This window comes from Hirundo rustica, chromosome 15 (genome assembly GCF_015227805.2).
Source record: "Hirundo rustica isolate bHirRus1 chromosome 15, bHirRus1.pri.v3, whole genome shotgun sequence".
Classification (NCBI taxonomy): Eukaryota; Metazoa; Chordata; class Aves; order Passeriformes; family Hirundinidae; genus Hirundo; species Hirundo rustica.
The window spans coordinates 14,314,753-14,453,691 of record NC_053464.1 but is presented as its reverse complement, the minus strand read 5'-3'; the positions used below and the strand labels follow the sequence as shown (position 1 = coordinate 14,453,691).

General features: G+C 52.9%; 5 protein-coding genes and 3 long non-coding RNA genes across 12 annotated transcripts in view; 4 read left to right on the top strand and 4 right to left on the bottom strand.

The window, feature by feature from the left end:
• Positions 1–31,942, top strand: part of CACNA1H (calcium voltage-gated channel subunit alpha1 H) — a 110,568-nt gene extending 78,626 nt beyond the window's left edge. The window contains 11 exon segments of the mRNA XM_040078798.2: positions 1–21; positions 8,215–8,366; positions 10,569–10,678; positions 11,170–11,303; positions 12,015–12,085; positions 18,235–18,313; positions 20,428–20,549; positions 21,153–21,461; positions 25,116–25,299; positions 30,019–30,197; positions 30,845–31,942. The exon segment at positions 1–21 is cut by the window's left edge and continues 172 nt beyond it. Of these exon segments, the coding sequence (XP_039934732.1) occupies positions 1–21; positions 8,215–8,366; positions 10,569–10,678; positions 11,170–11,303; positions 12,015–12,085; positions 18,235–18,313; positions 20,428–20,549; positions 21,153–21,461; positions 25,116–25,299; positions 30,019–30,197; positions 30,845–31,942 (2,459 nt within the window).
• An 8,268-nt stretch (positions 31,943–40,210) lies between these two features.
• B9D1 (B9 domain containing 1) lies at positions 40,211–43,215 on the top strand. Its single transcript, XM_040079096.2, has 7 exons — positions 40,211–40,278; positions 40,907–40,975; positions 41,048–41,159; positions 41,225–41,321; positions 41,708–41,770; positions 42,408–42,475; positions 42,559–43,215. The coding sequence occupies exons 1-7, from the start codon at positions 40,222–40,224 to the stop codon at positions 42,684–42,686; spliced, it is 594 nt and encodes a 197-aa protein (XP_039935030.1). The 5' UTR covers positions 40,211–40,221; the 3' UTR covers positions 42,687–43,215.
• On the bottom strand, positions 42,354–45,480 carry LOC120759630 (uncharacterized). The gene is made up of 3 exons (XR_005703207.1): positions 44,335–45,480; positions 43,140–43,298; positions 42,354–42,482 (listed from the first exon to the last, which is right to left on the bottom strand). It is a non-coding gene; the product is annotated as an uncharacterized LOC120759630 (long non-coding RNA).
• An 8,370-nt stretch (positions 45,481–53,850) lies between these two features.
• On the bottom strand, positions 53,851–93,995 carry EPN2 (epsin 2). 4 transcript variants are annotated; one of them, XM_040078740.2, is made up of 9 exons: positions 93,879–93,995; positions 73,317–74,090; positions 63,597–63,709; positions 62,163–62,255; positions 61,699–61,873; positions 59,035–59,208; positions 57,454–57,546; positions 56,400–56,615; positions 53,851–54,753 (listed from the first exon to the last, which is right to left on the bottom strand). In XM_040078740.2, the coding sequence occupies exons 2-9, from the start codon at positions 73,909–73,911 to the stop codon at positions 54,434–54,436; spliced, it is 1,779 nt and encodes a 592-aa protein (XP_039934674.1). In that variant the 5' UTR covers positions 73,912–74,090; positions 93,879–93,995; the 3' UTR covers positions 53,851–54,433. The 4 variants fall into 4 exon arrangements, with proteins under 4 accessions (XP_039934674.1, XP_039934676.1, XP_039934675.1 ...); XM_040078742.2 differs by having other exon boundaries at positions 93,958–93,995; XM_040078741.2 differs by lacking the exon at positions 93,879–93,995 and adding an exon at positions 87,659–87,789.
• Positions 93,996–94,875: 880 nt separating this feature from the next.
• On the bottom strand, positions 94,876–106,446 carry LOC120759897 (uncharacterized). 2 transcript variants are annotated; one of them, XR_005703256.2, is made up of 4 exons: positions 106,353–106,446; positions 103,850–104,618; positions 99,100–99,252; positions 94,876–98,662 (listed from the first exon to the last, which is right to left on the bottom strand). It is a non-coding gene; the product is annotated as an uncharacterized LOC120759897 (long non-coding RNA). The 2 variants fall into 2 exon arrangements; XR_005703255.2 differs by lacking the exon at positions 103,850–104,618 and having other exon boundaries at positions 106,353–106,436.
• A 4,427-nt stretch (positions 106,447–110,873) lies between these two features.
• GRAP (GRB2 related adaptor protein) lies at positions 110,874–115,065 on the top strand. Its single transcript, XM_040079159.1, has 5 exons — positions 110,874–110,993; positions 111,917–112,014; positions 112,982–113,104; positions 114,058–114,226; positions 114,878–115,065. The coding sequence occupies exons 1-5, from the start codon at positions 110,916–110,918 to the stop codon at positions 115,061–115,063; spliced, it is 654 nt and encodes a 217-aa protein (XP_039935093.1). The 5' UTR covers positions 110,874–110,915; the 3' UTR covers positions 115,064–115,065.
• A 3,279-nt stretch (positions 115,066–118,344) lies between these two features.
• On the bottom strand, positions 118,345–137,772 carry LOC120759661 (uncharacterized). Its single transcript, XR_005703210.2, has 6 exons — positions 137,513–137,772; positions 135,859–135,994; positions 130,161–135,459; positions 128,560–128,679; positions 120,126–120,909; positions 118,345–118,370 (listed from the first exon to the last, which is right to left on the bottom strand). It is a non-coding gene; the product is annotated as an uncharacterized LOC120759661 (long non-coding RNA).
• Positions 122,113–138,698, top strand: FAM83G (family with sequence similarity 83 member G). Its single transcript, XM_040079160.2, has 5 exons — positions 122,113–122,632; positions 128,615–128,782; positions 131,993–132,117; positions 132,887–134,321; positions 138,010–138,698. The coding sequence occupies exons 1-5, from the start codon at positions 122,138–122,140 to the stop codon at positions 138,418–138,420; spliced, it is 2,634 nt and encodes an 877-aa protein (XP_039935094.1). The 5' UTR covers positions 122,113–122,137; the 3' UTR covers positions 138,421–138,698.
• The last annotated feature ends 241 nt before the right edge of the window (positions 138,699–138,939 follow it).

The following is a 138,939-nucleotide window of genomic DNA, read 5'->3' as shown; positions in this document are numbered from 1 at the left end:
GCCTGGAGAAAAAGCGCAGGAGTAAGGAGATGTACCTGTCTGGTCGGTAGAGTGCCTTACAAACCAAAATCTTTCTGAGCCCTGCCTGCTCCCAAAGCCAGATTTCCTTTTGGGTTTGGTTTTTTTGTTGTTTTTTTTTTGTTGTTGTTGTTGTTGTTGGTTGTTTTTTGGGTTTTTTTTTCTCGTTGGTTTTTTTTCTCGTTGGTTTTCTTTCTCGTTGGGGTTCAAGAGGTCGCGTTGCTCCGTTACCTCTTTGGCGGTGCCTTAAGGCTGGTGACACCTCGGGATTGTCCTGGTGGGAAGAGTTACCTGTTCACCTGGCCGGGGAGAAAATCCTCCTCCAGCAGAGTCCTCTCACGAGGCTGTGCCGAGCGCCCAGGGGTGAAGAGCTCCAGTGCTCCCCCCGTGCCTGGAGACCCCTCCGAGGATCCCCCGCGCCTTAACGCGCCGCCTTGCACCCCGAGGACGGCGGTGGGGTTTGATTTGGGGGTCCTTTTGTCAGCTGAAACAGCGCTGGTGCAGTCTGGGAGTCCTGGAGCATGGCCCCGCATGCCACAGACGCTGCATGGGGACACGGCCAGAGCCCCGGGGCGGGAGAATTCCTCTCGGGAAGATGTCCTTGACAAGAGATGCTCGTCCCATTCCAGGCTGGGACTCAGTCCTGGGACTCCTTTTGTCCTTGGAATGCTGGCCAGGGCCATTAGCCAAAAAAGGGCCTTTAGCCAGAGTTTCCTTCTCAGTGGATCCAACAGGGAACATCAAAACCCAAAAGCGCCTCAGCCTGTGCTCCTTTCCTGCCCCAAACCTGTTCATCCCTGCCTCCCCTGGGAGGGTATTCCCAGGAAAACTGCCAGGAAAGCAGCCCCAGCTCTCCCAGGAGTTTCAGCGAGCAGGGAGAGCCTGCCAGGCTCATTTCTGAGGAGTGAGCAAACCCGGCTTGGCCACTGAGATCAAAGCTGGGCTTAGTCAGGGGTAAGGCCGAGCTTTTGCTGCCCTGCTTGCTGTGACTCTGCCTGGCCGTGTCACCTCCTGGAAGGAACAAAAACTGTGACAAACTGGCCGTGTCCCACACGTCCAGCCACGGATGTCCGTTTCCAGCTGGAAAAGCAGCCCAGCCCCAAGGACACGGGCGGCACAGGCTGCGCTGGGATTTTCCCTGCCTCATTCCCTGCGTCCCTCCAGGCCTGAGGCAGGAGCTGTGTCCCTCAGAGCCCCTCTGCTGCTCCTTCTGAGAGCCAGGGGACACCTCAGCACTCAATGGTGGCACCGCTGTCCCCACGGAGCCCCAACGGCGCCACAGCGAGGGCCGAGCCCATTTGAGTTTAGCCCGTTGTGAGCTCAGTGCCCGGCTCAAAATGAAATCCAGCTCAGACACTGAGCCTCTCCTGAGATTTCCAGGAGTTCAAATGCAATTTCCTCCCCCTCTTCCCATTCTGCTTGGGCAGTCTGTGGGGGGAAATACTGGAGGCAGCGTTTGCAGCACAGCCAGGAGAATCAGTTTTAGGGTCCCAGGGGCTCTCCTTGTGCAGTTCTACCCCGATGTGCTGACCTAAAAGACATTCAGATAAACTCCAAGTGTATATGAAATTTAAAAAAAAAAAAAATAAAATTAAGAAAAGCAATTTTTTCAGCCTCCTTAGAGAAAACAGGGGCACAGGTTTGGAGGCACAGCTCAGTTCCTGATTGGGAAATAAATCTTATTAAAGCCTGGCTGCGACTCCACAGCTCAGACACGGGGAAGAGCCAGTCCCTGTCAGAGTGATGGACACTGTGACACTGTCCCTCCGCATGCGCCACCTCCGAGGAGCTATTTCAGAGCAGCCATCGCACAGATGAGGGTTGTAACATTTCACAGAGAGCACACGGGGAGGAGGACAGATTTCTGGAAGGGGATCAAGTCAGTGGAGCAGCTGAGAAGGGAAACATTTGGCCATGTGCTGGGCTTCCAGAAGGTTCCCTGAAAACTGCCTGGCTCTACCTGCAAGGGCAGCCTGGCGTCCAAGGTGGAGCTGTCAACAAGGTGAACCCGAATAGCTGCCGCACATTTGGGAATTTGCTGCTTCCATTTCAAGGGGTTTTTTTTGTTGTTGTTGTTTTGTTTTGATTGGGAGGGGTTTGAACCTCAAGGGTGCTTGAGGTGACGATGGATTTGATGAAAACAAAAAAAAAAAACCCACCAAAAAAGCCGTGGCAGACTCAGAAAGATGCGAGCTGTGACCGTGGGCGCTGTGTGTGTGCTGCTGGAGCCGCGGGGTCTGCGTGCTGACAGCAGCTGGCAGCTTCCCCTGCTTCCCTGTGTCCTTCCCACCGCTTCCATGTGTCCCAGCACGCCGTGTCACCCCTGTGGAGCAGCAGGAGAGAGCCCGGTCCCCCCTCAGAGAGAGGAGAGAGGAATGTGGCAATGCTGACAGAGATCCCTGCTTTTAACTCGGCCAGCATTCCCAGCGTTGGGCAGACCAGGAGAGGAGGAGGAATTTGTGTTTTAACGGGAGGAAAATCCAGCCTAGGTCACAAATGCACCGTGTCTGTGTGCGCTGTCCCCTGTCTGTGATGTCCCCGTGTCCCCTGGGGACTGAGGGCTGGGGGGTCTGTCCCTGCCTGCACACACAGAGATGACCCATGGAGCTGTGGCAGGATGGGCTTGGGGCTGGGAATGGGTTAAACCTCAGCTGAGTGGTCCTGGGTACAAATCCCGGGCTGGATCCAGGATGTGGGGCCTGGCAAAGGGATTGCTCCTAGGGCACAGCCCTGGGAATGGGATAAACCTCACCTGGGGGATCTGGGTGCCAATCCCAGGCTGGATCCAGAATTTGGATCCCATCAGAGGGACTGCTCTGTGGAAAACACAGCCCTGGGAATGGGATAAACTTCACCTGGGGGATCTGGGTACAAATCCCAGGCTGGATCCAGGATTTGGGATATGGCAGAGGGATTGCTCCTAGGACACAGCCCTGGAATGGGATAAACTTCACCTGGGGGATCTGGGTGCCAATCCCAGGCTGGATCCAGGATTTGGATTCCAGCAGAGGGATTGTTCCTGGGACACAGCCCTGGAATGGGTTAAACCTCACCTGGGGGATCTGGGTGCCAATCCCAGGCTGGATCCAGGATTTGGATTCCAGCAGAGGGATTGCTCCTAGGACACAGCCCTGGAATGGGATAAACCTCACCTGGGGGATCTGGGTGCCAATCCCAGGCTGGATCCAGGATTTGGATTCCAGCACAGGGATTGTTCCTGGGACACAGCCCTGGAATGGGTTAAACCTCATCTGGGGGATGTGGGTACAAATCCCAGGCTGGATGCAGGATTTGGGATGTGGCAGAGGGATTGCTCTGTGGAAAACACAGCCCTGGGAATGGGATAAACCTCACCTGGGGGATCTGGGTGCCAATCCCAGGCTGGATGCAGGATTTGGGGGTTGCTCCATGGAGAGCACAGCCCTGCAGCAGGGCCCAGCTCCATCTCAGGTGGGATGGGCAGTCTCCACCTGCTCTGGGGTGATTTTTCAGCAGGAAGGTCCCTCTGACCCTGATTCCCCGCTGTCACCACCTCAGATCTTCCCAAAACATTTATTTTTCCCCGTCTGAGGGCCGCTTTGCTGGAGGGGCTGGCAGCAGGTTCGCTCTGCTCCAGGAGAGCAGAGGGCAGGGGGTGAGGACACTGAGAAACGCGTTTGATGTGGTTTGAAAGGCAGAATTGCTCAGTGAACTTTTTTTTTTATGCCAAGGGGAAAAAAAGAAAAAAATTCAAGATAAACCAGATTTTTTTATTTTTTTTTTCCCTGACACTGTCCCTGCTCCGTCCATTATATCCAAGTGCAATTTAACACTCCTGCTGCTCTCGGCCTTTTAATGAGCTCCTCAGAAGACGCGGACCGAAAGCAGCCTCCCCAGATTGAAGGTTTTGATTAAAAACACGTGGATCAGCTCGATCTCCTCTGCCTGTGGGATCCAGGGCCCAAATCCAGCCCTCCTGGATCTGCTCCATCAGGTCAGCTCCGGACTTCAAAGGCTGCAGGAGGGTCTGGGTGACACTGGGGGCTGAAAGCAGAGCAGGAAAAGCTGGAAAAGCTGGAAAAGCTGGAAATCACAGCTTCAGCTGGGAGCAGAGTGCCTTTCGGTGGTGCCCCTTCGGGAAGACCCCAAAAACTGAGAATTCAGAAATAGTCTCTCCTGATTTCAGCTCTGTGAGAGGAGGGTGGGCACAAATCTCTCCCTCCGAGGCTTTTCCCACCAGAGCTGGGGATCGTGGAAGGACGAGGCGGATTTAAAGCCCCAGCAGAGGTGCCTTTCAAAGCAGGGAGTGCAAACCTTTCCCTAGAGGGTTTATGAGTGATATTTCGATTTAAACATCCTCTCAGTGCCCCGACCCTCTCTGCACCCAGCAGAATCCCTTCAGCTGGAGCCACAGTTTTTGGGTGCTGCATCCCTGGGTGTTGAGAGTTTCCAAGCAGGGAATTATCAAAGCCTGCTGCTTGTTTTTCCAGGCAGCTGCAGGTACAGAGCCGCTCCGTTCCAGGCATGAATAACCCCATTAGGGCTTTCTAATGTTTCATGCAGAGCATTGTAATGGAGGAGCTGGAGCTGGGAATTGTAATGCCAGCTAAAAATGCTTTTAAGCCAGGGAACGGGGCTTCATTAATTTCCATGTCAGCAGAACCACAAGCAAAGTTGAAATACTCCGCAGAGAGGTGAGGTTCGAGTGTTAGCCAGCATCTAAAAGCAGGGGGAGGAAAGGCTGGGATTTTCCCTTTTTCATCTGTTTGATGGGTTTTTTGGGGGGGGGGGGGGTTTGTTGGTTTTTTTTTTTTCCCCTCTTGCATTTCCACCAGTTCAAACCAGCTGCTGAAGGGAAACTTGTCTGTGTTTAATGGAGAGAGAGCACCATCCCTGGGCACATCCTGGCTCCTTGGGCACATCCCTGGGCACATCCCAGCTCCCTCCGGGCACATCCTGGCTCCCTCTGTCCATCCCTGGGCACATCCCAGCTCCCTCCTGGCACATGCTGGCTCCTTGGGCACATCCCTGGGTACATCCTGGCTCCTTGGGCACATCCCTGGGCACATCCCAGCTCCCTCCAGGCACATCCTGGCTCTCTCCAGGCACATCCCAGCTCTCTCCAGGCACATCCCAGCTCCCTCCAGGCACGTCCTGGCTCCTTGGGCACATCCTGGCTCCCTCTGTCCATCCCTGGGCACATCCCAGCTCTCTCCAGGCACGTCCCGGCTCTCTCCAGCACATCCCATCTCTCTCTGCCAGCCTGGCACGGGCAGCATCTCCTGGAGTGGACACTGCATGGGATCCCCCCGAGCACGGCCCTGCTGCATGTGGTTGTTGTCCCCTCTGTCACCTCCCTCCCGGCTGTCCTTGATGTTCTCCCCCTGCGGGAATTCCTTCCCCGTCCCTCCAAAGGAGCCAGGCTTCTCCCAGAGCTCCCTCGGGTTAAGCCTGGCCTAACTTTTCCCGGCAGGGATTTGGGCAGGCCTGGGCAGTGCTGAGAGAGAGACCTGTGGGACCCCTCTGTGCTGCAGGACAGACCCTCCTTTGGGTCCGGCTGCTTCCTCCTCGGATTTTTTCCTCTCCAGCCCGTGGAGAGAAGGAGCTGCCAGGGAATTTAGGGGGTTTTCAGCTCAGTGCCTGGCAGTGGGAAATGCCTTCTTGTGATTCTCCTTCTGTAATTAGTCGATAAACCAGAGTAAACACCTGATCTTTTGCTGGATGGTGAATAAATCAGGGGTTTGGGCAGGTGAGAGGTGCTTTAAACCACCTGCAACCTCTCTTCCTCTTGTCCTGGAACCCATTAATCAACCAGCCATCATTAATAAATTCCCCCTTAATACAACATTTAACTATTGAGGGGATTCTCAGACCTCCCAAGGAGTTATTTGCACTCCCAAGAAGACATTTCCCTAAAAATATATCTAAAAAAAAAAAAAAATAAAATAAATAAGGGCAAGGATGTTGTAATCCTGAAAACACATGAAAGCACATCGTCCAGGCTGAAATAAATATTGTACTGCGATGTTTTTATTATTATTTTTCAGGCAGGCTGAGCTCAGTAGCAGAGACAGCCCCAGCAGTCCAAGATGACTCGTAGGATTAAGGCACATGAAAGCAACAGGGGGAAAAAAAATTGTATTCAAAACCGACTCTGGTTGCTTTCATCTTGTTTTTCCACACCCCCTTAGCAGAAATTAAAAAAAAAAATAAAGCCTCGGTGACCCTGGTCAGAAGGAAATGTTTTTCAAATGCCTCCACTGTACTTTTAACTACCAGGGGAAAAAGAAAAAAATACATTTGAAAGAGAGCTGCAGATTCTGTTTCACTTTATCCAATTAATTTTAAGGTTTTGGATTCTGATCTGGCATCAGCTGCGCCAGAAAAAAAAATTAAAAAAAAAAACCTCCCACGTTTCAAGAGCCCTTCCATCTGAAGGGTATTAGCAGGATGAGAGGAGTGGGAGATGGATTTTGGGAGGGCACTGAGTGCTCCTGAACCGAGTCCTCTCCTCATCTTCAAGGCGAAGCAGCTTTTTCTGAGCTCCTCGTGCACTTGGAGCTGAACTGGCTGAAATATTTACAAAACCCCCTCTCCGTGAAGAACAACCCACTTGTAAAACCCGCAGCGGTGCTGCCTCGGCCCTGGGTAAACTCGGGATATTTACATTGCTGGAGTTTGGAAGGAATTTGACTCCGTGCAGTGCCCAGAGCCGTCCCTGTGGTCGCAGTTTCGCTGGAGAGGGATGCACGCAGCAAACGCGGCCCTGGGGTCCAAACACTCCCAGGAATTCGGTGACAGGCAGAAATTTCCATCTTTCGAAGAGAAAAAAAGGAGGAATCACGGCCAGAGGCAGAGATATAAAATTCCCCGTGGATGGTTTCAGATGCAGCCGTGCCCTCAGCCCTAGGTGTATTGTTTAATTCTATATTTTATACGTATAAATGTCTATTTCTTTTTCCAGAGGAGCTTGTGCTGCTTGTCCTGGCAGAGCCAAGCGCTTTGTGGCTGTGTCCTGTGTGCTCCCATCCCTCAGGAATGCCCTGCTGCTTTTCCTTAGGCCTTCCAAACGCCCCCCAAAAAAACTTTCTGGAGCTCGGGGCGTGTTCTTCTCCCGGCTGGAATATTCCTGGCAGCACCCGCAGGATTGGGAGAGATGAGTCCTGCCCTAAGCTTTGCCCTCACCTGCAGCTGAAGCTTGGCTGGGTTTGAAGCTTTTCCCTCGGCTTTGGGTCCCGTGTCCATCCCGCTCCTGCCCCTGCCTGCTTCCCGTGCCAGGAGGAGACTGTGGGACACGGGGAAGGGCCTGGCTGGCACCGGAGTCTGCTGATCCCAAAAATCCCCACCGGGGCTGGGGCGGGAGGCAGAATCACTCAGGGGTCATGGAGGAATTACACAGGGATCACACAGGGATCACATATGGGTTACATGGGGATCATTACATAGGGATCATTCAGGGGTCACTCAGGGTTTACACAGGAATTACACAGGGATCACTCAGGGATCACTCAGGGATCACGCTCGGATCACTCAGGGATCATTCAGGAATTACACAGGGATCACTCAGGGGCCACTCAGGGATCACACAGGGATTACATAGGGATCACTCAGGGATCACACAGGGATCACACAGGGATTACATAGGGATCATTACGTAGGGATCATTCAGGGATCACTCAGGGATCACACCGGAATTACTCAGGAATCACTCAGGGGTCACTCAGGAATCCCTCAGGTTTTACACAGGAATTACACAGGGATCACTCAGGGATCATGCTCGGATCACTCAGGGATCTTTCAGGAATTACACAGGGATCACTCAGGGGTCACTCAGGAATCACTGAGATTTTACACAGGAATTACACAGGGATCACTCAGGGGTCACTCAGGAATCACTGAGATTTTACACAGGAATTACACAGGAATTACACAGGAATTACACAGGAATTACACAGGAATCACTCAGGGGTCACTCAGGAATCACTGAGACTTTACACAGGAATTACACAGGAATTACACAGGAATCACTCAGGGGTCACTCAGGAATCACTGAGACTTTACACAGGAATTACACAGGAATCACTCAGGGGTCACCTAGGGAATCTCTCAGCCGCTCCCCATGCTTTGTCCAACTCCGTTTCCCACCCCGTGTCCGGGTGGGAGGTGAGCTCCGGCCCCGCCGCCCCCCGGGCTCACGGCTGTCCCGTGTCCCCACAGAAGCCCAGCGCAGGCCCTACTACGCCGACTACTCACCGGCCAGGAGATCCATCCACAGCCTGTGCACCAGCCACTACCTCGACCTCTTCATCACCTTCATCATCGGCGTCAACGTCATCACCATGTCCATGGAGCACTACAACCAGCCCAAGGTAGGAGCTGCACCCACCCCGGGGCAAAATCGGCCTCGGGGCCGTTCCCAGCGGCGCTTTAGGGGTTTGGGGTTTTGTGTTTTCATCGTCTGTTTGTGGCCCTGCAGTTCTCTAGTGTGTAACTCCGAATTCACGGTGTGAGTCGCTGCTGCTCTCCCGTTTTGGTCAGACACAGCAATGCCACCCCAGGCCTGGGGATCAAGGACTCCTCACTGCCTCAGGCCATGAGAAATGTAAATAAAAGTGAGTTGGGAGGCAGCAAATTTGGGGTAAATTGCTTAATTAGCTGGAGCTGTAATTGGAAGGTTTACCCCCGATATACAAATGGACCAAACTGATCAAAGTGTGAAATCCTGTGACCATTGTCCATTTTTGGGTGCAGCCCCTGCGGGATTTTTTCTGCCCTAATTGTACCTGAGGGCCCTTTGATAAATAGAAACACTTTTTATCCCCTTAATTTTGTTTCTAGGTAGTCCCAAAAAGGCATCACCAGTGTTTGGGGAGCCTCAGCATTCTGGTCCAGCTCTGCCATTTGGGACTCACTGCCTCAGGCAAAATCTCGATTTCCCTGCTTTGGGTAAAAAAAAAAACAAAACAGCTAACGGAGAGTGAATCAAGCTTTTACGAGGAAAAGATCAAGCCAAATATTTCCTGCCCTGATCCAAACCTGACTGAGCCTCACACTGGAGATCAGTCTGGAGTTTCAGAACATTGCACTGACAGATATAAACTCGGAGTTACGGCGTGCAGAGCGTTTCTCTCCCTCAATGAATTTCGAACAAACCGATTTAAAAGTACCATCCTCCCTTTTTTAACGTGTTATAAAGTCATTCTCCCCTCAGAACGCCTCTGGCATAAATCACAGGGGCTGATAAGTAAACTCATAGAAATTTATAGAATTTTTCCATCTCTCAATTCTCCATGTCGTTATCATTTATGAAGCTCAGCATTTACTTTTCCGGCATTCCGTGGTAACCTGCAAATGGCCAGAGGGTAACTCTGTGTGTTTCACACCCGGGTAATTCCTTTGTTTCCCATGGAAATGCTGTTTATCCAGATTAGGTTTTATTTACGCTTGGTTTGCGTTCACTTAACGCAGAGCTGTAAATCCAAATGGGAGAAGTCAGGCTCATGCTTTGGCTGGAACAGGAAATTTTCCCGTGGGGTTTTTTGGGGGGTTGTTTTGTTGGACTTTTTTGGGTTTTTTTTGATCTGCCATTTTATTTTAGGTACTGGATACCTAAATAGGGAGCGTTGCCAACACCTGAGAAACTTCCAGCTCTCATTCCCAAAAACCAGGGCATGGCCATGCCCTGGTGACCTCGCTGTGTGTGGGGCCAGCAAAGCCAGGCATCACACAGAGGGGACACAAAGAGCTTTCCTGTGCCCTGGGAGCTCCTGCAGGCTCCTCTCTTGCATTTATTTCCAGTTTTGTCCGGTTTGATGCTCCCGATTCCCATTTTTTATTGGAAATTCGGAGTCCTGTGCTGCCCTGAACTAAACTCCCCTTCCCTCCCTCCCGTCCCCAATCCCTCCCCACACCAAGAGCTGCTTTTCCCCCCTCGGCTGTCTATTTTAAGTCCCCACAAGATTCCTTTGCTATTGTTGGCCCCCAGCTCCAATGAAACCCGCTATAAACACTCATCATCCTCAAGTATAAACACTGCGGATTCCTGACTTCCGAGAGCGGCTCCGCCGAGAGCGGGAACGCTGCACCAAATATGGACACGCTTTGCCCAGCTCTGGAGATGTCCCATTTTTCAACAAGGCGAGGTTTAATCCATCTCCAAGGTTTATTTATCCTCCTGGGCTTTTCGAAGCCTTTGTCCCGAGGGCTGGAATCAAGAAATGATCCGTGGGGGGTTTTTCTTCTCCCCGAGGCTGGGCAGCTCAGGCCAAGGAATCTTCAGGAGATGGGGAAGGGGAGAGTTATTTCGTGTCTGGCCCAGGCTGAACGATCAGTGCACTGAGCTTGAACCTGGCATTTTTAGCAGAACTACCCTTAGTGCTTGGGAGGGTTTTGTTTGACTCAGGGGCCGAGCCCTCACCTGAGTTCTGCTGGGTGGTTTAGGGAGCTCCGGGAGCCTTTATGAGTTTATCCCTGATGTTTCCGTGCTTCTCTCACCCCGCTCCCTGCCAGTCCCTCCGTGGGGGTCCAGGATGGGATAACTGGGCTGGCCTAACTGGGATCTCTCTTTACAGTCCCTGGATGAAGCCCTCAAGTACTGCAACTACGTCTTCACCATCGTCTTCGTGTTCGAGGCGCTGCTGAAGTTGGTGGCCTTTGGTTTCCGGAGGTTTTTTAAGGACAGGTGAGGGCATTTTTGAACCCCTGCGGGTTTGGGATTCAGGGCTGGATTGACCCAATTCCAGAGCCAGATTCCAGGGAGGTGCAGCAGCTCTGGTGGCACGGGAAGAGCACAGGGCTGGGTCTCTCTGCCTGCAAACTTTGTGGTGTAAGAACTGAAACTCCTGAGAACTGCTGGCTGTGGTTTGCAGGAGGGATTCAGGGGATCTCCCACAATTCCAGATGCATCTTTCCCCACCCAGGACTTCCCTTCCCACCAGGCCTGACCAGCTCAGCTTTGAGGTCAGAAACACTTCCCAGCCAGCTCCCAGCCGGATTCTGTGGCTCACAGGATGCCTGCACCAGCTGCTCGGAGCTGGTTTCGTACCACCTAAAAATCACGGGCCTGGATGAGAATGAGGACGGGGTTTCGCACTTCCCGTTATTAACGCAAATGTTAACAGAAAATTCCCTCCTCTCGGATTATCCACGTACCACCGGAACCTCCCTCTGCAGGTGGAACCAGCTGGACCTGGCCATAGTCCTGCTGTCCATTGTGGGGATCACGCTGGAGGAGATCGAGATGAACGCTGCCCTTCCCATCAACCCCACCATCATCCGCATCATGAGGGTGCTCAGGATCGCCAGAGGTGCGTCTGGGGGTCTCCAGCCCACCCCAGGAAATCCTTTGGACATTTGTCCTTCCAGCCCTGCTGGTTCGTTTCCAGGGGGGAACACGGAGCGGCAGCTCAGAGAGCAGCTGGGGGGTCCCACGGGGTTTTCCTGTGGGATCTGAGGTTGGATTCGGATTCCAGCCCGGGATCACAGGGCTGGGCTGGAGCAGAGTGGGAAGGGACGGCGCTCAGGGCTTGGGAAGATGCTCTTCACTGATGAGCTGCCTCCCATTTTCCTGCCTGTTGGAGTTCTTGTAGGTTTTTGCCATAGAATTCCGGGATGGTTTGGAATCAAAGCCCATCCCATTCCACCCCTGCCAGGGGCAGGGACACCTTCCACTATCCCAGGTAGCTCAAACCCTGCCCAGCGCAACCTTGGACATTCCAGGGATCCAGGAGCAGCCCCAGCTTCTCTGGGAATTCCATCGCAGCCCCTCCCCACCCTCCCAGGGAGGAATTCCATCCCAGTATCCCATAACCCTGCCCTCTGGCAGTGGGAATCCATTCCCTTGGCACCGGCAGTGGGATGTTCAGCCCTGCTGCCATGCAGAGAGCTCCCCGGGTGTGCAAACAGCGGGAAGAGAGATCTGAACCCTCCCTGCAAAGCCCTGAACTTCGAATTCCTCCCTGGAATTTCCCCGACGCGTCTCCCCAGCCCTGCTGAGCGGGATCTGCTCCTCGTTTCAGTGCTGAAACTGCTGAAAATGGCCACGGGCATGAGAGCTCTGCTGGACACGGTGGTGCAAGCCCTGCCCCAGGTAAGCCCCCGAAATTCCTCCATTCCCAGGGCGTTCCCCTGGGGAACAGAGGTGCCTTTGGGGCCCGGGCACAGCTCCGGGATCGGTGGCCTCTGGAAGGCACCTGGGGAGGGTCTCAGCTTTCTCCAGGCCTCGGGAGCGGAGCTTTGCACGGCTCATCCTGGGGCGTGTTTGATGGGAGAACCAAAATTACGGGAAAGGAGTTCCCAGAGAGCAAATCCTGCAGGCAGAGCTGGTGCAGAGCCCGGATTTCACTCTGGCGAGTTTGGGAAACACCAGGAGGGACAGGGGAGGATGTTGGAGAAAGCACTGGGAGCTTCCAGCTCAGGAATTTAATTTGGGAGGCAGGAGCAGCCACAGTTATTGAGAGCGGGGCTGCAGCCTTGGAAAGGCAAATTTGGGGAGATGCTTCTGAGGGTTAAAATCTCGATTTGGGGCCAGCAACCACCAAATTCTCCTGAGCTGCAAGAGAAACAGCAACACTTCCAGACTTAGGGAATTTGATAGGATCCTGCAAGTGTTCATTTCCTGGGACCGCATTTTTATGGATCTGAGAAGAGAAGGAAAGAAGATTTTGCTGGCTTTCAGCCCTCCATCAGAATTCCAAGGTGTTTGGGGCTGTTTTTGTTTTCGTTTTGTCCTTTCTGAGGTGTGCTCTGCTCGCTTGTGGGTGTGCTGGTGTGAGCTCTGGTGGTTCAGCGTTTGGAGTGAACTCAGATCCCCGCCCATCCCAATTCCCTGGATCCCAGGAGCAGCCAAGGGCAGATCCCAGGGTGGGAGTCTCCTCCAGAGGACGAGTGGCCACAAGAGAAGCAGCAGAATACTCGGAACTGCCCACAAACACCCCTGGGACTCAGTTCCTGAGCACAGAACAACCCGTGATCTATTCCAAGGGAGCTGGAAAACAGGGAATTTCTTTTCCCTGCAAAGACCCCTTCGCTTTGCTCTTCCTCATTGCCATGAAGATGTTTCCAATCCCAGCATTTGCCCTTTGGAATCCAGATTTCCTCAAGGATTTGGGCTGGGGCCGAGGCAGGGATTTACCAACCTGACCCCTGGGTTGGAAATCCTTGGATTCGTGTTTGTTTTTTCAGTTTACAGAGCGTTGTCACCACAGACAGGATTTTCTCTCCCTCCTCGTTTTCTGTCCCCCCACACACAAACAATGGGGTGGCTCCAGGCCAGGATTTTGGTTTCCTTGGGGTGTTCTTGCAGTTTGCGTTCCCAGCAAGGTCTCCTGTCGAGGGGAAATCCCAGGGGATATTCCCAGCAGATCTCGTGCAGATAAAGGAACGCCACTCTGGCGTCCAGAGGAGCCCAGAAAATGAGAAGGGAATTTTAGGAAGAGCTCTCTGACAGCCATCACTCTTCATAAAGCTTCCATTTCCGAGGCAGGGCATGAGTTCCTACCCTAATTAAATTCGCATCCTAAAACCACAGCTGGAAAATCCTCGTAGAATGTGGTTTCTAAGTGACAGAAATAATAATAATAATAATAATAATAATAATAATAATAATAATAATTTAATGTTTATTCATTCGGGTTTGGGGGGAAATTCTTTGTCTGGTGTGTGGAGAATGCCCATTTATGGGCTGGCGATGACAAGGAACTGTCACTGCATTTTTCATGATTTTCATCAGCGTTGGATTTGGTTTTTATTCAGCAATTGGAGTAACACTTGGAGAACCAATTTTCCCTAAATCCGGGGGAATGTAGCATTTTGATCCAAGGCTCTGACAGGATTAATCTCCTCTTTTGGGATTTCAGGCTGAGCTTGAGCTGCTCTTTTCAAAGAGCTCCTGCCCTGCTCTTTGCGTGGTGACCTCCGTCTGCCAGGTCAAAGACCTTCTCCTCCACCTGATCTGTGGGGAAAAAATGAGAAAAAAAATAAAAAATGAGGAGAGGCCGCAGGGACAGAAAGAATGGCCAGGGAATGATCTCAGACAGACACCTTCCCTGCCCACCTTCCCCACATCCTCTCAATCCCAGAAAAAAAAAAAAAACAAAATCCCAATCTCCTGGTTCTTGTTTTACAGATCAGTGTTAGGGAATCAGCCATCCCCTGTTGATGGAATACATTCGTGTTTACTCTACTGACTGAAAAAAAAACCACCCCAAACCTGGTGGGTTTAGTCAGAATCATCTGAGTTTGTTTTTTCACCGGAGGTAATTTTCCTTTTTTTCTTGCGGCACTTCTCCTTTCCGGAGCAGCCGTAGTTAACGGATCCCTTGCGGGGATCCTTGTCCTGGAGAACAGGAGAGCAGGGAGCTCCTTCAATGCCTCGGCGTGGAGCAGCTCCTCAAGACCTGCTTCAAGTGCTCTCCTCTCTTTTCTCTGCTCCCGCTCGTTAAGGCTCCGTAATGAATTACACCACTCATCCATCCCTGATCATTTCCTCGCTCCACGGCTGGCGGCTGCTGGGTTTGGGAGCAGAGGCTGCTCTCTCAAGCTCCTCTTTGATGGTTTTCCTTTAGTCCTTTCCCCATTCCCAGCTTTCCCAAGCACAGTTTCTGTCTCAGGTTTGGGTTAAAGCTCTCCTGGAAGCGAATCCCCCCCCCAGCAGTCACTGCTGAGCTGCCACCGCTCTTCCTGGTGGGGAGGACAACTGGAATCCGGCCCAATTCCCACCCTCCGACAACAATGAGATGTGGAACTTCCCTATCAAAAGATCTGGGTGGTTTTCCCTTCCCTGCTCCCCTTGATGGCACGATAATTCCCTGCAGGCTGTGCAAGAGGCTCCTCTCTGTCTTCAAAAGCTCGGAGCTGCCCCCACGGGGGCTCTGTGCTGAAAAAAAGGGGAATTACTCCTCGTCCCAGCAGAGCCCTGAAGGGCAGGACCCGGATTTGCTCCTGTCCAGGGGTTTATCTCCTCCTGGTGCTGTAATTCCTGGGCTTGTCTCAGTGTGAGCTCCTGAAGAGCTTTTCTGGCGCTGTCCCGCAGCGGTCGGGCGACAAAAACAACAACCTGCCTTTGCCAGAGCCTGGGGAGCCACAGGGACGGGAACTCGGGGAGCAGGACGGGTGAGCAGCCAGCCCTGGGCGTGATGGGTCTGGGGGGATAGGGAGGTCCCCAGGGAGCCCTCAGGGACGCAGAATCCCACGGGAACAAAACCCCTGCTGGCTGCTGGGGCTCCGTGGGGCTGAGGGGACACAGAAAAGGGACCTTGTTCGGGCCAGACTTCACCCTCCAAGGTTCTGGCTCTCCAGCAGCCCTGGAATTCTCACAGATGGCCTCTGCTTTCCAGGCAGGTGTGTCCATTTTCTCCTGGCCCTGGTGCATAAATCCGTGTTTTCCCTCTGCCAGGGTTTCTGGCTTGGCTAGAGAGTGATGAAGGAGGATGGGGAGGGCTCAGAACCTCGGAAAGGAGATTTGAATTTATGAGGAATCTCTCTGGACAGGCTTCCCAGGGAGCTGAGTGCACCAACCCTGGGAATGCCAGCGGGCAGGGAGAGGCACAGGAGGAAGGGGCTCCGGGCAGGAGAGGAGACACAAATTCCATCGGTGCCTCTCCCAGAGCCGGCCGGGCGTGTGGAGAGCCCTTCCCTCGAGCTGGGGCGGCTCTCCCGGGGTTTTTGCAGTGTGAGGGCACGGATGGAGCTGGGACATCCCGGGAGAGGCTGCAGCCCCTCCTGGAGCTCCTCTGGGTGGCCGGGGGGACAATGCCAGTGTCCCCACAGCATCCCGGTGCTGCCAGCCAGCCTTCCAGAAGGGAAGGTCCAGGAGAATCACAGATACCAGCATCTCCAGCTCTCGTGGCTTCCCTGAAGCCCTCAGGGCATCAACAACATCTCCAAAGCATTCTCCAGCTGTGCTTCTCTCCCTGCAGCCCGCAGTCCCCCCTCAGATTCCCGGGAAATGACGGATAGCTCCTGGCTGCCCAAGAGAGGGGATATCTGGAGTTTTCCGTGCCCAGGTTAAGGGGATTTGGATGGATAACAGAGCCTGGGATGAGCTGTTCAGAGCCAGAGCCGCTCCTCAGGGCCCGCTGGGGCTGCCAGAGCCCAGGCTGCTGCCAGAGCTGGATCTCTGCTCCTGGTGGAGCATCCAGCACAGGCATCCCAGCCTCTGGAGAAGAGCTCCTGCCCCCTCCCGTTCCCTCCAGCAGCGTGATCCATGCACCGTCTTCTCCTTGTCTGCTCTCAGTGGATCCCAGAGTGCTCTGGAGATGCCGATTACCTGTCCCCGAGGGAATTCCAAAGGGAAAGGTGGAGTTACAGGACCGGGAATGACTCGGCCGGGTCACAGACACACACGGGATGAAGAGGACTTTTCCTTTTCTCATTTTTTTCCTTTTTTTTATCCTTTTTTCATTTTTTCCTTTTTTCCTTTTTCCTTTTCCTTTTTTCCTTTTCCTCTCCCTTTCCTCTCCCTCTTCTTTCTCCTCCTCCTCCTTCTCCTTCTCTTTCTCTTTCTCCTCCTCCTCCTCCTCCTCCTTCTCCTTCTCCTTCTCCTTCTCCTTCTCCTTCTCCTTCTCCTTCTCCTTCTCCTCCTTCTCCTCCTTCTCCTCCTTCTTCTTTCCCTTCCCTCTTCCCTCTCCCCTCCATTTAAATCCAGATAACACCTTTTACAAGACAACCTGGTAAAAACTCCCACATCACCCAAAACTCCTTGGGATTTCATCAAAGACATTAAGTTTGCAGCCCGATTTTTTTTCAGCCATCAAAACACTCGGGGCCTGCTCAGAGCAAAATCCACTGCCCTCTCCCGTTACCTCAACCTCGAAAGTTTGTTTGCGGCTTTTATTTTAATCCCCTGTAATTATTTGCTGGTTTGCCTCCCCGGCAGTGTGTTTGGTGCGTCTGTGCTTGTGCCTGCTCGTCCCTAATGGCTCCCAAACCATCAGTGGTCCAGCAGACAGGAGCAGGAAAAGCTCTTCCAGAAGGCAGATGAAATAACCCAGCCCAGCCATCCACATCCCTGTTTTATCTTTATTACTCCCCGGAGGATGGTAATAATGTTAGGGAAATTGCAGAGCCAGTTTAGGCTTTATAGCAATTACAGCCTGCGCTGGGGTGATTGGACTATTCCCATTTCTTTACTATTAAAAAAAAAAAAAAAACAAATCCACTCTTTCATCAGTGAGGGCTGTGTTAATTTTATGATGACAGATATCACGCTGATAAACTTTCTGATTAAATTAAGCGCAGTCAAAATAGCAAAAAAAAAAAAAAGGAAAGGAAAGGAAAGAAAAGAAAAAGAAACTGTGTCTGTGTCACGTCAAAGAAAATTCTCCCAAACTCAGAGTTCACTAAAATGCACCTCGGAGACCAGGAATCCCTGGGCCTGGCTGCCTGGATCACCTCGTAGCTGCTTGTTTTTTAGGGATAAAATCCTGCTTGGCTGGGAGAACTCGCTTTGTCTCACTTAGGAGCTGCTAACAGGGCGATTAAAGTGGCAGCAGAGATAAATAAACCAGCTCCTCGCAGGTGGGAGCGGGTCGTGTCGCTCTGCCCTTGCTGCTCTCCGCCTGAGTCACCAAAAATCTGCTCGAGGAGATGTTCTGGAGGCTTGGATTCTGCGCTGGGATGGGATCCAGCGCCGAGAGCTGTGATGCTGTGGTGGTGTGAAGAGATTTTTGTGCTGTTTTCATGTCACTTGTCACCCCGCCTTCAGCCACCCTGGGGGGGCTTGGAACAGCTCCAGCAGCCCCTGGAGCCGCCAGGGTTGGTGTGTGGGATCAGGATTTTCCTGTGGGACACAGAAAGTTCTTGTTGAGAAGGAGCGAGATTCCTGCACATACAATATTCCTGTCAAGGAAAAGGCTCAGGGAGCTCTCCTCTCCCTGGAGCACTCCTCCGTGCCCGTGAAGCCTTTGGAAACCAGCTCCTCTTGTGGAGGATTCTTGTCCCAGAGTCCCAAGAAAGGAAAGACCCCCCCCCGCAAACCCAAACCAGAGCCCTGGGGCGGCCAAATTCCAGACGAGTGGAGGGTGATGGAGAAGCTTTTGCCTTCCCCAAGGGCACAAAGAACTCCCTGTGCCCCTGAAAGCAGGACTCTGAGGGGGACCGGGGTGCTGGAAGCCGAGGGAAAGCTGATTTACCTCCGGTGCCCCCCGTCCCCGCTTTGCTTGTGTTGGAAATGTGATGGAGTGATTTCATTCATGACCTCGACTTGCCTGACCCTTGTTCTGCTCTCTCCTTGTGTAGGTAGGGAACCTTGGCCTACTTTTTATGCTCCTGTTTTTTATCTATGCTGCCCTGGGAGTGGAATTGTTTGGCAAGCTCGGTGAGTAATGGGCCCGGCGCCGCTCTCCCCATCCGGTTGGTGTTTATTTGGGATCTGGCTGCTTCCCTTTTCTCTCCCTCTCTCGTTCTTGGGCCTCCCTTAGCTTCACGCTCACGTTCTGAAGATGGAAGCTTTCTCTCCATCTCGGGGTCGCAGCTGACACACGGGGATGTAACACAGAACCCTCCTAACACACACAGGCACACGCACTCAGGGCTCCGTCCAACGCCGCCCGCGGCTGTAGAGGAGCTCTCCGCTGTTTAAACATCGTCGCCCAGCGTGGAGTTGTTCAAGTTTGCTACTGGAGGCAGAACGCGAGCCTGCAGAGCTGGAAGGGGGTCAGGTTCCTGCTGGAGAGACGCCACCATAAACACGTCCCTGCTCCCAGCTTCCCCCGCAGCCCATCAGCTCCCTGCGCTTGGCTGCCGCTGCTCCTCCAGCTCCCGGGGCCCGTCTGTCCCGTGTCCTCAGCACCACCTTCCCCTCTCTCCATCCAGCACGAGGCATCCCGTGCTTCCTGCTTGTCCAGCGCCCATCAATCCTCCGCTCTCAGGGTGCTGGAGCTGCTCAGGAATATTCCCCGTTGCTAGAATCAGAGCAAACCCCCCCAGCCTGGAAAAAGCTGTTGGAAGGAGCTGTGTCTGCATCCTCACCATTTCCATCCCAATTAGAGCTCCAGGAGCACCAGAAGGGTGCTGAGCAGAGTTTATGGCTGTCATTACTGCCCTTTATGAGCCCAGCCCTCTGCTCAGATTACAAGTGCCTGAGAGCAGAATAATTCTTTCAACCAAAACCAAATTATTTTTTTTCAGTCTCCCACAAATTCTGGAGAAAAGAATTAGCTCTGCACCCACCCTGAGAGGAACAGCGTGGGTTTGTGATCCGTCCCTGGAGTTATGGGTGAATTTGTGCGGTCACAAATGGAAAAAATGGGGTGAAAAATGCCTCTTCTGGTGTTTCCACACACACCTGGGCAATGCCAGCCCAGGGAACCCCACTGGGGCAGGACTCTGCTCCCCAGCCCCATTTAATGGGAATATTCCCTCCTTTCTCCTGATCAATCCAAACCTCACTGGGGCAGGACTCTGCTCCCCAGCCCAATTTAATGGGAATATTCCCTCCTTTCTCCTGATCAATCCAAACCCCACTGGAGCAGGACTCTGCTTCCCAGCCCAATTTAATGGGAATATTCCCTCCTTTTTCCTGATCAATCCAAACCTCACTGGGGCAGGACTCTTCTTCCCAGCCCAATTTAATGGGAATATTCCCTCCTTTCTCCTGATCAATCCAAACCTCACTGGAGCAGGACTCTGCTCCCCAGCCCAATTTAATGGGAATATTCCCTCCTTTCTCCTGATCAATCCACACCAGCCACAAGAACTCTCTCTCCCCCAGGACTGGTCATTTGTGCGTTTTTCTTAGATTTTTGTTTTGTTTTGTTTGTTTGTTTTTCCTTCCAATTTACCTCAAAACAATTACCTAAGACTGAAATGTCCAACCAAGAGCCGTTGCTGCCTGTCCTAATGGATATTTAACGAGGCTGTGTTTTATGGGAAGATGGATATTTCATATGTTCAATTTGCATTCATTAGGCTGTTAATTCTCAGGGGGGGGAAATGTCAGATTGCTCCGCTTTATCTCAGTGAAAATATCCCTCGTGGTGGAGGCATAAAAATCATCAAGGCAAGGGCGCAATCAAGAGGAAAACAAACAAAGGAGGCTGTAGAGCAGGAGTAAAGAAAATCCCAGAAATCAGAAGATCGTGGGAGGGTTTGGGTTGAAAAGGACTTTAAAGCCCATCCAGTGCCACCCCCTGCCATGGGGACACCTTCCACTGTCCCAGGTTGCTCCAAGCCCCGTCCAACCTGGCCTGGAATGTTTCCAGGGGATGAAAACTCCACCATTTCCACACCTCCCAGTGTCCTATCCCAAGGTTCTCCAGCTGAAAACACCTTTTCCCCCTGCCCTCGCTGCTCCTCCTGGGCGGGACATCACCACCCCCTGATGCCATAAACGCGTGGGTCGTAGCTCAGGGTGCCAGCCCCGGCCGTGGGGGCTGCCGTGGATGACCCAGCGCGGCTGGGCTGACGCGCCGCTCCTCCCCTGTCCCGCAGATTGCAGCGAAGAGAATCCCTGCGAGGGCCTGAGCCGCCACGCCACCTTCACCAACTTCGGCATGGCCTTCCTCACCCTCTTCAGGGTGTCCACGGGGGACAACTGGAACGGGATCATGAAGGTGTGTGCAGGCTCCGGGTGCTCTCGGGGCAGCTGGAGGGACAGTTTTCAAACGGATTTAGGCAACTCTTGGGTGAAAATAAAAATGTTTCTTCTCAAAACGTCAGAATGAGAGTTCCCGATATAAAAGCCGGGTGTGTTTTCAAGCAGAGGTTTGTCCTAAGTCTCACCCAGCCTGAGGTTTTGCTCCTGGGTATAATATTTAAGGAGAATTAGGCCAGTTTTTTGACTGGGAGGAGTAACAACGTGCTCCGTGTCCTGCGCCTTTGGGATGTGTGATAGAGTCACAAGATCGTGGAATGTTTTGGGTTAGAAAGGACCTTAAAACTCACCCAGTTCCACCCCCTGCCACGGGCAGGGAACCCCTTCCACCATCCCAGGCTGCTCCAAGCTCTGTCCAGCCTGGCCTGGAACACTCCAGGGACAGGAAATCCCAAACTTCTGCCCAGCCCATTCCCCTTCTTGTAGGTGACGCGATTCACAGATGTCCGTATTTCCTCTTACCTGTTTCGGTCATACCCACTTTGTGCTCTTTTGGGTTTTTCCTGCACCTGGAGCCCAAGCAGAGCCCCACTAAGGCCTGCCCTGTCCCTCCCTGCTGCAGGACACGCTCCGGGAGTGCACCCGGGAGGACAAGCACTGCCTCAGCTACCTGCCCGTCATCTCCCCCGTCTACTTCGTCACCTTCGTCCTCATCGCCCAGTTCGTGCTGGTCAACGTGGTGGTGGCGGTGCTGATGAAACACCTGGAGGAGAGCAACAAGGAGGCCAAGGAGGACGCGGAGATGGACGCTGAGATCGAGCTGGAGATGTCCAAAGGGAGCAACACCGCCAGCGGGAGCAGGAGCGGGGCGGCGGAGAGCCGGGCGCTGCACGGGAAGCAGGAGCACGCCAAGGGGAAGCACCAAGCCCTGGTGAGAGCCTGCACAGAGCTGGGCTGGGGAGGGGATGGATCCCAGCAGCCTGACCGGCAGATCCCACGCGGGCAGGTTCCGCACGGAGCCGGAGGGACGGGAGACGAGGAGCTGCCCCAGCCTCCTGCAGCAGGGAGGTCACCGCCGCCCTCTGTCTCGCTGAAAGGCCTTTTAAGAACAAACTGTCCAATTATGAAACGACACCTGAATTGTTTTTACTTTTAACCCAATAACCAACCACCCGTGGGCCGCAATGCGGATTTTTCCATCCAGCTACAAAATCCCAGCCAGACCCATGGAGAAGAAGGTGAAAAAGAACTCAGCCTCTGCCCTAAATCCTCCATTTTGCTTTATCTATATTACTGTATTCCAAACCCTTAAACTCTGAGTTTTGTACCCTGTGACATCACACACTTCTATCCAAACTCCACACCCACAATCCCACCGCTGTCACTCAATTTTGGGAGCTGTTCCACGGCCTCAGGTCAGTGCAGTGTTTGCCTGGGGGTCAGAGCCTGGCAGCACAGAAAGCCTGGAATTCTCAGTGCCCAGGATTCCAACACCTTCCCACATCCTGGGTCAGCTCCCAGGGCTCCTGGGAGCTAGGAGGTGCTGGAAACTTTTTCCTGGCCATTGTTCCAGAGGAAAGTTGGAAGTCCGTCTCTCCACTCCATTCTCAGGTTGTGGGTTTTAAGGTCAGAGCCATAAAAGCCACAGGTCCCTGTCCTGCTGTCCCAGCCAGTCCTTGCCACTTTTCAGGGCAGCAGGACCAAGCAGCAATCCCAAAAAGCCTGGGAATGCTGGCACTGGGAGCTCTGACACCTACAGCACGGGATGGGATAAATTCCCTTCACATGGGCACTGCTCAAACCCCACTTTGGGATTTCCAGAGGATCCTGCAGCTGTTCAGTGCTGGTGTAAACCTGCAGCTCCCCACTGGCTCTGTTTAGGACATGGATCACTTGGGAATTATCGGAGCCCCTCAGCAAGGAGCCGGAGGTTCCTGGGTTGATTTTCCAGACAGTGCCTGCTCTCTGATTCCTATCAAATCAGAAAACAATCAAGAGCAGGGGGGAAGGAGGGCGTGAGATAATTGTCTCATCCCATGTCAGCAGCCTGTGATTAAGAGTGAACATGGAATTGCTTTGTCACCACGATCACAAATAAATCTACCGCGAAATCGGCAGGGGCTTGGAGATTAAATTACACTAAATTAGATTTTTGTGAAATCTATCGGACTCCATTAAGGCGAGGAAAGAGATTTGGTTACACAGCAATGGGGAATTTGAATGTTGCTCCTGACAGACGTTCCTGCAGGGAAATGCACAGGCTGCTTTTCTAATTGAGGGAGGAGTGGGCACATCCTCTCACACGGGCTGGGATTGCAGACAGTCCGCTCTCCTTGGGTTTTCCTCATCTTCCAACACTTCCCAAGCACATCAGGAGCTGGGCAGAGCCTCCTTTTAACCCTGGAGGTGATGAGGGGGGAAAAGCATCCCCTTCATCCTCCTGCTCTGCTTCCCAGCACGTCCTGCCACCGTCCCACAAGAGCCCAGGCTGGGGTGGCTGATGTCCCACCCACCGTGCTGCTGTGCTTTGGGGCTGTGTCTGAACTGTCCCAAACCCATCCCTTCACAACCACAACCCTTCCAGCCTCTGTCCTTCCCAGCTGGGAAATCCCAGAGGAATCAGCCCTGTGTGGGATCGGGAGAGAAATACTTTTTTTCAGCCCTTAAAAGGTACACTTGGTGATGCGTGAGCGGCGGGACTTCAAAGGTTAAACCCAGAGCTTTTGTTTGTGGAGAAAACAGCTTCAGGTTGGAGTCTATGGTTGTTGTTGTGAGGACTTGTTTATGATGCTGAGGAAACTGAGGCAGGGTGGGATCGACACCTCAGGCCTCCAGCAATCCCCAGAGCTGGGGGTTCAGAGATGCTCCAGGGGGAGATTCCCAGCAAACCACAAGGGCTTCAACCCTCTCTGCTCAGTCCCATCCCGATTTCCAGGGCATGGGATCAGGCTCTGGAGTGCAGCAGGTGTTCCCCAGCAAGGAGGAGGAGCAGCAGGGATGTCTCCAAACCCTCCTCACTCTCCGGAGCAGCTCTCCAGGAGGGAGCCAACGAATTTCCCGTCCGTGGTTCATATTTCAAGCACCTATTTCGTTTGAAATTTACCCACGTCCCTAATTCAGTCAGGTCTCGACAGCTGAACCCTTAAAAATTGAAGTGGCTGATGTCAAGAAGGGCTTTCTGTTCATTTGTTCCAGCCAAAGACAAACTGAGCTTTAGGAGCCAAATCCTGAGATCCTTCTGTTCGAGCGCTGAGACCTTTTGTTCTCCGTGTGGCTCCGGGCTGTTAACAAGCCCCTGGCTGCCCCCAGCTCAGTGACGCCGTGCTGGTGGAGCTGGGACGGCCAAAAACCAACTGGCCCTGGCTGCTGAGGCTTCAATCCATCAGCTGAGAGCCCCGGGGAGCTCCTGGGCACGGCCGCAGTTGGCAGAGCCGGATGCCAACGAGCTGTAAAAACCTGCTGGAGCAGCCAAGCTCCACAGGGTGAAAGCGGGGAGTAATTCACCTCGGGGCGTGCATCTTCAGGGAGCTGAGGAAAGGCATTTCAGCGCCAGAAACATGAGGATGAAGCCAGATTTAACCAGGTCCTTGGTGAGCTCCGAACCCGAGGGATCTCAGGGACAGGTTTTGCTGGCGGAGAGGGAGAACGGCCCGGCAGAGCGAAGCAAAACGCGTTTAATTTAAGACATGCAGCTGGGAAAAGTGTTTTCAATCAGTCACTGGGAGGCTGACGTGAAAGGGAAACCAGGGGGATTCGCTGTGTTTTAGATAAAAGGTAGCTGGGGAAGGGAACGTGTCCAGGCAAGCTGCAGGGCCTGGCCCTGGGGCTCCTGCTCCCCCAACACTCGGCCAAGTACCGGCATCACCTCTCGGCTTCTCCATCCCCTCAGGGGCATCATTTGTGTCCCTAAAGCTCCCTGTGAGCCCAGGAAGGATTTGCTGAGCGGGGTCAGGTTTAAGGTTTGTGGTGTGCTCTGTGTGGGCTTTTCCAACCAGAGTGACAAGAAAGAAAAAATCCCTTTTCCATCCCCAAACAGGCTCCACACCCCAGCCCCACTGCCACCGTGCCTTCTCCTTCCCTCTGCCTCCTCCTTCAGGCCTCAGTGGTGCCCAGAGTGCTCCAGGTTCTAGGAGAGAGGCCTCGGGGTTTGCGGTGGTGTCCATGTGTTTAAATGTCTGCCCTGTGAGGGTGTTTTGGGGAGAATTTCCAGAAGGACTTGGTTTGGCCCCTCTGTCCTCTGAGGGGAAAGGCGTCACCTTTGGGCTCCTGAAAGCATCTCCTTGGAACATCAGATGGGGAAAATGTGAGAAATGCTGCTTTTCTCATGTGTTTAACAAATGGGCCCCTTTTCCCTTTCCTTTCCCTTTGCATGTCCAAGCGTTGACTTGGGACAAAAAATTGACTTTTTTAGCGGTGGGTCACTGATGCCTCGCTTTATTCCAGCCACATCCCGAGCTCTCCCCTCAGCGTAACTCGGCTGTCCCGCAGGCTCTGGGTGAGACCCCAGCGGGAACGCCTGCGCCAGGTTTGGGAGCAGCAAGGGACGGAATTCCCAGTAAATCCTCCCTCTCTCCTTGCTCTGCAGGGCAGCGCAGCCTCGCTGAGGCCCCAGGATTCCCAGAATCTGCTGACGGTCCGGAAGATCTCCGTGTCCCGGATGCACTCCCTGCCCAACGACAGCTACATGTTCCGGCCCGTGACCCCGGCCAAGGCGCCGCTGCCGCTGCACGAGGTGGAGATGGAAACTTATCCCTGCAAAGCCCAAAGAGGTACCACCTGAGGCAAAGTTCTGGGGTTCCTCACGTCTCCTGGTTTGGAAAGACGGGTGTCTGCCCAGGAAGGCAGGAGCGTCCCTTGGAATGGAGAATGTAACCCCCGCCCCCCTGCCTCCGAATTATTGTAATTTAGAAATTAACCCTCATGGGTTAATAACTAAATGGGCTTAATAGCGAAATGGGCTCTCGGGCAAAGATGTGGGAATAGGAGTAATAGTACCTTACTGGGAAAATTGAACTAAAAATGCAGTAGTACTTAAAAAAAAAAAAAAAACCACAACAAAAAGAAAAACCAAAAAAAAAAAACCAAACCAAACAAAAATCAAACCCAAAACCAAACAATAAAACCACAAAAACAAAACAAAACAAAACAAAAAATCAAAACCAACACCAAAACAAACAAAAAAAACCAAAACAAAAAACAAAACCAAACCCCCCCCCAAAAAATCAAAACCAAACCAAACCAAAAAAAAAAACCCCACACAAACAAAAAAAAACAAAACAAAACAAAACAAAACAAAACAAAAAAAAAAAACCCAAAAAAAAAAACCGAAAAAACCCCCACCCTGACAGAGTCAGGACAGGAGCTGACCCCTGTTGGTCAGGGTGTCGGTCACAGCCCAGTCCAGCCCTCCTGCAGGGCTAGACGTGGTTCTGGTGGAGCAGAGATGATCCTGCAGAAGCTCCAGTGCTGCTGAGATGGCTCCGGTGTTCCTCTGGCAATCCCGTGCACACAGCCTGTGCTGCTGCTCCCAACGCCAGGTTTGATCCAGGTGGGAATGCCGGGCTCCTCCCCTGGGTGCAGCATCTCCCAATGGATGATGGAATTGTCTCAGCCCTGCAGTGAGCCTGGATGGCCCAGGAACAGCAGAGATCCCTGCAGGGAGGATGGGTCCTGGAAGGGAAAAAGAACAGCGACGCACCTGGATTAACAGAAGATAAACCCCTAGAGTTATGAGGGATGGGTCCTGGAAGGGATAAAGAACAGTGACACACCTGGTTTTACAGAAGATAAACCCCAGAATTACAAGGGATAGGTCCTGGAAGGGATAAGGTTTTAACCTGGTTTTAACACTTGGCCCATTAACAGAAGATCTCCCAGGAGTTATTAGGGATAGTTCCTGGAAGAGGTAAGAACAGTGTCCCACATGGTTTAACAGAGGATATTCCCTAGAGTTATGAGGAACAGGTCCTGGAAGGGATAAGGTTTTAACCTGGTTTTAACAGCTGTTCCATTAACAGAAGATCCCTCAGAGTTATTAGGGATAGGTCCTGGAAGAGGTAAGGACACTGCCCCAGCTGGTTTTACAGAAGATAAACCCCCGAGTTATGAGGGATGGGTCCTGGAAAGGATAAAGAACATTGTCCCACATGGTTTAACAGAGGATATCCCCCAGAATTACAAGGGATGGGTCCTGGAAGAGATAAGAACACTGTCCCTGCTGCTTTGAACAGCTGGCAATAGAATACCAACCTCTGGTTACATCTTGCAACCCAAGACATTAAGACCAGAATGGACATGGAGGGGCTGGAGCATGTCCAGGGAAGGGGCTGGAGCACCAGGAACAGCCCGAGGGGCTCAGCCTGGAGAAAAGGAGTCTCAGGGGGAAGCTTCTCACTCTCCACAACTCCCTGGCAGGAGGGGACAGGGTTGGGCTCTGCCTCCAGAGGAAACAGCCTCAAGTTCTGCCAGGGGAGGTTTAGATTGGATAACAGGGAAAATTTCTTCACTGGAAGGGTGCTCAAGCATCAGAACAGGCTCTCAGGGCAGTGGTGGGGTCACCAGCCCTGGAAGTGTTAAAAAAAACTGTGGATCTGGCCTTGGCAGTGCCGGATTCGTGGTTGGAATCCGCGGTCTTGTCCAGCCTTTACAACTCCGTGACTGCAGCCGCGGGGCAGCAGCTGCACGGGGGGGTTCAGTGGGGAGCAACCACCCCAGACACGGCCTGAGCAGGGCTTGCTCCGACCTGATCCCATCAGCGCGACACTGGTTTCCCACATCCTGCGTAATTCCACATCTGCACCACTTTCCCAGCAGCAAGCTGGCGGCTCAGATGTTCGGGGAGAAGCGCAGTTCCCAAGCACAGGCACAAATTTTTAGCTGGGGAAAAGGGAAGCTGTGCATTCCATCTCCGACTCCGGTAACATCCCCGGGAATAAAAGCCGGAGTCGGGATTGCTTCCAGCACAATTCCTCATCGTTTCAGGCGGGCTGCAGCCTCGGGGCAGCGCCTCTCAGCACCACACATCGAGTTCAGAGCTGCAGGGGTTTCTTTGGGAGCAGAAAGATTAGAAACCACTCCCTGGTTCTTCCTTGTAATGAACGTCATGGAGAGACCCCATGGAGAGACCCCATAATCCGGGAATCACGAGTGCAGGGAGCCTTTGAGGGGGCATCCATCCACTGCATTTCCCTGAAAAGGCCTTTCTGTCTCTTTTGTCGAGCTGCTTTGAAGGGGAAATCGATCTGAAACACGATCTCTGCCTCCCTAAAAGCACACGCGCTCCCGGAGTGGCTCCCGAGAACTTTTCCCAGCCTGGTTTCCTTTGATCCGGCGCGGTTTGAAATGCAAGAACTGCTCAGTGGGTTCTGCAAACCCTGATTTGCTCTGATTTCCTCTGGAGAAGGAACTCTGTGTTTGTTCAGACTCTCTGGGAGCCAGGCCGTGTTCTCTGCTCAATGTTTATTATTATTTCACCTGCAAATTCCTCATGAAGGAAAGAAAACAGGGGTTGAGTTTCACGGGCGGCCTCCTGGGGCTGCTTTTCATCCCTGGAGTGGCTGTAAAGCAGGATTTATATCCATATAAAACTGCTGGGATGTTGGCAGGGGTGGGTAGAACCCACCAAGAATTCTCTGATGCTTCCCAAATTCCGAAATTTCTCTCCAAGAGCACTGGAGGGGTGGATACGATGGATATGACTTTTCACCTGGTGGCAAAACCAGCAGCGCCCTGAGCTGTGCTGCTCCTGAGCTGCCCAAACTCTGCTTCAAGCCACAGATCTATAAATTATACCCAAATAAAACTGGGCCCATGGGGACTCCCATGAGAGTCTGCATTTCCACGGGCTTCAGGATGTCTGAGCTCCCAACACTCCACCGACCACACAGTGAAAATCCTGTGGGATGAGCAGATCTCGGGATATTTTGGTTTTAGATGCAGTTTGTCGATTTCCTAGAAAAACAAGGGGGAAAATATCCAGCTCCAGAGATCTTCAGTGCTCCTGAGCATCCAGTTTGGAGGGAGTTTGGGTTTCTTATGTGAGAGCTCGGTGGAAAGTTTCCAACAGGAGGAAATTCCAGCTGAGGACAGGGAGTAGAGCATTGGGTCTGGATTTTATGACCATGTTTGTGACAGATTTTATGACGGAGTTTTTCTGCATCATAAAAAGCATTTTATAAGGCCTGGAACAGCACATGAACAGCACAGGCTCAGCCTGAAACTCTGGGTCTAGGAGAGCCCAAAAAAAAACAAAAATGGGGAGAAGTAGGGTGGGAATTCCTTCTGTGGTGTTCTGGAGAAAAGCTCCAAAAGAAAAATTATTAAACACTCATTTTTCTTTGTCCCCACCAACAAATCCGTCAGTGAAACGCAACTGCGATGTGTCTGGATGGCTTTTGTCAGGGGTTCAAGTTCCCTGACCCCCGGGTGAGATCTCTTGGAGTGATGGATAACGGTGTTTTTAACACGGAGAGGGGCAGCGCCGGAGGAACAGACGCTGGGTCTCAAACTAATGAGGACGATAAATCCTGCAGCCAAAAACCAGAGAAGCAGGAGATCTTTCAAACAACTCACAAGTGCAGTAAAGGAGCACCACAGATGGGCTGGGGAAGGAGGGATGGCCTCCAGGCGGGCTTTGGGAAGAGAAAGATTCCAGCCTGTCCATGGCTCGGGGCTGTCAGGGCACTCGGAGCTGCACCTGGTGGGACCATGGTGGGACCATGCTGAGCCAAGCTGTGCCTCGGGGACAGCCCCTGGTGGTGTCTGGGCTGGGCTGGGTGGGAGAACTGCCCTGGGCCTGCAGCAGTGCCTGGAGAGGCTGCCTGGAACAGAGGCTGGGCAGAGATAAAGGAATAAAGTGGGGATTCATTAAAAGGCCTTCAAAGGATGCAGCTTGGGCAGGACAAGAGCCTGGGCAGGGCCACACCCAAGGTGGACCCAAAATGGTCACAAAATGGACGCAAAATGGTTACAGAATGGACACAAAATGGACACAAAATAGACAAATAATGGACACAGAATGGACACAAAATGGTCAGAGAATGGACAAAGGGTTACGAGGTCTCACACTTTGATCAGTTTTGGTCCATTTGCACATTTTGGGGTTTAATTATCCCATTCCAGCTTCAGGCTGTGAGGTCCCATCCTTCTTGTTCCTCCCTCCAGCCACCCTTGTTTGTGCTTTGGGGCTGACAGTTGTCCTTGGTGTGCAGCAGGAGCAGGATTTGTTTTGTGTCGCTGCTGTGTGCAGAGAGCTGAGTGACCCCGAGTGTGAGCTCAGAGCTGCACCCTGGGCAGCGCAGAACCCGAAAAACACGAAAAATAAAACTGAAGGCATCACCTCGACCACCACCCTCGGCAGAACCTTCCAGTACTTTACCACCCTCTCCGCAAAAAACTTTTCCCCTTCTCCCTCCTTTCTTTACTCCCCTCCCGAAGCTTCTGCCCCAAACCCGGGCCAAGCAATGACTGCTCCCTGTGTCCTGCCCTAGGATCCATCACCTCCATCCGCTCCCAGCCCGTGGGGACGAGCTCCTGGCTGAGGGTGCCCCCGGAGTCGCTGCCGCCGGCCGCGCGCTGCCCCGGCCACGAAGGGCGGCACCGCTGGAAGGTCCTGGCCCCCCAGGGCACCCCCCGATCTCCTGCTCTCAGCAAGCTGCTCTGCAGACAGGTGAGGGGCACGGAGCATCCAGAGGTAACTCCTGTGCTGTCACCTGGTTCCTCGCCTCCCTTCCCAGCCCTCTCTCGCGTTTCTCTGCTTGGAGCGAAGGGCAGAATTCCTGTTTCAGAATGAAATGTGCCGTAAGTTTTATATAATAAGTTTTACGTCCCTGTCCCAGCAAATGACACGTGGGAAGGCCCTCTTTTCCCTACTTCCGCCTTCATGGCTGTGCTATTCCAGGAAATAAGAGCTAAAGCGTGGGGAGAAGGTGCCCAAATCCGTTTTACCAGTGCTGGGAGAGCTCTCCGCTGTGATGGGTGGTGCTGGCTCAGGATTTGGGGCTGGAGCAAGACCAAGGCCCAGCAGATGACGGCCCTGAACGTGACGGCTCCTGCCAACAAAAGTACAGCAGGGTGTGACAGGCCTGGCACGATGGGGCAGGAGTGAGGTGGGCTGTGTGTAGTGGTTCCCCATCCCTGCGAGTGTCCCAGGCCAGGCTGGACAGAGCTTGGAGCAACCTGGATTGGTGGAAGGAGATGAGCTTTGAGACCCCTTCCAGCACAAGGTGGTTCCATAATCCTGTGTCCATCACTGGAGGTGCTGCTGCCCAGCACATCCCCAGGCTCTCACCCCAATTCTCTCTCCTCCCCTTCCAGGAGGCCGTTCGGACGGACTCGGTAGACGGACAGACCCCGGAGCGCAAAGACAGCCTGCAAGCAGAGCCTGGAGAGCCCCAACCATCAGCAAAGCAGTCCCAGAGCTCCCTCACGCCCAGCCCTCTCCATTCCCCGCTCCCGGACACCCCTCCGCGCTCCCCTCCGTCCTCCCCGCGCCGGCCCCTCAGCCCCCTGGCACGGAAGCACACGTGTGGCCAGCACGGCACTCCCAGCCGGCCACCCAGCCCCGCCAGCCCCGAGGGCCCCGAGGGCTGCCAGGGCGAGCCCTCGGACCTGGCTGACGAGGAGGTCCGGCACATCAACAGCTCGGCCAAAGACTGGGCAGAGGAGAGCTCGGACCCCGGCAGCCGCTCCACCTCGCCCTTCACCTCCCCGGCCCCGTCCCCCGTGCCCCTCAAGAACTGCAGCACAAGCAGCCTCTCCCGCAAGGAGAAGGACTTGAAGAAGTTCTACAGCACCGACGCCAAGGGCTTCCTCAGCAAGCCCAGCTGGGCCGACGAGCAGCGGCGGCACTCCATCGAGATCTGCCCCTCCGGCGGCGCCACGGACCGCGGCTTCCAGGAGCCGGCCGAGGACAAGCAGCGTCCCCTCGGGCACGTCCAGCCGGAGGCCGAGTACATCCACGGAGCCCGGAGGAAGAAGAAGATGAGCCCGCCCTGCATTTCTATAGATCCTCCCATGGAGGACGACGGCGCGGCGGCCCCGCGCACCAAACCCTCCGAGAACACCCTGCTGCGGAGGAGAACGCCGTCCTGCGAGTTCCCGGCCTACCGAGAATCCCTGGAGCTCCCGGAGAGCCAGCCCTCGTGCCGCGGGGAGCACCTCAGCGTGCCCAACTTCTCCTTCGAGCAGCTGGACGGCGGCTCCTTGAGCGGCCTCTCGGAGCGGCTGGACGGCGGCCAGCCCACGCCGGCCTCCGCGGACTCGGAGCTGAGAAAGACGGATCACTTAAAAACTCAGCGGGGCAACGGCGAGAGGGGCAAAGAGCTGCTGGGCACCGCCAAGAGCCCCCTGCGGAAGCAGGACTTGGGGCCCGTGACTGTCGCCACAGAAGAAGGCACGGAGGACCCAGTATAGCTGCTGGGATGGGGGAGAGGGGGGGGTCTCAAGGGCTTGTCACCAACGCGGGGGTTCCAAAGCGAGGGGACAGCGGGGTCAGGGGCCGTCCCCTCCCCGCCGTCACCCGTTGGGAAGCGCTGTGGAAGTTCGCAAAAAAAAAATACAAACCACACACACACACACACACTACACACACAGACACAGACACAGACAGAAAAAATGGAGAAGAAACCAAACGAGCGGCTGGACGAAGCTGGGGATGGGGTTTTGGGGGGTTTTTTGGGGGGTTGGGGGGGATTTGGCAAAGAGGTTTTGGGGTTTGTTTTCTAAGGGGAAGGTGGGGTTGATGCAGGGGTGGTTTCGTTCCTCCCACCCCGCTCCGTGGCCTCGATCACATTGATTCGGGTCCGAGCCGGTGGCGGTTGGGATTTGGGAGGATTCTCTTGGGGTTTTGTTGTTTTGTTGGGTTTGGTATTTTTGATTTTTTTTTTTTTTTTTAATTTTATTTTAAAGATGCTCAACTTTTCCTGAGGCACGTTTTCGAGCTGTCACATTAACGCTGGGGTGCCTGGGAGCTGGACGTTGTCTGTATATCAGCAGTTCTAGAAATAAAAAATCTGTACTTGTGAGCTACAAAACGAGGAAACAAACAAAAACCTAGGGAGGAAAAAAAAAAAAAGACCCAGAAAAACTCTCTCTTCATAATGCACATATTTTTATAGAGAAACAGAGATGCTGTTTTTTGCATTACATGGGTGGTGTTTCCTTGGGTTTTCTGTGGAATTAATTATTCCAGCCATTCATTTTCCGAACGTTTCTCCTATTTCCTCGCTTCCCTTCCTTCCCTCCACCATCACCCCACCAGCTTCTTCTCACAGCTGATGCTTCTGACGTCTCGCTCATTTTTCTTTTGTACCTTAGAGGTTGTCCTAATTACAGACAAAAAAACCAAATCACTACTGAATTGTAGCCAGTGCAATAATAAGTTATTCATTCTTCTTGTCTGTCAAACTGTCCTGTTGCTTTCTTTCCCCCCCCTTTTTTTTTTTTTAACTGAAATTCAGGTTAAACGCCGCAATAATCCGAAATAACGTGCACAAAGGCGGTTTCTTGCGCTGCAAAGAGAAAAAAAAACCTAATGAAAAAAAAAAGAAAAAAAAAAAAATACATTTACAGAGAGATTAAAAAAAAAAAAAAACTGAACAAATAAATAGTAAATTATTTAAGAAATGTATTTTGTTTACTGCAGTTCTAAGTAAATTATTGATACAGTGTGTAAAGGTGTAAAGAGCTGTCGTAGGTGATGTTCTTTGTGAGCACTTAAGGTGATGATTTGTCCTCCCCGTGGCAGAACAGCTCCGACCCCTCGGGGCAGTTTGCACTCCCTGTCCCTCCCTCCCCATCCCTGGACCCCTTCCCTTCCCAAGGCCCTTCCAGAAGCCTCTAGAGGAATCCAGGTCCCCTTTTAACACCACTTTTGGGGAGGGGGGGGGTTGTTTTTTGCAGCTTTTTGGGGTTGGTTTTCCTCTCTCACCCTCCTTCCCCACCCCTCCTGCCGGCCCTGTGTCCACGGCACGGCTTGGCCGCGGGAAATAGGAGCAGGAAGGATCCCGTGGACATCCCGGGGAGGGGAATAAACCCATCCCAAGCCGTTTCTGTTTGGTTCCTTCCGTGCCGCCTCATATTTATGCCTTCACATTTATCTTCTGTTATCGATGCATCCATTACTCCAAAGGAAATGTATCTTGCTTCACATCTATTAAACTGTATAAACTGGAAGCGTGGCCTCCCTTTGTGCCGCAGCGGGGGGGAGCCCAGGTGTGCCCCTCCCGCTCCCAGAGCTCGGCATTCCCCGAAAACTCTTTTGCTCAACCTCTCCCAGGAGGCTTCTCCCACCTCCTCCCCGTCCCCAAGCTCAGAGAATCCCTCCCCTCACCCGGGAGCCTCCATGTCTTGATCCGGCTGCTTCCCGAGGAGCACCTGCGCCGCCGTAATTAAGAGTCGTTCAGAATTATTGTAAATAATGATTCCTTCTCGGCGGGGTAGCGAGGAATTCCAGAAAAGAGCCACAAAATCCACGATTAACAGCGCTTCGGGGAGGATGGCAAACTCCTCGTGCTGCAGTTTTTGAGGAGGGGAGGTGGATCCCTCTGCTCCAGCCTCTGCCTGGAGGTGTGGGGGATGCTCCGGGGTGTCCCTCAGGGTAAGGGGACACTCAGGGTGTCATTTACTGCTGGGGTTATTTATCTTTGCTGGAAAAGGCCTGAATTCCCCTCTGGCCCTGTGCCTGAATTCCCTTCAGGGGGAAAATCCGCTCAGCCACGGGGCTGGTGGCTGATGGTGGAGATGGAGAGGGGGTGTAGAGCAACTCGGAAGGGCTTGAGGCCATGGCAGCATTGGGACGTTTGTTTGTTGGGACGTTTGTTTGTTGGGACGTTTGTTTGTTGGGATATTTGTTTGTTCCCGGTTCTCGCTCTGCTCAGCCTGCCGCCCTTCCCAAACCCCTCAAAGCTCAATCAGGACCCAAAACAACCCCACCCACGAGCCTGCAGGAGCATCCTGGCAACATGGGGAGAATCAAGCTCCCACGGAATTTTCCGAGAGCAGAGAGTGACCGTGGGTCGCTCCCTGACGCCTTTTTTCGGGGACCAGGAATTGCAGGTGCAAAACCCCCACAGCTGCATCCCCAAACCCGGCCAGGGAAACTATTTAACATCAGCCGGTGTTAATTTTGTTGATTAAATCTCTGCAGCATTAAGCAATTTCCCCCCGGACTGTCTGCGAGCCTTGCTTAAGATCGGAAGTGAAAAGCACGGGGTAAAAGCAAGTCATGATTATTTAATTGGATCGATTTCTATTTTGCATTTTTAATGGCCATTCAGTCCTGTCCATTTATCAGGCAGACTCTGCCCCAGCCACTCTCCATCCCGGCAAACCCACAGCCCGCAGGGACGGGCGCTGTGTCCATCTGGGCTGGCCCAGAGCCACCTCAGCACCCTCTGAGGAGCAGGAACCAGACAGGGATTAAAAACCACCCTGCCGAGGAAGGAAACCATCGCAGGCGCTCTGCTTCAAGGGTAAATCTCAGATGGCATCGATCTGAAATCCTCTTTGTCATGCCGGGGAGGGGGGAAAAAGAAAAAAAAGCTTTAAAAAATACTAACCACCAAATCTGACGCCATCCTGGGTGCAATTAGCCCCAACCTTAATCTGTCAGAGCTGTGAGATCATACAGGTTGCATGAATGCTAATAAGCATTTGATATTTGTACAAGCTTTCTGGGGATGAATAATTCAATTGCCTTCATCCATTAAATTTCCCCCTATTAAGTTTTCAAGCCGTGGCTGGGTTTTAATGGCTGGGGCCACTTCATCCTCCAGACGAGGGGGCTTAATTAGGAATTTTAGCACACCCTGTCAGAGCCACAGGAGCCGAAATCTCTGTGGCTCTTTGGGTTTTGAGCAGCCCGTGTCTCTGTGCTGGAACCCCGCTGAGCCCCTGGAATAACTCCAGCTCACACCAGGTGTGTGCTCCATGCTCTCCCGGCAGGATGGTGCTGCCACGGGCTGGTTTATCCCTTTCCAGGGGCTCAGCCCCTCTGTGGAGGCTGGGAAGGTGCTGAGGGGCTGCTTGGGGTGAGGGATGTGCAGCGGCACTGATGGACCCCCCTGGGTTTTGGCACCACTCGGTGATTCTGTGGGTCCCTTCCATCTCAGGATATTCTGTAATTCCATGATTCCCTGGCGTTCACCGAGGTCACCAGGAGTGCTCCTCACCCATCCTGGGCTGCTCCTCATGCCAGGAGCCCTCACGTGTAGGTCAGCGTTGGGTTGGTTGGTTCCAGCTGTGGATGTTGGGCCATCCAGTGAAAAATAAACCCGTTCACGCCGAAAGGGAGAAAACGCCAACGACCCTCGTTAAGGCACACCGCGGGAAAGAAGAGCCAGATTAATGACTTTAATATTTGATTGAGGCCCTCTGGAGCAGCTTATTCTGATCCTGCTTTGCCCCACGTGGAGGCACAAGCTGCTGAGGGCCCGTGGCCATGGCTGCAGGGTCTGTTGGATGCGTGGAAAACAGCGTTCCCACCTGAGTTATTCCCAAAAAATGCAGGCAACCACTGGACAGCAAGCAGGAGGGCTCCACGCCTGGCAGGAGAAGGAGCTTGTTTACCCTCCCCTCTCCTCCCTGCTTTTATTCCTTATGTCCTTATCAAACCCACCTCTCCTGCTGGGCACCGTCTCCTCGGGTCTTCCTCACCCTCTCCCCTCCCTGCCTCCGTGTCAATTTATTCTGACTGGCTCATTAATTAATTTTGCTCATTAGCCAAAAGAAATCTTAAAGAAATTTCACCAATGATAATGAGCTCCAGTACAAATTAATTCTTCAGGGAAGACCAGGCACTTTACAGCTCCTTGGCAGCTACAGCGTCCGTACCCAGCAGGGCCCCTGGCATGGGGCTGGCGGCCACATGGACACAGGGATCATCCCTGGAAGTGTCCAAGGACAGGTTGGACAGCAAGCTGGGATAGTGGAAGGTGTCCTTGCCCCTGGCAGGGGTTGGAATGGGATGAGCTTTAAGGCCCTTTCCAACATAAACCATTCTGGGCTTCAGCCGCCTAACACAGAACCCACCTTGGCTTCACCCAGGGGCCTTCCCACCACACTCAGCCTCCAGGTAAATATATTCAGCAGGAATTACAGCGGGAATATCCCCCTCTGTGTGCTGCTGTGAGATCCCGCTCCTTCCCTGTTTGATTTGAGCAGCGGGAGCAAAAGGCAGGGAAGACAAAGGGCAGGGAAGCTCCCCGCAGCCTCCTGGCAGGCAGGGATGAGTCAAGGCTGTGCAAACAACTCTAAAAATACGAACGCTTTATTGCAGATTAATGACACCATCAAACGCCTTTCACTGGCCATTTACCTGGTGCCGCTCATAAATATTTGGGATTGGAAATAAACTTCTGTGCTGTGCCACTGTGGCGGTGTTTGTGCCTCTCCCACCTTCCCCAGACCAGCCCCGGGGCTGCTCCTGCTCCCTCCCTGCAGCACGGGGTGTCTCTCTTTTCCTTGGATCTGCTGCTCCCAGTGTGATTGAAATGGATGAGCCCAGAGCTGGGGAGATGGGCAGGAGACAGATCCCACAGGAATCCCCCGCTGGCACCGCGGCCTGGCAGCTTCGCCCAGGAGGAGGAGAGCCCCTGCCCGCACTCCCCAGGGCTCATCCAGAGGCAGTTCCAGGGGAAACCCAGGGAAAGGGCTCACCACAACTCTCCAGCCTCCCTGGACCCCGAGCCAGGCAGCCTGGGCAGGTCACGGTGTCTGGGTTTGATTCACAAGCTCCCAGTGACAGAGCTCCCGCCAGATTGGATTTTTCCAGCCCCTGGCTCTTCCTGGGAACGAAGCAAACACAATTCCCTCAGCTGTTTGACACGACTCCTGCACGGAGGTCAGCGCTTAAGGGACACTGGGGATGGTTCTCCGGGAGCTGGGATCCAACCTGGAAGAGGTGACAAGTCAGCAGGAGCGTGTTCTTCCTCCCCGTGAGGATGACTGCGGCTCCAATCACAAATCACAGGCTCGGGACAAGTCCTGGAGAAGAGGAGAGTGTTTTAAATGGCCAGGAGAAACAGCAGCATGGCCAAATAACACCCATGGGGTCGCCGTCATCCACAAACCTCCACCATGCATGGAAATCAAACTCTGATGGAGCATTAATTAAGTTTTCCAGCAGGATAAAACCACTTCCTTGCTTGGGATTTCGCTCCGCTCAGAAAGATTAAAAAAATACAGCTAATTAAAACAAGGCTGGCATGCGAAGAAGCGAAGAATAAAAGGTCTTGTTACGGCTGGGAGGGGACAGAGTCCTTCCACATGCAGGTAGAGATGACTCAGGGCTGCTGAATAACCCCCCTGCTGTCTCTCTGCCACGGGGAAGGTCTCCTAGCGCTGGGAGAACTCCTCCAGCAGCTGTATATCTCCTGCCAGGCAACAAAAATGTCCTGAAATTGGCTCCGAGGTAGCTGGTAGCCAAGTGCAGTGTTAATTAAACAGCCTCGCTAGCTGCTCCAGACAGCTGCTCCAGAACTGCTCTACCTCCCCCCCTCACCCCTGGCCATTTTCAGTTCAAATGAATTCTTTTCCCTGAAGTATTTCTGAAGGGCTGTGGAGAAAGGATAACATTTCAGACATTCCCTCCCATCCCTCCTGCTCTCCTGTCCCTGTTCCTCTCTCGGCCAAATTTGTTCGGCCTGAAAAACCGAGTTGAAACAGGTATTGACAGAGAACACATCCACTGAAACGTGGAAGGGCTCCCTTCACTCCTCCCACCTTTCCCCAGAGGGTCTGGCAGAGGGTCTGGGATGTGGAAAGGAGGAGAAGGGATGAAGCAGAGCAGGACTGAGGAGTCTCCGTAGCGCTGACGTGTGCGTGGGCAGCAAATTTCCCAGTCACGATGGGCCAGCACCGTGTCACCAGTCCACAACTTGTGGTATTTTATCTTCTTTCTTCTGTTTGAGCCGGGATTAACTGCACAAGAGACGTTGTTCTGTGTTTGGACTCAGATGTTTATTAATTCTTATCTATAGCACAGTCTCACGAGCTGTGAGTTCTAGCTAACAAAGTAAAAAATGGCTCTGTCTCTATCTCTCTACAAGGCTTTTTAAGAACAAATTGTCCAATTATGAAATGACACTTAAATTATTTTTACTTTTAGCCAACAGCCAAACACCTATGGTCTGCAATGTGGATTTTTCTCCCCAATCACAAAATCCCACCCAGACCCATGGAGAAGAAGGTGAAAAAGGAAGACTCAGCCTCTGCCCTAAATCCTCCATCTTGCTTTATAGATATTACTGTATTCTAAACCCTTAAACTCTGAGTTTTGCCCCCTGTGACATCACACACTTGTATCCAAACTCCACACCCACAATCCCAGCGCTGTAACTCAATTTTGGGAGCTGTTCCACAGCCTCAGGTCCAATGCAGTGTTTGCTTGGGGGTCAGAGCCTGGCAGCACAGAAAGCCTGGAATTCTCAGTGTCCAGGGCTCCAACAAGAACTATCCCATCACTGGGTCAGAACTGTCACATCACAGGGTCAGGATTGTCACATCATTGGGTCAGAACTGTCACAGCATTGGGTCAGGATTGTCACGGCACTGGGTCAGAACTGTCACAGCATTGGGTCAGAACTGCCAGAGCACTGGGTCAGAATTGTCACAGCACTGAGCCAGGATTGTCACAGCATTGGGTCAGAATTGTCACAGCACTGAACCAGGACTGTCACAGCACTGGGTCAGAACTGTCACCTCACTGGGGTCAGAATTGTCACAGCACTGGGTCAGAACTGTCACAGCACTGAGCCAGGATTGTCACCTCACTGGGGTCAGAACTGTCACCTCACTGGGTCAGAGCCGTCACCTCACCGTGCCAGCCCCGTCCCGTCCCCAGCCCCGCACCCTCACACCGGGCTCTCTGCAGCGAACCAAGTCACCAGCCGCAGATTTCAGCGGTCCCAGCTCCCGCAAAGCCTCACCACCTCCATCCTCCTCATTTACACACCCAACTCACCCCTCCTCCTTTTAATTAGAGCGGGGTAATTAAACCAGCCCGGTGCTGTCCCCTCCTTTTCCCACCCGCAGTCCAGACCCAGCGGTGTGAGGGCATTTCTCCTGATATCCATAATTAAAAATCGCCGTGCCGAGGAGTCCCTCTCCTCACGGCTGGGACTGACCCTCCGGAGAGCACAAAATCCACCCTTTATTTCCCTCTTTCTCCCTTCAAACACCTCGCCCGGCAGCCAGAGCCGCTTCAGCAGCATCATCTAGTGGCTCCACACAGGGAATGGCAGGATCGGGAATTTCCTGAGCTGGAGCCATCCCGGCCCATCCCGGAATCCCGTCCCAACCCCGTCCTGCGCATCCCTCACAGCGCTGGCCATGAAGTCTGAGAGCCTTGGGGCCGTTCCCGTCCCCGGTTTGGGTTGCTTTAGGTCGATATTAAACAATAATAACGATAATAAATAAAGTTCTGGACACGTGGCGGTGCGAGGATAACGGGGCAGCAGCACCGGGCGGCCTCAGCGGCTGAGGGGAGCGGGTCGGATCCGCCCGGGCACACCCGTGCCGGGGGAGCCGGGAGATGGGGTGACCGAGTTTTGGGGCGATTTTGGGGTGATTTGAGGCGATTTTGGGGCGGTTTTGCGGATCGCGAGCCCCGCGCAGCGAAGCGAAGCGCGGCGCCGGGGAAGTTTGTCCGCTGCGCCGCCCCGTCCGTCGCCACGGCAACCGGCGTGCCCGCCATGGCTGCGCCCAGCGTGTTCCTGCTGGCCGTCAGCGGCGAGATCGAGAGCGGGGAGGTGCGGGACACCCGGAGACAGCACGGGAAACGCACCGGGACAACACGGAGGGATGGGGGGATCGTCCCGGCCCGGTCTCGGTCTCGGTGCTGCGTTCGCCCGCGCGGGATGAGGATCTGCCCCCCCCGCGCCCGAGCCTGGCCGGCCTCAGCCCCCAGCACAGCCTCATCCCCCTCAGCCCTGCACACCCTCAGCGCCCGCATAACCCTGCCTGGCTTCATCCCCCTTAGCCCATCGCTGTCTCACCTCCTTCTTCCAAACTCAACCCAGCCTCATCCCCTTAATCCAGCTCAGCCTCAGCTCCCCAAACCTATCACAATTTCAGCTTCCCAAACCCATCACAATTTCAGCTTCCCAAACCCATCCCAATTTCAGCCTTTTAACGCATCCCATCCTCAGCTCCCCAAGCCCATCCCAATCTCAGCTCCCCAAACCCACCTCAATCTCAGCTCCACAAACCCATCCCAATATCAGCTCCCCAAACCCATCCCAGCCTCAGCTCCCAAACCCATCCTGTCTGTCCCAGTCTCGCTGGCACAGGCTGCCCTCAGCACCCTGACTCGGGCAGATCCTCAAAAATTCCCGGTGAGTTCTCAGTGGGCCCTCTCCCTTTCTCTCTCCCCTGCAGTTCCCGGGATTCGATGACCTCTACTGCAAGTTCTCCTTCGTCTACGGCCAGGACTGGGTCCCCACGGCGGTACAGCCCCTGTGTCCCCCCCCCGTCCCCCCTCCCTGCCACCCCCCCGGGCTCACCCCACATTCCCTGCAGGGCCTGGAGGAGGGAATCTCCCAGATCACCTCCAAGAGCAGCGTCTCGCCCACCACGCTGGTCTGGAACTTCCCCATCGACATCACCTTCAAGAGCACCAACCCTTTTGGCTGTGAGTGCCGAGGGGGGGCGCGGCCCTGCTGCCAAGCCCCCCCCCTCACCCCCGCCTCCTCGCAGGGCCGCAGATCGTGCTCAGCGTCTACGGGCCCGACTTCTTCGGCCACGACGTGGTGAGGGGTTACGGCGCCGTCCACGTGCCCTTCGTGCCGGGCAGGTGAGCGCCAGCCCGGCCTGCAGGACTCAGACACCTCCCTGGGCGCTTGTTCTCTTGTTCCAGAAACAGAAAAAGCCCCCCAAAAAAATCTCCCCGGTTCACAAAGGTTTTTTTGGCTGAGATCTTTCTTTGTGGAGTAAGTTTTGGTAACCCTGTAAAGGCCAAACCGGCCTGTCTAAAGCCCAGATGTGAAGCTCAGTTCCTCACACGTCAAATTCTCATTCCCACCCCTGGGAATGGAGGGAGATCCGTTGTTCCTGTGCAAACAAACCCTGTCTGTGTGGGGGGAAAGCACCTGATGTGTCAGGAACTCTGTGCCTTCATAAATATAAAAATCCTTTTTTTAAATCCTTTTTGGTCATTCCTGAGGCTCCTCTTTGTTTCAGGCACAAAAGAACCATTGCTATGTTCGTCCCTGAGTCCACCTCGAGGCTGCAGCAGCTCACAAGGTAAGAATTAATGACTTTAATTCATTAAAGAGTGAATTTCTCTCCTTAGCCACAAAATGCCATAACCAGTTTTGTGTCCTGTAGGTTTAAAAAAATCACATTTTCAGGTGTCTAGGTCTTTTTGAAAAACTTTCATAAACATATAACAACAATATTAATTGCATTAATATAATATATTCATACAAACTTATTAATATATTCTATTAAAAGCATATTAATTACCTGATAACTGCACTTAATTACTGCCTGAATCTTCTCGGGGCTGTTTTGGAAGGACAGCCAACAGGAGGAGCAAACCCATGAAAAAAACCAATTCCCATTCTACTTTTTTTTAAGAAATCCAAGGTCTCTGCGCCTCTCTGGTCCTCTGGGTGATCAAGAGGAATTTTTCAACAATAAAAATAAAAAGAGAGATCCTTCTAGCCCAGAAAAAAAAAAAAAAAAAAAAAAGATTTAACAAAATCTGTATGAAATCGGTTTCTTTGGGGTTTTTTTTTTTCCCCTTGAGACAAAACTTACCTTTGATTGCAGTAGCTCAACAAAGAGAATCAGGCTTGGACACCCTCCTGGCGGCCTCACTGCTGCCCTGGATCCACCTCAGCCCCGCAGTTCCTCATTTTGTATTCTCTCCTCCAAGCTGGTTCACGGGGAGACGCCCGGAATTCACCGACCCCAAGGTGGTGGCGCAGGGAGAAGGACGGGAAGGTGAGTCCTGGGAAGGAAAAGAGCTCCACAATTCCTCCCAAACCCTCTTCTAACGGGATTCGTGCCCATCCCGCCCGTGCCAGTGACCAGGGTGCGATCCCAAGGCTTCGTCACCGTCTCCTTCAACGTGATGACCAAAGATCTGCACAAGCTGGGCTACGACGTCCCCGCCGCTGAGGGGCCTGGGCCTCAGGGCTTCCACGGCTTCTGAGCTCCCCAGGACCTGCTCAAAGCTCCTCGGGGCTTTTTTAGGGGAAAGGAGGAGCTGCTTCAACTCAATCATTCCCCAAAAAAACCCCACACAACAAACCCACCAGCCCGGGAGGATTTGGGGAAATGACCGAGCCTGATCCTCTCAGTGAGGTTGAAGTATTGTGGGAATTGATGTTATTGGTAACTTTCAGTGTTTTTAGGGGTCAGAGTAAGGCCTGGAACAAAATATTTTTATAGCAGCCTTTTGTACACCTTTTTATAGAATTAATGGCACAGAAAGCTTCGAGCTGTAGCAGTTTCCCTGCAGTTAAAACTTTGCAAACCCAGTTACGTTTCAGTGATTTTTTTGGTTGTTTTTTTTTAATTTGTTTTGTTGTTGTTTTGGGCTATTTTTTTTTTTTTTTTGTGGGTTTCTGTTGTTGTTGCAAACGAGGAACTGAAATTATTGCACCTTCCAGAAATGGTCCTGTGAAATTCGTCCCCCTCCAAGCTCTTTTAGGCTGAATAAACTCAGTTGTGTCGATGGATTCGTTTGTCTTTCTGCTGCTGAAGGGGTTTTTCCTTGGTGCCAGGATGTTTTTAAGGCCCAAATCATCCAAGCTCTGCCAGACTTAAAGGTAGAAAAGAAAAATAAGTGTTTCGATGCAGTGACTAATTGCTGAGTCATTTTCCTGTTCAATTTTGGGCATGTAACCTCTTGTGTTTGAATGCAAACCCCAGGAGAACGACAACACCTCCCTAAAAGGGAACTACCGAGACTTCCAAGTGTAGAAATCCCGAGAAAAACACCCAGGGATGAACCACAAATCCCCCAGGCCTCAGCTCAACCAAACACCCGGGCAGAGATTGTTCTTACACACAGTGGCATGGAATAAATTGAATTTCCGAAGACATAAAGTGGTCACTGGAACGTTGCTGGGAGCAGCAGCACCCTTTGTACCACACAGAAAGACTTTTCCAGCAGTTTTTAGGGATAATTTTTCACCTCCTGCCTTGTTTTTGTTGATTCCACCCTTCCAGGGGAGTTGTTTCGGTAATTTGTAATCTCTGAACTGAGAGATTCATGTTGGAATCCAAATTCCAGAAGCATTTCCTGTTGGCTCGGAGGAATTTTGTTCCCTTTTCGGAAGTTTTGGGAAGCGGTCAGCTCCGGTAGCAGCATAAATATCGGTGTTTGAAAGGCTTGGGAGGCAAACACTGAACCTCCTGCTGCTGCCTGGAGAGCCAATTTCCCCTGGAGCGCAGTTCCTGCCCACATTCCAACGGCAAGGAAGCTGCAGCAGGCACGGGAGCCTGGCAAAGCCCAGACCTGGGGGTTTATTCCCACCCAGCTCCCCGGGACCCCTCCTGTCCCAAAGGAGCTGTTTGTCGGGTGTTTAACCCCAGCGGGAACAACCAGACCTGGGGCAGCTTCCCCCTGAGAGCTGAGGGGAAGGGAGGTTAAAAACAATGGAAAGCAAAATTCCTGAGCTCCATAAAACGGGATTAAAGACACCTTTAGGGTATTTAAGGTGCTCTCTAAACAGATCCCACACTGCTTACCTGCATTACTGGAGATTTTTCCCCTCTTTTCTCTGGGTTTAGTTGGGTTTTGGGGGGGGTTTTGGGCTCCTCAGTGGCTTGAGTATATCTAAAACCTCACCTACCTTCCTCAGGGGTTGGGCAAAATTTCCTGATTTAAGTTTCCTGTGAGTTTTTCCCCCAGGAGCTGATGTTTGGAATCAGCCATTCCTCAGATCCGAGGGGCAGCTCTGGATACCCCTCAGAAGCTTCTCCCAGAAATGACCTTGCTGCTGCCTTTTATCATTTCCTGCTGGCAATCTTTGCTCCTCAGGTGCGGCAGGGCGTTCGCAATCTCTGGGTAAGGACGGGCACCCTGAGCGGGGAACGGTGGCGAGGAAGGGATTTAGGATCCCTAATTGTTCTTGGAAGTTAAACCCCAGAAGAGCCGGTGCTTTAAGAGCAGCCAAATCCCAGTAAAAGCCAGCAGCAGAGGCTCACGGTGGTTTCCTCTCTGGAACACCCTGCTCCTTTCCTGGTTAATCGTTCTCCCTTCTCTTCAAACCTGCGCTGAAATTCCCAACCCCGCACCAGCAGCACGCGGCTCTCAGCTGGAGCTCTGCTGCCTCCTTCCCCTGAAATCTCTCCCAGACGGTGAAACTGGTCATTATCCTCTGAATTCCAGACGGGCAGGGGAAAAAAATCTTCCTGGAGAACGAGGAGAACACGGGAGGGGCTCCAAGGCCATCACAAACCAAGGAGCCTGGAGATGTTTGGGATCTCTGCAGCTCTCCTGGCCCGGAGAGGCTTTGGATTCACTCCAAGGGAGTTTTCCTGCTGTTACCGGGGGAGGGAGACAGCCAAGGACAGGGACTGAACAGCAGCTTGGGGATCAAACCCTCCAGGAAAAGGAAAATCCTTGGGACAATCCTTAGGAATCGGTATTCACCGCCTTTCCTACCAAAAGGACAAACAGGAGCGGCTCCTGCCCTCTCGTGGCTGTTCCCAACCTTTAGGAAAAAAACGCTGGAAGCGATTAACGACAATTAATTAACTCCGAGGCTGAATGAAGAATTCTGAATTTCCTCCGTGGAAATCGCCCGGTGCTGGCTGCCCCGGCAGTGCCCCTTGTCCCCAGAGCAGGGGACAAACACATCCCGGGGCTGCTGAGAGGGGACGGAGCCGGGATCGGAGCATCCACGAGCGCCGGAGGAGCCGGCTCTGCCCCGAGGCTGCCCGGCCGCTTTACACCAGCAGTGCCGCGGCAGCTGGGAACGATCTCCATCCGAAAATGAGAGGGATTCAAGCTGACAGCAGCTTCTCCCCAGCAGCAGTGCCGGGTTGGGAGCAGGAGATCTGTGAAATGCTCCGAAAGAAAAAGAAAAAAAAAAAGAAAAAACTAAAAAAAAATCAAACGTTCAAGCGCAGAGCAGCCGCGTTGGAAGAAAATCGGGGGTTTCGCTCCGGTTCTTGGCAGGATTTGTTTCCTCTCGCTTGTGCCATTACGGTGGGGGTAAAGGACCTGGATCCACGGTGCTGGACAGGGTCTGGGGGGCACAGCTGGGGTGGGAGCAGGGCAGAGCCGGGCTGGCGCCCACAGCCTGGAGCATTCCCCGCTCCTGGGCTCACCCAGACCCGGGGAGGCAGCAGGAGCCCCCAGCCCGGGCCTCTCCCTCCGGGCTCCAGCCGCAGCGGGACGGGCTGGTGGCCCTGGAGAACCCACCCGGGACATCTCCAGGGTGTCCCTGAGATCCGAGCCCCCCGTGAGGGCACTGAGAACCCCCCAGCGCCCAGCACAAGGCCCGAGCAGCGCGTCTGGAGCAGCCACCGGCTCCGGTTTGGGATGTTCTCCAAAGAGCCCAACCCTGTCCCCTCTCAGCATCCACCCTCGGGGTGCAGAGGGCATCCCTGAGGGCTTTTTCCATCACCTGAGGAGTCCTCTGGGAGGCAAAGGTGGGGCAGCTCAAACCACAACTCCCGAGACCCTCGCGGGTATTTGCAAGCCCAGGAGCCGCCTCCGCTTTTGGAAGCAAAAACTCCCAAAGCTGCAGCTCCCACCTGGCTGCAGAGCTCCCGGTGCTGGGGAGCACAGGACAGCACAAATCCCTCAGAGCCCATCCTTGGGGCAGGGAGAGCAGAGCTGAGCCCCCGGGAGGGAGGGAACGACACCCCTGCATTCCCAGCGGGATCTGAGGGATCCAGCCTCTCGTCCTTCCGAGGGAAGAGCAGCAGACGCGCGGAACTGCTGAAGGCGTCTATTTTTGGCTCCCTATTCAGGCCAGGATATTTAAGTACCCAAATTCACCTCGGAGAATATCATCACTCCGTTTAGTGCCAGACTTGCTGATGAAGATATGAAAAAAGCAGGGAAAAAAAAAAAAAAAACCACCACCATCACCCAACACAACCCCGGGCAGCCCACGGATTGCAGGGCTGCTACAGCACAGCACAAACGGCTCCCCGGAGCTTGGAAAATCCACAGATTCCATTCCACGGCCACAAAAACCCTTTAGGAAGAAGGCAGGAAAAACCGTGGTTTTCACAGGTTCCAGGGAAAGAAGGACACAAAGGTGTCTGATGGCTTTTCCATCGCAGGCTCTGCTCGAGGTGGTTCAGCCGCGGCCCTGGGGAGAATTCCAGGAGGGTTTGGGGTGGATGGGTGGGAGCGGGATGGATGGCTGGGATCAGGAGGGTTCGGGATGGATGGCTGGGATCAGGAGGGTTCGGGATGGATGGGTGGGAGCAGGAGGGTTCGGGATGGATGGGTGGGAGCAGGAGGGTTCGGGATGGATGGGAGGGACTGGGAGGGTTCAGGATGGATGGGTGGGATCAGGGGGGTTCGGGATGGATGGGTGGGAGCGGGAGGGTTTGGGATGGATGGCTGGGAGCAGGAGGGTTCGGGATGGATGGCTGGGATCAGGAGGGTTCGGGATGGATGGCTGGGATCAGGAGGGTTCGGGATGGATGGCTGGGAGCAGGAGGGTTCGGGATGGATGGGTGGGACTGGGGGGGTTCAGGATGGATGGGTGGGATCAGGAGGGTTCGGGATGGATGGGTGGGACCGGGAGGGTTCGGGATGGATGGGTGGGAGCAGGAGGGTTCGGGATGGATGGGTGGGACTGGGGGGGTTTGGGATGGATGGCTGGGATCAGGAGGGTTCAGGATGGATGGCTGGGATCAGCCCACGTTGGATCAGCGCCCTGTGGAGGATTCTCGCCTCCATCCGCTCCAGCCCGGCCCAAGCAGCGCTGATCCCGCAGGAGCCGGGACGGGGGATGGATTCACTCGGGGGTTATCAATCAGCTCATCAGCCACGAGAAATCCGATATCTCTGCTCCAGCAGCATTCCCCCGGCTGGGATGGAGCTCTGATCCAACCCGCAGCTGGTGGTTAAACGGGGCAGGATGTCATTCCTGCCTTGGGAGGATCTCTGATCGAGATGCTGAGCTGGCAGCGCCCGTGTCCCAGCGAGGTTTCCTGTCGGGAAGCAGCGGGCAGGGAGCTGGGAATTCAAACTCCACCTTTGCTCCGGTTTTATCTGCGTGGTTTGAGGTTTCATCGATTTTCCTTCACCTGAAATGGGAACGTGTTTGCTCAACAAGGGCCAAGAACAGCTCGGGCAGAGCGACGTGAGCTGGGCTGAGAGGACACAGGTGATCCTGGAGGGACAGGACACAGGGAATGGCTTCCCAGTGCCCGAGGGCAGGGTTAGACGGGATACTGGGAATAAATTCCTCCCTGAGAGGGCAGGCAGGCCCTGGCACAGGTGCCCAGAGAAGCTGGGGCTGCCCCTGGATCCCTGGAAGTGTCCAAGGCCAGGATGGATGGGGCTTGGAGCAGACTGGGACAGGGAGAGGTGTGGTGGGATTTTCTTTAATCTCTCAGGGAGGTATTTCCCAAAATCATGAGGGTCCCACAACTCAGTCCAGGTCTGGAGCAGCTCCAGGCTCCCCCTGCACAGCCCCAGGATGTGCCGTGTCCCCTCAGGGTATCCCCAATCCTCATTTCCCACCTCCCAATTCCCTATGGATCACCAGGCCCTGCCAGTGGAACTGGCACCAAGGGGAGCTTCCCACTCCTGGGCTTCAGTAATTACAGGGTGCAACAATTCAACAGCAAAACAGAAGTGCCACCACCACAGCCCACTCTGCCCCTTCACCATTCCTAATCCCGGGCTCCCAAACAAACGGCAGCCCTCGGGAAATCCAGCTCATAAATGTGACCTGTCCACTTGAAAAAGACGGGAGTTTTGAACGCGAGGGGTTCATAAATCCCCCTGGCTCCCTGGAATGCAGCTTGCAGGGTGTTGGAGAGGCCAAAGCCAGGGATGGGCCCAGCCCTTTCCTCGCAGCTCCGTGAGGAGCAGCAGAAGAGGCAGAGCTGCACCCTCAGCACAGAGGGGCAAAAAAACCTCAGCAAAATCTTCAGCAGCAGCGTGGGAAAGGGGAAGCCAAGAGATAAATCCTTATCCAGAGTCCTTTTCCTCTGCAGAGCGGGCAAATCCTCCTCACTCCTCAGGAGAGGAAGAGGAAATGTGGGATGGGGGAGCAGCTCTGCAAGGTCAGCGGAAAGCTGGACCATGGGCTGGGGCAGCTCCGGCTCCCCTGGCTCACACAGCCCCCAGAACCCAGCAGAACCACCAGAACTCACCAGAACCCAGCTGCTCTGGAAGAAATCAGAGCCACCACAGCCTCCACTCTGAGCCATTCCCACTCCTTCCACACAGAGCAGATTTAACTCAAAATGTGCAATTCTGAGAGGTGGGAGTAGAATCAGAGAATCCCAGGATGGTTTGGGTTGGGGGGGACCTTAAATCCCACCCAGTTCCAACCCCAACACCTCCCAGTGTCCCAGGTTGCTGCTCCAAGCCCCGTCCAGCCCGGCCTTGGACATTTCCCGGGATCCAGGGGCACCCAGAGCTTCTCCAGGGAAACTGGAGCGTTTCTGGAGCTGCAGCTTCCCCAGGCAGCTCCGGCTGAAACCAAACCAGAGACTTTTCTCCCCAAAGCCGCCTTTCCCACAGTCACAGCTCATTAATTAGTGATCACTGATTAGTGATCAGCCTGATTGGCAGCAAAGTGAAGAGGGAACCTGGAGGGGCTCTGCAGAGGCAGCTCTTGCTAATGAAGCGCCCTTCAATTAAAGCGGGCAGAATGAGAAGCCCGAATCGCTTCCAGGCTGGAAGCGCTGCCATGTGATCCGTGGGACAGAGCCAAGGCTGAGCTAAAAAAGTGGGAAGTGAGGACTCGCCCAGGTTGTGTCCCAGCTCCCCAGCCCTCCTTCCACAGCCACCTTTCCCCAAATTCCTGCCTGGACACAAATCCAGAGCCTCCAGCGAGGCACCGCCCCGAGCTCCCCCCTGTTCCAGGGGCAGCGCGGTTTAAAGAAGGAATTCAGCCGCCTGCCACACAACAAATCTGCATTTTTATTGAGTCGGTAAGGTCTCAGCCGAGCCCGATTTCAGTGAGCCACAGGAACCCTCCGCTCTCCCAGCCAGAGCAGCCTGTCCTGGGAAAAGTCACGGATGCACCCAAGGAATCCACAGGAGCCCTCAGCCACGGGGAGATTCCTCCTACCACAAACCTTGCAGCAGCTCCCTGCAAATCCCCACCCGGCAGGGCCTGGCTGGGAAGGGGATTAACAAACACCACGCAGAAAGAAGCTTGGAAAAAGCAACACGGCCGGAAATAGAAGCAATACAATTTTAATTCTGACCAGTCACCTCCAAACCCCTCTCGTCTTCCCACTGTCCCGATGGCATCGTTTAAATATCACACACCTGCGACATCGCTTTGGGGAGGGGGGGGGAGAAAAAAAAAATGACACAAAGATACAGACATTATGATACAATAGTACAAATGATAAATTATTTATACAGGAAATAATGGCAATAGTCAGCACAAATCCAGAAAAAAAGCAGCCGGCTCCCGGGATTTATGAGAGGCTTGGGGAATATTGGAACGCTTGGAAAGGAAGAGTTTTGTGTGAGATTCTGCTGGGGAAAAAAAAGAAATCTCCTCTCTGTCCCCACCTGTGCAATATTCAGGCAGAGAGCTCACCTCGAACCGGAACAGCAAAAAACTGGAAACACCAAAACCCACCAGGGCTTCCCTTCCCTGCCCCCTCTAGAGCATAAAACTGAATAAATAACTGAGCTTATCTGGGGGGGGATTATGCCAAGGAGGAGTGTGTGTGTGTTAATTTATTCTTTTTACGAGATATCTAACACTTTTTGGTCAATTTGACCAGTAAGGCTATTTCGGGTTACTAATGTTTTAAAAATCGAAAGAGGAAGCAAAAAAAAAGCACTTTGAATAATTGCAAAGTGAGAAATAGAAGGAGGGGGAAAAGGAGAGATGGGGCAGAGGGGATGCGATGGGACACACAAACATCCTCCAGAAATGTGGGATTTTGCTGGAGAGCAGGAAAATCATCACAAAATGAGCTGGAACACTCAGAGCATCCCCAGCCAGGACAGTGACGCCCCATGTCACCCCCTGGGGACACAGCCCAGCCCAGGAGCATTTACCAAACCAGCTCCTTCCCCTCCTAAACTCAGCTCCTGCCACAAGCCCTGTGCCAGCCTGGGATCTGGGCTTCGTTAGTCTCAGCCTAAATACTTCCAGCACCAGAATTTGGGCTGTGGCTCCTCAGGGAGCCTCCTCGGGGTTTGTCGTGCCGTGAACGTCTCTGTTTAAAATAAAAGGGATAAAGTTCGGGGGGCAGCGATTCGGGAGGAAAAACAACAATTAAGCCATTCCTCAGCTTCATTTAGCCAGGGCTCCCTCCCAGAGCACAGCTTCAGCAATTCACAGCGACAGCTCCGGCTGCGGATCATCTCAGCACCTAAATATTCCTTAACAACCTCGTCCTTTCTTACCAACCTCGTCCTTTCCTATCAGCCTCCAGGACGTGGCCAGGGCTCTTGGCTGGACAGGCAGTGCCCCATCCCCTGCAGTTCAGTTCAGTTCAGTTCAGGGGACAGACCAAGGGACAAACACGGGGTGACCTCGATTCCAGCGCTGATCAAACCCAACTGGGAAAAGAACCCCGAGGAATCTCGTCCCAGATCGGCTGGGAAGGACTTTGACCCCACCGGCAGGAATCACACCCTTCCTGCTCCTGGCTCTGCAATAACTTCAACAACAACAGAAGCAGCTTTTCCTCGCTCTGAAAGGCAACATCAATGGGGTTTTGTTTTGTTGTTAAAGACGGGCTGGGTGTGGACAGCAATCCTCTTCCCTCCTCTATTAAAACAAGGATTGGGAACCCTCCTTGCCAATTCCAGAGGATCCCAGAGGATCCAACATCTGCACAGGAACATCCACACACTGAGCATTCCCAGAGCTACCCTGACCTACACAGCTCCGTCTGGCATTGTGTTCCTAAATCTCCTTCCCACCAGGAGATGGATCCAATCCTTCCAATGGGATCCAATCTTCTCATGGGATCCAATCCTCTCATGGGATCCCAATCCTCCCGTGGGATCCAATCCTCCAATGGGATCCAATCCTTCCAATGGGATCCAATCCTCTCAATGGGATCCAATCCTCCAATGGGATCCAATCCTTCCAATGGGATCCAATCCTTCCAATGGGATCTCAATCCTTCCAATGGGATCCAATCCTCCAATGGGATCCCAATCCTCCAATGGGATCCCAATCCTTCCAATGGGATCCAATCCTCCAATGGGATCCCAATCCTTCCAACAGGATCTCAATCCTCCCATGGGATCCAATCCTCCAATGGGATCCCAATCCTTCCAATGGGATCCAATCCTCCAATGGGATCCAATCCTTCCAATGGGATCCAATCCTCTCAATGGGATCCAATCCTCCAATGGGATCCAATCCTTCCAACGGGATCCAATCCTTCCAACGGGATCCAATCCTCCAATGGGATCCAATCCTCCAATGGGATCCAATCTCCCAATGGGATCCAATCCTCCCATGGGATCCCAGTCCTTCCAATGGGATCCAATCTCCCAATGGGATCCAATCCTTCCAACGGGATCCAATCCTCCAATGGGATCCCAATCCTTCCAATGGGATCCAATCCTCCCATGGGATCCCAATCCTTCCAACGGGATCCAATCCTCCAATGGGATCCCAATCCTTCCAATGGGATCCAATCCTCCCATGGGATCCCAATCCTTCCAACGGGATCCAATCCTCCAATGGGATCCCAATCCTTCCAATGGGATCCAATCCTCCCATGGGATCCCAATCCTCCCATGGGATCCAATCCTCCAATGGGATCCAATCCTTCCAATGGGATCCAATCCTCCAATGGGATCCCAATCCTCCCATGGGATCCAATCCTCTCAATGGGATCCAATCCTCCAATGGGATCCAGCCCCTCTCCAGCCCCACAGGGAATTGTTCCACCACAACACAACTCTGGCAAATTCTGTTTCCCCCCTCTTAAATTAAGGAAAGGCCACCAAGGGCGTTCAGAGGTGCCCTGCAGGCAGGAAAAATCCTTTCCCATGGATTTTTGGGGGAGCAGAGCTCAGCCCCGCTGGGCCGGGGCTCCAGCAGAACCCCTGAGCGTGGTGAGGAGTCCAGACACGAGCATTTATTAAAAAGGGATAACTCAGCTCCCAAGGCATGGCTGGACGTGGAAGCAGTGATTCCCACAGAGCACACCTTCCAACAGGAAAAATCAGCGGATAAAATGAAACAAAGTCGTGTTTGTACATTTTTAACAGCTCCACAAGCTTTACAAGGAAAATAAAACCAAGCAACCTCCCTTGGGAATCTTCATCAAGGCTAAAAGTCTGTCCAGTCTGGGGATTGGGAAACGGGAACAAATCAAGGGAAAGGCGACTTTAGTGTTTTTTCTTTTTAATGTAGTCTTAAATCATGTTATGCTCAAATTCAATTCATCTAAAAATAATTAGTCACGAGGATTTGTTCTTGATTTGCATTATGAATACTTCATTTAAAAGTAAATATTTTAGTGTTAATCTTCCCTTTTAAACTCTCTTTACAGAAACAAAGAGCTAAAACCATAAATAAGAGGGCATTAAAACCATAAAAATGACATTTGCCAATATCTTAATTTTTCAGCCAGACTTGATAAATCTATCAAAACCAGACAGTTAAATAAGAACCACATTATAAAAATTAGCAAAAAAAGGACTATTAGGTAACTCTGCAAACGCAAAATATGAAACTGTACTAAACAAAATATGTGCAAAAGTATACAAGAGTAACTGCATATAGCAAGGTTAAGCCTGAATTAGTTTTAAAGCTTGCCCCGGTGAAACTGAATTCAAAGTTGTCCCGCTGCATTTCATTTTTTTTTGTTTTTTTCTCCTTTTCTTTTTTTTTTTTCCTTTTTTTTTTTTTCTTTTTTTCTCCTTTGCAACTCACATTGTAAGTCAAATAAAAACAAAATACACATTTAAAAAAAAAAAAAAAAAAAAAAAAATTCCAAACGAAGCCGGTACTGGACAAGCACAGAGCAGGACGCTCACTCGGCACGAGTGCAGCCACTCACAGAGAGTTCCAGGAGTCCTTAGAGTAGTGTAGGAATTCAACACTGCACACGACAGCACGACTCGAGCACGGTCTCGGGTGGTTTTTTTTTTTTTTGCCTGGGGTTTTTGTGTTATTTTCCTTGCTGTTGTCAGCCACACCTCAGAGATACCAAAGCAGTGCGAGTTTGCGATGTTTAATGCATAAAAACCAAGCCCCCCCCGGGCCCTCCGGGTCGGTCTCTTCTAAGAAGTAAGGACTATGGGTGAACCAACAGTCTATAGAACTGTGTGTAGTTATGTGCAAAAACATTCACTAGCACTCGGAATCTCAGGTCTATCTTACGGGCACAGGAAGTGACAGATGCAGGGGAAGAGTAAATTCGGAAATCCAGCACATGATCTGACACCTACAAAATAGCCAAGGGAGTTTTTCCGGACGGCGGCGGGCTCTCTCCCTAGAAAGTGTGTTTGAAATGATTAACAAAGTAACAAAAATGGGCAGAATCTAACTTTGGTGGAAAAGTTCCGAACATTTCACACGATGCTCAACAAGCCAAAGTAAGGTACCATCCGTAGCAAAGACTAGATTTAGATTAACTGGTAAGTAGAGACAACTCTTCAAAGATCATAACTGTAAACTGCAAAATCTACTTCCAAGTCTCTCACACACCGTTCAGTCCACACAGGCCACGTTCGTTTCGCTGGAAAGACTCTCAGCCTGGAAACGCTAGGAAAAGAAAAGTTCCTTTAATTTTGGGTCTTTATAGGAGGAAAGGGTTAGTTGTATTTGCAGCCTGGGAGGCTGCCGGCGGCATTCCTGTACTGTGCAGAGCTTGGGGCATCGATCCTGCAATGCTCAGCCCCTGGCCCATCCTGATGGTGCCCATGGCCGGCAGCGGTGCCATCCCCACGGGCACGGGCGCCATGGAAGACAGAGGTATTGGCTCCATGCTCATGGGGGGCACGGCGCTGAAGGAGGGGCTGCTGCCCATCACGGGACTGGCTCTCATCTGGTTCAGGGTCAGTGGCTGAGGCTGGTTCACCTGGAAGGGGTTGATTGGAGTCGCTGCCGTAGCGGCGCCTGGGCGGGAGAGAAGGGAGAGACAGAGAGAGGGAGCGCCGTCAACACCAGGGGCTGGAATGGTCTTTCGTGGCATAAAAACAGTCCCTGAGTGGATCCCCGTGCCCAAAACACCCCGTGGAGCATCAGCAAAGCGCAGCCTGTTCCCTTGGAGCAGCCAAAGTCTCCAAGAGCCCTTCCCTGACCGACAGCTCCCACTGCCCACAGCCCTGACTGGAGCCGGAGGTGCCAGATTTGGTCACCTGCAACAGCCCTAACACGACATCCACGTCACTGGTTGGATCATTTAAATGCTACTTTGCAGGCTCTCAGTGCTCCTTTACTGCAGAGAGCGAGTTTACCTCGGGTATGGGGAAGAAATCCTCCCCTGTGAGGGTGGGGAGGCCCTGGCAGAGATTCCCAGAGAAGCTGTGGCTGCCCCTGGATCCCTGGAGTGTCCAAGGCCAAGCTGCACAGGGCTTGGAGCAACCTGGGATAATGAAAGGCGTCCCTTCCTTTTTTAAGGTCCCTTCCAAACCGTCCTGGGATTCTGTGACTTGTACTTTTGCTCCAAGCTCTCAGCAGCCACCTCCATTTTCATGTTTCTGGCACCGAGCTGGGACAAGAATTCCCAAAGTAAACAACTTGTTTCCGAATTACAGCGGTGCTCGAAAAAGCAGAGCACAACTTTCCCAGCCTTTGAGGTTCCCTGGATTGCTGCCAGCCCTGCAAATTCCTTTTACTGCACAAGCCCAGGATTATTTGGATGGCCCAGTGACCCCTCACAAACTTTTTGTAGTACCCGGGAAGGGCAGATACACAGATTTCCTCTCTCCCTGCCAAGGCTGCTCAGAATCACTGCTTTTTTCCTACTCAAGGATTTTAATAAATTGACTTTTTCTTCCGTTGGAAGAGTGATGAAAATAAATATTGAAAGAGCATTTCCAAGTGTTTCACCCTGTGAGCAACACAGGAAAACGTCAGTGCAAATTCAGCTTTTAAGAAACGCTTCTGCCACATGTTTGGTGTCACCATTTCAGTCTGCTCCAAGCAAGGGCTCACCTCTAACAGGCCCAGCTTGCAGGAGAACTGCAACAGCAATTTTTTTTTCCCCAAAACACACTGGGAATGTGTTTTCAGATCAAAACTGGCTCACCGTGCCAGCCTAAGACAGACTAACCAGCAGCTCACCGAATTACCCTGCAGGGTTTGCTTTCTGGGACCTCAGGCTGCTCTCAGAGATCTCCTGTGCCTGCTGCAGCTCCAAGAAAAGGGCAATTCCAACCTTCTTCCACAGGAAACTCCTACCTGTCACCTTCCCAAGGTAATCTCACCTGTTTTCACAAAATCCAGCTGAGGTTCAGCCATTTTTACCAAGCCCAAACTTAACACGGGTAATTCTGAGTGAGGGGAACTGCTGGAATAAAGTTCAGCTGCAGTCCAAGAGCAGAGACTTTGTGATTTCAGGGACTGTCCCTGTGCTGGGTGAGCCCAGGATGCCTCCCTGAGACCCTCCTGCTCTTGCTCATGATCTGTTGGCTGAAATAACCAAGAAAACCAAGCTCAAATCACCCATCTTTGACCCCAACAGCACCGAGCTGTGCAGAGTTTTCCTGCAGGAAGGGAAATCTCCAACAGAAACGTGAAGGACTCGTGCAGAAACCAACCTGGTGCCAAGAACGGGTTCAGAGAAGTAACAGGTTGTGGTGGCTTAGACACCAGAGAATCCAGGTTGACCAGGGCAGCGTTGGGGCCCAGGAAGGACTCCGGGGTTTTTCGGGCCGTGCTTTGTTTGCCTGATGTCGCACTCGAGTGCTGGGACTCAAAGAGATCGGGGCTCGTGGTACCGCTGTGCTGAGATGGCAGAGTGGAACCTGATTCAGCTGCAACAACACAAAGGGACAGACAAAGCCCCTGGTTAATGCACAGAGCAGGCCCAGAGGAGCGTGTGAGAGCAGAGATGCTTTATGCTAAGTTTGTGTTAGTCAGGGCTCAGTGTTTCAGGCTGTTACGCCCTCTCAGCATGCAAGCAGGTCAGTGGTCTTTAGCAGAGCATGAAGAAGCTGCAGTCAGAGTTGCAGTGCTCCACTGCTGGAATTCCCACAGCTCTGCTGCTCCAGGTGGGACTCACAGGCTCCAAGGAACAGATACTCCAAAGCCTTGCCTTGTGCCCTGGCCCTACACCGCTGCTGTGCCCTTCCTAGCTGGATTCCACCCAGGGTTTTCTTCTCAAAAAGCTCAGCTGTGCTTCAGGCAGAACCATCCTGAGAGCAATGGCACCACAGTCTGGCAGTTCTGATTTACTGACCACTGACCAGAGGAGAAACAGGTCAGAATATTGATGGAAGGTATTTTCTCATCTTCCTACTGGAATTTACACATTTGAGAGATTCAGTCAGCATGGTTCTGGTTGAGTCTCTGAGCATAAGCCCTGCTCCAAACGTGCTGGACATTGGAAATTAAGAAGTCCAACAAAATTCTGGGTCGATGCAGCAAAAGGTCACAGGGTACAATTCCATGGATTACAAAAGGCCCATTCCCCACGAGTTCATGCACAGGCCAAAATGTGAACAAGGAGCTTTTACTGCTGCATCATCGCTTCCTTCCCTCTGTGAAAGCTCTTTTTTTTTTTTTTTTTTTTCCTCAAATTTAAGAACAGAGACATTTGTTGCCGTGTTTTTGTCACCCAACCTGTCCACATGCTAAGAATTTGATTCATACCTGGCTTTTTGGAAGTTCGAAGTGTGTCAAATTCAGAAAAATCATCTTTAACTGTACCATTCAAATTACTGAAGAGGTCAAAAGATGTACTTCCTGTTCAAAACAACAAGACAGCCCTGTCATTAACACATCTTCGGTTGCATCACGCAGCTGATCCTCCTGGAAGCAATTCCTAACCCATTCCTGGTTACCCAAGAAGCCACCACAGGGTCCAGGGCAGCAGTTGGGAATGCTCCTACCCTGAGCCAGGAGCTGGGAGAAGGAGAATGTCACAGAATTGTCCTTTCTGGAACAGCTAAATAAATCAGAGCAGTTTGCTTTTGGATCAGTGTAGGGCACACCTGAGCATGCTGGGGGTCGGCTGATTGAGTGTCTGCATTAGAGACAAGCAGATCTGGCCGTGGAAGGAGAGAACAGAAATGGATTTACAGCCTCAACTGCCGAGTGTTAATCAGCCCTCGAGGAAAAGGCCACCAGTGATGATTTCACTTCTGCTTCCCAAGTGGAAAGGAGGAGGAATGCCAGAGCAGAGGTTGTGGAGATGGCAAAGCCCCGTTAGCTGAAGCACCAGCGCTCGCCCAGAGTTTGCAATCAATGAAACGTCACCGCTCCAAAATGGGGACACGCTCTTACCTCGGACTGGAGGCAGAAAAACCACACCTAAATGACCAGCAGTCACACTCCTGAACAGCTTTAAGGTTTGTGTGGGTATTTATAATTAGCTGAACTGTTTTCTTAATTTACTTTTAACCTTCAGTACGTTTCAAGCAAGAAGAGCACAAGATGATGACCCCAAGAGAAGGAGTGAAAATTGAATATAAAAACATTTCTGAAGAACAAAGAGCCACCATAGCTAAAGGCTCATTGCACAATGCTCCAGTTCTTGCCCTTTGCCCAGGGAAAAGCTGCTTAGACAACTTTTTGCAGCACTCAGATTCCTTTGTCTGCTGTGCACCGGGATGAATGACGAGCAGAAAATGCATTTTGGATGCTTTTAGCCACGGTGCCAATATGAAAATGCCAGGTATTAACACTCATCAAGGTTGCATTAGTTACAGAGCACGAACAGACAATTACAGCAGCACCTTCTGCATCTTTACCAGGGCTCAGGGAAGGTTTCACACCCTCAGCCTGAAGGAACAAACCTTCATTTGCACCTCTAAAAGTCTCCTCCGAGCTGCTCAACCTGTCAATCTCCATCTGCAGAGACATCCATCTGCAGAGCTATTTATCATGAGGAAAGGTGAAATCAGAGTATCATTCATTGCAAGAAATTAAGTCCTTGTCTAATTAAAGGTAAAACCCAAGAGCAGCAGCAGTCCCAAGTGCTAAACAGGCAGCCACAAATACCAGGAGGAGACACAGAAGGGACAGAGCACAGAGCAGCACCACAAATTCAGAGCTTTAAGTCTGAACAACTACATTCAAATTTCTTTTTGCTGCTGGTTATTACAAGTCCCTTTTATTCTGAAGACCAACTCTGCCAATTGTTCAGTTTCTTTGAATTGAATTGCAAGAAAATCACTTGGACTTCTCCTCATTACTCAGGTAAGATGGATACAGGAGGAGACCGCTGCTCACCAGAAGTGGAGAGAGGTTTGTTTGCAGGTGCTGATCCCCAAGGATCCACGGAAGATTTTGCTGCAGTAGAAGATGGCTGAGCAGGAGCCCAAGGGTCCACATTTTTGGCCAGAGGCTGAGCTGTGGATCCTGCTGGTGCTGCCCAAGGATCAACGGAAGCAGCTGGTTTGGCACCTGCAGGAAGAATCAGCAGGAAGAGAAGTCAGAGCAGCTTTTTGGAAAGCTTTCCTTGGAGGCTGACCCCTCCCAGGAGCCTGAACTCCTCGTTAATACCGAGCAGAAACGGGAGCAGCAGCTCAGCACCAGCAGCTCCCAGCATTTGTCACAAACTCTGAACAACAACAGCACCAGGAAATTCTGGGCGAGGCAGAGGAATAAACAATTCCCCTCCCTGAACCTGAATACAAATACCTGCAGCTCCCAACAAGAAAATAAACTTGCCTTTGTTCCTGACATCGCCACAAGTGACAATCCCTGGCTGGAGGTGACCTAAATCACAGGGTCTATTTATGAGCTCAGGGGAAAGTGAGTTTATAAAAAGCCCAAAGGTAAAAGGTGTGAGGTACACAACATTAACCCTTCCACAAAGGAAATCTGTAAGATTCAAAGGGAAAGTTTTCCAGCTCTTTCAACCACGCTGCTGTTTTATAAAAATATAATCAGCTTCCCTGAGCCAGCTGTGCTTTTTTATTCCCATTTCTAAGCACTCCTGACACACATCTAAGCTGCCCACTGACACCCCTTTATTTTTTTTAACCCAATGCGTGTATGTTCAGGGTTCTCATTCTTACTGGAAGATGCTGACAACTCTTCATTCCTACAAATTCAATCACCAAAGGTTTAATTCCCAAATGAGGATTTTTATAACCCAAAAGAGCAGGACGGAATCACCCACATGCAACAACTCTTACTTTCAATATCCTGTGGGTTTCAAGTTACAACTGAGAATTATTTTAGCTTTTAAAACTCCATTCAGCCCCGCTGGCATCCCAATATTCCTGTAAATCAACTGAATGCTGCACGCAGTGGCACAAATTCCAGCTGGAATTTTGGGTTTTGTTTCATCAGCAGGCACGTGGTCGCTGCAGCTCTGGAGCAGGAAATGCCAGAACTCTCCAAGGAAGCCCCATTATTCCCACACCAGTACTTCCATTTCCTTCATCTGCCCCCAGTGCTGAGTTAAGAGCAATGCCACACTGATGACAGCATTTCCCATCAACAGCAACTTCCCAAAATGTCCTTTCTTTCCTAAAGGGAGCACCCAAAATGAGAGTGCTCAGGAAAATCCCTTCCCGGAGCTTCCATCAGTTCCACTGAAACACCACAGCACTGGCAGGATTTGGGAAATGCAGGTTCATGAGTCATTTTTGGTTTTTTTACCAGCAAATTCATTAACTTGCATCTCTGAGACTATCCCTAGGAGAATCCAGCAGGCTGGAAGCAGGGTTTGTGCTGTGCTGTAAGAAAGTTGGGAAGCACCGAGGAAACGCGACGGCTGGAACTGGTACAAGGAAAATCCTGTCACAGGGGGACACATCAGGGCAGGAGATTTGAGCAAGGTGGACTTTGGTTGCTTTCAGCCATGTAAAAAATAAACTGAACGGCCTCAGGGCCCAAAATTTGGGTTTCTTCTCAGTTCCTATCACCAAAATGGAACATTTGGAATGAAGACCTGGTAGTTGGCACAGAGTTTTGTAGCTGTTTTTAATGACATCATGAGCAGGGGGAAAAAAACCCCAAACAAGGCATTTCATCATTAAACTCCTACTTTTTCATCAGGAATCTGATGGTGTGTGTGTGGAATGCAAACGACTTTGCAGCACTTTAGAGCAGAGGTTGTAGAATCACCAGCCTGAAGCAGAACTGGCAGAACAAAGCTGTCAATCTTCATGGAAAAGCTTTTGTTTGCATAGAAACTCCCTGCCCTTTAAAAAAGCCAAGAATTCCAACAAAAAAATTAGATCCAGCTCCAGCTCCAAGTATAACACTGTGAGGAACCATCCACTTTCTAACTCCTTGGACAGGCTGTGGCTGACCCAGATGCCAGCCCACCACACAGGCGGCAACATCCACAAAAAAAAAACCACACAAAAATTTGGCTTAGTTGCTCTTTAAAATGTGAAACGCTGCATCTTTCCCTTCAGAACTATTCCATGGATTTAGCAGCAAAATCCTATGGAACAGTAAATATTTTAAATGGCAACCTGCATTTTTTTGTCTGCTATAAAAATCTTCTTTTGGTTGTGACCATACTCAAACACATCCCAGTCCTCTACAAGCAATTAGGGATGTGATCATTTGGACTGATGGCCTTCCTAAACTCAGCACCCTGCCTAAATATCAGATTAAATTCTGTGAATAGTGTAAACCCATGGCACTGGACACAACCAGCAGTGAGACACGAGCTGGACAAGCTGGTTTTGCTGTAAAGACAGCAGAGGTGCCACTCTCCTCTTCCTTAGGATTCAAACTGCACACACAAAACCCCAACTGCTTAAAAAAATAAAGTGCAACTGCCATTGGTTTCTGCTGGGAAATGAGGAATTTAGTGGAACGAGTGAAAATGGACTCATACACAAGCCGGACATTGAGGAACTCTGAAATGCTCAAGGTTCAAAAAGCTTAACCTTTAAAATCCCATTGCCCCTGGCAGTCTGCTCTTACCAAATGATTGCCAGGGGTCGGAGGCAGGGGCTGCAGCTGTGGATCCTCCCCAGGGATCCGTCTGGTTGGCAGCAGGAGCAGCAGCAGCAGCAGCAGGAGGTCCCCAGGGCTCGGTTTTGGGTGGGGCCGGTGCCGAGGAGGGCAGGGCATCCATCAGGTCCAACAGAGTGGTGTGCTGAGGGCAGGAGAGAAGCTGAGCTTTACTCAAGAGCGTTGGCAGGCTGAAGTACAAACCCGTCAGAGTGAAGAAGCAATTATTATAATTATGATTTTATTTATTGTTTTTTTCCTTTTACACGCCTGCATCGACTAGTTCCAAATTTAACCCGCATGGAAGAAGCTTTAAGCTACACAACAAAGCGAACCCAAAAGCATAAAAGAGCTCAGTATTAAGCTAAGTTTGTGTTACTGTATTTCAGCTTTTTTGGCAGCGTAACCGGGAATTTCTTAGGCGAAGGCACTACCTCCTTCTTTTTGGGAATTTTAATTGTGTCTCTGCGACTCTCCTCCAGAGCCATCTGTAATCTCAGATCGTCTCCGCGTCTGAGGCGCTCCTCCTGCAAAGGAAATCAACACTGGTGATATAGAGCACGAGCCTGCTCTGAGCTGCTGCTCCCTGCAGGGCTCCAACCCTGCCACCCTGCGCTCCGGGGCGGGATGTCGGGGCTGCAACTTCCACAGAACACCAAGGAGGGAAAGGAGTTCTCCTGCGATTCTGGCCTCAGGAGCATCCCCGACCCCGCTGGTCACAAACAACAGCCAGTTTTTGCTGGTTGGAATTTACCCTGGTGTTGTTTTATTCTTTCCAAAAGTTCTGTTGGAAACACCGCAGAGGTTCGAGCCAACGGCCCATTTTTCAATTATCACAATGGTTTTTCAGCGTTCAAATCACCACTGAGGGTTGCAGGGAACTAAAACTTCAATTTCCCCGGCTTTTGTTCACTTCCCTCCACGCTGGTGCAAGACCCACCAAGGGAAGCAAGTCTTGCCAACTCCATGTGTAATCTGAAGGTTTAAACATCTGTAACTACAATGTTTGTGCCACATTCAATTCCTTTAAATATCTTTGCTTGCATCATGTCTCTCAGAAGTTGACTAATCCCCCAGCTCGTCATTTTTGAAGCTACTTCAAATGCTTAGATTCTGATTTATACTTTTGTTCCATTTATTGCCCAATAATGATGAAGTTTACTGGGTGATAGTTTTCCTTTGCAAGCACTCATGCTTAACATAGAGCTGTAAACCAAATTGTTACAGGAAGCCTCTAATATATTACAGGCTGACTTGAATTTTCACTCAGAGCTGAGATTTGACTTTGTTATGTATTAAAATGCAGTCGTTTTATCCAAATTTGCTCCAAATTCGGAATGAAGCTCCTAAGAATTAGCACAGTAACATAACCCAGGTGACAGATACTGAGTCAATTTACTTTAAACCAAGGTTTTTTAATATATATTCTGGTACTTTGTGTCAGGTCACCCTCCTGTTCCAGAAACTCCCACCAACCGAACAGACCGTTCCAAATTCCACTGGGATCAGAATCCAGTGACATTAATGAAGCTTTTTCAGGACCAGTCATGTTTTCAGCCCTGCCTAACTGAAAACATCTTCAGTAATGCGGTGATTAACGTCCTCCCACACAAAAGTCTTCTCGCAAAAGTGACTGTCATCTTCCACTAGTCTCAACAGCTCGGAGGCTGAAGTTACTTTAAAAAGAGATTTAAAAAATAAAAATAATAATAATAATAATAATAATAATAATAAAAAAAAAAGGTTCCACCTGGAGCAAAGCCAAGCTGCCGTTAATAAAAATAATAAAAACCCCAACCAACCAACCCAAGGTTGCAATGTGAACTCTCCAAGCGTGGACGCTTTGGAAAACCTCCAGGGGCACCGACCTGCTCCGCCACCTCCCGGCTCATGGCCAGCGCCAGCTGCAGCTGCAGCTCCTCCTCCCCGCTCGTCTGGGGCCGCGCCTGCTCCAGCTCCGAGGACACTCGAGGGGATGTCGCTGTTGGGAGACAAAACCCAGCGCGTTCAGCGCAGCAAACAGCAAACAGAGGGCTCGGCTCTGCACTCCCCCAGGGTCAGGAGGTGAGGGGGACAGGTTGGGGTTCACGGAATTCACGGAATCACCGGGATGGAGGAGACGTTCCAGAGCATCCACAACCCAGCCCCAACACCTCAACTGAACCACGGCACCCAGTGCCACATCCAGGTTTTTCCAGAACACATCCTCCAGGCAGATCATTCCAGTACTTTATCACTCTTTCCATAAAAACCTTTTTCCTAATATCCAACCCGTAATTCCCTTGGCACAGCTCGAGACTGCGTCCTCTCCATCTGTCAGTGCTGCCTGGAGAAAGAGACCGACCCCACCTGAGCACAGCCACCTTTCAGGAGTTGTAGAGAGTGATAAAGTCACCCCTGAGCCCCCTTTGAGCTCTGCATGACAGTTCAGCTGTTTTAAGGGAAAAATATTCCTGGAAAATTAAAGTTTTTTAATGGGGCTGTGATATCAAGAAGTACCCCCAGCTCATGCTGGATATACCCTGAGTGTATCAGAGCTCCTGAATTAAAAAAGGTACAGAGTTATTGTCGAAGGAAACATTTGTGGGTATTTCTTCCATCTCCCAGTGTCAGTAAGGACCTGCTGGGAGTGGGCCAATATTGGGGTAAAACTGGATACCACCCACTTTTCTGTAAAATAATACAGTCTTAATGGGAAGATAAAGAACTATTCTTAACTGCTGAGCGGGCTTGGGGATAAACAAACCAGCTATTCAGGCTCCAAATTTACACAGATACAGGATCATTCTCTGGTAAAGAGGAGTTTGGTAAAGGGGTTGGGGGTGTTGGTTGGGGTTTTTTGGGGTATCTCCTCCCCTCCCCTTCAAGGAACAGCTCAAACATGCAATTTCTCAAGACACAAACCATCTTTTTTTGATGTTTTCACTCCAGGAGCATGTGAAATTCCCATCCTACACCACTAGCAGGTTTAGCACTATACAGGAATTAAACTATTTTGTGCTCACTCTCTCTCTCAGACAATTCTTTAGCATCCGAATCACTCACACAGAAATTTTATCTGTGAAATTTTATCACAGAAATTTTATCCAAATCTTTATCCAAATTCTTCAGCATCCAAATCACTCACACAGAAATTTTATCTCGCTTTGGCAAGGAAGTTTGCATTTAGTGGCTGGAACGATGATTAGTTTGGCAAAACACACATTGACATTTAATACATTTAATTGAACGTTTCAAACCAGCGTGTCAAGCTCGAAGAAATCAAGTTTCTTCCTACCAGGTTCAGATGGGCGTGTGAAAAACGAGACTGCCAAACCCAGCTTGAAAACCACTTTTTCATCGCTACTTTAATCCTCCAAACATTTCCCAGTCTCGTCTCTCTCTCTCTCCTTAAGCCTGAGGCCAAAATGACATCACAGAACAAGTGGAACTTTCTCCTCCAGCAGGCCAGAAGGAAGGGGACTCTCCATAACCAAGGAACGACCTTTCCTCCTTCCCACCACACCCTGAGGTGCCATCCCACCCCATCTGCTTCCAAAGGCACAAATTCATTTATCACCCACCGCGATTCTTCCACCCTGTGCTGATCCTGAAGCTCTCAAGCCAACCTCACTCCAATTAAGATGCTACTCATAGCTCAATTCTATTACTTTTTCAAACTATCTCATGTAAAATAATTAAATTTAGCCTGGTTGATGAGTACTTACTGCTCCAACAGTCAGGGCCAGGCTCTCCAATATATTATATTAAAATACAATGATTAAAGCATGTGATAATTCCCAGCCAGTCACCTAATGCAGGTAATAAATTAGCACTAATTCTAATCATTCTAATCCAAAATGGACGATTTTTAACCAGCATGGAGGTGGAAACACTTCCCTTGGGAGCCCAGAGAATATTTTCTGTTTATCTTTGCCAGAAGAAGATTGAGCAGTTTATGGGCATTAAATACCTCAGGCTTGCAAATACCAGAGAGAAAAAAAACTATTTCAGATAAAGGGGCAAGAATTCATGGTATAAACTGGCCAGGGACAGACTTGAGATACAGATGGAGAAGAGCAGTTTTGCAGCAGGGATTAGAGAAGGAAAGAGCCCTAACTGGTTTAAAACCAGAGCCTGGGACAAACGGGACAGCAGCAGAGTCACCTGAGAACAGATGGCACCTGGGCTGGGAGCAGGGAGGAACCTTCTGCTCTGCTGGGCTTTGACCTGTGGGGGGAAATGGGATTTCCTGCATTTCCTGCATCCCAGCTTCTCCATCTCTGCTCACATCACTGCATTCCACAACAACCGAGACCCTGATGGCGGGATGACGTTAAAATTAAAATGATGCGAAATGCGTTCAATTCCATGGCTCTCCCTCCCATTTCCACACAAAGGACTTGCTGAATGCATTCCTGCCCGGAAAAGCTGGGAAAAGCAGGGACTGCATCCCACTCTGAGCCCTTCCCTGGCTCTCCACTCCCAGCCAGGCGTGGGAAGGGCTGCCTTGGCTTTGGCAGGGAGCTCCGTGAGCTCCCAGCAGATCCCAAGAGCAGCAGCTCCAGGATCCCCACACGGATAACACGGGCTCACACACACACACATTATTCCTTCTCACTTCTTGGCTTTCCAGCAATTCATTCTACTTGCTTCCATTAGCTCTAAAAGGTATTCCCAGCTCCTTTTGACTTAAAATAAAAGGGGGAAATGTCCATTTGAAGTTCTTCCTCGGGCCTCAGGAGAAAAACAAACTATAGGAATGTTGCTGTTTTCCATGTAAGCCTCTGCAGTGTTATAAAACCATCCACATTAAAGAGCTGCTAGCACTCTTTCTTTTTTCTTTTTTTGAAAAGGATTAAGGGAAATTCAAAACACTCTTCTTGGGAGTAAAACCTGACAAGTTTTATCTGAGATTCCCATCCCTATGGGCCTCACCCTGCTCTAAGGTTAGAATTCCCAGGATCCAGCAGAAAGGTTATGGCCTTAGGAACAGGACAGTGCTGCACAAAGCATCCCTCATCCCCCAGCACATGACAGTTAACTCAGATGTTTATGTAAGCTGGGACTCAACAGATCAATTCTGACTTCCAAGCCCTGTTTTGCTGGGAATCTGGGAGATCCTGATCCCTCCAGGCTGCCCAGGAGGGAATTTCTGGGAATCTGCTCCCGCAGGGAGCACCGGGCTCGGCTGCTCAAGGAAATCATCTGGAGGCTCAGTTAATCACTAAAGCAGGATTCTGCTGCACCATCTGTGCCTGCCCAGGCTCGGGCAGCTCCCAGACACAGCTATTGATAATTTCCTATATTTTGGCTCTGTTGAAAGGCCTCTGTAGCTGGTTATAGATCTGGCTGAGTTCAAGTGAAATACAGGACACAGAGAGCAGAGCCTGCGGTAATAATAAAAATCAGGCTCTTTTTTCATTCAGAATCCGGTGCTTGGTTTGGGGGGGCTGTTTTTGTTATTTCTGGGATTTTTCTTTAGTGTCAGGTTTTCTAATTTGCAGGTGGAATTCTGAAGAACAGAATTCAGCTCTCGGAAAGAAAAGCTGCTCCCTCACTCACTCAGTGAACCTACAAAGGTGGGTAAAACCAGAAGTGACTTGAAAAACTGAAATAATATCAAGGTAAGGACTCAGAAACCAAAAGCAATTCACTTGGGAAGCAGGCAGAGATCCCATCTGTCAGTCTGCCAGTGGAACACCACTCAAATAAAGATGGGATAATTTTAAAAAGCCAAATGATGGAAAGGTAAATGCAAGCTGCTTAATCTGGAAGGAATTGTGTAATCCACCTTTCCCTTGGGAATGAAGGAACAAGGTACAAGAAGAGAGCTGATAACACTGATGAATGTGACAAGGAGGAGCTGGCTCAGCTTTCCTGCAGGATTCTGACTGCACTGAGCAGACTGAGAGCTTCTGAAACTCATTTAACACCCAACAAATCCTTCAGGCTTGTTTGGTTGGGAACATTTTCGTCTCAGGTGATCCCTACACCCGTGTGAATGGACACAGTTGGATAATTCAGTGTCACTACAAAGTCTAGAGACACCAGTGGCACCTCCCACCTCCACTCTCAGCACCAGAAAAATAAATGTATGATGAGAGGATTTAATCAAGCTGTCAAATGACATCTGACAGGAGTCTGCCACATTCCTTCAACACCTCAAACTACGGGAATTCTCCACGCTGTTCAACCAGATTCACTGCTGGGTGATATTCCCTACGTTCCCTGACTGAGATGGAAGGCAGGGATGGGTTCCAACCTGCAGAGATGCAGAACGGATTATTAAAGAAATTAATTGTCAAATATAAACCAAACCTCTTAAAAACAGGAGTGTTCTGAATGGAACAGGGTGCCCAGAGAAGCTGTGGCTGCCACATCCCTGGAATGTTCAAGGGATAGTGGGAAATGTCCCAGAGCAGGGGGTTGGGACAAGATGAGCTTCAAGGTCCCTTCCAACCCAAACCATTCTGGATTTCGTAAGTTTCTTATTGTGTCAAACCCAAAACTGCAATTCTTCTGAATTATTTTCTACTCCAAGCGAAAGGGGAGACAAACCCGAAACAGATGAGCGAACACAAGGTTGCTGAGGCTTCACCAAACTGGTTTTAAATAACGAGTCAGCTTGACGCGAATAATCGCTGGAAATATAAAACTCCTTAATTCAGCTACAGCAAATTGCTCCCAGAATTTTTTCAGGTTCAGGTTAAAGACTTGGCATTTCCCAAAATTCATAAAAGCCCTTTCCGGTGAATCTTTCAGCATCTCCTCTCCAGCAGGCTCTGAGCACAGTGAGCCAAGCCTAGCCCACCTTGGGCAGTGCTGCTGAAACCAGGTCACACCGAGCTGTTTGTGTCACTGAAATCAGGGCATCCATCCCATCCCATCCCACCTTCACCCATCCCATCCCATCTCACCCATCCCATCCCATCCCACCTCACCCATCCCATCCCACCTTCACCCATCCCATCCCACCTCACCCATCCCATCCCACCTCACCCATCCCATCCCACCTTCACCCATCCCATCCCATCTCACCCATCCCATCCCACCTCACCCATCCCATCCCACCTTCACCCATCCCATCCCATCTCACCCATCCCATCCCATCCCACCTCACCCATCCCATCCCACCTTCACCCATCCCACCCCACCTCACCCATCCCACCCCATCTCACCCATCCCATCCCATCTCACCCATCCCATCCCATCTCACCCATCCCATCCCACCTTCACCCATCCCATCCCACCTTCACCCATCCCATCCCACCTTCACCCATCCCATCCCATCCCACCCATCCCATCCCACCTTCACCCATCCCATCCCATCCCACCCATCCCATCCCACCTCACCCACCCCATCCCATCCCATCCCATCCCACCTCACCCATCCCATCCCACCTCACCCATCCCATCCCATCCCATCCCACCTCACCCACCCCATCCCATCCCATCCCACCTTCACCCATCCCATCCCATCCCACCCATCCCATCCCACCTTCACCCATCCCATCCCATCCCACCCATCCCATCCCACCTCACCCACCCCATCCCATCCCATCCCATCCCACCTCACCCATCCCATCCCACCTCACCCATCCCATCCCATCCCATCCCACCTCACCCACCCCATCCCATCCCATCCCAGCCCTGCTTCCCAAACCCTCCAGGAGCACAGGGAAAAAGGGAAGGACGTGGGCACAACCCAAAATAACACCAGGCCGCCCCAGCTTGGACATAACAGGATTGGATCTCTTAAAAAGCGTGGCCTCGGTAAACTTGGTTTTAAACCACCACCAGCGTCTGCCAGGCTGGGAGCAGCATCCCAGCTCAGGCTTAAGAGGTCTAAATTAAGAACATCCTACTTTTCCCCGTGCAGCCATAAATCCAGAATCCTATTTAAGTGGTCACTGGCAGCTGGAGATGAAACAAGGCCAGGAAGAAGAGGCTGAAGTTTTTGAAACTGGGTGACAAATGCCAGGCAAAAACCCAATTATTTAGACCCAAACAAAGGCAGATCAGGAGTGAGGGACTACTGCTGCAAAAGATTTTAAATATCCATTTTATTTCCCTTCCTGTCCTCAGCTGGTTTAGTTTCAGCACTGCACAAGAATATTTCCTTAAGGTGAAATAAAACCTGGTATCAGATCTGATGCAACACCACAGAATTGGCACATTTTCCAAAATAAATAAAAATTATGCATTTTGTCACAGAGTATTTAATGGCTCCTAATCTGAGCACTAATTGTTTAAAGAGGGAAGATAAAACCAATTGTTCCCAGTATGTCGGAAATTGCTGATGGAGCTTGGGAGGAGCTTTATTTTTGCTTTTGAGTTTCTCTCTTGGCTTCCATTTTCAGGTTATGAAACTAGGTAGTTAAAAAAAAAAACAAAACACAAATTCTTCTACAATTCACATTCCATAATGTGCTCCCTGGAATTACCCAAGCAGACAGATCTTCAGAGCCAACGAAGTCATTAAGGCAAAACTTGGGGGAAAGGATTTTATTAAAAAAGATCAAGTTGCACCATTTCATTTTGCACAGTTTCTAAACGATTTTTAGAGATGAAATGAAAATATTCACATGGAAACAGGGAAAAGTATCCTGATCTGCCTGCAGCAGTGAGGGATGATTGGATATCAGTCAAGAGATCCTTTTCCATCTTGAATTCTCTCACACTACACGGGGCATCAACATTGCTTTTATTTTGTGACAAAGGATGAATCTGAGACACAAAAAAAACAGGAATTCTTTAAGAAAACCCCTTTTGGCTCAACATGGAGCAAAAATCCAATCGTTCCCAGGCAAACCGGCATGGGTTCAACATTCTCAACAAACTGACCCAAAAAGGCATCACTGATTTAACCAAAATTGCACTTTTAGTCCCTGAGAGGGCAGAGATCCCTCATGCCCAATCCAGTATCCCAGTGTCCACTGGAAGTTTCTGGGGAGCCGTCCTGCAGGACCTACCAAACTCTTTCAGCTCTTTCTTCCTCAATTAGGGTACTAAAAATGAGATTTTATAACCCAACATAAACTCTTCAAGCCAGGGGAAGGAACTGTGCAACCCCCACCCATCGTGCCTAGAAGGACCAGGAGTAAAATGTGCTGATAGCAAAGCACTGAGGGATGGAACATTTCCTGTGGTGGTGTTGGCAAAAAGGCTCTGCCCACTCTCCCAAACTTTATTTCCATCTGCCTGGTAAGCAGACGTGCTAAACATTTAGCAAAGAGGGTGGCTGGACATTTTGAAGAAGCAAATCTCGTGCTGTAGACAGCAAATCTAAATGTCTCTGATCTCTTCTTCAAAGGCTTAGAGGAATGAAAGAGAATTCTGCCAGAATACACAGAGCAGCAACAGCATCTTAGGGATGTTCTGAGGGCAGTATTTCCCAGGAGTGAAGCAGAACTTCATTCCTTTTCTCCTGAATCCAGATTTTCAGCACAAAAGAAGGGTATAATTTAAAAAAAAAAAAAAAGATCCCACATGATGGATACAATCTCTTTCACTCTAAATAATGAAAAGCATCTTTTCCATCAAATTTAGCAGGCACAGGAATAACCCCACATTTATGTAACAGATTAAATGTCTGGATTTTAATGAAACTCCTTCCTCGTTTCCTGGGATAAAGCTCTTCCCAGTTTCCCAGTATCAGAAGGACTTAGCACAGCTAAGGTGCTGGTTTGCTTTGCTCCACTCCATTAAACCAGACAAGAAACACATTAAAACCTCAAAATATTCCAACTGACAGCCACCTGGATTTTTGCTGATCCACACTGAAAAAAGTCCAGGAGAGCTGGGACAGAGTGAAAGAAAAAAAGCCTGAAATTTCTAAAGCTTCTTAGGGGGTGAGGAAAAATAAGAAAAGCTTAAGGAATCTTTACCTCCAAAGCAATCCTGCCACCGGACACACACAGGGAATTAGGAGCAGTAAATCCACGCTTGGAATACTGAGGGAAGAGCCAAACTCTGCTGCTTCTCCCATCAAAATTCCTAAAGCACCCGAGGAACAATCGAGGAACACGCCCTGCATTGCTCAGCCCTGCTGGGAGGAATAGTTTGGAGCCTCTGGTAGCATTTAAGGTTCCAAACAATAGTTCCAGGCACTAATTAAAAGTTGGGACTGGTGGAGCAGTAACCCTGTGAAACCCAAGGTGTGCTCAGCGTATTTCAGTCACTTACTTCAGCCCACCCGCCCAAGTACTTCAAGCTACCTCTAAATCAAGAATTTTTGTTGTAGGCAACAACAATCTAGAGGCTTGGAAAGGAAAAAAAGGTGTTATTATTGAGGTAACAATAAATGGGTTTTTCTTTAAAAATTCACAGTGTTCAAGCATGGTTATTATAGAAAAACTATATAAATAAAGAAAAATTATTATTACAGAAAAAGTAAGATGCTTGTTATCCTAAAAGCCAAGCTCAAAAATTCTCATAGCTGGAAATCCTCACTCACATTTTTTGTGCCCTCTGTCCTAAAAATATTTCCTTTTGGAAATCATTTTTTCTGCTCATCTCCAGAGTTTAAACAGAGATTTTCCTCCATCCTGGTTTGATTTTCCTGCTATCTCCTCCTGCAAATGTCAGCAGGGCTGACCCCACTCACGGATTTATGATTTAAGAAGCACTTTGGGATCCAGCACATGACAAACTTCAGATTCTTAAAGCTGGTGCTCAATGGTCCCTGCACCCTGGCTCAGTCACAGCCCTCCACACACTCTAAACATTCATTTAAAGAAAAGATTTCCCTTCAGAATTAGACCACAACCACTGACACCCCAGCCAAAGCAGCTTTCATCAGATCATTACTTACATTAAGGAGGATTTAGTGCCAAATCAGGCCTCCTCCTGACATGACAGGGAGTCCCACCAAGCAGTGCTGGAAAGAATTTGTTCTTCCCACATCACTGTATTCGTTTTTTTAAGAACGAAGTATAGTATTTAGTATTTAGTACAGACACTCACACACCAAACACAGAGAATATAAATATTTCAATAGAGATTCAAAGCACTCCTCCTCCAAGAAGTGCTGAGTAAGCAATAAAGGAAATTAAACAGCAGCATTGACGCCAAAGTACAACAGGAGCAGCATAAAGCAGCAAAATGATTCAGGAAATATTCTGTATTTCCTATTTATTCCTAATCCAAGACCAGGTTGGGCAGGGCTTGGAGCAGCCTGGGATAGTGGAAGGTGTCCCTGAGCATGGCAGGGGGGTGGGATGAGATCAGCTTTAAACTCCCTCCCAACCCAAATCATCCTGTGATTCCATCCTGAACAAAAAGAACACGTCTTCAAGCACTGATTTTAAAACCAGAAATGAACAGAACCCCCCTCCACACCCTCCCCATCACACCAAGCACTGGAACACGCTCACAAGAGCAGCCTGGCAGCGCTACCTTTGGAAGTAAACACGAGCTTTTGAAATCGATTTCCATCACTGCACACATCCTCTCCAAAGCAAATACTTCCCCAGGCCATCAACACCACGGAGCAGATCCCCAGAGCTCCCAGATCCTGCTGCAGGCAGCGTTTCCACTCTCCCAAAGGCACCACCCGCTCCCACCTCCAAGGATGACCGCTCTGGGATGCGTCCGCCTGTACTTACAGCCATGGTAGGATGCTGGGGATCCTCCAGACTTCCCATACTCCTGCTCTGAGTAGCTGGTGGACAGGTTGGGCTGGCTGGAGCCTCTCCCAAAGGTGATCTGGTTGCTGCCCACCCCGGTGGCCACCTGAGCCATGCGTTCTTTGGTCTTCAGAGCTTGGGCCCTCTCTGTCTTGAGGCGCTCGTCGTCCTTCAGAAGGGACACCAGCTGCTTGGATTTCTCCCTCACGTTGATGCCCTGGTCTTTCCCGTCTCGATCGATGTACTGAAAATCTTTCAACGTCTGGATAGCAAAAATATTCTCTTTACACTGCTGGGCCACCCTCTCGGACCCAGTTTTAATCAAGTAATCTAAGAGAGTGAGGGCCTTGTAGACGTGTCGCCAGTTCTTGCCGTGGTCATTCAGTCGTTTCCAGATCATGCTCATAATTTCAGAAAAGGCCACAACATTGTAGGTCAGATCTGCTATTTCAGTCATCAACGAACTGGAAGGACCCCAGGGGTCATTTGAGGTCGCTTCCCGAACTTTTATTTCGGCCTCTGAGTAATTGTTCACAATGTTCTTCATCTGCCGCCTGATAGACGAAGTCGTCATTTTTATTTCCCTTTTTACCAAGGCAGATTCCAGAACACAAACAGCAAAGGGCTAAATTTGCTCTCCTAGGAACGTTTCTGAAGTGCGAAGGCTCCGGAGCAGTGGCGTATTTGTGACACGTTCCACTACAATCATTTCCCCTCCTCAAGAGGATGACACGAGAAAATAAAAATCATGACCTGGGTGAGGAAAGAAAACAAAGCAGGTTAGTGGGGTCTGATTGTTCTGCACAGACAGCAAGACACAAGCACTTGGGAGAAATCTTCCTGGATTTTTATCTCCTTGAATTTCTTCTGATTCTGAAAACAACTTGTTCTTCTCACGAGTCACATTGAACATTTAAGATTGAAAACCTAAAGCGCTGAGCAAAACAAAAGCAGGAGGACAATCACGCTGATACAAAGGCAAAATTTTTAAAGCAAGCCAGAAAGAAAGTCCAACCTGGAGACTTAGTTTCTGAAGCAAAACCTACCTAGAACTTTTAATTACAGAAATTACAGAGCTCAGATGAAACCACATGAGAAATTCCATGTTCAGCAGCCCACTAACAGCAGGAATCTCCATCCAGAGAGAACGAGCAAACTTCCCAAACATCAACCCAGCCACTTCTGAAACCCTGGGTAAGTTGAAAGCTCTCTCAGTCTCAGGGCAGGGATCCTGTGGCCCAACACACTCCAACTCAAGGTGACCTTCATGATAAGCAGATTAGAAGGAATTTTTTTTTTCCCCCCCAAATGCATTTACTTTGTTCATTTGACAACACTCAGCAGATCCACGCTTTCTGCTCTGCGTGTCTTTCACACAGCACAGAAGAATTTTTAATTCTATGAGAATGGAGCTGTAAAGCCAAAATGATTGGCAAGAAAAGGCAAGGACAAGCTGTGGAGCTGGAAAGCTGTGTCAGTTCTTTAGTTAAGGTCACTGTTTCAAGTAAACAGAGGCCTATTAAGCCTTGGAATAAATTACTTGAGCAAACTGGCAGATTGGCCATTCCATTAACACAGAGCAGCCCTGAGAGCCACCAGTGGCACAAACACTGAGCTGGCCACATTCACAGAGATGCCCATTCCAGATGTCCTTTAATAATGTTCCTCCAAACACTCCCAAGAACCATCCCTTACAGAGACACTGGAGACAAGGAAAGCACAGATTTAAAGCCTGACTTTGTTATAATTCTTCAAATTACAACGGCGCCGTTAGGAATGGAAGCAGAATTCAGTGTCAGCAAAGGTCTGTAATGGATTTTTTTCCAGCATAATGACAAATTCCCTTCCTTGGAAGCCTTTCTGGGCAGGTTTAACTACCACAGAACACACCTAATGAATTGTTTTATTTGATCTTCTTCCACTAAAGTTGATTTTTGGCAGAATAAACACCTCTTATGACATGATGCAAGATTAACTTTGAATGAGACCATCACTAAACTACAGGTAAACTGCAGCCCGCCATGCTGTTCCCAATATTTAGAATCAGCTGTAGGACAGCAGATGGCTAACAGCAGCAGGAATAAAATGGGGCATCTCTCGGGACATTTAAGTTCTGTGTGGATCAAAAGCAGAACCTGAAAATGTTGATCCTACACACACATTCCATGAGTGCTCCTTCCCTCTGGAATTTTACATTGCCCGGATCTGTTGGTTCACCTGCCCCTGTGATCCCTCTCTAATCTCTCTCTAATGACTTGTAAAAGGTGGGGAAACAAGAAAAATTAAACAAAAAAAGCACAAGGTACATCTTATTTAGCCCAAACCATTTATTTTTGCCCGGAATGGGTTAAGGCAAGTTCCCAGCAAAGCTGAAACCAGTTATGCAGGGGACCTGGAAGGTCACACTGAACTGGGAGCAGGCTGCAGCTGGAGGCAGCACAGGATCCAAGTGCCAGGGGAATCATGGACACAATCCTGACGGTTATACACATCCCAGAGCAGAAGAATACAATCCCCCTATAAAAACTGAGCTTTTTCAACCACAAAAGCAGTGAATAACACGAAAAATCCAACCCAGGAGAACTGCAAAACCTTCTAAACCCGTTGGATAAAAAGTCCACCAAGCCTGACAAGCTAAGACGTAAATCCTCGTGGCAAAGAGCATGAGAAGGGAACACTCATGTTGCCTTGTATTATCAGTAACTGGGACACCCTGGGCCTCTCCCAACCCCTCTGGAAGCCACCTGAGCTCCCTGTGCGACCCTCAGCAGGTACAAACAGCTCAACAAACAACTCCTTCAGGTTTCTAAGAAAGAAAACACCACCGTGGGCTTCTCTGCATCCCTCGTGGTTTTATAGGAGTTGGCCAACTCCCTCTGAGCTGAGGTTTTGTGAAATTCAGGCTACTCAGAAGCTTCTCCGTATCTCCATCATCCCTGTGGTCTCTCCGTGCCCGGATTAAACTCCCATTTCTTGGGATACACACAGTTCCCAGCACTCTGGATTTCAGATTTGGCAGCAATGGAAGTTTGTATCACAGCACAGTCATTTACTGCTTAGCACTCCCCATATATCAAATACTTCCTGAAATTCCACGTTCCTCTTGGGAGTTGTGCTTCTACTGCACATTTCTTCTCCCCGTGCATTTCACCTGCCACTTTATCCCTCGGCAGGTCTCAATCTTTCATCATTCCTTTCAATTCAAGATTTATCTCAAATTTGACCAATTTGCTTCAATTTGGCCACATTATTTTGGGCCAATCTGCAAAAGGGAGTGTTTGCAAGAGCGCTGATCTCTGGCAGGACACTTGGCTGGGAAGAGTCCTTCCCTGTGAGAACCAACATTTACTCCTAACCCCATTTCCTGACTTTTTAACCCACTGCAAATCTAGGAAAAACATTCTTGCCTTATGCAAGCTTTATTTCTTTCAAGGCCAGGAATGAGAGGCCTTCCGAAAATCTTTTTACAAGTACACTACAGGAGCAAGCGCCTCACCCGTGTGAATCTCCCCAGTCAAAAGCAAGTTTTATTACTTTACAACTTCACAAGCTTTGGGAAAAATCATTTTAATACCTCCCATGTAAAAATCCCTGAAGAATTAACCACCCTCACAACAACAAGACTGCTTCCCTTTTCTCTCTCTTGCACCAAATCCAACCATTTTTACACAACAGCACAGGAAAAATACTCAAAGTCTCCTAAGCTTTGCTGCACGGCAGATTGCAAGACAAATTAAGAACAACCCAACTCTGGCTCACTTTTGGAGCTGATGAAATGCAACACAAAGCTGTCAAGATGTAAAAAAACCAGAGCAAAGAGCCTTCATTCCCTCCCAATTACACCCCACTAGGAAAGCAGGCACTTGGTTTTGGAGAAGAAACCAAAGGAAGAACTCCAAACTGGAAGCTTTTCCAAGTCTGGAATAGAGCTTTGGAAAAACAATCCCAGAGCAAACACAGGAGAGAACACACCGGATTAAGGGAAACCAGTGATTTACACACTTCCAGGAAATTAAATTTCAACTGTTCTGTAATAGATTCAAAACCCATCAATCCATCAGCGCTGAGCGGTTCTTCACTTTCGTATCTTCGAGTCCTGAAAACCAAGGCCTTTAAGGAGAGAAACACCAAGGTTTGTTTTTTCCTTTTCTTGATGGACACGTTTTCATCTTACTCTACTCATAACCCATAAAAACCAACTCACTCTAAACCTCACAACAAACACCCAAAGGGTGACAGGATGGGAAGCTGATGGAGCTCGTGTTCCCCTCACCAATGCAGCTGGACCAATATTCAAGGTCCTGCCTTGGCAGCGGGACTGACCCTCACCCAAGAGCCCTGCTTTTGTCCCTGCTCCCTCATCACACAATGGAAGCCTTTTCCTGGATTATTCCAAGCCTTGCAGCACCACAAGAACCTCTTTTATCATTAAAACAGGTCAAAAAGCCAAACACCCCAACTGCACAGAACTGAGGAACTGTTTGTAACATGTGACCAAATTCTTATACTGAAAGTTTAGATTTTTTTTTTTTTCCAGAGATCTCAGTGAATTAACTTCTCACAACAAACCACAAGGAAGCACAATGCACTTGCAACTTCAGCAAAAATGTGAGTTTGCATTTTTAACGGCAGAGTTGCAAAGAAAGCAGAAAGCGAGACCAGTTGGTTCAAGCTGTTTCTGGTTAGCAGAAAAAAGGCTTGAGCAGATTTCTGTGGAAGCTGAACAGTTTAGTCTCGGGGAGCCTTCCTCATTTTCACTCTTTTACAAGCCATTTTCTCTGTTTTTGAAGTATTTTGACATCTCCAAATGGCAAAGCAAACAGATGTGCAGATGAGAAGGTGAAGCTTACCTGTGTCACCTGGAGGGAAACACCCCGTGCCCTTTTCGCTATTCCAACAGTTTCAATACACAAATAATGAATTCTCCTGATGCTTTCCTACACACAATGTGCAGACAGAAGGAATTCTTGCCTGAACTCCTCCTCTCCCTCACAAGAGATTAGCTCAGTGAACGAAATCTGCATGAGGAAACATCTGTAACTTGCTGAGACTAACACAGAACCAAGGCCAAGCCACAAGGTCCCTCATAAACTCGGCTCAAAGAGAACAGCCCCACAAATCCACCTATAGACAGGCTTTCAGCAGAATCCATTCACACCTCTGGAATGTAAAACTCCAACCAGGATTTGCCTGCACTGATAAAATGCCCTTCATATCAGCCTGAAGGTAAATATCTGCATAGCCCAGCGAAGCATGCACAGGAAATATAGGAAAAGCCTTTAATATCAAGTGTGAAAATTAACATTAAACATCAGGAGTTCACCAGACATTTGCATAAAATTTTAATTAGCAGTATTACAGGCAACATATATCCTAAGATTAGGCAATTACTGCAAGTCACACGCATGGAAAGCGAGGTTTGGAAAATAGTTATTAATTCAGTCAGTCTGTGATCTGAATCTGCAGACATCAATCTACATAAAAATATCCCAGCCTTGCTGCCTCCCCTCTCAGGTGGGAATACACTCACACCCCCAGAGATCTGCTCTCCTGGCTGAGATTCCATTCCCCTGGAATGCCAGAGGCAGGTGATGCTCAGGGACGTGTATTCCAGGATAAATCAGGGAATTCTTGCAAATCTGCAAAGGATCAGGCTCAGAGATGGTGCTGCCAGGTGCTGACTGAGGAAGAAGTTCCCCCAGACAGACAGACAGTGACACCACACCTGCACACACAGCCCCAATCCCAACAAGGAGTCAGCTCTTCTTTATGGCAAAGAAAAAGGATTCCCAATGCCTGGCACTAAATCCACATCCTGATTTTCATGGGGTAGCTTGTTATTTGTCTAAATCCAAGCCCACTGTGGTTTAGGAAGTCTCATTTTCCACAAACGGCTCAGAAATCAGAACAAAAAAAACCCCGAGCACGAACCTTTCTATAAAAATCAGTAATACAATGCAGAAAAAAAGTCATTTTTCTTGTACTAAATTCCACGCTGCTAGACAGATTTTCAAACCTGACTAATTCTCTGATTTTTTTTTCTTTCTCTCTCTTCATAAATTATCCTCAGAGAACAACTGGCTGACCAGAGGGTCTCGTTACCCTGCCTATGATACAATATTCAACTGCAATCCAAATATTGTTCCCAAAACCAAACAGGATAAAGGGGAAACTGTGCATCGTGGCCACTTGGAGGAGAGGACTGAGAAGACACTTGGCACTACACAGAAAAGCCAACAAGCAGAACACTTATTAGCTCTCTTTTGCTATTCTACAGCAGAGAAAACAGCAATTCATGGGAATAAAACAGCAAAATGAAGAGCCTGAAATTCCCATCAATGCCCTTCCTCAACCTCCAAAATTATTTAGGAAACGAGTTACAAATACAGATTGGCAAAGGGTTTGGAGAACAGGGTTAACTCCAGAGGAAAGATTTCATTTCCATTTTTCACAGCTTAAATGCTTGTCTTCTTCAGTGTAATTTCTGAGGAGAGGAAATGGTTCGAAATTCAAAGTTTTGGAAGCTTTCCACTCCCTTTTACAAATGAGAGAACAAGGTCAGCTTTCACAGACAGCAGGTGGCCAAATTATTTCTTTATTTAAAGAGTTAATGCTGAATGATAATTCTCCTTCAAACTGATGCATATTCATGAGTGCCGAGGTTTGAGTCTGCACTGGTTTTACAGTCCTGTCTCAGCCTCGCTGAGGGAAAGCAGCTCCAGCTTGAGCAGACTTTTAGCTGCAAAAGAGATTTACGGACACAAATCTGGTTCTGTTTTCCCCATACCGCCTTTTCTTACCCCTTGTCTCCTTAAATTCCCAGGATTTGAGCTCATTTCTCAGAGTGTATGGGAATAGGGGGTGAGGAGCAGATCCCGAACCTGCCTCACACAGCAGCACCACCTGGCCACGTCCTTTTGGGACCTGCCAAACCACAGCTGCTGGGGCTTTGTCATTCCCAGCTCTACTGGCATTTGTGGGGTTTTGTCACCCCAGCTCCATCAGCCTTTGTGGGGTTTTGTCACCCCCAGCTCACTCCTGTGGGGTTCTGTCATCCCAGCTCACTCCTGTGGGGTTCTGTCACCTCAGCTCCACCAGCCTTTGTGGGGTTCTGTCACCTCAGCTCCACCAGCCTTTGTGGGGTTCTGTCACCTCAGCTCCACCAGCCTTTGTGGGGTTCTGTCACCTCAGCTCCACCAGCCTTTGTGGGGTTTTGTCACCCCAGCTCCATCAGCCTTTGTGGGGTTTTGTCACCCCAGCTCCATCTTGTGGGATTTTGTCACCCCAGCTCCACCAGCCTTTGTGGGGTTCTGTCACCCCAGCTCCACCAGCCTTTGTGGGGTTCTGTCACCCCAGCTCCACCAGCCTTTGTGGGGTTTTGTCACCTCAGCTCCATCTTGTGGGGTTTTGTCACCCCAGCTCCATCAGCCTTTGCAGCTGGAATTATTGACAGGGTGACTGTAAATGTGCTCTGAAGGGCTGGGAGAGAGGAGAGCTCTGCCAAACCTGCAGATCACCACTCACGACCCAAATCCGACCTGCACCGGGATCTAATTTTAGGATTACGAGCTTTGACAACAGCTCTTTAAAAATAACACATTCCTCCTTCTAGGGCCAGGTCAAGTGTCACCCACAGTGCCACCTGAACTGGGGGCACATCTCAGTTTATTCTTCATGCAGCAGGTGTGCAGTGAATATCAGAATATTGCAGAATTACAGACCAGGGTGAGGTCAGGCCATTACAGGCACTGAACCAAAAAATGCCAAATGCAAATTAATCCAACAGGGCAGTGAAAATACTTCCCCAAAGGAATTTGTTCTCTGGGGATTACCTGTTCCAACAAAAGCATTTTGTCCGTTTTCTCACAAATTGAATAGGGAAAAAAAAATCACCCAATGTGTGCCTTGACTGAAAGGTAACAATCTGGAATAAGTTCTATACTTGAATTGTATTTTCAACTGAATTAAGGGCAGTAGGAGACACTTCTCTCATATTTTCCTTTTGGAAGGGAAGAGAATATCCAAAATCCTTGCCAAAGGACGTGCCTTAGAATCTATTACTATTTAGAAAAGTCCAGCCTCGTCACTTAGGCTGTTATGGGGTAACAGGCACCTGCTCAGATCACAGATCAGCCTGAACACAGGAAGGACTGCAAAAAATACAAGACCACAAAATGTCAGCTCCCTTCTTTAAGCCCCACAGTTCTCCTACAGAACTGCGATTTTTCAAACTCGTATTCATCAAAATGTGTGCTCGTGTGTCAGACTCCATATTTCAGGAATGTGTTCTGGGAAGATACCCGCTATTTAAAATGACCCCACGATTTCATTAACTAAATTGATTTTGAACTTTTATTAATACGAAGCAGACGTCACCAAGTGCAGTTTCTCCCGTCCTCCTACACACACCAGACATGAAACCACATTAATACACTCAGTAGGCCAGAGGCAAATACTCACCATGACAAAGATCAGGGGGGAAAAATAGTTTAACTCTCCATGTTACTACTGGTAGAAGGATTAATACTTTTATTTTATGACATGGATTTCTAAGATAATGGATTGCTCGAGTACAAGATGCCAAGAAATACCTGTCCATCCATCCAAACACTATTTTTTCCATTTTAATTAAGTGTGCTGCCTGCCAGCACAAACTACAAGCCTGCAAAGAAAACAGAGATTGATTTCATATCCTACTCACATTCATCAATGCCCATTCATGGCATAAAATTTCAAGTGCCTTCCCTCACAGCCACCAGATTTTTGCACAATCATCTTGAAAAGTCAACACAATGTCTTAATTCGACATCAGATTGCTTTAAACCTCAGAAATTCAGGTACAGGAGCTGTCTGCTCATGAGATTGGACTGGAGGAGAAAATCCTTCCCTGTGAGGGCAGGAAGGTCCTGGCACAGATTCCCAGAGAAGCTGTGGCTGCCCCTGGATCCCTGGAAGTGTTCCAGGCCAGGATGGACAGGGCTTGGAGCACCTTGGGACAGTGAGAGGTGTCCCAGGGGATGGAACTGGATGAGCTTTAAGGTCCCTTCCAACCCAACCCATTGTGGGATTCTGTAAATAAAACACTGTAAGATTGCAAAGTAGGAAACACACCCCAAAATCCTCCCTGCCCATCACTGGAGGAACGTTCTGGACAAAGCCCAGGGTTCCAGAGCAGGACTTGCTGCCAGCGGTGGGGCTCAGAGGAGAACAGAGGATGGGATTGTCCCAGCTCCTGCCTGCTCCACTCTGCCTCACACCAGATCCGCAGGTGGAACGCTCCGGTGACCTGATCCCGCACACCGGGGCTGCTCACAGATCACATCACCCAACCAATTAATGCCAAGGTCACTCTAATTACTGGAAAGAACACCCCAAATACAGGGAGCACCAGTCATTTCAACAGCAGGCTCCAGTTACAGCTCACCGGGCAAAGCTGCACCTGGGAAGCTCAAACTGGAGGTGACGTTGATGGTTTAGATTTAGGACTTGGTTCAGCAGGTGATTCTGCAAGGACTGCAAACAGGGCTTCTGGGAAACCTCCTTTTCCTGCCCAGTGACACAGCAATACCATCCTGAAGACAGACACAGAGAAAGAGGAAATGTGGTCCTTCACTCTTCAAATTACCCAATTTCATAAAATCTCAGCCCTGCCCTTTTCTCATCCCGATTTCAGCTCTGCCCTGTGACACCGAATGTTCAGCTTCCCCTCTGACTCCTCTGTATCTCCTGTATTTTCATAATGCACACACCAGAGTTTCCAAAATCCTTCCCAAACCAACCCACTTCTTCTCCCTCTTCCTATCAGACATGTCTGACGTGTCCAGCACCACCACCCCGGCAGCAGCAGTTCCAGAGGAGAGGTCCCAGCTGTGCCATCAGCAACCTGGATCTACCCTGGATTCTGGTTCCTGGGAAATAGAACTCAAGAATATTGAAGAATATAAAAATAATTCACTTTGGTCAACTTCTATGGTGCCCCAGTTCCTGATTCTGAGCTATATTTTTAAGTTCAGCTTTGATGGAAGTGAATCACTCAAAGATTTTTTTTTTTTAAATATCAGCACATTTGACAGAAGGATTTTGCCTCGTCTTGCTGCTTCAAACTTTCAAATTCCTTCATTCATGCACAAAAAAGACTCATCCTTGTTCAACAATGAAAATATTTATTATTTTATTATTACTTTGTTGACTTTTGTGGAATCAGGAAAAAGAAAAACAACCTGGTTTGAAAATACCAGTGAATCCCACATTCTCCTATGCAGATATCCAGAAATTTTCAGCTGTCAGCATAACAATTCCTCAAATCTTCTGAATCCACCCTCCAGCAGTAAAATTCTACCTACTCTTTTATCTATTCTGGATATTTAGACGGAAAATTATTTGAGTGGGAGGCAGCTTGTTCGTTTCAAAGAGGATGACAAAGACTTGTTACTCAAAAGCATCTGTGCCTGTTCCCTCATTAAAGGTCATTTTCTTCCAGTCAGCTCTTGCAGAGAACATCTTCTACCCCCTTAGCTTTGTTACCCTGCAAGCAGCAACTGGATCATGTCCTTGGGACTCCAGGTTATCTCCCAAGGAATCCACATGGAAAAGGCAATACCTGCCTCTGTTTCCAAAGCAGCTGATTGTGGCTCGGGATATATTGAATAAAACGCAATAAATCCCCCATGTAGCGCTGCTCCTCCCTGTCCCTGCCAGAGCCGCCTGGTGATTGTTGTTTTGACCATTGTTTTCATGCAAGTCATTAAAAACATTCTCTCGTTAGATTTAGCAGCAAAACACCAAAGTGGCTTTAAAACTCACCCACTCCATTTTCTCTCTCTTTTTTTTTTTTTTTTTTTTTTTTTTTTTTTTTTTTTTTTTTTTTTTTTTTTCCCCAACAGCTTTCCACCTAGTCCAAATGCACAGCAGAAATTCTGGCCCATTAACATCCATCAGAGAGCAGTAATGAATTCATCAATATTGCCCCAATCCGTGGGCACTGCATCGTGCTGAATCATTTGGTAACTACATCTGCAGCAGGAAGGGCTCACACAACCCTCCCCACACCTCCAGCACAGCCACCTCCCTGGAGAAGGAAAAATCCACGTATTGAGATCTCCCTCAGCTCTGTTATCCCTCTTGGATGGGGTTGGTGGTGCCTCTCCACACCAGGATTCCCACAGCCATCAAATCCCGCTGGAGCTGCTCCCCCTGGATACATCCCTCCTTTGCCAAGCCACCTGCAGGCTTGCAAGGAGCTTTCAGCGCTTTTTCCTTCTATAAATGACACAAGGATTGGGTTTTTCCCTGCTTTTTAATGCACAATGCAAATATGTCAAGCCTTAAATTGAGTCTTTAACTGCAAAGGAAAAAAACAAAACAACAAAAACCCCTCCACACCAGATTACTGCAACGATGCTGAATTGTGATTTTATTTTTTGTGTCTATTTGCAGAGCTATGGAAGGATAAGCTTCTTCCTCCAGCAAGACATTTTCCTACCAGTGAAAGTTCTATGCATAAGAAAAGCTAAAAGCTACCAAAATCAGCCAGTCTTTAAATAATTATCAAGTAACAAGGAGGTTTAGCTGCCAAATAAAAAGCCCATACCTGTGGCTGGAGTACAACAGTATTAAATTACTGTTCTCACAACAAAGGAAAAGGAATTCTTGGGGGAAAAAAAAATACATCAGCCTTAATGATATAAACAAAATTATCCTTAAATGTCGATTGGAAACTGCTCTGCCTGCTTTGCCCTGCCCAGGGATGCCAAGGCTGGTGGGCTCTGCAGTCCTCCATCTCTCCAAGTCCCTTCCTTGTGTTTACACTCTCGGTTCTAATGGTATCTCTAATTAACCCCAGGAATAAATAGGGTGTTGTTAAGGTAGCCCTTATAAAGCAAACACAGCTAATTCAGGTCTCAGCACCTCTGCTGCCTTAACACAGCTGATGTCTCAGAACACAGACACACACATGTGTCTACATAGCCTCGACTCCCACAGCTTAATTCAATTAATACTATTAAATCTTTAATGCTTGCCTTCAAAGGCTTTTTTTTTTCTTAATAGCTCTCATAGGTGAGCACGAATGTTTTAAATCTTTCTGCTATATTTTAAATAAACTCCTCTTTTCTTGCTACTTTGATGTTTGCCTTTCTGACAAACCTCTGCTGTGTGAAGCCGCTGCCACTTTGTTTTGTGTGCAAGGATGACATTACAAGCTCCAAAAGATATGTTAATCACCGAGCTGGAATCTGGGATTTTTTTAATTCCTCTCACCTGCCCTCTGGGCTGGGAGTTGGCATTAGAACAGCTTTCATCAAAACAATGAAACCCAGAAGGAGAGAAGAGGCAAGGAGGGAGGGGGCTCTGATTTGCATCTGTTTAGCATGGAAGCGGCAGGCGGGGCTTAATTCTCTTTTACTCTGGTTTCCCATGAAAGGAGAGAATGCCAAAGTCACCGTATTTTATTTAAATAGTTAAAATAGCAGTTTTGACAAAAGACTGGCCAAGCTGGATGGAAGAATAAGCCTTGTGGCATCTTCAGGCACATCCGTTTCACACATTTGATGGGCACTGAATGTGGTTTTAACTCTCCCCTTCTCTCACTGCAACTGCCTTGAGAGCCCTCCCCACCTTGCCCTGCCCATTTCTAAATTTTGAATTTGTGAGACAAGAGACAAAGCTTTGACAACACATTTCAGGCCTTTCTATAAATCATAAACTACAAGAAGAAACGAAAAAAAATAAAAAACAGCACAGACTTTCCTCCTCTCCTTTAAAGTTTATTTTTCTTCAGAATAAAAAAAAAAAGAGAACCTTTCTTAAAATAAAACTAAAAATCAGCATTTCCAGGGTCAGGAAAAGGCACTATAGTATTATATACACTAACCAAGCTGACACAAAAAAGAAGAGATTAAAAGCCTGGCTGAAAGCCAAGGCAACCAGACACAATTTTGCACAGAGCATAGAGAACAAAAGTGTTCCCGCATTCAGGATGTTGGAGCATGTTTCCTGCACTCACACCCGAAAACAAACAGCACTAAAAACCAGGGATCCCAGTCAGCCCCAGATCAACAGGTCCCTCACCCCTCCAGGGTGAAAGATGTGCTCACACTCCGCTCGATCCAGACCATCTCCTGCAGAACACACCCCTCCTCATAAAGCTAATTAAAAACAGAATAATAAAGACAAGCTACAAAACTCTCCCGCTGTTCTTCGCTCCTCAACATTTCAGCAGAGTTCCCATCACGCAGAGCACTCCCCAAAATTCCCAATCTCCAGCCGCACAACACGTCCTGACTTTTTAAAGCCGATGTAAATACTCCTGGAGGCATCCTATGGTCGTATTATGATGAAATTAAATATACACAGACACTATTGGCTGGCAGGCAGACAGCAACACGGCAATCGCAGCACTCAGTGTTTAAAGCAGCAGGCCAGGCAAAAGGAGATTATTCACTAGGTAATCAAACGTAAAAAAGAGCCAGACATTTCAGTCTGTTTCACAAAGGGGTCAGCCGTTTGTAAATTTTAAACACAACACTTAAGCAGTTTTGCAGACTAAAAATCCTTTGATGATTTACCTCAGTGCTTCTCTGCAATAGGCCAGTTTAAAAGTGATTTTGCTGTACCGGAGCTTTTATACTTCAGCTCCTCTACAAGAATTCTGAAAGCCGAGTCAAAGCAATTATAAACATTCCTGTATTTTACTTCCTTATTAAAGCTTCCCAAGAGAACCAGTAAACACATAAATATCTTTCAGAGGAGTCACCCAAGTACCAATAAAATCTTCAGAAAGCAGCTGTTTTGCTGAAAAACTATGAAAAACCATGGGCTGCATGATGATAGCCTGGTGCGAAGACAGTCATGCTGTTCCTCTGAGCAGCAGAGAGAAATTTCTGCCTTAAAAATACCCATAAATTGAAAAAGTTATCAAAAATTACAGTATTAAATATTGATTTCTGATCTGCATTTGCATACTCCTAAGAAAAGCAGTCACCATCACCTATGCTTGTTTATCTAAAAACATTCCAACGTAGGCACTATCTTGACTTTCTGAGAAACTCTTCTAAATTGGTAGACAAAGTTTAACTTGGTGAACTCTGCTCAACAACAGCAGCAAAATATAGCAACACTTCTCATAGGTAATAAGCATTCCATCTTAAAAAAAAAAAAAAAAATCACTGCAAGCAGCAGAACACTGCAAGAAGCAATCAAACCCCTGCAATAAGGCAGGATGGGCTCAGAAGGCAAATATTTCATGAGGTAACACAACAGAGGGGAGTTTATGCTTTCCAGTGGTCATCAGAGAAAGAGGTCTTCATCAAATAATTAAATACCTGGGCAGGGGCATTTTAAAGATGCACCAGATCTTCCCTGGATCTGAATATTGAGGGTAATGCCTGATCAGGAACCTCTGACCAGACAGTGCCAGTCACAATCCAGCAACGGCACAAAATGGGAGGGTCTTTCTCTGATTAATTAAGTGAATAATTAAAAATATTAAAGTTCTGGTTTTTCAAATAACAGTTGAAGCGCTTTCCTTTACGTGCACCACGTGGCAGAGCACACTGTGTTTGACCATCCACCGGAGAACAGGCACATTAGAACAGCTCTGCAGATAAGGATTAATTAAAGATCTTCAATTCTGGCTGATTTCATAGGTTAGAGCAAACATCTCTGCCTTACTGCTGTTGTCACAAGCCTCATCATCCCTGTCCAAACAGAGCTGAAAGTCAGTAGAAAAGCAGCTTCAGCAGCAATTGGGTCAACAGATTTGGCTGAAGAAATCCTCATCACTAAAAAGAAAGAAATAAATAAAAATCAGAATGACAAAACTGAGGTGATGCTTGGGGTCTGCTCGCCCCCGTTAGCAGCACACGCGAGGATCCTCCTGGGAACAGAATTCCTACCTAGAGGGAAACATGTTTGAAGCATTCTTTTGTGCTGCCATCTCAGGGGAGGAAGTCACCTTTAAAAATAGTTTGTTTGGTCTCTCCCTGAGGAATATCAGAACTCTCTGTATCAGTTGTTTCAGCGGGGTCTGTCCCACAAAGGTTTTACTTGTGAACTGCACAGCTCTTACACCAGTGAGCAATTTACTCATGCGATTACTCCCAGTGGACTCAGAAGAGCTGTGTGAGAAAGGAGGAGCTTTGCCAACCTAAAGGTTGCACAATCAAGGTGGGGGGAAAAAGCAGTACAACCAAACCAGGGAGGAGGATAGATTGTAACCGACAAAAACTACAATCAAGAAATAGCTGGTGACAGATTGTTATTTAAGTACAAGGAAGTGATTTAAACAGGAGCAGTTGTAATAAGATTATACGATTCTCTATTAAGATTCTTAAAATGTCTTTGTTCTAGCAAAGCTCTGAAAAGACCATTGCCCTTGCAAAGGTTCAGAAACTACAAAATTGATGTTAAGTCTAGAAATTAATATGATTTGGGAGAATAAAGACAAAAATGTAACAGAACATCCCAGACATCATTAGTACCCTGTCACCCGTGCTGGTGTTTCTCCCTAGCAGGGGTACGACGCGTGCTGCAGCATTTCTTGGTGGCAAAACTCAAACCCAGCAAAGAGAAGTAGGGAGCTTGCTCTGCCTGGGTTGCTGCTTTTAAATAATGAAAACTCCCAGGTGGATTTTAGAAGCCATCACATTATGTAAGTGACATCTCCAGAAGGGCAAGGAAGTCTCTATGAGGTTATACTGGAGAGAGATTAAATCAGTGTCTGGCTGCTGAATTTTAGCCATGACCCCCAGACTCCACCATGTATTTTAAGTAATCAGCTCTAAAACTACAGCCCCCAAAATTTGCCATAGCTCCTCCAGTACTGAAAAGCAAACAAGGCAAGGGAGTCTTCAGATTTCTGTCTGGTAGGGTGAACATAAAACATCTCTAACTAAGGTATCTGGCATGGTTTTAAACTAATAAGCAGCTTTCAACTTTCAAAAAAACCCAATTTATTACTCAATTTGCACAAGTATTGTTCACTTAGAGCTGCATTCTGAGAAACAAAAAAGCCTCAAAGAGCCAGGTCTGTCCCCAGCCTGCAGAAGCAGCACAGAGGCTTTCTCCTGCCTGGGTCACCTTCCAAACTCTCCTGGACCTCATGACCATTGAGGATTTATTATATGGTGACATGGAAGGCTCAGGCACTACAGACAACACGGCTAAAACAGCTCTGGGAGGAGAGGCAGGAACAGGAGCAGGGTGGAAGGAAAGGCAGGAGCAAGGTGGAAAGAAACTGCAGAGACCTCATACACAAATTTCAGCTAATTACTTGAGGCAGCTCAGGGAGCTCCACTCCTGATGGTGGAAGGAAAACTACACCTTGAAAACAATTCGTATGGATCTCGACAACAAAACAAGAGCGTGGCTGAGATTCCTTCAAACTTCCCCCAGCCACCTCCACCGTCAAAGGCAGCTAAGAGGAGGCTCCAAGGCGGAGCTGCGCCCAGGCCTGGGCTGGGACGGGTTTCACCCAGTCCCAGAGCAGAGGCAGCTGCACTCCCACAGCCAGCGGGGACCTGTCCGAGCCTGAGCTCCTGCTTCCCCACCTGCACTGAGCTGGATTTTGCAAGCCAAGGCACAGGAGGCGTCAACAGCCCAGGCCTGACCTTGAACACAAGCTCGAGGTACCAGTTAGAGGCATTTACGTGAACAGCCCTGGGTGACAGGAACCAGAGACACACGCTACTGACAATTACTGCAAGGCAAGGTATTGGCTCTGAGATCAGATCAAGTCCAATTTTTGTAACAACACCAGAAAAATGAGCTGAAAATTATCTATACAGAAGAAAGGCATCTTGCTAGCATAATAACTCAAAGTTATGTTTCCATATAAAAAGGCCCAAGAGTGAATTACAAACTGAATTCTGCAGACATCTCCAGTGCCAGTGCAACCAACAAACACAAGTACTTCTATACTGATTTTCTAATTAGTATCATCATTCATACAAACTCCACTATTAGATATTCACATAGAACCCAATCTTGGTAACTTAATTTACTCTCCTTAAAACCCTGTCTACAACCACTGGTTACCTACAGAAAACACCACAGAACCTTCTGACCCAACTACTTCACCTTTATCAGTGGTCTGGAGCAGCATCATAAAATCCAGCAAAGCCCGAATTTGGAAACCAGAGACAGAACTGTTATTTATAAAATGATAAATAAGGAATACCAGTTTTCCTGTAGCTTTCTACCTGCTGCACCAGTCACTGAAAGACACAGCCCAACAGCCACTGAGTTCCAGATCCGTCCTGAAGCCCCCAGTCTCTGAATTCACTCTCACATTCAGCCACTCTGAATTCTTTCTCATGCAGAACAGGCAAGCAGTCCTGTAACAACCAGCTAAACTGAATAACTCGGCCTTTTTAGGGTCTGTTATTCAGCACAGCCCGGCCTGTACCAAACCTGGAGCAGACCTACAATCAGCCCCAGCAGGTTTTATTCCAGAGGACAGCAATCCATGTTGTTCTCCTCCACGGAGTCTCCTGCCTTCTTAATGAGCAGCCAGGCTACTGAAACACACAAAAACCTGCTGTTCTTTGAAGCACTTAAGCCAGCAGGATACTGGTACGTTTCGATATTTTCCCTGCACAGATCAGAGCAAGGCGAAGTGGGAAAAGAACATTACAGGCGTTCCTACAAAGCAGGCACATTTCATTTTCTATTAGCAACGTCCCAAGGGACACTTTAGCGCTCTGCAAATATGGCCCTGGAACACTGGGAAGTTGCTTCCTGAGTACCAGTCATTAAAGAAAGATATTAGAGTAACTTATATTCTTCTCCACCAAGCAAAAGCCAGAGTCATTTCCCCATCCTACGTACGAGACCTAAGAAAAGCAAGATCAGGAACATCATAACTACACTTTAATGTATTTCCCCTAAACTGATTATCATTTAATGATTTTTCTCTCTCTCTCTGTCTCTAAAGGAAAAAAAAAAAAAAAAAAAAAAACAGCCACAAAAACAAAACCCCGATTTCTGTATCAGGAGAGACTATCAGCATTTTTATGAAGTAACAAATTAGGCCTTTGGCATTTCCCAGCAGCGATCCAAGATTTGAGGCTTCTTAAAAGCTCCAAGTTTTAAAGCAATCAAATGGCTGACAGCTGGAACAAAACTAGCGTGATTAACCAGTTATGTAAATAATGATGTGGTCAGTGCAAGCTGAATTCATTTCTGCTGCCTGCATTATAGTGGACACTAGATGTTTGTGAACTCTTCATTAAACGTGACTGTAGGAATAATGGAAGTGAAAAGCAACACGAACATCACCAGCCAGGCCACCTGACAGTCAGGGATCTCTACTATGGTCCTTCCACAACCATCAGGTAATTCATAAACAGCACTTTTTTTAGCCCAGATATTACCCACCACTGCCTAGCTCCTACCTAGGGAACAAGTCAACTACTTTTTCTCAGGAGACAAGTCCATGGAGAGATGGAGAAAGATGGAGAGAGGACATTTATTTACAAGGGCTTGGAGTGAAAGACCAAGAAGGAATGGCTTCCCACTGGCAGAGAGCAGCGCTGGATGGGGTACTGGGAAGGAATTCCCCCCAGTGAGGGTGGTGAGGCAGTGGCACAGGTTCCCAGGGAAGCTGTGGCTGCCCCTGGATCCCTGGGAGTGTCCAAGGCCAGGCTGGATGCGGCTTGGAAAAACCCGAGATAGAGGGAGGTGTCCCTGCCACAGCAGGGGTGGGACTGGATGAGCTTTGAGGTCCCTTCCAACCCAACCCATTCTGGGATCCAAGGATCCTGTGAGTGCTACTCTGCATTTCTAACAGGCTGACAATAATTTTCATTCCTCAGCAGATGCAAAAGCCAGGCTGCTGTGTCAGAGAACTGTTGTGACACGGGGGTAATGTTGCAGAGCTACTTCATGGAATCAAGGAAGTTACAATCAGCACCCCCAAGTCAAACTTCCTCAAATGGAACCCACAGTCAATTTGGCCTTATCAGAGTTCGCCTTCAGGAATGCACACTCATGGGTCATTCGTGCTTTGTAATTTTTGATAACATGGTTAAATATTTAATATGGGAAAGATTATCTCCGAAATTCTGTCGAGCTAGTTTACCATTACTTCGAGCTTATAAAGGAAAATTTATCAGAAGTTTTGATTCTTCCCAATGAAATTCTATACTTGAGTTTGTTCAAAAATAACACATCTGAGAATCAGCCAAGACAAACATATTTAGAAGTAACTCCTAAACAGGCTGCATTTTGCTAAAGATACCATTACAATACATTTCTATTTCTAATAAAAAAAAAAAATCATTCATCCCACATTTCACACCCCAGCAATTGCAATTTCCTATGACCTTGTGTCTCACGAAACACAGCAACACACCGGAATTATGCAAGAGGTCTGTATTACCATAAAACACATATTTCAGTGCAGAGAATAATAAAACTTAATCTCGTGGGCTGATTTGCATTTTGAACTCCTCAAGTCAGACTCTACAGCCCAAAACATCTGCAACAGCTTCACAATCCTAACAAGTCTTTTAGGCCTCCTGTTGACAATGGATGAGCATGTAGATAACCCAGGTTATTTTCTTAATAGATGAGAACAAGAAGCATGTTCAATTGCCGTAAATTTAAAATCTCACTTGGCTTTTCAGATCAGTGTCGATAGCGTACTTGAGAAGGGGGAGGGGGAAACATTACACACCCATAAAAACTGAGACCAAACGCTACCAGCTTTAAAGCCTTAGAGGTTTAAATCTTAACATGAATATTTTAACATTTACATTAAAGCCTTACGGCTTTAAAATAGGGGACTTCCATTGTGGGCAGCCTGTGATAATTACTGTTTCAATGTATTTCACAGCAATAATGTAATAGAGCTCGCTGACTACCCAACCCTAATCTGTAGCATCAGGGGTACTGCAGGTAAAAAAACAATTAAAATATAAACATGATTTTTAAATATATACATAAGTATGTATCACTGTAAATATACAAAAAGAGAGAGAAAAGAGAATATCACAGAACCACAGAAAATCACAGAATTACTGGGGTCGAAAGGGACCTCCGGAGCTCATCTAGCCCAAACCCCCTATATAAAACACCCTTAAAAATCATTAAAAGCATTCATACACATCTCCCACACAACGATACGACTGAAAAGACAACAAAATAACCCCCGCCCCGCCACGATGGAGGCGAACAACGCCGGGGCGGGGGTCGGACGGGGCGGACCGGAGCCCCCCCCCCCCCACCCCGCCCCAGCGCCGCCGCCGGGAGCCCCCCGAGCCCGCAGGCCCCGCCATCCCCCGCAGCCCCGGGAGGCCCATCGGGAGCCGGGCCCGAACTTGGGGCGGAGGGGACCAAACCCATCCCCGCCGCCGCCCGCCCAGCCACCCACCGGCGACAACAAAGGGCCGCCGCGGCCCCGCGCCCTCCCCGCGGGGACCCCCGGGGGGCCCTTCCCGCGCCCACCCCGCGGCCCCGCCGAGGGGCAAGGCGGGGCCGCGGGGGCCGCCCAGCCCGTCCTGCCCACCCTCCGTCCCGCAGAGCCGCGGGAGCCGCGCTGACCTGCGGGCGCGGGGCGGGCGCGGTGTCCCGGTGTCCCGGTGCCCGGCGGCCGCGGGCTGCGCTTGACACCCACACGCACCATCCAACATGGCGGCGGCGGCCGCGGGGAGGCGGCGGAGGAGGCGGAACCGGCGGCCGCGCGCGGCCCCGAGGCGCGGCCGCGCTGAGGGCGGGGGGGACGCGGCGCTGCCCGTCCCCTCCTTCCCTCCCTCTTCCCTTCCTTCCCTCCCTCTTCTCTTCCTTCCCTCCCTCTTCTCTTCCTTCCCTCCCTCCTTGGCGCGGCTCCTCGCGGCCAAACCCGGCGCCGGTGAGGAGTGAGGCAGGATCGGGCCAAGGGGCTGCTTTTGATGGAAGGAGACCGCCCTGGGGAGTCCCGTCAGTGCTCACAGAGACCAGGTGTTCCCCCCAAAAAACTGGGTGGAATAATAAAAAAAAATTTAAAAAAAAAAAAAAATTGTCGTTATGAAATAACCACATTTATGGGTCAGGGAAGTGAGGGTCCGGGGCTGGTTCTGATGGAAGGAGAACGCTTGGGGATCCCCCTCAGTGCTCCCGGAGCCCAGGAGGAACTGGTTTCAGGGCTACAGATCCCGAAAAATCCAGGGACAAAAAATACAAAATAATGACTACCAGTACAAAATAACCACGTTTTTGGGTCAGGGAACGCTTTTAAGTGAGGGTCCAGGGCTGGCTCTGATGGAAGGAGAACGCTCGGGGATCCTCCTCACTGCTCACAGAGCCTAGGAGAAACTGGTTTCAGGGCCACAGATCTCCCAAAATCCAGGGACAAAAAATACAAAATAATGACTATCTGCACAATAACCACATACATGGATCATGGTACACTTTAGAGCAAGTCTGGATATGTGTCTGATGGAAGGAGAAGGCTTGGGGAGCACACTCTCCCTTCCCACTCACAGCACCCAGCAGAAACTGATTTCAGGGCAGGGTAGCCCCCCAAAAATCGAGGTCCAGTGTGGGCTGGCAGCCCCCAGAACAGAATCATAGAATGAATTGGTTTGGAAAAGATTCAAGATCGTCAGGTCCAACTTGTGGCCAAACACTCCCATGTCAACTAGACTATGGCACTGAGTGCCACATCCAGCTTTTCCTTAAACACCTCCAGGCACAGTGACTCCACCACATCCTTGGGCAGCACATTCCAATATTTAATCACTCCTTCAGTGAGAAAATTCCTCCCAATATCCAACCTTAACCTCCCCGGCGCAGCTCCCAGCACAAGATGCTCCACTTTCCCCCTCCCACTGAAGATACCAATATATCTTAAATATAAAATAACCACATTTATGGCGAAGGAGACACTTGATGGACACATTTGTGGATCAGGGTCGCCACACTGGGTGATGAAGGGGAGTTCGGCAGGGACGCAGCGGCACAAACGTGGCAGGAGGAGCCGGAAGGTCTGGGTGGGTCGGAGCACACGTCCTTCCCCTCGGGATAATGACTAAACCAGTGTCCGGCATCGTGGGCTGGAGGAGTTACGGGTCCCATTGTAGTCCTCCCTGAATGTATTTGTTCCCATCTCAAAACCGGGAGACAATTCAAGGAAACGGGACGTGGCTGCTCGGGAGACAGTCGGGATTGGAGCAGGCCAGGGGAGAGGCTGGATAGCAGAGCTCTGCTTGGATCACTGCTGGCACAGGGCAGCCCTGCCTTGGGTTATTTAAAACCCAGATTCCTGAGGAATCGTGCCTTACAAAAAGCATAAGGAAACAGAAATGCCGAGCAAAACCCAGTTTGTGACTCACTGCTTTTAAATGAGAGGAAGGTCAGGCTGAGCGCTGCAAACTTCATCAAATCCCAGAACAGTTTGGGAAGGGACCTTAAAAATCATCTCCTTCCAAACCCAGCCGGGGCAGGGACACCTCCCACTATCCCAGGTTGCTCCAAGACCCGTCCAACCCAGCCTTGGAAACTTCCAGGGATGGAGCATCCACCACTTACAGCCCAGCCCTTCCTCCCATGGAGCCACTATCAAATCTGCCACAGATTTGAGGTTTAAATACGGAAGAACGGGGACTGCAGTGAAACACCCGAGTGAGCTGCATTAAAAGCAACTTGTTTAGAAATGCTGCACATTCCAATGCCTGGAACACCATCTGGGAGCCGGGAAGCTCCGAATCTTCTGCAGCGAGCTGTGATTCTGGCTTAGCTCTTAACCTTGAGCTTGGCAGGATTAAATTCTGGGTGAAAAAAATAAGGGATCAGCACACATCTGATGGTATCAGCAGGAGCTGAAAGAATGCTTCCCCCTTTTCTTCTTTGCAAGAAAACAGCAGTGATGGAAACCCAATGTTTCTGTGCACGTTCATTAATCCTAATGATCAGGTGCTGACAGCTCCAAAGGAGGAGAAGAAAGCTCTTGGTTGAAATAAAATTGGAAGAACGGGATTGTTCCTGCTGCCTTCTCTCCTGCCTGTGTTCCTTCCAGATCTGGGCAGACAGCTCTCCAGAGCAGGAGGCAGCTTCCTCTCCATTCCCAGCTCCATCCCAGGTGCCTGTCTACATCATTAAGTGTGCAAATCAGCAAACCCAGCGAAAGCCTCCTGCAGCTGGCACACTTCCACCAAAAAAACCCCTGTTTTCTATCAACCAGATCAAGCCCCTTGGTGCGAGTAAAACAAACCAGCCAAGTAAAAATCACTCATTTTTTTTTATTATTATACCCTTGTTAATGCCTTAAATTGCAGTGTTCCTGCTACCCTGGGCAGGTACACGAGCAGAGCTTTGCCCAAGCTGCACAGGGATGTTCCCTCCTGGTGGCTCCCATGGCAGTGGATTTATGTTTCTCGTTTCATATTACCAGCAGGATGTCACTGAGCTAGTCCTGTGACTTTAAACCCAGGTGTAGAACACTTCCCACCGCAGCCCTGCCCCATCCCGCTTTGGAGCGGGCTGTACCTGGATATTGACCCGAGCCATCTCCCCTGCCCACAACCTTTCAGCTGCGTTGGCACAACCAGAGTCCAAGGCCGTGATCTGCAGTCTGAGTCGGGCACCGGGAGCTGTGGCACCACCCTGATAACCAGCAGAGCAATCCACATGGAGGAGGCAGCTCACAGACTCCCAGGATGTCCTTGGGATATGGAAGAGACTCACAAGGAGCATCAAATACAACTCGTGGTCCTGCACAGGACAACACCGAGGATCAGGAACACCTTTCACTAGACCTGGCTGCCCAGAGAAGCTGTGGCTGCCACATCCCTGGAAGTGTTCAAGGCCAGGTTGGACAGGGCTTGGAGCAACCTGTGATGGTGGAAGGTGTTTTTGAGATCCCTTCCAACCCAAACTGTTCTGTGATTTTATGAATCCCACCCTGTGCCTGAGAGCTCTGTTCAAACTCTCCTGGAGCTCTGGCAGCCTTGGGGCCGTGACCATTCCTTGGGGAGCCTGTTCAGTGCCCCGCCACCCTCTGGGTGAAAAAACTTTTGCCGAGAACCCAAACTTTCCTGGCACAGCTTCGCACCGTGCCCTCAGCTCCTATCACTGATCGCCAGAGACGAGCTGGTGGCAGCGGATCCAAGGAGTGGGAGTGGAGGGACTGTTGCAAGGCAAGGAGCAGGAGGATAAGGAGCAGGAGGATAAGGAGTGGGGTGTCTGGAATGCAGGAGGCTCTCCCAGAGAAGATGAGGAAGGCACATCCTCCCCCAGCTGCCCTCCCAACTAACCTAGGGAAGAGCAGCTGCCAGGGATCCCCAGGAGGGCCCGTTCCACAGCCATAATGGGAATATCACCCACGTGGGGCTGAGCACACCACTAATTAGCTAATGAGTTTGTTCCAAGTGTCTGGCCACGGTGCGAGGGACAACAGGAGCAGCACTTGAAAAGCCCCGAACAATGACAGAGTGCATTTGTCGCTTGTCGCTGACCCCAGCCCCGCATTAACAAATAGGTCACAAACAACGGTGCTTTGCAGTGATCTAATCCTCCAGCCATATGTCGGCTGCCCGAAAAAACGCTGCGCAGAGAACCGCCCCAAAGCTCTGCAAAAATCCCGAGGAAAACTCGATAAATGCATCCCTGCCGTTTGAAATTTGATTTCCTCACTCTATTGTTCCTCATTTCCTGAGAGCTGGCTTGGTGGATCGCATTTTCTGCTTCTGTCTCCAGCGCTTGTAAGCAAACAAGACTGAATCTCATTATCCTGATGCACGGCCCTGGCTGCGTGCAATCCGATCTCTAAATCACAGTCATTTTGCTCCATTACTGATTTTCCTTCCCACTCCTAACCTGCAGGTCTTCAGAGGAATCAATGCAGAAACAGAGATGAGCATCCTCTAATGAAGGTGTGCTTAATGCTCGGCGCCTCGGTCTGGATTAAATAGCCAAGTGAGAAACTGCCTCGTGTCTCAGGAGGCTGGGCACCCTCCACTCCAGCGGCAGCTGGAGCTTCCCGGGAAGCCACATGCTTCCACATGGGGTAAATGGGGACTTCAGTCCCTAAGAGCCCAATTTGGGAAATCTGCTAATTAAATAGTCTGGGCAAACACAATCATCATTGTCCTTTAGAGCCAAAGCAGCGAGGTGTTTCTCAACAAGCACAGACAGACCCTCCCCGGAATTTTCTTGAGCTGTCTGCGTGTTGCTGACAGTTATAGAGAATACATTCAGATTATACAACTTGATGTTCACCCCGGGTTATTCTCTCCTGGATTCATGAATATTTCATTGAAATATGCAAAGTCTGAGTTGCAGCCTTGTCTGCTTCAATTAGACACAGGGATCCACGGGGTCTGCAGCCCAACCACACTTCCAGGGTTTGTCTACAAAGCCAGGAGAACCAAAATAAAGAGTTTTAGCTCCTATCATATTTAGCCTGGCTTCTTCAAACATCTTTAACTAAGGGAGAAGAGCAGAAGGATGGGAATGAGGGAGAGTAGAGCCCAGTGAGCCTGTGCCTGAGTTCAGCTGGAAGCAGCCCAAGCTAATCAGAACGGAGCCAGCAGGAGGGGGTTCGTTCCCTTCGTGATGCAGACAAACTCGTAGAACTGTTTCCAATGCAAATATTCCTTTTGACAAGTTCAAAATTAATACACCTCTAATATGGGTATTCAAACCAGACCTTTTCTGAGCACGTTGGCAGATTCATGAAAAGAGAAGGGAGAATGCAAGCCCAGCACATTCTGATTTTCTCAAAATGAATGTGCTCTGACAGTGCAGGAGGCAGTGACGTTTGAATGTGCTTAGTTCTAGTAATTACCAAGTGTTGTGTTTCTTTAGAAGCTGGAGCTGTTCTCATCTGTGGGCACCTTCCCTCATTCCTTTCTCCTTACTGCTCCGGAGGTGCAGTTTCTCCCATGCCACAGCAAGAAGCCCAGGCTACTGTGCTGCTTACATTAAATCCCACTGGAGCCTGGGGGTGAAATTCCACAAGTTTTAATTGACCTAAGTCAGGGTGTTGCGGTTCCTGCCCTTCCTCCACCACCCCTTCCCATTCCCTCCCTGCCACCAGCGCCAGCTTTTACCACCTGTGGTGAAGATTAATCACTTTTTTGGGGGGGAGTGCTGCTTCTCAGCCAGTTGAGCTCCCTGAACCAGCTCACCAGAGGCTCAGACCAGCACCCACATCAGCACAAAAGAGGGGACAGGGCCATGCAAGGCCACTCTGACTGCTGAGGAGGTATTTTTCTGGGTTTATAGGACACAAGGAACACGGTTGACCTAAAGAGCCTGGGCCTGCTGCTTGTTTCCAGGCTGGGAGCACTCACCCATTAGGACCATCTGCACAGTTTGGAGCGGCAGACTCGGGCCCAGCAAAGCCAGGCTCATTTATTGTCACCATCTGGCTCCCCAAAGCAAGTCACCAAGGCAGAGCCTGTAAGCTCCTGCTGGAGGACGGGCATTGCCTTTTGCTCGGTACAGTTTGTTCTGCCCCTCTTGACTTCCTCCCTGTCACAACAAGAGCACTTCCTGCCAGGATGGGGCTGATGGACAACTGTCACCCATCAGAATTCCTCCTCCTCATTCCTGCAGCCACCAGAAGAATGTCACCCGGAGAGTCAGAGCCTCCCTTCTGCCCCAGGCCCATCCTCACACTGATAAGGGCTCTGTAATAACTGTAATAACTTCCAAACTTCGGGATGATCTGTGCAGTTGCACAAGGACCTCACGTGGCCAGGGATTATCCTCACTCCTCCCAGCTGTTTCTAACCTGGAGGGAAAACGCCCTGTGGGCTTTGCTCTGAGGAGTGTGTCAGGAGTTACTGCTCCTGGCTCTGCAGAATCCTCGGGGATTTGGGTCTCCTCTCTCCTGCTGGTCCTGGCTGGAAAGGGTGACAAAAGGCTTTGTACACTTGTAAAAGAGGGGGGGATTGACGTGTACCTACAACCAAGCACCCAGCCTGTGACCACTGCTGGTCCAGCACAAGGAGTTCCATTTTTAAGCACAAACCCCCAGAAAGCACCACCTTCCCTGCAGGAATCAATTCATCCACCCCTAACCCGGGGACAATCAGTGGTACCAACGCTAGAATCAGCATTATCACACCACAGCGTGGTGCTCACAGAGGTTTGGGGCATCATCGGGACAACTGGAGCTTCCCACAGCATCCAGTACCTGGAAATCCACCTCAGCTCCAACCCTGGGAGCTGAGCAGCACAGCCACAGCCAGTTTTAGCTCAAATTTCAGAGCCTTGCTCTCAGACACCAGAGATGTGACCCCCCCCCAAAGCACAGCACGCACTGGGAGCTGCGGGTATTTTGTGTCTTTTAAACGGAGAGGCTGGAACAGCGCTGCCACATCCCTGGAGTACAGCTGGATGCCCATCACTGACAAGCTGGTAGCTTTCCCCCTTGACAGATGAAAACTGAGAGCTGTCTGTTTGGTTTGTGTTTGCACAGCATCCAGCCAGTCGCTTAATTAGTTGGCCCAGTTTCTGGGTTTCTGATTCCCACTTCTGCAAAGTGACTTCCTCCATCCCCAGGCTCGCAGTGCCAGTTGAAGCTTTCATATCTGCCTGCACGGTTGTGACTCCAAACTTGTCCCTGCTGCCCCATCTCATCCTCAACAGGGCTTCCCAGGAACTCTGTAAAAAAACCCCTTAAACAGCACTGCAGAGCTGTAAATACATGGTCCCTGTGTGATAAACAAGCAGATTAAAAAAAATTCACCAGCTGGGCTGGAAGAGATTCATGACAAGCCATCAGGACTCCACAAAGCAAACAAACTGCACAGCACTGCAGGCGAGAATTCCTCCAGAACCTGTTCAATCCTAGCACCATCCAGCCAAGCTGCTCCATGGATCAGCCCTGCTCCCAGCTCCTCAAAAACTTGGTGGTAGGAAAGCGCTCCTCTTCAACAACAGCGAGTCTCGGGAGCCATCTGAGCACCTCAGCCAGTCAAGCAGGTTATAATTGGCTGTAATTAATACTCCTACGAGCTTCCACATTCTTGTGGACTGAGCTGGAGAAATACAGGATTGCTCCCTGACCCCGTGAACACGAGAGGAAGTCAAAGGGGTCTGTTGCCTTCTGATTTTTAGCAATCAGACGCCTCTGACAGGAGAAGGTGAGAGACGAACACCAGCACTGCTGGGAACTGCCTGTGCACAGCCCCATCTTTCCTGGGGCACAAACCACAACAACCTCAACCAAAAATAACTGCAGAGCAAATTGCTACAGACAGCAAGTTCCCTCTGTCCCTCAAGACGCTTCCACGTCACTCGGAGCGCTTTGGGAGGGGCGCGGGGTGCAAACCACGCACAACCACCGCAGATTTCAGCGGCACTGAAAGCGGCCTTTGGTGAAACATCAGCTGAATAATCCAGTCCGGGAGGGTGAAAACTAAAGGAGCCCAAAACACCTGATGTCACGAAAGCCCCACACGCGTCACCAGCGGGCTGGAAGGAGGGTTTGTGGCAGCTTCAGCTGCGCAGCTCTTTGCACTCGGCAGGATCTCCAGCGCTTGGGGAGGAAGGGCTGGGCTGTGCAGGCCATTTCCTCCAAGAAGCCACCGACTGACCCTTAAATGAAAACTGACAGGCACTTCCACACCAGCACCCTGTGCCTTGCTCCTCGTTACGGGCGCGTTCCGGAGCGTGTCTGCATCAGCTTTTCCAGCTTGAGCTTGAGAGAGAAACGTGAGGCTCCCGTGTTTTCCCTGCAGGCAGGGCAGGACCTCTTGTTTTGCTCTGAGATCAGGGCCTGGGGGAAGGCGGGGAGCCGGAGATGCTGTCACTCAACGGGTGCCTCTTTCAAGATGCGTCTTGCAGACACAGCTCCGGTTCGGGAGGTGCCCAGAATTGCTGAATCCAAGGAGAACAGAGTGTGGAATTCCATCTGCTCACTCACTCGTTCCTCTTATCAGAGAATCATAGGCTGGTTTGGGTAGAGATCATCCTGCCATGGGCAGGGACACCTTCCACTGTCCCAGGCTGCTCCAAGCCCCATCCAGCATGGCCTTGGACACTTCCAGGGATCCAGGGGCAGCCACAGCTCCTCTGTGCCAGGGCCTCCCCACCCTCACAGGGAAGAATTCCTAACACCTCATCTAACCCTGCTCCATCTTAAGGCCATTCCCCCTTATTCTATCACTACACACCTCAGTGAAAAATCCCTCTCCAATTACATCCTGCCATTATCCTCAAACATTTGCTCTAAGCACTGCCAGTGCTCAGATTTTGGACCGGACACCTGGTTTTAAGCAGGATGGATGTTCTTATCTTCCCACACATTGGCTCCAGACCTTCATGTTTATCATCTCTGAGAGCAGGGGCCGGGAGCAGCACCCACGTGCTGTTTTCCTCAGCTCTCCTGGGTTTCTCCCAAAAGCTCCATCCCTGTGAAGCTCCTTTCCCCAGACTCTCCATGGACTGGCACCTTTTCCACCCTCGAGCCTAAAGCCTCCCCTGAGCCTTGCAGACACGTGGCACGTTTCCCTAAGCCTTCCACACCCAGGGGTGCTCAGGGAGATTTAAACAAATGCTAAAATGATTTGCTGAACCATCTCTGCCCTGGGGAGGCAAGAACAGCACGGCTGCAAACCACTGGAGGCTGCATTCCTGGTCCCAGCTGAGGGAGCAGCAAGCAGGTATCAGGTTGGGATATGGAATTTGTGCTAATCTGGTTTCCGGAGGGAGAAGGACACAGTGGGGAGGGGTTGTAGCCCCTTCCCAAGCTGTGTTTGAGGGTCTCCCACAAGTGATTCCAGTCCTTTATGCCCAGTCCAGACTGTTTCTGTTGCTCCAGAGGTTCCCCAAGCTCCTCCAGCCACCTCACCCTCCACATTGACCCCTCCGCTTGGAGCTGGAGCTTGCCCACCATCAAACTCCGGCCCCTGCTGCTCATCTGAGCCCTTCCAAGGCATCCTGTGCCCCGTGGTGCCTCCAGCCCCTTGCTCCCAGGCACTGCCTGGGGCTGAATCACAGAGCTGGGACACACGAGGATCATTGATCCAGCTCCTGGCCCTGCACAGACACCCCAACAATCCCATCCTGTCCCTGAGAGCGTTTTCAAAATGCTCCTGGAACTCTGGCAGCCTCGGGGCTGTGACCATTCCCCTGGGGGCTGTGACCACCACCCTCTGGTGGGAAGAACCTTTTCCTAACATCCAACCTGACCCTCCCTGACAGGAAATGGCACTGAAATCCCAGTTTCTGCAGCAGGGAGGACCAGCAGGGCCATTTCTCCAGCACAGCAGGACATCCCCATGTGACATTAATGCGACAGATAACACACCGCTGTGTCCTGCTGCCACCTCACCAGCAGCTCGGCCTGGAGTGACCACCAGCCCCCCAGCAAAGCCCAAAAACCTGCAAAACCAAAACCCAAACCCAGTTCCTCTTCCAGCCTGAGAGAGGAAGAGAGGGGAGGAAGGGAGATAACAAATCTGCATCTCAGCTGCCGAAAGGAACGCGCTGTAGAAAGAGATATTTTACAGGATTTTGCCAAATGCTTTGCTCGCTACTGCAAATTGCGCCCAACACACCTACGTGGGGAGGGTTTTTATTACCTGTGCTAATGTTAGTGCCTTACATCACGAGCCCTGTCAGAGCAGCGCTGCTCCTTTGCCATCGGCTTCACGGGGAGGGGGCTCAGGTCCCCGTTTTCCCGGGGATCTCAAACTCTTCCATTGAAGCAAATGCTGTTCCCAGCTCTGCAGGAATACTTCAAGAGAAAGCACTGCCTTGGCTTTCTATTTAAGATGCAGAATTGGCTCCTAGGAGCGCTGAATTTGCTAAGAGAGCAGAAAGCAAGAGCACACATCTTGGAGAAAACCCCTGGGCAGCGTTCCTTTAACACAGGCCAGATCCTGGTCTCATTTACAAACAGATGTCTGCAGAGGCTTCAGTGAAATCACCCCGGATTGCCACAGCTGATGTGTCAGAAATCGCAACCCAACGCAGCCCCTGGGAGGAATTCACCGGTTTTATCGTGGCTTCCCCTAAAAAAATCTGCGCTGATTTTCCTCTTGCCTCGCACAGGCGAGAATCACCGCTCGGGAAAAGCACCCTGAGAAATCTCTGCCACCAAAGCAGCAGCTTCGCTCAGCTTGGTTCTCCGAGCAGAAGCAGCAGCACCGCGTGGGTTGGGACGGTCAAGGCCACGTGTGTGGATCCTGCCGTTCTTTGAGGCTCATTCCAGCCCCGGCTGATGACGGGCTGGGCAGAGCCCTCACAGCTACTTAATTACTAAACATTTCCTGCAGACACTCGGCTGAGATGGGGAGAGAGGTCAGGAGAGCCCAGCCCTGGGTGAGACTTCAGAGAATGCACACAGATCTACGGGGAAAATTAAAATTAAAATAAAATAATAATAATAAAAAAAGGCAGCGCCGGACAGTGCGGCCACAGGAATAAATAAATCGGAGTGACAGCAGGGCTGGGGACTCTGGGGGGACACCGGGGGGACTCCCGAGTGCACTCCCCGCAAGAAAAGGCAGCGTGGAGCATCCGGGAATTGCGCAGTTGCACCTGCATCCGTCCGGCCACGCACACAGAGGCCTTCAGTGCTCCAGCTTCCCTCCGCTTCCTCCCTCTTGTCCTGCCCGTCCGTGCCCTGAATAGGCGGCTTCAGGAGGAGCACAGTGCCCGGATTCTCTGGGATTTCGCGGCGCATCCGCTGCCCGGGATGTGGCACCGCGCACATCCCCAGCCTCGGGAGCATCCTCCTCCTCCTCCTCGCTCCGTGTCCCCACGGCTGTCACCATCTGCCCTGGCACTGCCCAAATCGCTGCCACACGCACGGTGCCCAGGTCACCTCCGTGCTGGCGGTGCCCCACAGCCCTGGAGGTGTCACCCGGACATGTCCCCACCGCCGCCAGCAGCCCTGCGGGCAGGGGACACCTCCCCGGAGGTCCCCGCAAGGCAGCAGGGTGGGGAGGGAGCCCAAGGAGGAACCGGGGCCGCTCTTGCCACACGCTTCCAGAGGAAGGCGTGACGCGAGCTGCGGCTTAATTGGTTATTAATAACTTCTTTGTTAACCAGCCAGCCCGAAGGAGGAACCGAAATTTGACTGCGCCGGTGGAGAGCTCAGCCACCGGCGGCCAGCGATCATTCACAATTTCTCCATACTTTTTTTCCGGCCCCACCGCCCTTTTTTTTTTTTTTTTGTTTTTTTTTTTTTTTTTGTTTTTTTTTTTTTCCTTTTTTTGTTTGTTTTTTTTTTAATTTTGTTTTGTTCCCGGGCACCGCAGCCCTCCCCGGGTGAGTCAGGGCGGTGACAGCGCGGTCCCCTCACCTACGCACGCGGCGCAGGCTTGCCGCCGCGGGTTCCTTCTTTTGAATTCCTAGAAAAATAACAGATGCTCTCCTCGAGGGGGAGACTCCTGCAATCCGTTCAGCCCTCCCACCCCACCGCGGGGCTGTGCCTGGATGTGACCAAATTCCCGGTTCCCCCCAAACGAGCCCTGCGGGAGCCGCGGAACTCCCGCGCCCGTGGGTGGCGACTCCGCCAGCCCATGGCGAGGGCGAGGAGCCTCCCACCCACGGCAAACACCGACAGCAAACAGCCTCCGCACCCAAATCCCACGCCTCCCGCCCGCTTTCTTCGGAACTTCCAGTTAAAGGGACCCTTTTCGTTTGTTCCCCGTGCGCAGCGAGCAGCGCTGTGACCCTCGGTGCCCCCACGGGAGCTGGCAGAGCATTCCCCGCTCCCAGCACCAGCCTAGCCAGGGAATTTCAGCCTGGAAATCTCTGCCTTCTCCATAGGGCAGGCAGGAGGATGGAGATTGGAGGCCAGACAGAGTTGCTCATCCCGGGAGTCGCCATCAGGCATTTCCACAGAAAACATCCCTCCCACAGCTTAGAGCAGAGCCTGACGCGCGTGAGGGCACCCAGCAGGTCCCAGAGTTACCCCGGGGGTGTCACTGACCACAGCAGGGCCCAGGACACCCAGCCATGGGGAGATCTGCTGCCAGCTGGACACCGAGTACCTGCTCCCGCCGGACCTGGACGGCTCCATCCTCTCCAGGTCGCACAGGGAGGACACAGCCACCGCACAGAGGGACAGCTCACCTTGCACTCCTGGCGCATCCCAGGGAGCAGCAGGACCTCAGGAGCAGCTCCAAGGCACAGAGAACACTCCCTTCTCATCAGCCCAAACCCGAGAAGTGGCCTCCACGTCCTTTTATAGGGCCCAGGGAGGCAAATAACCTAAATAACCTCCAGCTCCTGATGATTAACTCGTTTAATGGTCACACCTCTGTAAACGATCCTGGCCTGAGCCCCCACCCCAGAGCCAGGCACTGACAGTGACCTCGTCCAGCAGCCCCAAACTGAGTCCTGGGAGCTCCCAGGAAGCCCCCACAGTTTGTTCCCCTCAGGCTGCTCTGTCTGGGCTCTCCCTCCCCACCAAAGCTGTGTTTGGCCCCTTCCCAGGAGGCCGATCCCAGCCACACCCAAGGTGTACCCTCCTGAAGAGGCTGTTGGGGATGACCCCGTCAGTGATCCTTTCGTGTAGGTTTGGGGTTGAATTCCACACCCGAGGCTTCATGACTTCCAGTCCTTTTCCAGATCCATTTTTGGGGCCAAAAGCAGAAAGTGAGGTCCCACCCCCAGTCCCCTCACCCTCAGGCTCCTCCCATGGGAGCACAGTCCCACTTCCTAACCCACCTGTATCACAGCAAGCGGGCCCTGCTCTGATTTACCAGCCCAAAAACCCCAAGAGCAGCCCCAACACCTGTGCTGACCCTGAGGAGTTGCAGCTCCACATCTGGAGACCACCAGCTCCTCAAGAAGCCTTTCACAGCCACGCTGGACCCGGTGTGGCCAATTGCCTCCGGGTCTGCTCCTCCTGTAAACGTTTTCCTGCAGGTCCTGTGGAATAATCTGGGGTCCAGAGGGGTCTGATCCTCTGTCCTCAGCTACACCAGGGTGTAAATGGTGACACAAGCTCCTCGGTGTGTGCTGAGGTTGGGTTACGCACGAGCTCCGACGCTCAGGAATCACCGACACGGCCTCTGCTCCGGGGGGAAAGTGCTGACGCTCAGATCCTGTTTGGGAGCCCTGACGTGGCATTTTCTAGCCCAGGCCGTCGTTTCCTCTCTGCACGGGGCCTCAGTGGGGCTCCCGCTTCCTCGAGAGACATCCGGATCCCCAGGGGAAGGGCTGATTCCATCCCTGGGCACACAGGCAGCCACAGCCCTTATCCTGCGGGATTTGCCCCCGTTCACCAGCCCAGGCACGAGGCTGAAGCCCGGCTGGGCTGCGTTCCCAACCCCCAGCACGAAGCTGGGGCCCCTCTCCCTGTTCCATCCTTCTCATTGTTCCATCCCTCTCCCTGTTCCATCCCTCTCCCTGCTCCATCCCTCTCCCTGCTCCATCCCTCTCCCTGTTCCATCTCTCTCCCTCTTCCATCCCTCTCCCTGTTCCATCCTTCTCACTGTTCCACCCCTCTCCCTGTTCCACCCCTCTCCCTGTTCCATCCCTCTCCCTGTTCCACCCCTCTCCCTGTTCCATCCTTCTCACAGTTCCATCCCTCTCCCTGTTCCATCTCTCTCCCTGTTCCATCCCTCTCCCTGCTCCATCCCTCTCCCTGTTCCACCCCTCTCCCTGTTCCATCCTTCTCACAGTTCCATCCCTCTCCCTGTTCCATCTCTCTCCCTGTTCCATCCCTCTCCCTGCTCCATCCCTCTCCCTGCTCCACCCCTCTCCCTGTTCCATCTCTCTCCCTCTTCCATCCCTCTCCCTGTTCCATCTCTCTCCCTCTTCCATCCCTCTCCCTGTTCCATCTCTCTCCCTCTTCCATCCCTCTCCCTGCTCCGGGAGCAAAGCCCTGGATCGGGATGAGGCCGCCTCACCTCGCCCAGCCCTGCAGCATCCAGGCCCAGCTCCAAACCCCTCGGGAGGCAAAGCCAGGCTTGAGACACCCCCTCCTCTCCCGTGGGCAGAGCAAGGGGGTCACTGAGGCCGGAGAGGGGCCGGGGAGCCCGGAGTGGTGTCCGTGACAAAGCTCCCCGGGCCGCAGAGGAAGAGGAAGAGGCTCCCCTCCCTCCTCTTCCTCCCTCCCGCGTGGGGATTTTGCAGCCAGGTAAACACAGGATGTTGATGAATCAGGGCTGGGCAGATTGGGCAAGCCGGGAGTCAGCAGGAGCTCCGGGCATCTCCCAACTCCTGGAATGGGCCTGCAGCTGGGAGAGGGCGATGCCAGAGCCCCTGGCACCTTTCTCCTGTCCCCAGGGTCATGGAAGTTCCCTGCCCGCAGGGAGAGGCAGCGTGGGCTGGTGGCCGAGCCCTGGGCAGGGTGGGCTCCCACTGCTCTGTGCCCCCGGGTGATCCATGGCATCCCTTGGGATCTCCTTGCAGGCGGAGCTGAGCTCAGCACCTAACCCCTGAGATCACAACAGCAACCGTGTGGTGGCACCTCCTGTGTCCCTCTGAACACTGGGGACATGCAGGGCACAAGGGGACAGATCCCCCGGGATCCCACCCTGCCGGGCATCACGGCTGGCACAGCGACCAGGGTCCCGCTGAACACCGCAGCGTCCCGACCCAGAAAAGGGGCCACAGACTGCTCTGGCACCAGCCCAGCCTCTCCTGGGGTGCAGGTGCGGCTGTCACCCCACGGTGACCACAGGGACAGCGAGCCACCAGCGAGTAGAAGGGACCCGGGCCCTGCACGGGGGGAGCAGGGACAGCGGGAGGGATGGGAGCGAGGGAAGGGAATTGGGGAAAGGTTGTGATGTAGGAGGTGGCAGAGGTGTCAGAGGGGCTGCCTGCCTCATCAGAGCTGTCCCAAATGTCCCCGGTGTCCCCAGTGTCTCCGGTGTCCCCGTTGTCCCCAATGTCCCCGGTGTCCCCTGGGGCACTGCTGCCATCTGCTGGCAGGATCCCATCCTGTTCCGGTCCTGAGCCTGGCCACTGTCCCCGGCCTGGGGCCCCTCCGTGACCCCGCTGTCCTGTGCCCCGTCCCAGGCACTGTGCGACCACGTGTGCCTCCAGCCCGGACACCCCAAGGTGCCCCCAAAGCCTCCCTGCTGCCCCAGAAAACCAAACCCCAAAGGTGCTCCCGGTGTCCCCCCGCCCCGGCAGAGCTGATTGTCACCCTGATCAATCACCCACTCCTGGGCTGCAGGTTTCTCCACACCAACCCCTGCAGTGCCCGGACACCCTCCCTGCCCTGTTGCTCCCCGTGTGGGATGGCCATGGCCTGGAGCAGCCTTTGCAGCCTCCGCGTTGGGCTGAGGGAGCAGGGACAAGGATCAGGCCCTTGGCCACAGCAGCGGTGGAACAGCGGCTCTGCTGGGCTGCTTTCCCCGGGAAACATCCAGCTCCATCCTGCCCAAGGGACACGGGAAACTCATCCCGGGGTGATTTCCTGCTGCGTTCCCATCCCCTGGGTCTCTCTGGGACGTGGGGAGTTGCTGGATCCCATCCTCCACGTGACAGCCGAGCGCACGGAGCCTCTTCCCACGGCCCCCTGACCATCCCGGCATCTCTGTGTCCCCCGGGACCAGCACATCCCGGGAGAACGTGGGGATTGTGCCTCGCCGGGTGTGGGAACACCCTCTGCACATCCCTCTGCGCTTCCCATGGGCGCTGGGAGCTTGGGAGTGCCTCAGTGGGGTTACAGGGCCTTTGCCTTTCAGATGCAGTCGGGAAGCAGGAATAAAGTTTGGGAGAGGCGAATCGCCGCGCCCGTGTCCCCGCAGCGGCCCTACAGGCACCGTGGCACATCCCACCCCGGGCAGATGGCAGCGGCATCCTGCTCCTGGCTGGAAAATGCCCAAATCCATGGGCAGGGACTGCGCTGCAGCTGTCCCTGGCTTAATTCCTCGCAGCAGAACGAGGCGGCGTCTGGCGGATTTTCCACGCGCTCCATGCCCCGGCCCACACACAGGAAGGCTGAGCAGCTCCGGAGACCTTCCCGCCGGGAATGATACCCGGCGTGCGAGCCCTGCAGGCTCGGTGCCTGCCGCCCACGGGAGCGGCGGGAAGTTTTAGCGCTCAGTTTTAGCCGAAAAGGGATTTTTATTCCCTAAGCCCTGCAGAGGAAAACTGGGAGGGGGGGAAAAAAAAATCAACCCCCTCAAGGAGCCACAGCCCGAAGAACCAACCAGCAGTTGTGCTGAAAGCTGGCCGTTCAGAGCTGAGCCGCGCAGGGTTCGCTCTGGATTCCAAAGAAGCCAGGTGTGAGCATCCACCCACCTCCCTCCGCCTCCGCCGTTCCCACCCGCCGCGATTTTCTTGCTTCTGGAACAACCGATCCCACCAAGACCCCCTTCGGCAGCTCAACCGGAGACTCCCCCACCAGCACCTCCCGTGCCGCTCTCCAAACCCAAAATCCTGCTCTACCCTTCCCAAAATCCTCAACCCGCGCCCGGCCCATCACCGTCCCGTTCCCATCCCAGACCTCTGCCCACGGAAAACGCCGAATCCGCCCTTCGGCACATGGATCCCCTGGCACCCGGGTGGGCTGGCACTGCTCCCCCCCCGCCTCCGCCGCACATCTGGGCAGCTGCGGCCGCGGCGGGGCCCGCCTGGTGCCCCGGCAGCGCTGACATCAGCGCCGTTTCCTGCCCGCCGCCGCTCCGTGCGCGCAGCCCCGAGCAGCCCCGGGACCCCTCCCGCACACCCCCGATGGAGTCGGTGGCCCTGTACAGCTTCCAGGCGACGGAGAGGGACGAGCTGCCCTTCCAGAAAGGGGACACCCTGAAGGTACGGGGCACGGGGAGGGGTTGGATGCTGTCGCTTTGCGGGGACAGATTGGGCACGTGGTGACACCGGGTGCGCTCTTTGTCCTTGAGTTTAATGCTTCTGGGGCCTTCTGTGGGGTGTAAGGAGCCAACCCCGAGGATTTTGGGGGTGTGGGGTAGCGTTCCCTGCCTGCCTGTGCCACCGGGCATGACTTCAGAGAAGGACACCCCCAGCTGGGACAGGGCATGTGGCCTCCCTGGCTATCGGTGCCACCAGCCGGGCTGGGACACGTTTTCCCTGTCCGGGGAGGTCACAGGGACCCGGCAGCAAGGAGCATGTGCCCAAACACCCACTCAGGCATTGGGGTGGGCTCTTAGATGCCACCTGAGAATCCCAAACAGCTCCAGGGGGTGCTCAGAACATCCCTGGGGGCAGCAGCCCTGCCACGGCAGCGAGGGCACCCCCTCCCTGCCCATCTGCTCATCCCTCTCGGGCTCCCCCGGACCCCTGGCACCCTGCAGCCCCCCGGGGAGGGCGGGGGCACAGCCCGGCTGGAACCCAGAGCCCCGAAGCCGAGTGTTTTCCCCGTGCCCTGAGCCGGGGTTTTGGATCCTGTTTGCACAGCTGCGCCGGCCCCGGGCCCCTGCGTGGGAGGCTGGAAAATGTTGTCGCACGGAAGCGGTGTCAGCACCCACTGCCACCGGCCCGGGGGACGCGGGGGCCTGGCTCGTGTCCTGCTTCCTCCAGGGACAGATTTTGGGACAACACCGGGCCCTTTCCAGCTCTGTGACCCCAAACCCCCAGAGCGTGTCAGCGCTGTCAGAGCCCCCTTGTCCCCAGCGGAGGGTGGGTGGGCGTTGTGGGGTCTGGGGCAGCAATGGGGCCCCACTCAGCCCCTGTCCCAGGCAGCCAGGTGACCCCTCCCCGCTCCTCTCCCACCTCAGATCCTCAACATGGAGGATGACCAGAACTGGTACAAGGCTGAGCTGTTCGGCTGCGAGGGCTTTGTCCCCAAAAACTACATCAAGGTCAAGCCGCACCCGTGAGTACCATCCCACCAGCCGGGCAGCGATCCCAGTTCCCAGCGGCCTGCCGCCAGCCAGGGCAGTCCCACCCGTGGGGAAACTGAGTCACAGGGACGGGGTCTGCCTGCCTGGGAGCGCCACCACAGCCCGAGGGGACAGGAGGAGGCAGCACAGCCACGTACCCCCAAAAATCCAACCTTCGCACCGAGCTGCCACTAAATAAACGATAATTGGGGAACAACAAAGCGTTATGGGATTACGACTGCATTAAACACAATCCTATTACCGCGTTATTAAAGCCCAGCCTAATCCATCGCTGATTGAACCTGTGTTTTGTGTATCCTTAGCCCCTGGTAAATCACATTTAAATGCCAGAGCGAACGCGTGGGCTCGGGGCAGCCCGGGGCACATCCCACTGCTTCTTCGGCTTGGGATAACACCCGGGATGGGCAAGATGCAGCAGCCTCCTCCACGCGGCACCCGCGGGGCTGCCTCTGTGCTGAACTCCCCGGCTGAGCGTTCCGCGGGCAAGTTTTACAGCAGCAGAAAATCTTCAGGGTCCAGAGAGCTGAAATAGCCGGGCAGGGGTGGCACACGGGGGCTCTGCTCCTGCAGCCCTGGCAGGAGGGTTTATCCTGGCACCGAGGGTTTATCCTGGCACCGAGGGTTTATCCTGGCACCGAGGGTTTCTGCTCCACACCTGCAAGGGCCGTTCCGAGGGACGCGGAGGAGGCAGCAAAGCCGAGGGGCCGGGGGTGACAGGATGCGGCGGCGGCTGCCGGTGACGCAGCGCGCCCACAGCGCCCGGCGGTGCCCCCCGAAAATGCCGGGATGATCCGGGAGGGGGAGGGAAGGGTGGGACTGCCCGGGGAGGGTCCCAGCCCTGTGAGGAGCCCCTGTCCCGGCGGCACAGGGAGTGTCGGTGCCTCCACCCCGCAGGATGCCCGGGGGTGCCCGCGTGGCTCAGGCCGGTGCCCCTCGCAGGTGGTACGCTGGCAGGATCTCCCGGCACCTGGCAGAGGAGAGGCTGCTCCAGCGGGATCACCCGGGAGCCTTCTTGATCCGCGACAGCGAGAGCGCCCCGGGAGGGTTCTCCCTCTCCGTCAAGTGAGTGCCTTGCGGACACGCGGAGGGAGGGAGGGAGGGAGGGGAGGGGAGGAATCCCTGCGGCCCCCGCCTTGGGGACAGAGGCATCGGGACACCCCCGTGAGCGCCCTGTCCTGTCCTGGTCACCTCGGCGGGGCTGCGGAGCCGCTACCCCGACACATCCAGCGCCGCCTCGCACAGCGCCTTCCTCCCCTCCTTCCTCTCCTCCGCCGCTCCGCCTCCGTCCCCGCTGCTCGCTGCTCCCCGCGCCGCTGCCTCGCTGGGGTCCCCTCGCAGGGACAGCCCTAAACACGACGCCGGGGGTGATGGCGGGGCTGGGGCCGAGCTGCGCGCACGGCCCGGGGGAGCAGAGCGCCGAGCATCCCCAGGGACGAAGGGCTGCAGCATCCCCAGGACTGGGCACTGGCCGTACACCAAGCGTGTCCCCGGGCATCTCACCCCTTCCCTGCCCCGGCCTGGGGAGCAGGGGGCGGCCCTGGGCACTTTCTCACACTTTTAATCCCTAATGGAACGTTTCGGGAGGTTCTTGCCCCTAATGAACGGGAGCCGCGCTGTGCCGGGCGTCACCGGCAGCGCGGCCGGGTCCTGCCCCTGCCCGGGGGCACCCCAACCTCTCACCCTGTGGGGTGACAGCCAAGGGAAATCCTGCCTGCCCCGTCCCCCTGCAGCGCGGGGGGCCCCAGGGGCACAGCCCCAGCCTCTGCAGCCTCCCTGTGCCTTCCCCTGGACAAAGCCACCCGCCCTCCACGTGGCTGCCACCCCTCAGCCCCCCGAGCTGTGCCGGGGCTCAGCTGTGGGTCCTCACTGCGGGGCCGGGAATGACCCCAGCGCCGCTGTCCCCATGCAGTGAGACCCCTGGGCTCACCCCGACCTTGCCAGCACCCCCAGGCTTTACCCACCTCAGGGGATGGTGCCAGGATGTCCCCAGGGTGACATCCATCCTCCTTCTGCAGCTACGGGAAGCACGTCCAGCACTTCAAGGTGCTCAGGGAGAGGAACGGCAAATATTTCCTCTGGGAGGAGAAGTTCAACTCCCTCAACGAGCTGGTGGATTTCTACAGGACCACCAGCATCGCCAAAGAGCAGCAGATTTTCCTGTGGGACGAGGAGCAGACCCAGGAGGTACCACCATGGATGGGGCAATGGGTCCCAAAGCCCTGCGTGAGCCCCCTCAAGGCTTGGTGTCCCCGAGGAGGGGGACAGGGACATCCCTGGCTGGAATTTCTCCTTTGGCTCGATGGGGTGTGGAGCAGGAGAGGGTGCAGCAGCCTGAGACAGGCAGAGCTGCAGGGAGGGAGAGCTCGGCAGGGCAGGGCAGGGCAGGGCACACATCGCTGTCCCTCGGGCCAGGGGTGATGCCCAGGGCAGGTGGCAGAGCCCAACAAGATGAGGACAGGGCGCAGCTAAACTCCGGCAAAGCCAAGCCCTGGGGCAGTGGTGGTGGAGGCGGCAAAGATGGACTTTGGGAGTTGGGGTGGGGAAGGCTCCAGCACCTGGGAGGGTCTGGGAAGGAGAGGGCACCAAGGGATCCCTGGGCACCCATCCTGTGTCTCCCAACAGCGAGAACAGAGAGTCTTGTGCTCTGGGGTGTTCCCCTACACCCAGCACTCCACTCTTGCCTTTCCCAGCTCCTGTCTCTCCAAGCAGGCATCCCAAGGCTCATCCTCATCCCCTGGTGGGACAGTGTCCCCATCACCCCGAGGACACAGGCAGGGGGTTGGCGGACGGGGACCCGTGTCCTCCCGCCAACCCCTTCCCTCTGCCTCCCTGCAGGTGAAGAGACCCCGATTCGTGCAAGCCCAGTTCGATTTCTCAGCCCAGGAGAGCTCCCAGCTGCCCTTCCTGCGTGGGGACATCATCGAGGTCCTGGGCTGCCCCGACCCCGGCTGGTGGCGGGGGAGGATCTACGGCCGCGTCGGGCTCTTCCCCCGCAGCCACGTCCACCCCATCCACAAGTGACCGTGACCGTCACCACGCGCCGGACACCGGCCAGGACCCGGCCCCGTTGTCCCCAGAGCTGCCTCGTGCCCTCGCACGGCCCGAGCGCCCCTGTGTCCCCAGGATGGTGGCTGTCCTTGTGTGACGCCTCAGCTGCGGCTGCGCTGTTCCCCTGAGCCCGGGAGCTCCAGGGATGGGGGTGGCAGCGCTGCTCCCCGGGGAGGGACTGAGGAGTGTTCAACCGCGGCCAGAGAAACTTCTCCAGAGCCACAATCCAGTGGGACGACAGCAGCAGAGAGAGTGAGCCCCAAAGCCCCGGCTCCAGGCAGCCAGGACACAACCGGGATGCACAACTCCACGGAGGAATCCCAGGACTCAGGGTACCAGGGAAGGCTGATCCAGGGGGATCCCCTGCTGCAGGTGCTGTTCATAGCTGCAGATTGTGGCGCTTTTTAATATATATATATATATATATATATTTTTTTTTTTAGGGCCAGTAAAATGCGTGCAGCTGTTCCTTTTCCAGCCCTGCCAAGGTGGTCCCGTCCCTCCATTCACGCAGGTGCTGCCTCACTGTGGTTTTGCTGCCCTGCAGCCCCCGTTTCCCCACCCCAATGCCCGTCCCACACTCAGGTCACCCAGCCAGGCTGTGACAGGGCTGTGTGAGGCCCCAGCGTCACCCTGACCTCGTCCCTGCCCAGATCCCAGCCACACCCGCAGCATCACCCTCCTCTGAGCACGAGGCGTTGGCCAGACCCCCAGATTTCGGGCTCAGCCTGGGCAGGATCCATCCCAAAGCTGCTGCATTTATAGCTCAGCCCAGCTTATTCACAGCTCCACGAAATTTCCTACATCTCCATCTGCTCATCTCGAAAAGCAGAAGTAAGAAAGAATAAAAGAAAAATAAAGCCATGAAAGCAGCTCTAGGTGGAACTCCCACTGCTGCCTGAGGGAGGGGAAACAGCCTGAGAGTAAAATGCACAGCCTGATCCGTGGGGAGGGAGAAATCCTAAAATGCACAGCCTGATCCGTGGGGCGGGAGAAATCCTAAAATGCACAGCCTGATCCGTGGGGAGGGAGAAATCCTAAAATGCACAGCCTGATCCGTGGGGCGGGAGAAATCCTAAAATGCACAGCCTGATCCGTGGGGAGGGAGAAATCCTAAAATGCACTCCCTGATCCATGGGGAGGGAGAAATTCCACTGTCGGGAACGTTTGTGAGCCGCAGAGGACAGAGTCAAAGAACGATGGAATGGTTTAGGTGGGAAGGGACCCTAAAGCTCATTTTGTTGCACCCCCTGCCATGGGCAGGGACACTTTCCTGTAGCCCAGGTTGCTCCAAGTCCTGTCCAACCTGGTCTTGAGGCTAAAAGATCACGGAAAAGCAGGAATGTGGGAGCGAGGTGAGGGCTCGCTGTGCTGGTGGCCTAGCGCTGCTGATCCGGGTGGGAATGGAGAGCAGCACCCGGCACAGCCCGGCCTGGGGGAGCTGGGGAGGGATCCGGTGTTCCCACCACCACACCACCACCTCGGCACGGAGCAGCCTCCAGCTCCAGCAGGAGTTTCCAGCCAGGCGCCAGGGCTGCAGCAGGAGCTCAAACCCCCGGGTCCGGGAACTTGGAGCTCTTTGCCACCCCACAGTCAAAGCCCTTTCCTCAGGGCCGGAACGAGATGATCCCTAAGGAACCTTCCAGCCCAAACCGTGATCCCAGGATGCGGCATCCCCACCCCGGTGGGTGCGGGGGCAGTTGGGACCCCCTGACCACTGCTCAGGACCCAAACCACCTTTCTCCACGCTGAGCAAAACCTCAAACTTGCAGCTTAAACAGCTTTTTTCCCTTCTCCCAAGCTCGTTTCCTCGGCTCTGTCCCTACGCTCCGCAGCGTCCTGCTCGCACTAATCACCCGAACACTGAGGAACCTGCCCGGGATCCACCGCAGCAGCCCCGGGCGGGCAAAGCCCTTCGCAAACATTCATTATCCATCCTCGGGAAAGCCGTCCTGCCTTGTCACACCCTTGTCACCCGCAGCGAAGCCAGTGCCAGGGAGGGGCTGAGCAGGCCCTGAGACAAACGCCCCATTTCCCAAGGGGGGCAATGCGGGACCCCCATTCCAGGGGATCGCCGCCCCATCCCCTCCCCACCCTCTGGACGTGGAGGATACCAAGGAACAGCCGCTCCTGCAGCCTCTGCTCCAGCCAAACCTCCGCACGGCGCAGCCAAAGCCCTGACCCAGATTCTCTCCTTGTTATTGTCTGCCCGGCCGAGGACGCTCCCGGCCCCGTGGCACCGTGCCGGGGCATTCCCCAGCGCTGAGTGCACCGCCCCGAGCGGGCGCTGCCGGGGCTCCCCGGGGCTGTGCGGGCACCGCTGCCCTCTGTCCCTGTCACCACGGCCGGGGCTGTGCGGGCACCGCTGCCCTCTGTCCCTGTCACCACGGCCGGGGCTGTGCGGGCACCGCTGCCCTCTGTCCCTGTCACCACGGCCGGGGCTGTGCGGCCAGCGCTCTCCTCTGTCCCCATCCCGAGCTCCCCGTGTGTGACCACGGCCGGGAGCAGCCGCAGCTTCCCGGCCGGACCGGGCTGAAGGCGACGGGGAGAGGCTGCACCGAGCGCCCCGTCCGCATTTCCAGCGCTTTCATCCGTACAATAATCCAAGGGTTTGTTTTCCTTACATGAGCCGGGCCGAGCGGAGGCGCTTTGCGGGATGAACCGGCCGCACCGGTGTCCCCAAAACCCCCGGTGTCCCCGAAACCCCCGGTGTCCCCAAAGCCCCGGTGTCCCCAAAGCCCCGGTGTCCCCCAAAGCCCCGGTGTCCCCGAAACCCCGGTCGGTACCGGCTCTCGAGGAGCAGCTCTCGGTCACCGGCCCGCAGCTTCCTCCCGATGTCCGTGCTGATGAGGGTGCTGCTGCTGTTGAAATCGGAGTCAGGGATGACAGGAGCGCTGCCATCATCACCTCGATCATCAGACCCCGCAGCCCTGCGGGAGAGGCAGCGGCTGAACCGGGAGGGACGGGACAGGATCACCCCGGGATGGTGCAGCCACACGCCGGGGTCTCCCCTGGGGCGAGGATGGAGTTGGGGAACATTCAGCTGCACCCTGAGACCTCACATCTCCTGACATCGCTTCTGGAGCGACCCAGCCCATCCCTGGGGTGTCCCCCATCATCCAAGCAGCCTCGGGGTGCAGCAGAGCCCGGTGGGGATGGAGTCACCCCTCGGCACCCACCTACCGCTGGGCATCAGCTCGAAGCTCGACCACCAGCTCGGTGCAGGCGATGTTGGAGCAGCCCACGGTGCACTCCTCAGGGTCCACACAGGCCACGGTGTCTGGGGGACAGAGGCAGGTGACACGTGGAGGCCTCTGACGGGGTGGAGGCCAGCCCTGAGCCCCTTCGTGCCCCCTCCCAGCAGGCAGATGTTGACCCTTGAGTATGGCCACGGTGCCCAGGCCTTGGCGGGACACGGGGTGGAGAAGCAAGGAGCACATCCCACGTGAAAACCCACCCCTGCCTCACTCACCTCTGCTCCAACGCAGCAGGATCCATCCCACCCCTCCCTCCCGCTGCCCACACCCAGCCCAGCGCAGCTTGGCTCTATTCTCACATCAAATCCAGTGACAGCTGCCCCGGGGGGATCTCCAGAGCCCCACCAGGTCCTGGGGCTGCTGGAGGCAGCAGAGCCCCGGGGCAGGCGCTGCCCATCCCCACCCACGGGTTCGTGCACCGTTGTGGCAATTTCCTGGGCATGGGCAGCACCTGCAGCTCCTGGGATTTGTGTGGCAGCACGCCAGGACCATCAACACCCAATTATTTCTTATGTCTCAACGAGCACTGAAACCTTTCTTTTTTTTTTTTTTCCTAATTGTTACACTCATAAAATACTGAAATGGATGGAAATTAACATCAGGCATAAATATGGATGGACTACACCCGCCCAGGCAGGAGCACGGGGACGAGCTGGGGTGATCCCTGCACAGGACTGGCAGCGTTGTCCCCGCGCTCCTGCCTGGTGACCTCCACCAGAGGAACCCTCAGCCTCCCAGTTTGTCTCAAACCCCAGTGGGGACAGCTTGGGACCTTCCACAGAGGAGCGTGGGGTGAGGTGGGAGCACGGCTCGGCTGTGGGCAGACCACAGGCCGTGCTCAGCACATCCCAAGGATGCCGAAAAGCCCAAGCTGAGCCGCCTTTCCCCCGGGTCAGAGTCAGCGCTGGGGCCCCGGTGACTCCTTCCTGCAGCAGCCGTGAGCAAAGCTGCCATCAGCGCTCCGTGCCTCAGTTTCCCCCGTCTAAAACACCACGTTGTGCACGGCTCCATGCAAATCGTTGGTGGCTGGAGGGGGGAAAACATTCCAAAGGGCAAGGCAGCGTCTGGATGTTGTATTCCAGCTGAAGTGCCAGCCCCAGGCCTCAGCTCTACCTAAGAACACTTGGTGGGACCTCAGAGTGAGTGGGAAGCAGGAGCCCCCGAGCCAGGAGCAGAGCCCAGTGTCATTCCCCACTGCCTCACTTTTAGGCCCTCTGCTAAAAATGGAAAATTAATTAGGACCTCGTAATTAACGCTTCCATCTGCAGGGAAGGGGCCGTGTCTGCGCTGCCTGTCCGGCCGGATCCACCCGGGGACGGCTGCAGTGACGAGAACCAACCTGCTCGGCCTCAGCCACCCAAGCCTGCAAACAGGGGCTGCACCCAGTTCAGGGGCCAAATCCACCATGTGGGGCGAAGAAACCCCCGGGATGAGGAGGGGGATGATGACCCAGGTGTCCTCGCCCCTCGTGAGGATCGTGGGGTGCTGCTCCAGGCGTGGGGCTCTGCCACCCCAATCCGCCCCCACCAGCGGAGCCAGCGCACAGCACACCTGGCTGGGATGCAGCATTTACCCCACATGCAATAAATCATTAGCGCACACACCCCGTGCAAGAGCCTGTAAATCTCCTGGCACAATGAAAACACCCGGAGCGAGCGGCTGAGGCGGCGAAAACCACAACACGCTCCTGCCACGCCACACACGCCCACGCTCCAGCGCCCATCTGGGCCATCTCCAGTCATACCCGAGGAGGTCCTGGGTGCTGCCTCAGTGCTCACCTCTGTCCCGTTTGCTGTCCCCATCGCTGCCAGCAGCGCTGGGATTTCACCTGAAACACCCGGCTTCGGCTCCAGCTCCCTCAGTGTCTGCTGCGCCGCCGTGGGGATGTCACCCCACCGCTGAGAAACCCCTGCAGGGCCAGTCACAAAGTCACCAGCCCCGCCTGAAACACCTCCTGAGCTGACATCCTTCGGGAGCCGAGCACTTCGACCTCCCCAGAGCTGATGTGACACTTGGGGACGCGGTGCAGCGTTGGACCCGGCGCTGCCGGCTTGGGCCTGGCGATCCTTTCCAACCTCAATGATTCCATGATGCTGACAAACAGCTGTGACATTCCCGCGTCCCCCAGCCCCGCTGCCACCTCCTGCGCAGGCCAGGCCAGGGCTGGGCACAAGCCCACGCAGGATTTGTCACCGTGGGACGAGCAGGGCCACCGTGCCCGCAGAGAGGAGCGCTTTGATGGCCGGACAGACGGGCGGCTTCGCCCCGGGAGCCTGACTCAGGCAGGGCCCTCATTTACCCGGCTGTGAATCCGGATGAGCCACACCAACGCCGGGGACAGACACACAGCCCGTGGCAATTCCCTTTTTTGCATTGGCGCAAGGATCTGACCCCGATTCCTGAAACTCGTCTTCGGCTGAGCTTCCAAGAGAAAAGCTCGAGAGAGCTTCCACGTTTCTGGTTTGCGAGCACCAAGCGGGGTTTTCTTTGTCCATCCCGCAGTTATTAATGAAATCTGTCGTGGTCAGGTGTGGTGATGTTACCGTGACCATGCTGCAAACCCTGTAGAGGAGGGGACAGGACAGGACAGGACAGAATAGAATAAATGGTTTTGTTTGGGAGAACGCTTCAACAATCATCTGGCCCCACTGCCTGACCAATTGAGGGCTGACAAAATATGAAGGGCATTGTCCAAATGCCTCTTAATTAAACACTGACAGGTTTGAGGCCTTGACCACCTCTGTAAGCAGCCTGTTCCAGGATTGGAACACCCTCTCCACAAAGGAACGCTTCCTAATATCCAGTCTAAACCTGCCCCAGTGCAGCTTTGAACCGTTCTGGCAGCTCCCACAGGACCCACCGGAGCTCCGAGATCCCGCACCAGCATGGGAGGGGTTAATCACAGGACAGAGCTCTTTTCCTGGGAAATATTGACTGACCAGCACATCGGGAGAGAGGGGAATCTCAGAGGAGAGAAGCTTTTTTTTTTAAAAACAAAAAAGACAGGACACCCAAAGCCCTCTGGAGCCGCCCAGGCCCCTCCCGCACCCGCGGGGCTCCGGGCGCTCAGGTGTGAGGGCGCATCAGCCGAAAGAGTTAATCGGGCTGGGCAGGGAATGTGTGAAGGCAGCATGTGACTGCAGGTGGGGCAGGGCGGAGGGATGAATCACTCTTTTCCTTTTCCTCTTTTCACTTCTTGCTGTTACCTGTCCGGCCCCGGCACTGCGCGCTGGCAGAGCCCCGAGCCCAGAGCTGCCAGGGCGATGCGCAGGAGGCTGGGGCAGAGCTCTCGCCTCCGGCTGCCCCGCTCCTCCAGGAACCAGAGGCACGGAGGGCACCTCGGCCGAGACATCCTGCTCCTCGCTGCCCTGCGCTGAGCCGCTTTTTCTCTTTGTTTCTCTCCCCGCTTTTTATTTCATCCGGTGTCGGCGTTGTGTGGGGAGAGCGGAGGATGAGGAGAGAGCGCAGCCGGGGGTGAAGGACGTTCCCGGCGCTGCGGGTACACCCGGGGCTCTCTGCCCCGTCACGCAGCCCCTGCTGTGGGAAACTCCGCGTTTTCCTTGCCGGGAGCCGGGAGCAGAAACCGAGCCCTCCTCCCCGGCAGGAAGAGCTCCGGCGTGGCAGGAGCCGTTGGAAAAGGGAGCGGTGCCTTCCCCGGGAGCCGGCCAGGGTGAAGCGAACCGCCTGTTTAAAGACGGGAGAATAATTAATTCCTATTTATTGCCGACATCCGGCGCTCTCCGGGGGCGCAGAGCTCCCTCGGGAGAAGGGACCGGCGTGCGGGGCCACCATGGCTTTCTCCCAGGTGCAGTGCTTGGACGACAGCCACGTCAACTGGAGGTCCAGCGAGTCCAAGCCCGAGTTCTTCTACAGCGAGGAGCAACGCCTGGCCCTGGAGGCGCTGGCCTCCCGCGGCCCCGACGCCTTCTATGAAGTCCTGAAGAGGGAGAACATCAGGGACTTCCTGTCCGAGCTGGAGCTGAAGAAGATCCTGGACACGCTGGAGACCTACGACCCCGGCTCCGAGTACATCCCGCGGCACGGCAGCAGCGCCGGGGACAGCGAGGGCGACGGCAACAGCCGAGGGGACGAGCAGGACGTGGCCCCTTCCCTGGAGTACTGGCCGCAGAGGTCGGACCGCTCCATCCCGCAGCTGGACCTGGGCTGGCCCGAGACCGTCGCCTACCGCGGCGTCACCAGGGCCACCGTGTACATGCAGCCGCCCATCGAGGGCCAGGCGCACATCAAGGAGGTGGTGAGGAAGATGATCTGCCAGGCTCAGAAGGTGAGGAGAGCCGCGGGGACGGGGCAGGCTTGGCCCCGGGGCGTCGCGGTGGAAGTCCTGCCCAGCCCCGGGCAATCCCTGCCCAAAGCGGAGGCAGCGCCGGGCAGAGCGTGCGGGGTTTGTCCTCGTCACCGATAGCTGGGGTTGCTGAGGATGCTGCTGGCCTGGGTCAGAGCAGCCCTTCCCGATATCCCGACGGCAGCGCTGCTCGTCCCGGGGTCCCTGCGGGGCTCTGGGGAAAACTGCTGGGGAGAAAAATGGGCTGAGCTGTTCTCCGGCTGTGAGCCCGTGGTCCCAGCCGCTCCACAGTCGCTGTTCCCGGTGTGACAGCATGCAGGAACCTGGGATGATGCTCTTCCAGGCCCTGGGTGTGCCAGCTGTCCGGTGTTGACCCTGGGGTCATGGCCCAGCCTCAGTCCTTGTGTCCACCATCTGTCCAGCCCGTGACCCTGGGGCAAAGCAGTCCAAGCTTCTGGTCTAGCACTGACCCCCACGAGGGTCAAGTTTGGCCCGAGGTGGCCGTGGTGCTCCAAGCTGGCTCATCCTGGCTCTCAGAGGAGGAGGATGAGCAGGACAAGGCTGGGCAGATGCTGAAGGAATTTGGGTTGAGACTTGTCCTCCCTGTGGCGTCAAACCAAGGAGCAGGGAGTGGGGATGAATGAGACATCACCCACGGGCAGGAGGAGCGGGGAAGGAGCGAGGTGGTGGCCTGAAGGCCAGCAGAGGTGGGCAGACATTGCTGGTGTCCCCCAGTGACCCAGTCCCAGCTGGGAAGTGCAGGATGGGTTGGTACCTGCTGGTTTCTTGGTGCTCTCTGAGTTCTGTGCATCCAGTACCGTGAGAACTCCAAGGAAGGAGCTTCCCAACCCAGAGGATGTCCCAGAAGGAAAACAAGGAGACCCCTGCCAGGGCAGCTGTGGAGCAGAGGGAACAGGCTGGGATGATTCAGGTTCACCTGGCTGCTGCAGAGGGAGTTCTGGGGTTTGCACATCCTGGCAGGAGAGAGGGAAACCCGTGACACGCAGCCAGCAGAGCCTCTTCACACCAGCTCGGGCAGAAACGTGAATCTCTCAAAGCATTCAAGGCAGCAGGGTCACGGGAACGGCAGGAGCCCTCTCTGGCCGCTGTCACCTCACAGATTCGAGGTCACTTGTCCTCGCCTGTGACATCTTCCCAGCCAAAGCGCTTTGCAGCGAGGGCAAAGGGAAGGGGGAGCTGACATCCCGCGGGATGGAGGAGGATGGGAGAGCAATGCCACAACAAATAACGTCTCATCTTCGGGTCTTTCCGGCTGCCTCCGACTCGGGCTTGCAGCTCCCGCCTGGCTTTGCCTACTCACCGCTTCCCACCTGCCCCCACGCGAGCGGCTCCTCCTGAGTCACCCCACGCCCTGCTCCTGCTCCCGGAGCTGGCAGCTGAGTCAGGCACGTCCCCACCTCCCCTGGAGCCTCTCCAGGACACGGGGACGTGGCCACGGTCGGTGCTGCTGCGCTCATCACCGGCACCTGGCTGCCCCCTGAGCAGGGCTGGGCTCTGCCTCCCGGTCCAGACGGTGCCTGACTGTGGGATGACACACGGTGACACCACCGGTGACATGCAGGAGCTTGCTTGGAGCTCACGGTGCCTCGGGAGACTCAGAGATGGGTGAGTGCTTTGTGCTGCAGGGGCTGGGGCTGGCAGCAGTTACGGGGGCTGGGGCTCTCCCGTGCTCTCCCATCCCGTATTTGAGGCTGAGCCTGCTGTCACACAGTGGAGCCCAGGTGACAACTTGTGGGTGCTCCCAAGGGTGGGGGGCACTGGGCTAGACCACCCTGCTGATTTCTGCCAGGGCTCAAGGTCTTCACAGCAGCTCAGCGGTGAAAAGGTTTGGCTGAGGAAGCTGAGGGTGGGCGCAGTCGGATGTCACGCACACTGTCCACGTGCTCTGTCCCCCTGGGGACATCCCTGCCGAACTGTCCCGTCCCACCAGGCCGTGGAAGTGCTCTCCACGTGGTGGCCTGGGAGAGGCTCCCAGTTCCCTGCCAGAGGATGACCCTTGCTCCAGACGTCGTCCCAGACGCTCGCTCTGCATCGCTGCCGGCGCCAACCCCAAACCCCGCCGCGCGCGTCGCTGCCCGCGGAGCAAAGTCCTCTGGTGTCAGCGCAGGAAAGATCAGAGCCCGTGAGAGCTCTGCCGGTGCTGGAAGGTCACCGCTGTGTGACCACCAGGGGTGTGAGGCCGCTCGGAGGGTCAGAGGGACGCTGGTGCTTGCAAGGATGAGGCCAAATGCAGCTGAGCTCAGAGCCTCAAACCCAGGCGTGCCAGAGATGGAGATGAGAATGATCCCCTCCTCCTTCTGGGATGGAATGGGAGAAAGGAGAGGCAGGATCCTGTGGCCACGTCCCTGCTCTCCCAGAAAATCCCATCTTTGTGGCCGAGAAGCTGAGGTGGTGGGGAATGTGGGGCACCAGCAGCTTCATCCCAGAGACCTTCACCAGCTGGAGCCGTGGCACGGCCGTCTCTTCCTTGCTGTGGATGCCCTCAGGCTGCAAATCTCACAGGCTAGACACCAGGAACAATCCCTTCATGGAAAGGGTGGAAGGGGCTGCCCAGGGAGGTTTGGAGTGCCCATCCTGGGGGTATCCAAGGAATTTGTGGATGTGGCACTCAGTGCTCCGGGCTGGTGGAGGTGGCGATGGGTCCGGGGTTGGACTTGGCAATCCTGAATGTCCTTTCCAACCTTAACGACTCTGTGATGGAAGGGAGGAAGATCTCCCTCCTCCTCTCGGCTCTCTCTGACCAGAAACCAGAGCATGAAAACATTGACCTTGGCCCAAAGCCACCGGAGAGAGCCGTGACTCTGAGCTCCTCTCTTCACTTGAGGTTCCAGGCTGGGGTTGCGGTGATGTAATTACCCTGAACAACTTCCAGCGAAGGTTGGGAGGCCCTATTAATTACTGTTTACAAAACCTGCTGCCATTTCTGGATGAAAGGGTCGACAGGGGAGAGCAATTATTAATGTTACTTGTCCCACCTCTCCTCCATCCCAACACTCTTCCTCTAATTGTGCCTTGGTGCCTGCCTAATTTATTAAATGCCCACGTGGTGCACCCCAAAAGTCATTATCTGATGATTCACAGTGAGACAATAAAGAGCTGCAACTTCCTCTATAAAACATGATCCTGCAGTTTATGTGCTCATCAAAGCTGTTCCAAAAAAATCCCTGCGGCATTTCGCCCGGTGTCCAGGGGGACGCGACGCTCTCTGCTCCTCAGGGATTTGGGACCCAGCGCCTGCACCTCCGCTGTGTCTGATGGATTCTGGCAGCTCCTTGCAAGAAAAGCTTCACCTGCGTGGGCACTGGGAGCCTCCAGCTGTAGATTCAGGGCTGATTTCCTCTGCGCCCTCCAGGAGAAGGGCAAAGGATGGCAAAGCTTCCTGGGATGACACAGCAGCGCAAGGGCTTCAGAGAGGGAACACCCCAGCCTCGAGCGCTGCCCTGGCAGGGGTGACAGGGACGAGGGACAAGCTCGCTCCTCACGGCCAGGTGGCACAGCTTGCTCCAGACAATCCCATTCCCCACGCTGGGAAGCAAAGGGCACGCAGGATTTCACTGCTCCAGAGCAGACAGGTCCTCACTCTTCACAGATTATCCCTGTGCCGGGAGGGTTTGGCATCCCAGGGCTCCAGCACAGGCAGCCCAGCAGCGGATTTCACCTGGACAAGGACAGTCACCACAGCAGGAGCGCTGCCAGCACCGTCCCGGCTCTCCCTGCCCGCCCTGTGCCAGGGCAGCATTGGCACATCGGCCCGAGATCCCGGTGACAAAGCAGGGCCAAGCCTGTCCTGCAGGCAGGACGCGGTGGGGAGGGAAGCAGGAGCCGAGCAGGGACAGGACGCACCAGCTGAGCAGGAGGAATCGGCTTCAAAACGTGGGCAAGTGGGTGAGAGCCGGGCAACCTTCCCGTGCCCGAGCTGGCCACCCTGGGCCACTGCCTGCAGCGCCCTGCCCACAGCCCTGCAAAACTCCCTGACGCCTTCAGAGCCACAGCTGTGACCCAAGGCCTCGGGACCACGGTGGGAAAATGTTCTTTTCCCTCCAAAACGAAGCTCAGCGCTATTCCTCATCCCCATTTTACAAGTGCTCAACTCCTCCCGGGGGAAACAGCGCACAGGAAAAGCGACGTGAGCACGGAGCACCAGGGGCAGGAGCAAATCATCTGCCCCCAAATTATCTGCCACCAAATCCTCTGCCCCCAAACCCGGCACACAATGTCCCACCGCAGCTGTCCCTCACCCAGGACTCATGGAAGACAGCTCAGCTCCTCCCCGATTTCTTGCTGAACATGGCAAATCCAAGCCCGAAGCTCCCAGAGTAGCTTTGAACCCAGCCCACTTTGCATCCATGCAAATCCAGCAGCTGGCTCCTGCCTCAGTTTCCCCACCAGCACAACACACGAGTGGGTGCACGGGGCAGTGAGGGTTGTCACAGCAAGGCCAAGGAAAAATGGGAATTCCGTTAAAATCGAGTGGCAAAGCCATGAAGTGCCCCCTCAGCTGGCACCTCCCAAATCGTTCCTGTGCGGTCAGGGCTGGGGACACCAGGGTGGCACCAGGGACAGCAGGGCTGGGGCTCCACACACAGCCGTGCTCTTCCCCCCCCATCGCCTGCAGAAAAGGAAGGGAAGAGCCGGCAGTGTCATAACAACCCTCCGCTTAATTAAAGCTCTCCACGTCCTGTGGCACAAAACTAATTAAAAGGCAGCTCGGAGCTTTGAGAGCTCCGGACTGGACGTGTCTGAGTGTGCAAGTACCTCCATCCTCTCCTTCCTGAGGGAGGGAGGAGCACCCTGGGCTCTCCCTGGTGCCCTCCCCGGCTCAGCAGGACCCTCCTGGAAGGGCGAGTGGCCAAGGGCACCCACCTGCCCCAGCCCAGGGCTGCTCCCTTCCAGGAACACGGCAGGGTTCCAGCCATGGGACAATGACGAGCCAGCAGCCTGATGCCAAAGCTTTCCCCTGGGATGAGGGGAGGCAGAAATCCCCGTGGAGCTGCCCTGGGATGCTCAGCTCCCTCCAGCCCCTCTGCCTGCCAGATCTCAGGAGCTCACGGCCACAGGTGATGCCGTCACCAGGAAATCAACAGCCACGGGCACAGAGCCCAGGGGGCCCAGGAAAGACATTCCAGTGAAATTCCCAGCGTGGCCCAGATCCATTTTCTTATCAGCCCCAGCTGTGGCTGGGAGAGCAGCAAACGCCCTGGGTACAAAGGCAGCTCCAGCTCGTGAATATCGGTCACTCTGCCGTGTGACAAACACAGCTGTCACTGCTCGGGGTGCTGCTGCTGTCCCGGCTCTGCTCCCTCTGTGCAGCCCGGGAGGAAGGAGGGGTGCTGTGCAGGAGGAGCAGCACCCCAGGCTGGGCAGTGAGACCAGGGCAGGCGGACACACCGCTCAGTGGTTGGGCTTGATGATCCTACAGGATTTGATCAGCCTTAGCAATTCTGCGATCGTTGTGCATCTCCCCTTCTGACCGCTCCCTGCAACTCTGAGGGCAAAGGGACACCAAACTTCTCAGCCAGAAGCTGGACCCTGAATTTTGTGAAGCCTGTTAAAGGCAGGAAAGTGAGATTCACTCTCGGTAACTGGTTTTTCATCAGGAGATTATGCTGTGGATCTCCTCTGAAATGGTTTGGGTTGGAAAGAAGCACCCAAAGACCATCAAGTCCAACAATTAACTCAGCACTACCAGGGCCACCACCAAACCATGTCCCCAAGTGCCACATCTACCACTCTTGGAGATCAAACTTTCCACAGTGACAGCAGAGGAATGGGAGAGGAATTTCCATCCTCAGACTGTCTGGAGCTGAGGGCAACCCTGGGCACCCCCACCCCAAATTCCTGCAGGGAGCACTTTGCTTTGGCTCTCACAAAACAAGCACTGACAGTACCTTGGGTTGTCCCCGGCCACAAGGCCCAGACTCATCTCCCGTCTCCCCTCTCCAGGTCATCGCCGTGGTCATGGACATGTTCACCGACGTGGACATCTTCAAGGACCTCCTGGACGCCGGCTTCAAGAGGAAAGTGGGAGTCTACATCATTTTGGACGAGACCAACGTGAAGCACTTCCTTCAGATGTGTGAGCGAGCCCACATGCACGCTGGACACCTGAAGGTAGGGCTGAGCCGAGGCTCTGCAGCTCGGGAGCCTCCAGAGTGATCAGCTCTGCTCCCTCCTGTCTCGGGCCATCACAACCCCTGGCGCTGGAAGGGTTCAGTCCATTTTTCCCATGGCCAGAGCTGGAGGCGATGCCCAAACTGAGGAGCAGCAGGACGGAGGGGATGGGCTGAGGTGCAGGGATGTGGATTTGCACCCCGGGGGCTGCAGGTACCCAGCTTGGGTTGGGACAGAGGAGCGGCTGTGGGGTGCAGCCCCACGAGGGTGGGCATGGGGCAAACCTGCCAGCTCAGCTCCTCCTGGCAAGGGAGAGGGAGCAGCAGAGGCCATGCCAGGCCCGGATCCCTGCTGTCCCCAGCGCCCTGCTGCCGCCCCAGGGGCTTCTCCCGCCAGTCAGAGGCTGGAATTAAAAAACTCGATTTTCCCCTTTTCCGGAGCCTCCGCCCCAGCGCAGGGCCGGGAGCGGAGCAGGGAGGTTCCCACGCTGCCCGAGGCCCTGGCAGCTGCCAAGGATGCCCTCGCTGCGCTGGGCAGCGCACGCTGCAGGCACTGAGCTGCCCGCACATGCCGTGTTCTCCAGCCCTGGATGCACGTGGAATTGCCCCTGTGCACAATCCCTGTGGAAAACCAGGGGAGGCAAAGCACAAGGGGGGATGCCTGTCAGCGCAGGGGTGGGCTGGATGGGGCTTGGAGCAGCCTGGTGTAGTTTAAGGTGTCCCTGCCCATGGCAGGGGGGTGGAATGAGATTTAAGGTCCCTTGCAACACAAGCAATTCTGGGATTCTCCTTCCACGCCCCTGTGTGAGCAGGGGGTGCAGGGAAAATCACCGTCACAGTTCTCAGGCAAAGGCAGAGTAGAGGACAGGGCGTTATTTCAGCCTCAGGAGCAACATCCACAGCAGGAGCCCTGCCGCATCACTCCAGCCACGGGAACGTCCCAGGCTCTGCCCTGGACACCACGCTCCCGCCCCCAGCATCGGATCCAAACACACCAGAGCAGCCCCACGCTCTTGGGGTGAGGTCTTTCAGACCCTCCACTCCTGCCCAGCACGGCTCGGCCTCGCCTGTTGCTTGGCAGAAAAGCGGTGTTGCCGCTCCTGACGTCAGCCGGCCGCGCGCCCGCTGCCAAACGCCCGCCGGCGAGGCCCGTGCCCGGGCAGGCTCCCGGATTTGCTTACGCCGAGGGCCAGCCCCTGCCCGGGCAGGAGCACACAGGAGCCACGCCACGCTCACACCTGGCGAGGTGCGGTGGGCTCAGGGACCCCCAGCCTGGGAGCACCGGCCGGCAGAGCCTGGCGCCTTCCCCTGCTGCCCTGCCCTCCCGGCTCAATGGCTGCTCCCAAGGATTAAAATCAAACACAGCCGAGCTTTTTTACCTGCGTCCAAACCCCCCTGGAGAGTCTGGGATCCCGCGGGCTGCTGCCGCTTCCAGACCAGAAAAGCCAGCGCTGACGCACTCCGGTGTTTTCCTGCATTAGCGGCCCGGTGGCAGGACTGGAAAAGCAGGAGAACGTCTGCAGAGCTCGGCAAATGCCTCGAAGTTGGGATTTGCCACACGTTGCGAGGCGGTTCGCTGGCACGGGGTGCAGGAGGAGGTGAGGAAAGCAGGGCAGAGTCTGGGAGCCGCTTCTCGAGGCGGGAGATGTTAACGAAACGTGTGGCTCGTTATCTCGGCGCTTGGCAATCAGCAGCAGGCTTGTGCAAGGGCTGCCTGGGCAGTGATTCACCCAGCACTGCTCCTCGGCCGTCCCGCTGCCTGGGCAGGGGTTAAAAATCAGATTTTACTGAACAGCCAGGAGGAAAAGGCACCAGCACCGGGAGCGTTGCTCCCCGAGAAAAACCCCGAGCTGCTGCTTGAGTTCGGGAAAAGGGTGAGCTCCGAGTGGGCAGAGGGTGAAGCCGTGGGTGTCACCGCTCTCTCAGCAGCCCCACGTGTAGGGATAACACGGGGCAGGGATGGGAATTGCCATCCCAGCTGGCTCCCAGCACCCCCAGTGCGGCACACTGAATCAGGGTGCTCGGCACCAGTTTTCACTGCAGGCAAAAAGGAAAATGCAATGAAAACTGTGAAATTCGCAAAAAATTCCCCCCCACCCCGAACCTTCTCTGTTCAGTGTGTGGAACTTCCCTGGAAACAGGGTCAGGAAATCTGCTGCTTTCACGTCATCCACACTGAATTTTCCTGCCAGGCGCTGGGGAGCAGGGGTGCACCTGGGCTCAGGACTGTGCCTGGACATGGTCTCCAGGGAAAGAGAGGAGAGCCCAGGGAAGCAGATGAGAAAGGCTGGAGGAAGGGAAGACAAATAATTTTGATGCTTTTCTTTAAAAAGCGAAGCAAAGCACACAATAAAACAGCCACGGAGGGCATGACCCAGTGATGACACCGAGCCTTTTGCAACAGCATTACCAACATCGCAGCAGGAACAGGAGGAATGCAGAAAATATTTTCTCCCCACCCAAAAGGAGCCCATTTGCCATGGGAGATGCTATCTGCTCTGCTGGGGAATGTGCCAGTGCGATCCATGGGAGACAGGAGCCAGACTGGGGATAGAAAAAAAACCAACAGAAACATTTTCACAGAGCCAGGGCTGCCCTTGCATCACTGGGTTCCCTGGGGAGGACACCCAACTCCGCTCCAGGCACCTGCTCCCACGTCACCGGGTTTCGTTTCCCCAGGGTGAAAAGATGTTTCCCCACTGCCTGATTTCCCACCAGCCCCTAAAAGCAGGAGTGGATGCCCAAATTTGGGAGCACAGCAAAAGGGGAGCGTGGGGAAGGACAAACCCCCTGCAGGCAGGTCCACGTGGGCTGTCCAGGGGTCACCCCCTCCCCAAAAACCCCCCGCAAATCTCCGCTGGGAGCAGGTGTGGAGCCTCCTCTCCCATGGTGGCATTTGCATAGATTGCAGGAGCCGGGGAGAGCTTGGCAGCAGCACTCGCCCACGGGCACCGAGTTCAGGAGATGGCAAACACAGCCTGGCACACGGGCAAAGCAGGAAACTCCCCAAGCCGAGCCCGCGGTTCACTGCGTGGCCTTGGGCGAGTTCCTGTCTCTCCCCACGGCTGTGGGCTCCTCTGAGCCGGCCGGGAAGAACGTTCCCGCTCCTCAGAGGGGCTGTGGAGCGTCCAGAGGGGCGTTCTTGGAGCGGTGGGTGCTGCTCTCACAGCAGCTCTTCGCTGCTGCTCACGCCTGTGCCTCTGCTCCGCAGAACCTGCGCGTCCGCAGCACCGGAGGGACCGAGTTCTTCACCCGTTCGGCCACCAAGTTCAAGGGGGCTTTGGCCCAGAAGTTCATGTTCGTGGACGGGGACCGAGCCATGTGTGGCTCCTACAGGTAAATCAGTGACATCCCCTCTTGGCCACCCCGCGGAGGTGTTGGTGAAAGGAGCGATGAGCACACACGTGGTCCAAGGACGCCACACCAGACTTGCTCTCCTCCTCCTAAGCTGGGAGATGAACTTCCAAGGAGTTTTGGAGTGGTCCCAAGGGTTTCCCACTGCTCCCTACACCGCCAGGTCTGGGACACCCACCCTTCCTGGGGGTGGTGGGACACACCAAGGGTTTCTGTGCTGGTGAGCGCAAGGAAGGACCAAAGCACCAAACCACAGCCAGGCCCAACTCTCACACCAAGCTCGGCTTTTCCTGTCAGTTTCCTACACAGAGTATATTTCAGTTTGCTCAAAGGAAAACTTACTTAGGTAGAAATGGACCAGCCCTGATCAGATTTCAGGTCTAAAAGACAAGTTCTATAAACATGGAACTGAAACATTTCCTCCTTTCTGACCATAACAAATAACACATCCCCTTATGAGTCGCTTTTCTTAGCTAATCCAAACTGAGATGGGGACAACACCAAAGTGAAAAACGGACCCACTGCAAACACCTTTTATTTTTACTTCGAGTCCCACTGTGCTCAAGACTTCGACCCTTCGCTCTAATTTGGGATGGGAGCTATTTCCTCAATCCCATTATTATTGTTATTAATGTTTACAGTGAGATCACGTCCCTGCTGGCACCACCAGCCCCCGGGGAAGGCCAGGGCTGGGGAGAGCTGTTATTTACCAGCGAGTGCTCAGAGAGTCCCCATTGTGTTTCTGTTCCAGCTTCACCTGGTCGGCGGCGAGGACGGACCGGAACGTCATCACGGTGCTGTCGGGCCAGGTGGTGGAGGCGTTTGACAAGCAGTTCCAGGAGCTCTACCTCATGTCCAAGGGGGTGAGCCTCAAGTCCATCTCCATGGGTGAAGAGCCCGAACCCGAGCCCGTAACGCTGCCCTCCGTGGTGCCGGTGACCCCCGCCAACGCCGTGGTGAAGAAGCTGATAAACCCCAAATACGCCCTGGTGAAGGCCAAGAGCGCCGACCAGATCAGCAAGACCTCATCCGAGAACCAGGACAAAACCCAGAAGGCTGACAACAAAGGCAAAGCACCTCCCGAGGGCCAGGGGGGCGAGCGGCACGGTGACGCGGCCGACCTCTCCCTGCTCATCCACCCCGGCCTCCTGAACCTGGAGAAAGCCAACATGTTTGACTACCTGCCCACATGGGTGGAGCCCGACCCCGAGCCCGGGAGCGAAGTCTTGGGCTACATCAACATCATCGACCCCAAGGTGAAGAACGCGAAGCTGTCGCAGATGAACCGCATCAAGGTCTGCGACGTCTCCCAGGCCAGCGCCCAGCACCGGCAGATGCTGAAGAACAGGGAGATGGAGGCCAGGAAGAACTCAGACCAGGAGCCGCCCCTGCTGTCCCCCAGCCACCGACAGATCCCACAGCCCCCCGTGGAAGCTCCTGCAGCCCCCAGCCCCATCGAAGGCGTCAGCTGGGCAACGAGGCAAGGGGGGACGTTTGCCTCTTCACCGCTGGGCCACCATTCGAAGCCGCAGGAGGAGGCACTGGAGGGTGTCAAGCCTCCGGTTCCAAAGCCAAGGACCGTCCCCGTTGGTGTCCTCATGGCCAAAGCCGTCACAACCTGCGACAGCAGCGCTGCCCTGGAGGGTGACACGCGGCCGCTGCCGGCCGACCACGCGGGCGCCAAGCAGGAGGAGAAACCCAACCGAGCTTCCACGGAGCCCTGCCGCGTCCAGCCGGACCGGCCAGCGGCAGCTCCGCAGGAGGACAAAGGGCCTCCCTGCACCCACAACGGGCTGGGAGAGGAGGAGGAGGAGGAGGAAGAGGAGTACATCACCCTCAGCGACCAGGAGAGCTACTCCAGCAGCTCTGCCGACCACAGCTACCGCCGCTCCAACGCCTCCTCCATCTCAGACGAGTACTTCGAGGTGAGGGATCGCTACGGGCCCCTCCGGAGAACCAACTCGGACGTCACCCACAACGGGGAGATCCTCCCCATGCAGAGGAAGCTCAGTGACCCTCACATCAGCCGGGGCACCTTCATCAGCCCCCTGGGCAGCCTGCCCTCCCTGAAGCACCTGCGCTTGGAGGACGTGACCAAGAGGAGGAGCAACGCCGTGGAGATCAGGCCTATGCTGCCCCACATCCTCCTGGATGGCAACAGCTCCTACCCCAGCAGTGCCGCCCAGGTAGGACGTTCTGCTGCCACCTTTTGTTTTTCCACCTTACAGAGGTTTGCAAACCCGGAGGTGACCCCGTCAGCTCGACCCAGGGCTGGCGTCACCCAGAGTTTGGGCGTCATCCTGAGTTTTGGTGTCATCCCGACCCTTTGGTGTTGTCCTAGATGCTGAGATCACCCTTCCTATATAGGAGAAGGTGACAAAAGTCATGGTGGCCGTGCCACAGCTCTTGGTGTCCAGCAATGGATGTCAAAGGGAAGGGTTTTGGTGGTTAAAGATTATCCCACAGCGCTGGGGGTGGAGCCCAGCAGCTCCAGGCACAGCTGTACAGATGTGCTGGGACTCGCTGAGCTCCCTCGGCAGCGGCATCACGCCCAGCTGGGGACAGACTGTGCGTGCAGGCGTCTCCTTCTCGGGCTTGTTTTCCAGCGCCTCTCCGGGGCGATTAGCATCAAAGGGAAAGCGCTCGGACACGTAATTAGAGAAAGACAGCGGAGAAACAGGGACGGCAACCTCTGTGGGCGAGTGCCACAGTCAGCAGCTTTGTGGCTGATCCACGGGTGACGCCAGGCCCTGTCACCGCGCAGGGCCAGCATGTCCCACAGGGAGCGTGCCAGATTCCCACTGCCGGGAGCACGAGGTCACAGCACCATCCCATCCAGGGGCGGTGACGCTGTGATCCCCCCGATTTCCACCCCAGCTGTGCAACCTCTTGCACCCCTGCCAAGCGTTCTGGCTTCTCGAGGCTCCCCGCCCGCTGTTTTTTTGGGGCATTCAAACCCCCAGGGCCAAACCAGCAGCTGAAATCACTGAAACTGCCTGAGGTTACCCTGGCCGAGCATCTAATCTGTATTTACAGGGAATTAAATTTACTATCCCAGAGTCCACTTGCTTCTCCCTTCCCAGCAGGTGACAGGGAGCTCAGAGCTTTAATCCTTGCACATCAAATACCCCCGAGCCCTGCAGGGCAAGGAGCACCGAGGTCTTTGATGCTCTGTGACCCAGGTCCCCCTTGCTGGGGACGGCTGGGTACGCCGGTGTTCCTGCAGGAACTTGTTCTGGCCCTTTGATGAGAGGCAGATAATTAGAGCAGCATCAGGGTTAGGAAAGCCAGCGCTCGGTGGAGAGGAGCAGGGAAGAGTTTCTCCTGTGTGTAAAAGTAATAAATTGAAGCAAGCCTCGATTAACTCTCGAAAACTGAAATCTGACAGAAATCACTATTGATTCTCTCAAATACGGGGTTTTTTTCTGGGTACACACGTTTCTCAGGGTCTGGCCCATTGCCCAGCATAGCCCAAAACACAGGTGGAGGCTCACTCAGGGCAAACATCGTGATTTCCATGTCATGGAAACCAATTCCTCTCCGGAAATCACCCTCCCCAAACACACAACCCCATTCACCAGGGACGCCGGGGTCCTCTCCTGTCCGTCTCCCACCTGCAGAGCCCCCAGGTCTGTGCAGAGCTGAGGTTTCCAGGCAAGCCCCCCTCAGTGAGAGGGAAAATCCCCACCCCAGCAGTTCCACGGTCACACAGGGGGCCCTTACCTGGGTACAGGACCCTGCTGACCATTCCTGGCACGATGATGAGGAGCAGGGGCAGCACCTTCAGGTGGCTGGCCAGGATGGGGCCGGCCTCGGCGTGGCTCAGGTTTTTAGCAGAGAGTCACCGCTGGACAATGACCTGTGGAGAGCCAGGCAGGAGAGCTGAGCAGCACCAACATCTCCTCCGCATCAGCCTCTGCCTTGCCAAACTGCATCCCAAGTGCTGGAGCCATCCAAAGGCAGTGTGGACACCCACAGAGGGGTTTCCCTCCAGACCAGTAACGGGTTGGGGTTACACCGCAGCACCAAAAAAGCCCCGTGCAACCACAGCAGCACGTCCTCCAGCCAGGAGCAGCCGTTCCCCACCACCATCCCACCCCTCCTGCCCCTTCTACCCAACCTCCTCCCCAAAGAGCGCCCACAATGACATGGAAACCGAGTCCAGCCTCCTCCTCCAGCCACAGCTCCACTCAAACCATCACACCTCAAAGCTCTGGCCAAGCTGTGTCCATCCACATCAGCCACACCTCGGGCTTTGAGGCAATCCCTCTTAAACAGGCAACGTCTGTAGGAGCTGCTGCCTTCAAAGAGCTTGGGGTCTCTCCAAAAGCTTCCAGGGAATTGCTGAAATCCAGCAGGATTCAGGCTCTCTTGAGCCAGCACTGCCTCATTGTGCTGGTGGGCAGGAGGGACAGGGTGATGGCTCCTGGGGTGGGATATTTGGGAAAGCCACAGTTTAACTTCTTCCCAAGAGCCAGAGCACGTCAGGAGCCACAGGAGCCACCACCCAGCTCAGGCACATGATGGGCTCGGAGGGAGAAAAGCTAAATCATCCTTAATCCTTCTCACACCTTAACACTGATTTTAAGCACCTAATTAAATCAATCTCGGAGGAGCTAAGATAAACTGCTTAAACACAACCCTCCTGCTCAACGCAGGAGGTGTCAGCTCCAGGGCCAGGGAGGCCTTTGGGACATTTGGGCCGCCTGGCAACCGAGCAGCAGCACGGTGAGGGTCACGGCAGAGGCAGGGCGGGTTGGCACAGCCAGCTCTGCAGCTCCTCCTGCCATCAGCACCTTGGCTCCCCAGCTCCCACCTCCCCCGGTGCACAGGTGCAATCACACCTCCAGATCGGGGCACACCCAAAGGGGAGATAAACATCTGGTGACCACAGCCGTGTGTCACGGCCTTACCCAGGCCAGAATTAAGGTTCCTGGTGCTCAGCCCCGACCCAAACGTGTGTCTCAACCCAGCTAATGGGAGCCACCCCCACAGCGGCATTGCAGCTCGCTCTTGGCTCCTGATGCTGTCTGCTGTCCAAGCCTCCATCCTTTCATCGATCCTGGCACTCACCTCATCCCACAGGTCGGGTCTGGGGGACTGGATGTACTCAGGGGCTGAGAGGGTTAAAGTGAGTGTTCAGGCTGCTGCCAGAGAGAAGGTGTTGAGATGCCCTGTCCTGGATTTCCAGGCAGGAGGAGCTTGGCTGGGGACAGCCTCCAGGCTGCCAGGGCGGCTTGGGATGTGGCTGCTGGAGTGTTTGGTGCCAGAGTCAGGAACCAGGCGAGCACCCGTGGTCAGTATTTGCGGCAGCTTTGAGCTGTCGCTGAATTTGGGCAGGGGACCAAGGGGCAGAGAGATTTGTCCATGAGGATACCTGGTGAAGAATTGTCATCTTCTAGATGGTCACAGTACTTGAGAAAGCTTCTTTAAAAACTCCAGAGGGCCTCAAGTATCAGCAGCTCATTATCTAAAGAGTCTTTCATACCCTTCCTACATTGCAGTCCCATGAGCAACCCCACACAACTCTGGCTCTTTCTCCAGCAGTTTCAGCTGGCTGCGTCCTGTCCCTTGTGCAGCACCTTACCCTTCCTGTCCCTCTCACGACCTCCTGTCCCCCCCTCCTTGCAGCACAGCCAGCAGACTCCATCTGACCCCTCTCCCAGCTAACTCACCCTTTTATCACCCATAGCTGTGAGGACAAGGCTGTTCCCACTCTTGGGTAATTCACACAGCTGCAACAGATCTGGGGCAAGAGTGCCTTCAGCACTGTCTCCGTGTGTTCTCCCACGTGTTCTCTCCAAGGTGGCCTTGCAGGGAGCAGCATCCTTCCACCAGCCAGATCTCACCCTCTCTCTGCTCTTTCCCCAGCAGGGCACTCACATCTTCCGCTACCGGCCCAGGACCCCGGCGGGCAGAGAGCCGGGCAAGGAGCTCTCCTGCTCCCCGACGCACGAGAAACCCCTCGGGGCCGCCAAGTACCGAGGGGAGGGAGCAGAACCCAAAAAAACCATCGCAGGCAGCCGGCCCTACTGGCAGAGCAAAGCCTTCAGCCCCGGCAAGCCCACGGCACCCGGGCAGCTGCCCCCAGAGAAGCCCAGAGCGTCGGGAAAACGCTTCAGCTCCGTGCCCGAGAGCCAGAAGCCGGCCGAGGAGATGAGGACACCCCTGGGCATCCCGCTCTCCAAACTGTCCCAGTCCAAGCACCTCAAGAACAGGGTCCAGGGCGCTTCTGTGGACTCCAAAAAGCAGCCCCCCGAGAGCACGGGCCAGAAGGAGCAGTAAGGGGCTGGTGACGGTGGCCTTGCAGAGCTTGGTGGAGCCCAGGCGCGTTCCTTGGGGCGGGGGGTTCTTGTTTGCATTGACCTGGTCGGTGCAGCGGTGCCACGTGGCCACGAGGGACGGCCCAAAAGTCATCCCTGCCCAGGGCAGGTCTCCAGAGACAGGGTCTCGGAAGAGGCGCACGGCATCCGCCCTGGGCAGGTGGTGTTGGGAACAATCTTGGACGTCACGGCCTTTAAATAGGCCTCTTCCAGGCTGGGATAACCCCCGACCTCGTTAAAAGCTGGAAAGCATCGTTGGTTAGAGTGGAGCCAAACCCAGCAGTGTGTGGGATCAGCTGGCAAAACCCGGCCAGATCCCGAAGCCAGAGTGCTGCCTGGAAAGGGAGGGATCGCCCCTGATCGTGTTTCCTTCTGGTTATTTAAGAGACTCTTCTGTTACCATTTTGCACAGCAGGTCCCACTGCAGTCTGCCCTCCCTTCGGAGGGTGACCCGTGTCCTGGGACTAAGACTCCTCCAGGG

Bases quoted from the DNA above. Each gene is read 5' to 3' on its own strand.
- B9D1 (XM_040079096.2), top strand. From the start codon at position 40,222: ATGGCTGCGCCCAGCGTGTTCCTGCTGGCCGTCAGCGGCGAGATCGAG. The intron at 41,322-41,707 runs GTGAGCGCCAGC...TCTTTGTTTCAG, and splicing joins GTGCCCTTCGTGCCGGGCAG to GCACAAAAGAACCATTGCTA. The intron at 41,771-42,407 runs GTAAGAATTAAT...CTCTCCTCCAAG, and splicing joins AGGCTGCAGCAGCTCACAAG to CTGGTTCACGGGGAGACGCC.
- GRAP (XM_040079159.1), top strand. From the start codon at position 110,916: ATGGAGTCGGTGGCCCTGTACAGCTTCCAGGCGACGGAGAGGGACGAG. The intron at 110,994-111,916 runs GTACGGGGCACG...CTCCCACCTCAG, and splicing joins AGAAAGGGGACACCCTGAAG to ATCCTCAACATGGAGGATGA. The intron at 113,105-114,057 runs GTGAGTGCCTTG...CTCCTTCTGCAG, and splicing joins GGGTTCTCCCTCTCCGTCAA to CTACGGGAAGCACGTCCAGC.
- EPN2 (XM_040078740.2), bottom strand. From the start codon at position 73,911: ATGACGACTTCGTCTATCAGGCGGCAGATGAAGAACATTGTGAACAAT. The intron at 61,874-62,162 runs GTAGTGCCTTCG...TCCTGCCCTCAG, and splicing joins AAATTCCCAAAAAGAAGGAG to CACACCACTCTGTTGGACCT. The intron at 54,754-56,399 runs GTTGGTTTCTGC...TCTCCCGCCCAG, and splicing joins GAACCCGTTCTTGGCACCAG to GCGCCGCTACGGCAGCGACT.
- FAM83G (XM_040079160.2), top strand. From the start codon at position 122,138: ATGGCTTTCTCCCAGGTGCAGTGCTTGGACGACAGCCACGTCAACTGG. The intron at 128,783-131,992 runs GTAGGGCTGAGC...TCTGCTCCGCAG, and splicing joins TGCACGCTGGACACCTGAAG to AACCTGCGCGTCCGCAGCAC. The intron at 134,322-138,009 runs GTAGGACGTTCT...TTTCCCCAGCAG, and splicing joins ACCCCAGCAGTGCCGCCCAG to GGCACTCACATCTTCCGCTA.